This window comes from Daktulosphaira vitifoliae, unplaced genomic scaffold, assembly GCF_025091365.1.
Source record: "Daktulosphaira vitifoliae isolate Bord-2020 unplaced genomic scaffold, ASM2509136v1 Scaffold_1, whole genome shotgun sequence".
Classification (NCBI taxonomy): Eukaryota; Metazoa; Arthropoda; class Insecta; order Hemiptera; family Phylloxeridae; genus Daktulosphaira; species Daktulosphaira vitifoliae.
Genome location: NW_026099572.1, coordinates 21,387,281 through 21,529,516, shown reverse-complemented (window position 1 = coordinate 21,529,516; position 142,236 = coordinate 21,387,281). Strand labels below are relative to the sequence as shown.

At 26.6% G+C, this 142,236-nt stretch overlaps 11 protein-coding genes across 20 annotated transcripts in view; 4 read left to right on the top strand and 7 right to left on the bottom strand.

Moving 5' to 3' along the window:
• The window catches only part of LOC126908083 (X-ray repair cross-complementing protein 5-like), an 11,216-nt gene extending 1,402 nt beyond the window's left edge, over positions 1-9,814 (bottom strand). Inside the window, exons 1-7 of the mRNA XM_050689989.1 lie at positions 9,676-9,814; positions 9,497-9,610; positions 5,785-6,020; positions 5,499-5,621; positions 3,948-4,014; positions 2,817-2,951; positions 1,550-1,733 (exon numbers count right to left, since the gene is read on the bottom strand). Coding sequence (XP_050545946.1) covers positions 1,550-1,733; positions 2,817-2,951; positions 3,948-4,014; positions 5,499-5,621; positions 5,785-6,020; positions 9,497-9,610; positions 9,676-9,693 — 877 coding nt within the window. The 5' untranslated portion in view covers positions 9,694-9,814. The remainder of the gene's footprint in view (positions 1-1,549; positions 1,734-2,816; positions 2,952-3,947; positions 4,015-5,498; positions 5,622-5,784; positions 6,021-9,496; positions 9,611-9,675) is intronic.
• Positions 9,815-22,074: 12,260 nt separating this feature from the next.
• Positions 22,075-28,492, bottom strand: LOC126894321 (ATP-dependent Clp protease ATP-binding subunit clpX-like, mitochondrial). Of its 2 annotated transcripts, none has more exons than XM_050665244.1 (12): positions 28,355-28,492; positions 28,096-28,198; positions 27,865-28,035; positions 27,667-27,797; positions 27,027-27,192; positions 26,455-26,598; positions 25,929-26,093; positions 25,751-25,851; positions 25,155-25,307; positions 24,532-24,708; positions 24,204-24,425; positions 22,075-22,552 (listed from the first exon to the last, which is right to left on the bottom strand). In XM_050665244.1, exons 2-12 carry the CDS (start codon positions 28,190-28,192, stop codon positions 22,388-22,390), a joined length of 1,692 nt encoding a protein of 563 aa, XP_050521201.1. In that variant the 5' UTR covers positions 28,193-28,198; positions 28,355-28,492; the 3' UTR covers positions 22,075-22,387. The 2 variants fall into 2 exon arrangements, with proteins under 2 accessions (XP_050521201.1, XP_050521202.1); XM_050665245.1 differs by having other exon boundaries at positions 28,105-28,198.
• A 2,448-nt stretch (positions 28,493-30,940) lies between these two features.
• LOC126894318 (dnaJ homolog subfamily C member 13) lies at positions 30,941-57,693 on the bottom strand. The gene is made up of 32 exons (XM_050665237.1): positions 57,489-57,693; positions 56,559-56,634; positions 54,191-54,452; positions 53,911-54,111; positions 53,314-53,714; positions 53,116-53,242; positions 52,928-53,050; positions 51,938-52,110; positions 51,611-51,818; positions 51,390-51,545; positions 49,793-50,047; positions 49,368-49,727; positions 47,104-47,306; positions 46,889-47,048; positions 45,516-45,791; positions 45,245-45,447; positions 44,723-45,008; positions 44,235-44,591; positions 43,973-44,164; positions 43,779-43,914; positions 43,522-43,706; positions 42,653-42,844; positions 41,946-42,125; positions 41,001-41,168; positions 40,647-40,865; positions 40,425-40,563; positions 39,804-40,353; positions 39,071-39,278; positions 38,785-38,967; positions 32,521-32,661; positions 31,994-32,234; positions 30,941-31,087 (listed from the first exon to the last, which is right to left on the bottom strand). The coding sequence occupies exons 1-32, from the start codon at positions 57,496-57,498 to the stop codon at positions 30,987-30,989; spliced, it is 6,672 nt and encodes a 2,223-aa protein (XP_050521194.1). The 5' UTR covers positions 57,499-57,693; the 3' UTR covers positions 30,941-30,986.
• A 3,942-nt stretch (positions 57,694-61,635) lies between these two features.
• LOC126894330 (tRNA N(3)-methylcytidine methyltransferase METTL2A) lies at positions 61,636-64,202 on the top strand. The gene is made up of 5 exons (XM_050665263.1): positions 61,636-61,925; positions 61,987-62,139; positions 63,039-63,374; positions 63,428-63,600; positions 63,654-64,202. The coding sequence occupies exons 1-5, from the start codon at positions 61,837-61,839 to the stop codon at positions 63,797-63,799; spliced, it is 897 nt and encodes a 298-aa protein (XP_050521220.1). The 5' UTR covers positions 61,636-61,836; the 3' UTR covers positions 63,800-64,202.
• Positions 64,203-64,875: 673 nt separating this feature from the next.
• On the bottom strand, positions 64,876-73,666 carry LOC126894324 (dual specificity mitogen-activated protein kinase kinase 4). 3 transcript variants are annotated; one of them, XM_050665248.1, is made up of 13 exons: positions 73,434-73,666; positions 73,258-73,314; positions 72,940-73,030; positions 72,509-72,613; positions 68,807-68,836; positions 68,021-68,084; positions 67,217-67,330; positions 67,033-67,152; positions 66,845-66,964; positions 65,933-66,112; positions 65,640-65,863; positions 65,324-65,457; positions 64,876-65,269 (listed from the first exon to the last, which is right to left on the bottom strand). In XM_050665248.1, exons 1-13 carry the CDS (start codon positions 73,468-73,470, stop codon positions 65,175-65,177), a joined length of 1,371 nt encoding a protein of 456 aa, XP_050521205.1. In that variant the 5' UTR covers positions 73,471-73,666; the 3' UTR covers positions 64,876-65,174. The 3 variants fall into 3 exon arrangements, with proteins under 3 accessions (XP_050521205.1, XP_050521207.1, XP_050521206.1); XM_050665250.1 differs by having other exon boundaries at positions 64,878-65,457; positions 73,434-73,665; XM_050665249.1 differs by lacking the exon at positions 68,807-68,836 and having other exon boundaries at positions 64,878-65,269; positions 73,434-73,665.
• A 266-nt stretch (positions 73,667-73,932) lies between these two features.
• Positions 73,933-76,230, top strand: LOC126894326 (apyrase). Its single transcript, XM_050665255.1, has 4 exons — positions 73,933-74,101; positions 74,174-74,813; positions 75,524-75,885; positions 75,941-76,230. Exons 1-4 carry the CDS (start codon positions 74,081-74,083, stop codon positions 76,151-76,153), a joined length of 1,236 nt encoding a protein of 411 aa, XP_050521212.1. The 5' UTR covers positions 73,933-74,080; the 3' UTR covers positions 76,154-76,230.
• LOC126894325 (CCA tRNA nucleotidyltransferase 1, mitochondrial) lies at positions 76,178-79,360 on the bottom strand. 4 transcript variants are annotated; one of them, XR_007701381.1, is made up of 2 exons: positions 78,829-79,360; positions 76,178-76,422 (listed from the first exon to the last, which is right to left on the bottom strand). XR_007701381.1 is itself a non-coding variant. In XM_050665253.1 (2 exons), exon 2 carries the CDS (start codon positions 78,648-78,650, stop codon positions 77,412-77,414), a length of 1,239 nt encoding a protein of 412 aa, XP_050521210.1. In that variant the 5' UTR covers positions 78,651-78,742; positions 78,829-79,197; the 3' UTR covers positions 77,333-77,411. The 4 variants fall into 4 exon arrangements, 3 of the variants coding, with proteins under 3 accessions (XP_050521210.1, XP_050521211.1, XP_050521208.1); XM_050665253.1 differs by lacking the exon at positions 76,178-76,422 and adding an exon at positions 77,333-78,742 and having other exon boundaries at positions 78,829-79,197; XM_050665254.1 differs by lacking the exon at positions 76,178-76,422 and adding an exon at positions 77,333-78,682 and having other exon boundaries at positions 78,829-79,197.
• Positions 79,361-79,572: 212 nt separating this feature from the next.
• On the top strand, positions 79,573-83,688 carry LOC126894336 (60S ribosomal protein L38). Of its 2 annotated transcripts, none has more exons than XM_050665271.1 (4): positions 79,573-79,734; positions 81,722-81,782; positions 82,917-83,039; positions 83,567-83,688. In XM_050665271.1, exons 1-4 carry the CDS (start codon positions 79,732-79,734, stop codon positions 83,626-83,628), a joined length of 249 nt encoding a protein of 82 aa, XP_050521228.1. In that variant the 5' UTR covers positions 79,573-79,731; the 3' UTR covers positions 83,629-83,688. The 2 variants fall into 2 exon arrangements, with proteins under 2 accessions (XP_050521228.1, XP_050521229.1); XM_050665272.1 differs by lacking the exon at positions 79,573-79,734 and adding an exon at positions 79,939-80,075.
• Positions 83,689-88,628: 4,940 nt separating this feature from the next.
• On the bottom strand, positions 88,629-90,745 carry LOC126894333 (insulin-like). Of its 2 annotated transcripts, none has more exons than XM_050665268.1 (3): positions 90,645-90,745; positions 90,335-90,510; positions 88,629-88,967 (listed from the first exon to the last, which is right to left on the bottom strand). In XM_050665268.1, exons 1-3 carry the CDS (start codon positions 90,662-90,664, stop codon positions 88,774-88,776), a joined length of 390 nt encoding a protein of 129 aa, XP_050521225.1. In that variant the 5' UTR covers positions 90,665-90,745; the 3' UTR covers positions 88,629-88,773. The 2 variants fall into 2 exon arrangements, with proteins under 2 accessions (XP_050521225.1, XP_050521226.1); XM_050665269.1 differs by having other exon boundaries at positions 90,654-90,673.
• A 5,988-nt stretch (positions 90,746-96,733) lies between these two features.
• LOC126894329 (forkhead box protein B1-like) lies at positions 96,734-125,565 on the top strand. Of its 2 annotated transcripts, none has more exons than XM_050665261.1 (3): positions 96,734-97,223; positions 102,490-103,181; positions 125,197-125,565. In XM_050665261.1, the coding sequence occupies exons 1-3, from the start codon at positions 97,057-97,059 to the stop codon at positions 125,253-125,255; spliced, it is 918 nt and encodes a 305-aa protein (XP_050521218.1). In that variant the 5' UTR covers positions 96,734-97,056; the 3' UTR covers positions 125,256-125,565. The 2 variants fall into 2 exon arrangements, with proteins under 2 accessions (XP_050521218.1, XP_050521219.1); XM_050665262.1 differs by having other exon boundaries at positions 102,490-103,186.
• Positions 97,412-99,366, bottom strand: LOC126894328 (uncharacterized). Its single transcript, XM_050665259.1, has 4 exons — positions 98,465-99,366; positions 98,067-98,117; positions 97,924-97,986; positions 97,412-97,743 (listed from the first exon to the last, which is right to left on the bottom strand). Exons 1-4 carry the CDS (start codon positions 99,303-99,305, stop codon positions 97,673-97,675), a joined length of 1,026 nt encoding a protein of 341 aa, XP_050521216.1. The 5' UTR covers positions 99,306-99,366; the 3' UTR covers positions 97,412-97,672.
• Positions 125,566-142,236: the final 16,671 nt, after the last annotated feature.

The window sequence follows — 142,236 nt, the reverse complement described above, 5'->3', positions numbered from 1 at the left end:
TTGCTTTATTTTTACGTGTATAAAAATTTAAAGGGCTTGATACAATAAATTTCAATAAAAACTGTTTGTTATTATAAATAATAGCACTGAATTACAAGGAAATTTCATCAGTAACAAAAATATACCATTCTATATCAACTTTTCGAGATGTTTTATAATCTGCAATTAGACCTTTTCTATCACTTCTAAGTTTTAATATTATTAAAAATTAGTATTTTTGTATAAAAAATTCGCATCGAAGCTAAAAAATTGGCTATTTAAGCTAACTCAAATTTATAAATTACTTTTTCGACTTTAAAAAAGTAAAAAAAATTTAATAAGTTTAATTTCTTATGTTTTATGAACTTTATTCTATGTCAATTAAATTATATAATATTCATGAAAATCAATATATTCTCCTAATAAGATATTTTAAAATAAAATAAAATACAAAACCTAGAATTTTAATAGAAAATAGCATATTTTTGAATACGGTAGCCATTTACACATAGAAGATAGGTCGTCGGGACAAATTTTTTTTTTTCATTTTATAGTACATAAAATAAACTTTAATTTGATATATGTTTAAAGGACGCAGTATTTCCGGAACATTTTAAAAATTAAGTTGAAAAAGTTAGTTTTTGTAAAAAAGTTGATATTTTAAATCTCTCCAATGAGAAGGTTAAGTGTTAGATTTTCAAAAAAATGAAATCAAATGAAAGGGAAATATCTAAGGTTTTATTATAAAAAAAAATTATGTTGATTTGTTTATTTTTGAAAAAGTTATGGAAGTTTTAAGAAAAAAAGTGAAAAAAATGACAAAATTTACCAATTTTTAAATTTGTAATTTTTTTTAGATATTTCCCTCATTTGCGAGGAACAAGGGGAAATTTTTCAATTTTTAAGGGTAATGTCTTCAACTAGATACGATTTGTGATCTTTTGACATATTGTTGAAAGAAATCGGTCCAGTGAGAGCTGAGAAAAAGTGGCAACAGACATAAAAAAAAAAAAAAACACATTATGGTAAAATTAATACCTTCTCAGCTTCGCATCGAAGCTAAAAGTATATTAAGATATTTTTATCATATTGATATTTAATTAATAACTTCTAAATTTATTTGGGAGTATTACTAAAATAGAATAAAATTTTTGACTAAAGAAATATAGTACAAATAATAGTACAAAGACACCACATTTTCCAAGTCATTCATAAAGGCTATACTTAAAATGTACTTTATTAATTGTATATAATATACATGTCAATAATCTTCAAGTAACAATGTTATTGTTAAATCTTCAAGCAATTTCCATTGTTAAAATTTTTATTTCATGATGTAAACATTTTACGAATCAATATATTTTTTAGTTAAATTGTTTTATATTAAGATAAAGGCTACAGCAACAAAGGCCATTGAATGTTTTTTAGTTAAAGCCAGATTTATACATATATATCTTTTTTGCAACAAAATATGAAATAGGAAACAATTTTACATAAAAATGAATTGTTATTATAATTGTAATATTACCAAGTTTTTAAAAAAGAAAAAAATTTTTATAAAAAAACTTACCAGTTACTGGTATAATTGTATCACCAAAACGAAAAGCATCAATTAAATTAAATTTGTTCACTTCTATTTTTATACCATTTTTAACATAATAGTAAGATGTTTCAGTTTTTATTGGAGTAATAGCCTCAGGCTTATCTAGTTTACTACATAATAGCCATTTATTTGTTTTAGGGGTCTCATCAACCTACATAAATAAAATTAATATTTCAATAAATTAAAATTAATATCTAGAAATTTCTAAAACAATTTATAGTACGTAGTTTCTCTAGAAACTATGTACTTTTTTTAGATTTCTAGAAAGATTCTACAATTGAAACATGCAGAACTGAATTAATTTTAATAATTTACTTTAACTAAAAAAACCAATCAAAAAAAAGTTGTTAAAATTATCTGTGTATTATAAAATTTCATTATAATTGTAAAAATCCATTTTTAATTCAGGAGAAACTATTAATTATTATTTTTAGAAATGATTTATATAGCAACATGTTACCAATAAATGTGAAATATTAATGACTGGTTGTAACACACACAAATAAAGTTAAAAAATTAATAAACTACAAAGTAAAATTATTTAATTTTGAAGTTGAAACCTATTATCACATCAAACCTAATTCAAATGTAAATACTTTTAAAATATAAGTGAGACCTGAGAAAATAAATGACAGCCCCTACCAAAAAAAAAAAACCTAGCACAGGGGAGTCGCGGCACAGTGATGACGTGGCATAGTTGGATCAATTATACTATTATTATATATTGTGGGTTATATCTTACAACACACAATTATTTAAATGGCGGTAGACTTTTATTAAACAAAATTATAACACTAAAATAGACGTATAAACACTAAAAGAAAATATATGTATATACAGTAAGGAAAAATAAAATAATCGAAGTAAACATAATACACGATGACAACAGCGGCGGGGTGTAGCGGTCGTGTAGCGTATCGCGGACTAGACAGTCTGAACTGAACTAACTGAACTGACTGATTCTTCCGATATATATATAGCTCCGATAAGGCTCTCGCTAATTCTAGAATATTCTATACCCGCGTAGGTTATCTTATGGCGTTATCGAAGTTTCTCGAAGGTTTTTGATAACGAGAACATTCGAGAATATTCGTTGCGTATGTTTTGGTCGCTACAATATTATTTTTATGATAGTGATTTTAATCACTGTCAGATATCATCTATACTGGACCCAACTATGCCATGACCCCACTGTTTTTTTTTTGTTTTAAGCAAAATTATTAAAGTTAAATACCTTTTTAAAACCAGAAACTTTTATACTGAATATACTTCCAAAACTCAAAGCTACTGTCCAAGCTCTTGGAACAACATCTTTATGCTTATAATAACTTAACTGATTAACTGCTACTTCTAAATTGGCAGCTTGAGCCTAAAATATATCAAAATTATTAATGTTTTTGAAACATATTAATTACAATTTCAGACTTTGATAAGTGATTATGGTCAAGTTAAAAAATGTTGAGGCTTTTGGAACAGATGTTTTAAGGGGTCCCCTACAATTAGTTTTTGCTCATTTACATCTAAATTATTATTACAAATAAAAAATATCCATTACTTAATTTTTGAAGGACCTTAGAGAATTGTCTTCTTTTTTAATATCAGACTATGAGTGTCCATTTATATAAGAATTTGAATTGTGGTCATATGTGTATCAAAAGTTAAGATATATGCCTCTAATCTGTAAACATTTTATTAGATTTATACAGAATAGTATAGATCTAACTAGCATTCTATTCTAGGTTAGATAATATTTTGATTATATTGTTTCTTTTATTGCACTCAAAAAAAAAAAATTTTTTTAAATATTAAAATAATGGTGTTTTAGGCCTATTGATATATGGATTAATAATAATTTTAGGAAAATTACTTATTGAGTTACAAACATACAATACATTGAGTATGAAGTGCAGGAATATGTAGTTAAATTTACACCAGTATAAGATGTACTAACCCTATACAGGGTGTTCAGTAAGTCAGGAAACGGGTTTCTATTGTTCTCATTGTTTGTAACAATGAGAACAATAGATACCCGTTTCCTGACTTACTGAACACCCTGTATACGTTCCTCTAAAAAACAAAAATTTATCCATTAACTAAAATATTGAATTAAATAACTATAATTTCAATCCCATTAATATAATTTTTTTTTTTCTGGAAGATTTTATTTGTTCATCAGGAAGGATAAGTGTATCTTGGAATTGAACCAAATAAATTTTACTAATACAAATCCAAATTTAATTATATAGTTAACACACATATTTTTAATAAATATAAAAAATTTATCCTAATTTCTTCACCGTAAATATTTAATTTAAAATTGATTAGTTTGGAGTTTAATAATGGATTTTATTACAAATTTACTTACATCAGTTTCTTCAATAAATTTTTCTAATAATTGATTCTTATTAACAATGTCAGTGTAATCTTTGCCTCTAAAATAAAAAAAACATTTAATACAGGAGAGTCACAAATATATGACAAATCCAATAACTTTTGATCCAATAATCATTTCTCCATAATTTTTTTAACACAATTCTTACATTTTTAAACTATGTTAAAAGCATGTTTTAATATTGTCTAATAAAAAAACTAGCTTATAATACATAAAATAATCTATTTAAAAAAATGACTGGTCAATAATAATGTTTTGACCCATATTTTAAAAGTCATTAGCAATTTTAAGTATTAACTGGAGGTGAGGGTAGATGATGCAATTTTCATTATTAGACATTTCTCAGCCTTACTCTTCCTTCCACTTAGAAATAAAAATATTAATAACTTCTAAATTACTTTTCCAAGAGTGGTTATCAACTATTCATTTCCAGAATTAGATCATTATTATATAATAAAAGTAATTAATAATGTATGTTCCCATTTAAGAAAATAAAGTTTGCACTTGTACAAAAAATAAGGGATAGGCTTAAAAAGTACTTAATGATTGACAAATTAAAAAGAATATAAAACTAAAATTTCAAAAAAAAAAATATTAAAATTTTTTTTTTTAATTACATAAGTGGTTTACAATAAAAAAAATCACTATCTGCATATATTTTCATGTGATTTATATTAGCTATATTTATGATATTTAATTTTGACTTTTACAATTTCTTTAGAAATATAAAAAATAGTATATTTTTTACAGAAGTTAATAATTTCTTATGTTCTAAAAATATCTATCCACTCAATGTATTAAAATACTTGTAACTTAATATTGTGTACTACTTAAAATTTTAAATAAAATAGCAGATGCACATTCAAGCGTATACAATTTTCAAGGAAAAAGTTGTATATTATAATTACATAACTATAACTATTATTTAGTGTAATAAGATTTTGTTTTCTTCTGGTTTATTTCAATACATATTTCAATGTTTGGTATAAAAAATATATGAAAAATTCGAATTCAAAGTTTAAAATTTTACAAATAATTTACTATTGAACATTATAAGATATTTTTTTGCCAAGCTTTTTCTTAAAATCTATTTAACAAAATGGCCATTTTGAAAATTTTTATTCAATATAAAAGAAATATATTTTTTTTTAATAAATAAAAAACTGTAATTTATTTTAAAACTTTTAATACCAATGTATAAAAATTATTTAAAAAAATCCAAAATATTGACTTGATCAAAAGTTAATAAAATTGTCAAAATATGAAGAACCACTCTGTAAATATATTTGCCTAAATTGAAAAGGTTATAAATTTACATTTTTTGATTATTTTTTTTTTAATTTTAATTAAAATAAATAATTTGAAACACATTATAGAATCATATCACACATTTTTGTAAATAAAAATGCTAGAATTTTAATACTTAAAAAAATTTTAAAGGCTTTTTGATCCTCTTAATATTAGTAATTTTAAACATTTTGAGATTTAGGCTGATATATTCACTAATATTTATTCAGAACTTACAACAAAGATAATTTGATTTCCAAGTAGTTAATGCACTTAACTATAACATCTATTTTGTCTGGTAAGATATCAGCCATAAAATTAGAAAAAATAACTATTTGAAGATCAGAATAGATTTTATTTCTGAAAAAAATTACAGTAAAATGGAAAATTAAGTCTCTACTATGAATTAGCATTTTAATAAAAACTATTGACAACTAATCTTTTATAATTTTACATAAATTAATAGTAAAATAATTATTTATATAACTGTAGAAATAAATATTTAAAATAGAATAAAACTTACTCAGATTCATTTTTTAGTAAATGAGTAGCTAAAATAAGAGCACTGAGCCAATCAGAAGGTGTGATATTTGTAGGAGTTATATTAGTAACAAATTTTGCTAAGTCCCAAGTTGCTAAACCTAAGTTTGTAACAACTTCAATATTTTGGTAACCAGGTCCTTCTAATGCCAATGGGTTATTTGTATTAGAAGATCCAAATAATATCAATGCTAATTCATCTTTGCTCTCAAGAAGCAACTAGAAAAATACAGTAAAAAATTAAAAACAACAAAATTTATATATTTAATTTAAAAAGACGGTGGCACAGTATGGATGTGGCATAGTTGAGATAAATGTAGATGACATCTGACAATGATTAAGATCACTATCATAAGAAATGCTTCAATGCAAAAATATAGATAGTGTTTAATTTTAAGAAATTGGTGAATTATTCAAAAATCAAATCAAATCCTATTTCCTTATTTATAACCTGGATAACAAGTTTTATGATTTATAAGTTTAATATAACAATAAATATTTATTAATGCAATAAAATATAGTATAAAATTTATATCTAATAATTAAATGTTGTAATTTTTATGGAGAAACTACAAAAAATAATAAAGTAGTTATAAATTTGATTACTTTTATGGCAAACTGTATAAACATTTAACTGCTCGTGCAAAAATTTTCAGAAAATAATTTGTTGTTAATTATGAATAAATGGTAAGCAAGGAATTTTCATCATAGTCAAAAATAAACTTTTTTTGACTAATTTTTTGTACTGATTTCAAATCTGCAACTAGATTTTTTTTATCATACTAACTTTTGATATTGTTACTAGTTAGTTGAAAACAAATATTAATATATAAAAAATAAAACAAAAAATTTAGGTTAAATGAAGTTTAACAACCAGTGGAGGAACTAGACGCGGAATATTTCTACATATCGGTATATTATATTAAAATAATACAGGATATAGCTATAGGGAATATAGTTCTGAATTTTTCAATTATAACATCTATTTAAACACTAAGAGTTACATAGAAATAATTTCTAGGAAATCATTTATTACAAAATAAATAAAAAACCCAGCACAGTGGGGATGTGACATAGATGGATCAAGTATAATGATATCTGACAGTTAATCAATAAGTTAAAAATATAATAAATATATATAAAATTTTCACCATAAAGACAAAATAAAGTCTGAAATTTTATTTTTCCATAATAAAATACATTACATTAGCTTTAATTTAAGGTATATATAAAAAAGTGTCAAATTTTCCGGAACACTTTCAAAAGTTAGGTTGAAAAAGTTGTCATTTAAATCCTCCCTGTGAGCAGGTAAAGGGTCAGATATAAAAAAAAATATACCAAATGAAAGATAATGATATTATGCATCTATATAAAAAAATTATATTGATTTGATTATTTTTAAAAAAGTTATGGCAATTTTAAGTAAAAAAAATTGAAAAAGTTAGTTTTTGTAAAAAAGTTGCTATTTTAAATCCCCCCCAATGAGCAGGTTAAGTGTTAGATTTTCAAAAAAATGATATCAAATGAAAGGGAAATATCTAAAATTTTTGTATAAAAAAAAATTATATTGATTTGTTTATTTTTAAAAAAGTTATGGAAGTTTTAAGAAAAAAAAGTGAAAAAAATGACAAAATTTACCAATTTTTAAATTTGTAATTTTTTTGGATATTTCCCCCATTTACGGGGAACGAGGGAAATTTTAAAATTGTTGTGGGTAATGTCTTCGACTAGATACGATTTGTGATCTTTTGACATATCATTGAAAGAAATCAGTTTGGTATGAGCTGAGAAAAAAAAAACATATTATAGTAAAACTAATACCTTCTCAGCTTCGCATCAAAGCTAAAATATAAGGAGTGATATCAATGAAATTTTGGGCTTTTTTCAAAAATATACTGTTAAAAGAAATTATATAAATTTAAACAAAACCATTTCTTAAATCATGATAAAGTTTTCTATTTAATAATATTAATTTCAAACTTGCAAGTTGAACTAAAGAAAAAGGTTAAAAGTTCAACAATTTAAATAATAAAATTTCATTAAAATCAACTTTAAAGGTCCACAAAAATAGGTTAAATGTGACATTTTGAATCAAAAATTTTGCACGGATTATTTTTAACATAGTAATAATTAAAATCAATTTATCAATGTAATATTCTATTAGTATATTAAAGTAGTAATAATCTCAAAATAAGAGGCCATGGATAAATCATATGTAAATTTGAAATCAGTGCAAAATCGTCATTTAGCAAGTAAATTTTGGTCTATGCTGATTAAAAAATGTTTCATTTTAATTATATGATTTTTCTGTGTAATTTAGAATAAAAACAATTTTTATACTCTTATTATTAATGGAGATATTCAATTAAAAAAAGTTTTTGTTGATACTGAATTTTTTTACAGTAGATACTTGTCTAAATTTCTAAAATTAAGGATTTTTACCAATATTTAGTGACTGTGAATTCAACTAGATTAAAATTGTATTCTTTTGACATATTAATCATTAAAATTGGTCCAGTGAGAGCAGAGAATTTTTAGGGACAGATAAAAATAAAATATATTACATAAACTTTAATTTAAGGTAAATATAAAGGTGTCATTATTATTCATATTAATTTGTTGTGGAAAAATTGTCATTTATAAAAATTTGTGGACAGGGTCAGATTTACAAAAAATAACCAAATGGTAGGTAAATATTTAAGGCATTTATAAAAAAAAAATTACGTTGATTTCTTCATTTTTCAAAAAGTTATGACAGTTTTAGGAAAAGAATTGTTTAAAAAAATATAAAAAATTACCAATTTTCTGGGGGGATTTTTTTTTCAATTTTTGTGGATAATGTCTTTAACTAAATACAACTTATGATCTTTTGACATATCATTGAAAGAAATCAGTTCTGTGAGAGCTAAAAAATTAGTATTATATTTTAAGGTAGTAATTATTTTCATATTCCAAACATATGAGGAGACTCATATATCTAAATCTACTCTATTACTAACAAAATAAAAGCTATGCTAAGATTTTTTTGTTTTATATGTATGTACACTTTTTAAAAATCATTTATTATACATTAAAGGCTTATAAAGGTATTATCTTTACTCATTTAGTTACAACATATACATCCAATAAGATCACATATTTTTTTTTTAATTATCACTCTGTATTTAGGTTATTCTAGAAAATGACTTTGAAAAAGTTGTAAGTTACACCCGTCTATATTATTTGAATAAGAAAAACAAATAAGACCTATACAGTTTTATTATAATTAATCAACTTTGATATGTGCTGCAAGAGGGTAAATAACTAGATCAAAGATGTTGATTTCTAGTTTTTTATATTCATCTTGAAAAATGTTACTCTAAAGTTCAATTTGAATAGAACTTAACTTTTTTTATTTAAAATTTTCTACAAAGAAGGTATCAACAATTCAATATTTTGTTAAAATAAAAAATAATACTTTTTTTAAGATTTTATAATTTTATTTCATTAATACCAATATATTTTACAAACCATTCATATCACAAAAAAGTTACTTCAAATTTGATTAACAAACACTAACTTCTATAATCATTTTAAGTTTTAAATCAATTATACAAGTTTTAAGTTTATAATAAGTTTAAATAAATGTTAATTTAAAAAAAAATAATATTATATATCATTTAAGTTTAATATAATCTCTTAGTAAATTATAATACCTTTCTTTGAATTAACATTGAAACACAATGTAAAGACTGCTCAAAATATGATTTTCCATTAGAATTTAATTGTAATGCGTTTTTTCCTACATCAAGAACAATAATTATGCCTTCCTAAAAAAAAATAGTTTCTAAATCATAACATAAATTATAAAATAGAATTATATCTATTTTTCTACCTTTTTTTTCGATGCCATTGTTAATTATAAATATATATAAAATACTATAATAATACACATATACATAAAAAATTTAATATTAATAATAAATTATATTTATTTTTTATAATTTATATACAACATGTGAACCTGATATCACTTTGGCGGTAAAATTTATAATCTGCTATTTTATCTTAATTTGTTAAAATTTGATAGCAAACCTAACCTTTCGTCTATAAAATATTTAAAAATATTAAATTTCAATATTTAATATATTTACTATTTATGCTTATAAAAAATAGATATATCCCTTTAAAAAATTTTAGAGCAACTCACTTAATTCAAAATTAAGTAGTTGGGACTACTTAATTTATAGTATAGATGATATTTGACAGTGATTAAAATCTTTTTCATAAGAAACGCTTCGATGCAAATCTGTAGATAGTGTTTAATTTTAAGAAATCGATGGATTATTCAAAAGTAAAATTCTAACTCGAAAAGAATTAATGAAAAATTACAAAAAAATCATTGCCACAAGCAATAATATTTACTGAATCGCCAAACGTTCGTAATATACGTTTTTTGATAAAGTTGGCAATTTAAGCTGATTCAAATGTTAAAATTAATTTTTTGACTTATGAGAAAAAAAATTGAAATAAGTTTACATTTATGTTCTATGTCAATTGGTTTTATGATATTTTTGTGATCATGGTTTCATAACAATGTTCACTATATCTCGACATATTTTTTCATAGTATAGTATATTATACAAGCTTTAATTTAAGATTAAATAAAAGTGTGAATATTTCCGTAAAATTTTCAAAAATTGAATTGAAAAAGTTTAACTTATGTGTAAAAATTGTTATTTTTAAATTCCTCCTATGGTCAGGCCAAAAGTCAGATTTTCAAAGAATGTATATCAAATAAAAGAAGTAAACATAAAATATTTATGAAAAAATAATTGTATTGATCCATACATTTTTCGAAAAATTATAGTAATTTAAAGTTGAAAAAATAAAATCTGAAATCGTAAATTTCAACACCAAAATTGCATGTTTTTAACTACGGCAAACATTTGCACATAGAAGATACGTCTTCGGAACAATTTTTTTAGCTTCGATGCGAGGCTGAGAAGGTATTAATTTTACTAAGATGTTTTTTTTTTTTTTTTGTGTCTGTGAACGCTCAATCTCAGCTCTCGCTGGACCGATTTTGATGAACAATATGTCAAAAAATCACAAATCGTATTTAGTCGAAGACATTACCCTTAAAAATTGAAAAAAGTTCTCTCGTTCCTCGTAAACGGGGGATATCCCCAAAAAAATTACAAATTTAAAAATCACTAATTTTCGATATTTTTTCATTTTTTTTTACTTAAAATTGCATAACTTTTTTAAAAATGACCGAATCAATATAATTTTTTTTTTATAGATACCTTAGATATTTACCTATCATTTTATATATTTTTGTGAACATTTGACCCTTTAACAGCCCACAGGAAGGGTTTCAAAATGATAACTTTTTTACAAAAAATGAACTTTTTCAACTTAACTTTTGAAAATGTTCCGGAAAGACTGACACTTTTATATATATCTTAAATTAAAGCTTATGTAATATACTTTATTATGCAAAAAAAAAAATTCAGACTTCATTTTGTCTTCACGGTGAAAATGGCTACCAAATGCTATTTTTGTGTGAAAATGTTCGATTTTGTATTTTACATTTTTAACTTTATTGTGCTATAACTTTTTGAAAAATCTATGGATCAGTACAATTTTTTCACGGGGAGTAGTATTTATATACATCTTTCATTCGACATACTGTTTTTTTAAATCGGACCATTTCCCTATATACGAGGGAGGTTCAAATCTAAAAAATGCATGTAGAAAGTAGAACTTTTTCAACTTAACTTTTGAAAATGTTCCGGAAAGACTGACACTTTTATATATATCTTAAATTAAAGCTTATGTAATATACTTTAATTTGAAAAAAAAAAATTTGACCTCTGGACTTGTCTTCGTGGTGAAAACGGACATCAAAGTTAAAGAAAAACGTACGATTTCCGTGAAAAAAATCTCGATTTTATATGTTATATTATTTAATTTATATTTTATATAACTTTTGGAAAAATGTATGGATCTATATTATTATTTTTTTATAATAAATATTGATATACCCCTTTCATCTGGCACGCTTTTTTTGTAAATCGGATCATACCCCTTTAACAAGGGGGGTCAAAACTTTAAACATGCGTATTGTTACTACGATATTTTCAATTTAATTTTTGAAAGTATTCCGGAAATACTGACACTTTTAAATATATCTTAAATTAAAGCTTATGTAATATACTTTAATTTGAAAAAAAAAAATTTGTCCTCTGGACTTGTCTTCATGGTGAAAATGACTACCGTATGCAAAAATATGCTATTTTTGTGTTAAAATTCTGGGTTTTGTATTTTATTTTATTTTAAAATACCTGACAAGGGGAGTACAGATTTTCATAAATATTATATAAATTAAAATTGATATAGTATAGATAGTTAAACTTATTTAAATATGTTTGTTTCTTTTAAGTCGAGAAAAATAACTTTGAAATTTGAACTAGCTTAAATAGCCAATTTTTCAACCGCCGGAAGCAACGTACGGTTGCCGAGTTGGTAAAATTTATGTTTTACACGCTTGGGGTACGAGGTTCCAACCCGCATATGGCAATGAATTTTTTGCATTTTTTCTTAATTCTTTTTAAGTTAGTATAAATTTTAACTCGTTTGATTTTTATCACATTTAGATTCAATAACTTCAATAAAGATCAAGGATCCCATCACTTTAGTCGCCCCTTGCAAGAAGAAATTTCTTATTCGTATTAAAATTATTTTACTATATTTTAAGTTTTCGCTTCGATGCAAAGCCGAGAAGATATTTTTTTGTGACTATCATTTATTTTCTCTGCTCTAACTTGACCTACTTTTTTCAACAATACGTCAAATTACTACAATTCGTATCTAGTTGAAGATATTACTCTCAAAAATTGAAAAAAAAATTCTAATTTATCAATTAAACAGTTAGTTATTACATCGTCTCCATAAAGACAATTAAAATCATTAATTTCTAATGTTTTCAAAATATTTATTAACGAATGAAGTTTGATATGATAGGTTTCAACTACAAAATTAAATCATTTTACTTTGTAATTTAATAATTTTTTTACTCTATTTGTGTGTGCTACTACTAGACTATAATATTACAATTTTTTTTTGTAACATGTTGCTATATAAATCATTTCTAAAAAAAATGATTGTTTTTTCTCCTGAATTAACAATTGATTTTTACAAATATAATCAAATTTTATAATACACTCAATTGAGTAAATCTTTTTAACAACTTTGTTTTGATTGGTACATTTAGTTAAAGTAAATCATTAAAATTAATTAAGTTCTCAATATTTCAATTATAGAATCTTTTCAACAAACAACAAAAGTTCCTAGGAAATTATTACTATTACTTCTATTTAAGTTATCTATTACCATAAAAATGCAAAAAAATATTGAGCTTTTCTGATAAATTTACAATAAATAGTAATTATAAAACTTTCTGACTGCATATTGATCTTAACGATACAATTTTTTTAATTGTCATAAAATTTTCTATTTAATTATGTCAATGTCAAACTTACCAATTGAGCTAAAAGTTATGGTAAAATAAATTTTTTTTTTTTATTATAAACATTTACAACAATCAACTTTAAACGATTAACAAAATAGGTTAAATATGTCATTTTCCTTATTTTTAACTTATTAATAATCAAATTAATATTAAATATTATATCAAATCAGTATTAATTTAAAACAATTTTTTTTGTTCTTAATTATTTTTTTTTATATGTAAAAACTATTTTTTAATAATATTAAAACTTAGAAGTTATAGAAAAAGTCTAATTGCACATTTTAAAACATCGCGAAAAGTTGATTTAGAATAGTATATTTTTGTTTCTGATGGAAGTTCCTTGTAGTCCAGTGTATAAAACTTATAACTTTGTTAATTGTTATAACTTTATCAAAAATGACCAAATCAGTATATTTTTTTTTATTTAGATGCATGTCTTTATCTATCATTTGGTTTTTTTTATAAATCTAACCCTTTACCTGCCCACAAGAGGGATTCAAAATATTAACTTTTTTTTTTTTAGTTAAAGTAAATCATTAAAATTAATTCAGTTCTGGATATTTCAATAGTAGAATCTTTTTAAATATCAAAAATTACTTAGAAATGATTACTATGATTTCTATTTAAGTGTTCTATTACGATAAAAATGCAAAAAATAATGAGTTTTTCTGATAAATTTACAATAAATAATAATTATAAAACTTTCTGACTGCATATTAATCTTAAAAATAACATTGTTTTAATTCTCATAAAATTTTCTATTTAATGATTCATTCTAGTCAACGAAGGAGTAATTTTGCAGAATAGCAGAAAAAATTCCCAACAAACTTTTTTTTTTTTTGTTTTAATTAGGCAATTGGTGGATTATTCCAAAAGCAACATCAACTCTTATTTCTTTAATTATATCATGATTAGTAGTTCTTTGATTTTAAAATATAATATATGAATATATACTAATTATAATTATTAAATTTAGTATGAAATTGATATTTAATATTGTAATTTAAACGGAGAAATTATAAAAATAATAAAGAAGTTATATTTTGCTTTACTTTTACGTGTATAAAAATTTAAAGGGCTTGATACAATAATTTTCAATAAAAACTGTTTGTTACTATAAAAAAATGCACTGGACTACAAGGAACTTTCATCAGAAGCAAAAATATACTTTTCTAAATCAAATTTTCGCGTTGTTTTCAAATCTGCAAGTAGACTATTTCTATCACTTCTAATTTTTTATATTATTACTAATTATATATATAAAATAATAATTAAAAGAAAAAAAAATTTGTTTTCAAATTATTACTGATTTGATTTTTAATATGTTAAAAATAATCAGTCCAAATTTTCAATTTTAACCTATTTTTTTGGTTCTTTAAAGTTGATGAAAAATTTTTGATAAAGATTTATGAAAGTTTATAGTAAAATAAATTGAATATATTACCATAACTTTTAGCTCAATTACAAGTTTAAAATTGACATCTAGGCCTGTCAACAAAGGAAAAATTGCGGAAAAAATTTTGTTTTTTTAAAAGTTGAATTAAAATATGTATAATGACATACTAATAGTCCTCAAGATTGGAATTGAGCTTTTTTTTTAAATCCTCGCAAAAGTTCAAAAATATGAGCTTTCTTAATTTTCTCAAAAAAAAATATTTAACTTACAAAAAAAAGTTTCGCACAAAAGTTGTTTAAAAGACAATTATAAATAAAAATATAATCTTATATTTTTTCATTTAAACAAATATTTTTCGAGTTACATTACATTTAATATGAGTAATAAAATTTATATTCCATTTTTTTCATTTTACGGTTACTTTTTATCATGTTATACTTACATTAGACACAATGTTATAAATGCATATGTGTGTGTGTGTGAGTTTATTTATTTATAGTATCATTTAAGTGTAGTGTATATTATGATACAACCGATAAAGTACACCCAGAGAAAAACCTCGATCTATATAATAAATTCATTGTTCAATTTGATAAATATATCATTACTATTGAATCAATGATATATTTATCAATATGATATTTTTTTTTCTTGTCTTGAACAATAATTATTTATAAGAATAGTTATTTTGTTCGTATTAATAAAACATTATCATAAACCCTTGATAAAATTTCTCTTTCAATTTTGATTGAGGTTTTTCTTTGGGTGTAGGTAATTGATTTGACGCCATATTGTTTAAACCTAACTAAACGCTTAATTGTACATTCCCAAACAACAATCATATTATGTCAATTGCCACCGGAATTCTGGTAAACTTTTTCTTTTTCTTTGCCTTAATCCCAACTACTTGGGATCGGCCAACTTTATCCTAAATTTCCACTTGACACGATCTCCCACATCTTTTACGCTCACATCAGCTGTCCTCAAATCGCATTCAATAGCATCCCTCCATCTCTTTTTTGGTCTTCCTCTACATCTTCTTCCTTCAACATTCATTTCTATAACTGTTCTTACAGCTTCTGATTCTTCTCTTCTCATAACATGACTAAACAATCTAAGTTTATTTTCTGTCATCTTATCCACGATTTTACGCAACACCTCTACTTCCTCTTATATGCTCGTTCCTTATCCTATCTTCTCTAGTCACTCCACTCATCCAACTAAGCATTCTCATCTCTGCTACACTTATTCTCTGCTCTACTTTCTTATCAACCGCCCAACACTATGAACCATACATCATAGCTGGCCTCACAATTTCATACTGAATTTAAAAACTATAATTAGTATTTATTCATATAATATATTTTAAAATCAAAGAACTACTAATCAAGATATAATTAAAGAAATAAGAGTTGATGTTGCTTTTGGAATAATCCAATGTTCCCGGGACATTTTCAAAACTTAAGTTGAAAAAGTTAAATTTTTGTGCAAAAGTTGCAATTTTGAATCCCCCTCTGTAAGCAAAAAAAGACATTATAATAAAATTAATACCTTCTCAGCTTCGCATCAAAGCTAAAATTAAGTTGCATTTGAAATCAGTGTAAAAAACCCAGCACAGGGGGGTCGCGGCACAGTGGTGACGTGGCTTAGATAGATCAAGCNGCGGCACAGTGGTGACGTGGCATAGATGGATCAAGCATAATGATATCTGACAGTGATTAAAATCACTATAAAAAAAAAACAATTCGATGCATATCTTTAGATAGTGTTTAATTTTAAAAAATTGGTGGATTATTCCAAAAGCTACATGATCTGCTAGTTCATTATTAATATCCTAATTAAGATAAAGTATGTCGAATGAAAAAGGGATTATTAAAAATATTATTTCTCATAAAAGAATAATGTTGATCCATACACTTTTCAATATGTCATAGCATTATAAAGTTAAAAATGTAAAAAATAAAATCGAGAATTTTCATACAATAATAGCATTTGGTAGCCATTTTCACCGTGAAGATAAAATAAAGTCCGAAATTTTTTTTTTGCATGATAAAATATATTACATTAGTTTTAATTTAAGATATATATAAAAATGTCAGACTTTCCGGAACACTTTCAAAATTTAAGTTGAAAAAGTTCTACTTTCTACATGCATTTTTTAGATTTGAACCCCCCTCGTATGTACGAAATGGTCCGATTTAAAAAAACAGTATGTCAAATGAAAGATGTACATAAATACTACTTTTCATGAAAAAATTGTGTTGATCCATACATTTTTCAAAAAGTTATAGCATTTTAAAGTTAAAAATGTAAAATACAAAATCGAAAATTTTCACACGAAAATAGCATTTGGTAGCCATTTTCACCATGAAGATAAAATAAAGTCCGAAATTTTTTTTTACCATAATAAAGTATATTACATTAGCTTTAATTTAAGATATATATAAAAGTGTTAGACCTTCCGGAACATTTTCAAAAATCAAGTTGAAAAAATTAATTTTTTGTGAAAAAGTTGTCATTTTAAATCCTCTCTTGTGGGCAAGTAAAGGGTTACATATAAAAAAAAAATATACCAAATGAAAGGTAATGATATTATGCATCTATATAAAATAGGTATATAAGATAGGTAAATATCTAAGGTATCTATAAAAAAAAAATTATATTGATTTGGTTATTTTTAAAAAAGTTATAGCAATTTTAAGTAAAAAAAATTGAAAGAATTTTGAAAATTAGCGATTTTTAAATTTGTAATTTTTTTGGAGGTTCCCCCATTTACGGGGAACGAGGGAATTTTTTTCAATTTTTAAGGGTAATGTCTTCGACTAGATACGATTTGTGATCTTTTGACGTATTGTTGAAAGAAATTGGTTCGGTGAGAGCTGAGAAAAAGTGGTAACAGACACAAAAAAAAAAAAACACATCTTAGTAAAACCAATACCTTCTCAGCTTCGCATCGAAGCTAAAAGTATATTTTTGACTCTGATAAAAATTTCTTGTTTACCATTTATTCATAACACAGCTCCACAAAAAAAATCGAATGAAAAGTGCTAGTAAACAGACCATGTTTACTTTTGTGGGGTCGCTGAATCCGAATCTCAGTCTTGTTTGACGCCGTCACATCAGGGTTCTTCATAACTTCGAAATGTGCTAATGAACTAAGTAACTACTCAACTATGTCAATAGGGCAATTTCTATACTAATAATACTACTGACCTCACCTAGTATAGTATTAACAATGAAGTATTGTGTGGTCATATTACTATATTATGCCAAAAGTACTCTCAGCGTCAGGTCAGTCTAAATGATGTTGGGCTTTTTACAGGTTAAGGCTCTGCGCACTATAGGTTTAGGTTACACATTTTCCTGTCTTATTTCCTAATGAATAACTTGGTTCTCAAACACACTTTTATGTTATGAAAAACCATGACGTGATGGCGTCAAACAAACCTCAGATTCGGATTCGGCGCCCCCATAAACATAAAGTAAACATGGTCTGTTTACTAGCACTTTTCATTCGATTTTTTTTGTGGAGCTGTTAATTATAATTAACAAATTATTTTCTGAAATTTTTGTACCGAGCCGTTAAATTTTCATACAAGTTTGCCATGATAGTAATGAAATATATAACTACTTTATTATTTTTTGTAGTTTCTTCATAAAAATTACAATATTTAATTATTAGATGTAAATTTTATACTATATTTTATTGCTATAATAAATATTTATTGTTATATTAAACTTATAAATCATAAAACTTGCTATCCAGGTTATAAATAAGGAAATAGGATTTGATTTTGATTTTTAAATAATTCACCAATTTCTTAAAACTTAACAATATCTACAGATTTGCATTGAAGCGTATTTTTTATGATGGTGATTTTAATTACTGTCACATATCATTTATACTTAGTACAGTATGAATGCGGCATACATGTGCCGCAACTTCTCTGTGCTACCGTGTTTTTTAATTAAAAATATAAATTTTGTACTACGGTTTATTATTTTATGTGTACTTAATCATCTTTTGTTTAAATTTTAATTAAATTTTTTAAGGGCATATTGTTCTATTTTTATTTCTGTACTCTAGTGTTTATTATTAGTTATTACAATAAATTAAATTAATGTCTTATTTTCATAAGCTAATAAAAAAAGTTGTACTAAGTCAGTAATTAATTCATTAGTGATAGATCTTGTTAATTTTTCAAACATTTTTTTACAATAAAATCTATTTTTGTTAACGTTTTTTCATTATTTTTAGATCAAAATATTCCAGAAAGGATTGTGCTCTCTTTGGACTAGTCTTAAGACCATAACTAGGACTTACTTGACTTTTGTTTTTATAAATAAAATTTAATTTCTACTCTTAAATTTATACTTTAAGGCGTCTGGGTACCGACCTTTTTTCAGGGGTCGAATATAGGCAATTTTGCGGTTTTTACATGTTACGCAGTGTCGTTGTGTGAGAAATAAATGATTATTAGTGTGAGTGTCCATTATTGGGAGTATTTTCGTCGTGTTATAGTCGATAACAAAACCGGTTGTGTACCTGCCTTACTTTTTGATGCAATACGATTATGTTGATAACGACACACGTTTATTTTATGTAGTATAAAAACTATAGTTTAACACCAGCCTCACTGTAAATACTAATAGACGTGTCATGATTTCACAAATTTTAATTGATTATAAAAATAATTAAACTATTTATTTTCGACGATTAAGAAAAACTAAATATTTACAGAAAACAAGTTAAATCATATGAGATCCACATCGATTATTTTGAAGTTATAAAACTATAAAAAAACTAATTTTAATTATAAGAATTCAATTTACAAAATTACATTATTTACACACTAAAATATTTAAGTTTTATAAGCCTGTTCTTATGGGAAGTCCTTTATCATTCACTTATCCATTTTCAATAGCAAACCTAGTTTCTTCTTTCCCCGCTAACTCTATCGAATCCCATGCAGTTTTTTCAGTTTGCTTAGCAATATAATCATGATATTTTTGATACGTCTTATTACTCATACATGGCATATTTAGTACAGCAGAAAACTGTTCTAAATTTGTAAACCCCTGACTAGTATTCAAAGTAGCAGTAACAACTGCAGTATTTATACTATGAGAATCATTTAATTTGGGATCCTCTGAATAAATAATTTCTTTTTTTTTGCAAAAATTACATCAGAGTGAAATTCTGAAAAAAAACCCCTTTGAACTTCAGTTTTAAATACATGATTTAAAAATTACAAGCAAATAACTCGTGTTTAATTGATTTCGAACTATTAAAAAAATATTCAATATTTATTATTCTACGACTGTTTAAATTATACCTAAAATAGTTAAATATGTGTATTAATTTCATTGTAAAATAATACTATAAAAAATAAACTAACTCTTTTTGAATAATTGGTTAACTTCTGAAGAAATTTTTTTACAAGTATCAAGAGTTTGTGCACTGGGTGACAATGGTAAAAAATCATAAAAACTATCATCTCCAATTTTTCTAAAGAAAAAAAAATGTTTCTAATAAATTATATTTTAACCTTGCCCTCCTTAAAAAAATTTTCTTCGTGAAAAAATTACTCACTCATTTATTAAATTCTCCTCGTTACTTGTTTGAGGTATGTCAAGTAAAATGTTAGTTTAAGAACTGGAAACATTCTACCAAAATAATGTATATTGTATTTATTTTTTAATTTTCATGTGTAGCTGAAGTGGTATCTTGATTTTACAATAATGTGTTTTTTATTTACAAATTTTTTCTACTAATAAGAACTATTAATTTTCAGTCTGATGGTGTACCAAAATATTTTTTTTTTTTTAAATGTCACTTATATCTCATGAATTCTAAGTACTTCATATTATATTAAATATAAGTTATATCTCATTATCACTCAAATCTGACCACCTTTTTTAAAAAAATGATTTACTTTTTTTTATTGTATGTAGTTTAAAATTCATTTTATTCATAACATCAGTTACTTAGTGTTAGATCTAGTTTGATAACATAGTGTGAGACTGAGAAAAACACGTTTTTGTGTCAAATTTAAAGAGAAATTATTAAAATATAATGCTGAATACATAAACAAGATATATTTTTTGATCTTTTGGCGTATCGTTGAACAATAAATGTCCAGTAGGTACAGATATGGATAGACACAAGCAAAAAACACATCATAGTAAAACTAATACCTTCTCAGTTTTCTATCGAAACTAAGAAAGTGTATGAAAATTATTTTTATATATTCGTACCTCACCAGATATTGTTTTATGACTCCCCATTTTTTTAGCGACACTTATATAGGAATACAACAACAAAATTTGTTTCTTACTATGTAATGATGACAGGTTTGCAAATAAGATAAAAGCAAATAATCTAATATCATATATACAGGTATAATATCAAGTATGCATTGTAACTATTTTTAGACAGTCGGTATTGCCCTATGCAACCTATGAGCAATAAAATAGCTGCAGCGGATAACGCACATACGCGCACGAGCATGTCACATATAACAGCTACTGTTTGAAAACCATTAGATTGAGCGTACAAAACAACCCGTTTTTGTTCCATCAGTACGCGGAAACTACTGATGCGATAAGAATTCTGAAAACAAATTTGAATTTAGTATCATGTCACTTAGGTATCGGTCAGACCACTTTTTTGAAATTGTGATTCCTTCAACGTAAAAAATTATTTTGAAAATTTAAAAATTATTCGAAAATGAAAACTGTAATAAAAGGTTAAAAACATCAAAATTTCAAAAATATGGTCTGACCGATACCTAAGTGACATGATGCTGAATTCAGATATGTTTTCAGAATTCTTATCGCATCAGTAGTTTCGTCGTACTGATGGAACAAAAATGGGTTGTTTTTGACTAAAAAGCGGTCGGTACCCAGACGCCTTAAAGGTAAATTAAAACAAGTTTTATTAAAAATAAAGGACATTTTACTCATATTTACTTTGTTAAATAATGAAAATGTAACCATTACTAAAATACTTGTACAGATTTAAAAAAAAATTACTATATTGATTAAGTATAATCTATAATAATATAGTTCAGTTATTGCAATAAGTCTAATAAATAACTCTGTGTAAAAGATGACAAAATTCCTCAAGGCTGTCTAACTATTTGTCTTAATATAATATCTGTGTAACTTACATGCCTGTAACCAACTGTTATTCACTCTTATTTTTAACTTAATAAATTATTTAATTAGCTATTTTATTGTGATATATACTTGATGTATATGTAATGACGGTCAATGGCCTTTGCTGCTGCAGCCTTTTTTTAATTTAAAAAAATCTAATATAATAAATTTTCATATAAAATAAGAATACAGTCTGAAGAGTCATTACAATAAATAATTTATTTTATTTTATTTTATATAAATTAAATTAAACATTCAAGCTCAAGCATGTAAAATGGTAAACAAATAAAACAAATTATTAAACTTTACATAAAATTTATTATAAAACTGTTATATTAATTTTAATTATATCTCTTTTTATATCTAATGGCTAGTTATACTAGGATAAATTAAAAGTTAAATAAACACAAAATATTTTTCATTAGAAATAAATTTTGAAACAAGAACCCAACATTATGACTTTAAGACATAATCATTTTTAAAATTTATATAAACAATGATAACTAAAAAAAGTTATTCAACTTCTGCTCTTGTATCCATATTTGCTTCACTTTCATCAATTGGACGTCCTCTGATACAATAAGGATTATTTTTTCCATTTACTGCATCTTCTGTTACATGAACACTTACAACATCCGACCCAGGTATCTCAAACATTGGATCCAAAAGAATAGACTCCTAAAATTGACGTATAGTATTTGATTTAATTATTAATTTTTTTATCCTAAATTGGTCTGTTTGGCAATCTTTTTATATATTTATATAAATATAATTATGCATAATATTTTAACTAACCTAGTAAAATTTTACCATAATTTAATCATAAGAAAAAAAATTAATAGAGTTATTATTATTTTTTATTAAACCACTGTCGTAACACAGTAAAAAGCAAATGATAAACGGTAAATGTGTAAACTATGTGTACGAAGATGAATATGAGGAGGTGGTGCCTGCTGTCTAGGTATTCACGTGCGTGTTGTCGTACAGCAGTCACCGTGCTCGGCTGACACTCCGGGTTAGCTGTGGGTGTCGGAAAGGCTGTTGTTATAGGAAGGGAGAATAAGAGTAACACCTAGGTATGAGGTGCAGACGAAGTNCGAGGAAAAGAGTATATAGGTTAGAAAAGGAATAAACAAAGACTTTACTTTAAACAGTAAGCCGGACAGCGACAACCGAGTACTGAGACTGATGAATGACACAAGGCACTGGAGTCGACTGACGATGATGGTCAGGTCTATTGGGTTTTTATAATAATTATACTTATTGCCGATTTGGCAATAAATATTATTTGTTAATTCATCAGTCTCAGGCAGCGGATGTGCTGTCTGTATTTTATTAAAATAATTCTCACGATTATGAAAACGTGACACCATCACACCACTAACTGTAACAAGATCAAGGTTAGAAGCCTAAACTGTTACAAAATGTGAATATATATTGTGTATATTAGGGTAACCATTATTTGTCAACTTTAAAATTTTATATTAGGTACTAGCCATTTTATTCTACACAGTAAATAGAAATTTTTAATAAATTTTAAGAGTTTGAAAATTTACAGTAATGGATAGAAGTGTTAATTTTTGCATATAACTTTTTAAATATGACAATTAGAAAAAAATTGTACATAACCAATAAAAAAGTTTTTATTCATTTTTTGTAGTATTTAATTTATACATTTAATTGTAAAATCAAAAAAATAATTAATTGACATTTTTCACAAAAATTATCAAGTATTTGCTTTTTGCATCGAATACTTAAGTAAAAAAAATTAAATATATCAATTTTTTCATTTTGATACTTTTGAAATATTTATGGTTATTATTTATTTTATATTATAATTTCAGTAGTACAGAAAAATTTATATTTAACATCATTTTTTAATATATTTTTACATAATTTAATAGTATTGAGTATGTTTTTATTTGTAAAATTTAAAAATCTATACTCAAAAAAATAAAACCCTTGATGATTTTAAAAAAAAATATATGAATCAATTGTTTTTATTAAATTTACAATTAAACATCAACGCAATAAAAATATTTTTTTTGGTAATATATTTTAATATAATATTGGTTATGTACAATTCTTTTTACATAATTTCTAGTTCATTCAAACTTGTAAACTTTAACCACCAAAAAAATATATTGAAACTCTATGGCTACTAACCAAGACTCTGATTGTCATGATTAAGATAACTAAATTTCAGACCAATATAAAACTCTTTAAAATGTCAATAGTTATATTTTATAATGCCGTGGTTATTATTATTAAGAATAATACTATAGATTTTTTGTAACATACAAAAATATATGTTTATATCAATCATTACCACTATTGCTCGTAATCCTCTAGCTCCTGTCTTTTTTTCTAATGCCTGTGCTGCTATAGCTCGAAGAGCATCATCTGTAAAGGTTAGATCTACTTTATCTAGACCAAAGAGCAGTTTAAATTGCTTGATAGTACTATTTTTAGGTTCAGTTAAAATTTGAACAAGTAAATTCCTGTTAAGAGAATGGAAAGGTACAAGCACAGGAAATCTACCAACAAATTCCTAATAAAAAAAAAATTATAAATTTAAAAAATAACACTTTAAAATTTGCTTAAGTAGCCTACTAACACTTTATATTGTTAATATCAATTAAAATAATAGTACTTACAGGAATCATACCAAATTGAATTAAATCTCTCGGCTCAACTTTTTTCAATAAACTATCTCTTTCTTCGTTTTCTTTTTCAATATCAGTATGATCAACAGCAGATGCAACACGATCTGCATCAGTTGCTTCTCTTCTACTGCCCATAGAAGTTTCAAATCCAGTACCAAAACCCAGGCTCTAAATAAATCATAATTAAAATAAATATTTATAAACAATTTTTAAATATTTAAGAATAATCCACAAACCAATTATTAAAATTTTTAAATCTTAGTAATTTAAAAAATAAGAGCAGGTATTAAACTAGAGGTGATGAACAATAAAAAATATTTTAGAAATATGATGAAAGCAAAAACAAGTTGATTGAAAAATTTTAATAAAACATGAAAATAATTCAATGCTACAAAAAAATTATATTTCAATATTAACAAAAAAACTATTTGAATTTTTAAACATTGCTTAAAAATTCAAGTTGAAACTTATACTGAAAATTGGTAAAGATTGATATTGGTTATAAATAATAAATTACAATACACATAAGTAAAAATATAAAGATTATAAATAAAAAAATTATTATATTTGTCTAAATAAATATTTCTCAAGTAATATTTAAGTAATAAAATTACATTTTGATTTGTCCTGCGACTTATAAGTCTGTCAAGTCCAGTAAAAGCGCCAGAGGCCACAAATAATATATTTGTAGTATCCACTTGTACAGTTTCATTTCGTAGTTTGCGGTTATTTTTTTCTGGAACATTGACTATAGTTCCTTCAAGCATCTAAAATAAAATTTAACAACTAGTATAATTTTTTTGTTTATTTACACTAACAATTTATTTAAAATGTTATTAGGTTTGTAAAAATTTGCAAACACATATTTATTGTTTTGTTCTTCAAATTATTTTTAATTTTATTTGTAATAATATCACTTGGTATTATAATAAAATTACAATTAATGATTTTGTCTTAAAAGAACATAGTACAAAGACAGTACTACTCGTATTGTCAAATTAAGGAAAATTTTTTTTGAATATTTAATAATTATTCAAATAATGTGTTATTAAAATAATGACAATATTAACAACCACCAACGATTTTAAACTTGAGGAATATATTTAATAATAATGAAAAAAAAAAGTTATTCAAATATAATGTATTGTTTGATTTACAGCATAATAACTGTACCTTTAAATGATATTTTTCTACTTAATAGAACCTTTACCTTTAACATGCCTTGTTGAACACCTTCACCTCCAACATCTCTTAATTGATGTATTCCAGGTACTGCACCAATTTTATCAATTTCATCCAAAAACACAATTCCTGAAAATATTTAAAATTTAAAAATCTTACTAATATTTTAGTTTTTAGCATGATATTATTTATTAACATAATAATACCAGTTTGAGCTTTTTCAACATCATAATTTGCTGCTTGTAAAAGTTTTCCAATCACACTTTCAATATCTTCACCAACATAACCAGCTTGTGTTAAATTTGTACAGTCACAAATTGCAAATGGTACATCCAGTTGTCTGGCAATAGTTTGGGCCAATAATGTTTTGCCTATAATAATAAATATATATATAATCAATTGTTTAATTAATAAGAAAATATTTAATATCTATTTTGTTAAGATCAACAGATTTTCTTTAAATAATAAAGTACAACCTATATTTAATAGCAAAGTCAAAAGTATCTACAAGGGTGGATAAATTTGTTCTTTTCCTAATCAACATAAATCATTGGGCTTATTATTTAATAATTGAAGACATTTGAAATTATTAATTTTTGATGCTTATTAATTAAATTTTAGGTTTACTTACTGCCATACTCCCCCTACCTAACTATTAAAAATCCTAACTGAAATAATGTCCATATGAAATAAAAATATTATAGAATAAAAAAAAAAATTATACTAAATTACCACATCCAGTAGGCCCTAGTAGTATGATATTGCTTTTTTCTAAAAGTGTATCTTGAAGTAAAAAAGAAAATTTATCATCTGCATCATTTTTGTTTGAACCTTCTGTTTGTGACATTCCAAGTGAATGATTAACAGAAAAATGTTCTAGAAATTAACAATAAAAATAATAAATAACAGTAAAAATTAACTTATGATAATAAGTTATTACTTATAAATAATTATTAACAATAAATAAAAAGCATTCATATATTATAGTTTGAAGATATGTTATTCAAGCTAATACTTAAAATAATTTTAAAAATGTCCAGAAAACAAAGAGAAATTATAACTAATTAATTAAAATATGAAGTAAATTTTCAATAATAAATAAAATTCTCCATAAATAATTTTTTTATTATCCAGTAATATTATTTTTTAATAATATAATAATACTTTAAGGTTGAATTATTTTATTTAAATTTAATTAATAGAAAATAAATAAATATTAAATGATATTGATTGATAATCAATCATATTGTATAAATAAACTGTATAATCTCAGAAATAAAAAAAAAATATCAATATAATAATACCTCTGGAATTATGCATATTATCTAGTAACCGTTGGTCAATTAAATCATGTTTAGGTAATGACGTCATATTGTGAAGAATACGTTTACAATGATTGTATACTGCAACTGACAACACTTTTTTAGCTAACTTTTGTCCTATCACATATTTATTTAAATTTTCATAAATCTGAAAAAAAATTTAATTAATTAAATTTATATTCAAACTNAAAAAAAAAAAAATAAAAAAAAAAATAAACACATCATGGTAAAATTAATACCTTCTCAGCTTCGCATCGAAGCTAAAAATAAAAATTATAAAATGTTCAAGTTAGATACTTTGAAACTAACAATTGAAATAAATAACTATTGAAATTAACTACTAAAAAAAATTATCAGAACATCTTTACCCCACTGGCAACTGAGCCGTAATACTCTAAGAAACAGAATAATTAATGCAATGACAAATCTAGATCTATTTTAGGTATTAACTACCAAAAAAAGAAATAAGATTATGCATTGTTTATAGCTACGTTATCACTAATCACTAATGAATACTTAAATTCCTAAACAAAACATCAGTTATTAACTACATTTTTTAAACCTATCTATTATGAATTTATAAATACATTCATAATATAAAAAAATACATAATCATTTTTACTTCTTTTGGTATTGGAGGAGGTTGATATTTATTCTTTTCTTCACTAGTTACATCTTTTAAATTATTTTCTTCTGAAGATATAACTTTATAAATGTGAAAACACTTTTGGCATCTTAAAAATCGATTAGTAGCTGAAATAAATAATACATGTTTATAACAAAAGTTATATAGAATAATAAATGAAAACAGAAAATATACTCAGAAAAAATTCTAAATTTGAACTTGAATTTTTGCATTTTGGACATAATATGCCAGTGTGCTCTCCTTTCCTCCCTGACCCTGAATCGTCAATATTTCGTGAACAAGCAGATGAATGTATTTTTCTATGGTTAAGAATATTCTCTACTTGCTGACCATGGATCAAAAATTCTTGAAACACAAGGACAAGGTTAAAAAGAACTAGTCAAAATTACTAGTATAAAGACTTACTAAACTTACTAAAATTTCGAGATGAATTTAAAGAACTAATGTATAATTTGTAATGAACACAAGTTGAACATAAATACCGTAATTTAGACGTCATCATAGAAAACTATAACACAGTTGAAGAATAAAAATTATTAATTTGAAATTTAATACTAAAGAATTGTTTAATTGTTAAACAGTAATCAGTAAAAAGTTTTAAAAATATTTACAGATTAAGTGATTTGGTAAATAAATAAATAATTTTAAAGTAAAAAAAAATTACTTTTTTTTGTAAAATTCATGAGATACGTTAATGATTTGAACCTTCACACTTCCCAATTCATTACTAAACTGATCTTTACAATACGTATGTACTCCTATACTAAGCTGAACACCTTCGTTTTGTTTTTAATTTTTGTAAACAACTGATAATGATTTAAATGATAAAGGTCATCAAATCAGCTGTATCAAATTATTGATGTAAAGTTTAAATTGTTAAATATTTTTTATCAGAAATTATCTTAAAAATTGTTCTAAGAGTTTTTGTAAAATTATATACGATATTTTATTTTTTTTCCGTACATATATTATACTTCGTTTACTTTAATGCCATAATAATAATCTATATTATGGAGTAAAAAATTGTAGTATTTATAATAAATAAAAATGAATGAATAATTATGTTTAAAATCTGACTTTACTTAATAGTAAACTCGGACAAGAAGAAAAATTGCCATTAAAAGTATGCGTTATCAAACAGTTTTAAAGCAAAAAGAATATTTTGATTAAATTGGTTTGGTATATATAGGTATCAAAATTCTAACTTATAATTTAAGTAAAACATCCACCAATAAACAACATTCAAATTGTTTAAACTTTTAACTCTATATATATATATAGTGTTCCATAATATTTTAATAATTTGCCAGAAGTAAAGTATGAGAACTTGTCTGAACATCATGGGACACCTGTATACTTAAAATTTGAATGTTTTCATATTTTATACTTTTAATGTGTATATAAATTAAAGTCATATGCAATGCTGACTCTAGCTTTTACAGGAAAAAAGTTTCATCCAGTGTTCTATTTGAAGAGACTAGCTAGTAGGTTGTATTACACATTATATAGTATGTAATACAAAATCAGATGTGATTATTTTTTAATTTTTACACTCTTAAGCAATTCAATTTAAACTCACATTTAAGAATTCAATTTGGTTAGAGTTAATTTTAAGTATACAAAAATATTATTTGAACTTTTTTTTTTTTTTTAATTGATACCAACTAGCACATTCTTAAATGTTGTTCTGTACACACAAGTATAAAGATGGGTCACTTCTTTTTTATACATGTTGCTAATCATAGATGAACACAGCAATCAGCAGTCAAATTTTGTCTTAGTTATATCATAGATTAACATTTACATTTTTGAATTCTTATAATTATAATTTGTGACATTAAACTCAAAATTATGTAATGTGAAAATTAAATACAATTTATCTTCTTACTATAATTTAATTTATATAAACTTATTCTTTTAAACATTTTTAGAAGATTATTTTAACAAAATTATTTGAACTGGTCCAAACCCCTAAATTTAAGAGATTAATAAGCTTTGACAGATAATTATATTGGCAGGTATAATTTTGTATCATTGTAGCAGCTAAAACCACTATGTCATATTTTGGTGATTTATTCATGTTTTTTAAAGTTTATAATAAACCTTTTTTTTTTTATCAAATATGGTATGTGCACCTACTAGTAAATCTGTCGTAGGAGGTACGAAACTGTTAAATCAGTTAGAATTTTTAGTTCAAATTATTTATAAAATGCATTTTTAAGGCTTCCTAGATTTAGAAAATGTTTCCTGAAATGATGCAGAATTACAATTAGAAATTAGAAAGGCAAATAGAAAGCCACCTTCTCTATAAATGGAATTATTAATTAAACCCCCCCAACAAAAAGTTGGGGGGGGGGTTAATTGAATTTCACCTCTTAAAAATATTTCTAAGTAAAAATATTTGTAATTTACAAAAATTTTGGGGTACAAAGGGCTCTCTTGATTTCTTTAGAGTGCTCTTATACACTCACTCAATAAAATCTGAGTTGCACACTTCAATTTTTTTAGATTCTCAAGTTTTAACAAAAATTACATCACTGACCACTTGATAATAACTTTTAAAGAATTAAAATTTCGATTTTTATGTCTTCTATCGTATAAAATTAGAAATCATTAATACTTTAAATTTTACTTTAATAAAACTAATAATTATAATTACCATTAATTATTAACAATCATTTTTTTTTTTAATAATTATACTCTACAAAAATGCAAAATATAAAAAAATATATATTTGTAAATTTTTTATTAATTTTACAAATATAATAAAATAATAAATTTTATTATTTTTACACTTAGCTGTATATAATTTATGGTATATATTGTATAGTTATAAAATACAACAATAACAAATTATCAGTATAATTAATATAAAATAAAATATTATATTAGCCAAAAAAATAAATGAAAAATTGATTAATAATAAATAATATATAAAGTAGTATTTTGCACTACTTAATAAAGCAGTAGTAAATGGCATTATAAAAATAAAAGTATCACAGTTTTCAATAATATATTTAATAATATTTTGACTTAAATTAATTAATTAATTAATCACAAGATTGTGACTAAATTATCCATTGTTTTTTTAATAAATATAAATTAATGTATAAATTAATGGTTACCACAAAATTAAGAAACAATAATAAAACATAATTTAAAACATTTGTTTTTCTACAGAATTATTAGATTGATGTTGTATAGAGTTAAGAATCAGAAAAAAGTATGAAATAAGAATAACTTTATAGTGTTCTTAATTTTAAAAAATACAAAATTTATGGTATCAATAATGTTATTTAATAAGGAGAGAAGTCTCTTTTTAACAATGGTGGAGGCACATTACTTGTCGTTGTGTCGGATCTCCCTTCTGTTAAGTATCCACCTGTACTTTGAACTCCTAAAAAATAAAATTTTTATACTCAACAATTTTAAAAAGAATTTTAAAGTTCATAATACAGTTGAAAATTATGTAATGGTTGTTGTTAAGAAACATCATATTTACCTAAAACATTTAATAATTGTAAAGTAAAATAATATATCATTAGATATTTTTTTTGTCTTATAATTAAGGCTTAAAATTCTTACAATAGAAAGGATTAATAAATTTTTGTAAGGCCAAATTATATAAATTGGATTACAAACTACCATATTCTGAGAATTAAAAAATAAAAATAATGTTTACTGCTTAATATTGTTTATTATTATTTTTTTTTGATTACCAGATAACATTAAAAATAAAGCATTTAATTAAAAAAAACAATGCCAGTGGTGATTATTTAAATGTTTTTTAATAGGGGATTTGTAGAGACAACTAGAATAACATTTTTAAGTAAGCTTTATGTATTTTTCCCTTCCTTGAAGTATTTTTATAAAACAAATATGATATTTAAATTTTTAGGGGAGCTCATCCATTAATTAAAAAAAAGGAGACTAAGTACCTAATTATATCTATGAGAGGTTTATACATAAGAAAGTTGTTTAATACCCCCACCAAGTACATTTTATTTCTTCATATTTCTTTTTGTAATTTGAAATATGTATGGATTTTTCGATTACACTGTGCCGATAATTTTATGTAATTGCATCTAAAATATTTTTTTTGGGTGGAATTTTTTAAATATATATACACTAAAATATATACACTAGAAAACTCATGGGTGAAATTTCAAAAAAAATTAATTGGGCACACAATTACTCTGGATGTTTTGATAGGGATTGACCCTGAATATGAATAATATAATAATTTGAATGTAAAAGAACTTGTTAGCTAATTCAGTAAATTTTTATATCACTATAAACTTACCCATCAAATAAGGAACAGATGGAGAATTAGATATGAAAAGATCATGATTTTGATCTTTATAAGCTGACCAAGCTGGAAGTTTATTTAACTGTGCTTGTACTAAACTTCCATATGATATATTCATAGACATAGTTTTTAATGCTTTCACTATTTGTGCTTTAGCTCTAGTATTCCCATCAATACCATCTAACCTACCATCTAATAATCCAACTAAAAATGTTATTAAATCTGCATCTAAAGCCTAAAAAATAATAAATATATTTATGAATAATTTTAATAGCCAACAAATATATGGAAAGTGTTAGTGAATATGAGCTTAAATCAATTCATGATATTTTTTATTGTAAAAATTTGTTTTATTATTTTAATAATTAAAGTAGATAGCTTTTTATAATTATTTCCTTTAGTACATTACTGTTCAATCTGGTAAAAATATATAATTTTTTTTGGTTTCCTGAAATGGTTCAAAAAGTAACTTACACTCTTCTCCACCAAAACCACCCAAATAAAATATCAAATTTTTGTACTTGTTTTACGAGGTAGTCTTTTCTAGCAGCAAACATTCTACTTAGGGTTTCAGATGATACACAAACTAAATTGGAATGAACTTGCATGGCTTTTTTTATTGGAGCTATGCATTCAATTTGTGATATACATCCAACACATATCTAAAAGAAAATACATTTTTTTAAAATTTTTAAATTTATAGTACGTAACATAAGCTTTAATTTAACATATGTTTAAAGGACACAGTATTTCGGGTATATTTTCAAAAGTTAAGTTTTCCTTGTGGACCATTAATGGTAAGATGATTTTCAAAAAAAATATATCCAAAGAAAAGGAAGTACTTAAGATATTTATATATAAAAAAAAAACCCAGAACGGTGGGGTCGCGGCATAGTTGGGTCCAGTATAGATTTAATTTGACAGTGATTAAAATTACTATCATAAAAAACGCTTCGATGCAAAGCTGTAGATAGTGTTTAATTTTTAAAAATTTAATGGATTATTCCAAGAGCAAATGATCTCCTATTTCCTTATTTATATTCGATTACATAATTTATGATTTATAATTGTAATATATGAATACATATTAAATAATTTACTATTGACTATATAACTTATTGAGGTATTATATAAAAAATATAATTATAGAAAAGTGGTATTTTTTCATAAATAAATAGTAAGTAGTTTTTTTATTTATAAAAATAACATTGTGAAAAATTATCTTAAATTATCTCTTTGATTTTTAAATTTTACCATTTTATAAGAATTATTATTAATATTGATTCTTATGGTAATAATACATTTTAAACGGAGTTTAAAAATAAGGTTTTAAAACAAATGTAATATTATTTAAGTATGTCGTAATATTTTCTATAACCATTAAAAAAAAAAATTATATTTTTTTTCCCAAAATTGACAAGTATTTTCTTTTTCTATTACTCTAAATATTAATTATTTACATAGGTATAATTATTTTATTTAAAAGTATAAAAATTTATCGTGGGATTATTATTTAATTTTAGTTTAGGCCAATAGTTATTTTTATTTATAATTAAACATACAGAAATCCGTTTCTAAGTAACAAAATTTCTATATGCTTAAATCAAATAAATAGTTTTCTCTTCAGGAGGCGATTTGACGTGAACGAAGAAAGTTTAAGTATTTTTTCACACAATGACACCTCCAACCGAACATAACGAAAAAGCTATAGCGTTCTCTAAAAAGTTTGTACTTAGTACAAATTGGCGAATGCCGCGCTCTAGTAGTATGTTTACAAAGCCTTCTTGGCAATTACACAAGTTTCAAGAACTGAAATTAGAGTTGAATTTTGTTAAGCACAAACTGGATAACTTCAACAGCGAAACATGGCATGCACATACAACCAAAATGAATCCTGCTGGATTAGTCATTGGTCATCTTAAGAAAAATATACGTCCTGATTTTTTGACTCAAGCTTGGTGTAAGTTCTATGAAATCTTAGGCAATTCTACTTTGATTACTCAAGAACCTACATCCAAAGCTAATTTCAACTCTGTACATCTCTGTGAAGCTCCCGGAGCATTTATTTCTGCGCTGAATCATTACATATCACTAAATCATCGTAATTTAAATTTCGATTGGTTGGCCATGACACTTAACCCGTACCATGAATCCAATGGCCAACCTGAAATTATTACTGATGACCGCTTAATATTAAACACATTAGACAAATGGGAATTCGGTCCGGACTATACTGGTGACATATTTCAACCGAAGTATCACGAACACTTATTGCAGACGGTTTCTAAAAGATTTATAGACGGCGTAAGTTTGGTAACGGCCGATGGAAGTATAGATTGTCAAAATAATCCAAATGAACAAGAATGTACTGTCATGCGTTTACATAATTATGAGGTAATGGTAGGTTTGAACATATTAAAAGACAGAGGATCATTTGTATTAAAAACGTTTACGATATTCGAATGTAACACAATTTGTAGAATATATTTGCTTTGTTGTCTATTTAAATCTGTCGAAATTCAAAAACCAGCCACCAGTAAGTCCGGAAATTCAGAAACATATATCGTATGCAAAGATTACAAAGGTAGAAAATTTGCAGAGCCTTTCATTCAGTCGTTTTTTGAAAGTGAAAACCACGAAAACGCAATGTTTCCTCTTAGACAAATACCCAGGACTTTTATTAACGAAATATTCAAGTGTTCAAGTTATTTTTCCAACTTACAAATAAGAACTATCGAGAGAAACATTAGGTCGTGGTTTTTAAAGGCCGAGTATTATAATGAAATGAAGGAAATTCAAAGTTATGTGTGCAAAGAGTTTATCAAAAGGTACAATTTAAAACCGATTCGTGAAGACCAAACTCTTATATCAAAAAACGTATCCAAAAAGTATAATAAGAAGAAATTTGACGTCTCGTACGCGGAAAAGATGAGCCGTCGAGACTTAAGCCTTAGAGAAGAAGCTGAAATATTGTACAAGGACATGATAAAATTTTGTAATTTAGAAAATAATATATGGAATAAAAAATTAACTGTACGATGTAAAAAATCTAATATTGATGTGTCACAGGTAAAATTTTGTATGGGAAAGCCAGTAACGAAAGTACGTGGATCAAAATTTTGCGATGGGTCGTTACTTGAGTGTAGAAATAAGATAATAGATAAATTTCCTTACGTCGAAAGAACTGCTGATAAAAAAACTCGATCCTCGTATTTTAAATCTCAATTGAAAAACTGTAAATCAGATACAACAGTTTGTGATTTGACAGATGTTTATTTGGAAAATTGTATAAACAATGTCAAGTTACAATACAATTGCTTGCATTCCATCTTAGATTCATTGAAGCACACTACGAACGATATGTTACTAATTGGATATCCACTGCACACTCAAATAGCCATCGGATGTCTTTTTGCAATGACTGGTATGTTTGAGTCGTACGCAATTTTGAAACCGGATCGTAATTGCGGCCACGCTTTTGCATTTTTTGGCCTCCAGAGAAACAATAGGTGGCTTGATATTTTATACAAAGTCCTAGACAATATTTTGCCCACCTCTGATGATTACACAGATTCTGACAAAGCCTTAATCTCACTGCTTCCAATACAACATCTCATAGAACAAAAATCTTATCATGAAATTGTTGAACTTAATAACTTGTGTCTATTATATGAGGTCGAACCAATTCTATTGGACTGTCTTCGACCATAGATGTTTTCTTCATACTTATGATATGCTATTACAATTTTAATCTCAACACCAATAGCGACTTCTGTGCCGATTGTGTCTTCATCTGTTTTTTGACATATGTCTGTATATTTTACCTTATAACTTTTATGCTTGCCGTAGTCACTGTACACATTGTAATTTATTATTGCATTGTAATCTATTATCGTACATACTGTCGGATGTCTTCTTTTTGTTGAAAGAAAATTATTTATGTCAAGATTTGCTTTTGTATAAAGTGAATTAATAACTTATTATTACATTTTATGTATTTTGTACTTTAATTTTTTTTTATTTTTTACTTTGTATTTTTCAATTTTTGTTTTTTTTACTCATATTAATGAGCTAATTTACAGATTTTTTCGTTGCCTTATAAAAAATTATTTTTGAGTATATAATTTACATTTATTTCAATATTGTTTTAACATTATTTCATGTAATTTAGTTTAACATTTTTTTTTTGTTAACTTAAAATGATTTTTTTTAGTTGTATACTTTATGATAAATGTATTAATGATTTTATTTGTACTGAATATTTATAAATATTGAATATTATAACTGTAAAATTCTAATCGAATTTTAGCAAATATAATAACGATATTTTTTGTAATTCGTGTGTTCAATTTAATATTTTTATTTATCGTTACTTTAACAGTGACAATTTGTACTTTCTAATTATTAATTATTATTTGATAATATTGAAATAATTTTGATATCATTATATCGAATAAAAAAGGTATATAAATAGCATTTAAAAAAAAAAATTGTATTGATCCATACATTTTTCAAAAAGTAATATTTCATGTGTTTATGAAAAAAATTGATATTGATTTGGTCTATTTTAAAAAAGTTATGGCATTTTTAAGTAAAAAAAACGGTAGCACAGTGGGGTCGTGGCATAGTTGGATCCAGTATAGATAAAATCTGACAGTGATTAAAATCACTATCATAAAAAACGCTTCGATGCAAATCTGTAGATAGTGTTTAATTAAAAAAAAAAAAATTGTTAAAATAGCATATTTTTGAATATGGTAGTCATTTGCGCATAGAAGATAGGTCGTCGGGACAAATTTTTTTTTTTCATTTTATAGTACATAAAATAAGTTTTAATTTGATATGTGTTTAAAGGACGCAATATTTCCGGACACATTTTCAAAAATTAAGTTGAAAAAGTTATTTTTTGTAAAAAAGTTACTATTTTAAATTCCCCCAGTGAGCAGAATAAGTGTTAGATTTTCAAAAAAAATTATATCTAAGGTTTCAATACAAAAAAATATTATTTTTATTTGTTCATTTTTGAAAAAGTTATGGAAGTTTTAAGTACAAAAAACATCCCGATAAAAGGTAATTTTTATCGCAAACATTACATTTTTTTTTAATTTTCGACAGCCATTTGCGCATAGAAGATAGGTCGTCGGGACAAATTTTTTTTTTTCATTTGATAGTATATAACATAACCTTTGATTTGATATATGTTTAAAGGACGCAGTATTTCCGGAACATTTTCAAAAATTAAGTTGAAAAAGTTATTTTTTGTAAAAAAGTTACTATTTTAAATTCCCCCAGTGAGCAGAATAAGTGTTAGATTTTCAAAAAAAATTATATCAAATGAAAGGGAAATATCTAAGGTTTCAATACAAAAAAATATTATTTTTATTTGTTCATTTTTGAAAAAGTTATGGAAGTTTTAAGTACAAAAAACATCCCGATAAAAGGTAATTTTTATCGCAAACATTACATTTTTTTTTAATTTTCGACAGCCATTTGCACATAGAAGATAAGATGTCGGGACAAATTTTTTTTTTTCATTTGATAGTACATAAAATAAGCTTTAATTTGATATATGTTTAAAGGACGCAGTATTTCCGGAACATTTTCAAAAGTTCAGTTGAAAACGATCTATGTTTTTTACAATATTTCAAGTTTTGAACGCCCCCTATATACGGGGAAATTGTTCAATTTTAATAAAAAGTATGTCAAATGAAAGATGTACTTATAATGTATTTAGAAAAAAAAAATTTGTGCTGATATATACATTTTTCAAAAAGTTATAGCATTTTTAAGTTGAAAATTTAAAATCGAAAATCGAAAATTTTAACACAAAAATAGTGTTTTTTTAACTACGGCAGCCGTTTAAATGTAGAAGAAAAAGTGTCGGGACAAATTTTTTTTTTTATTTTATAGTACATAAAATAAGCTTTAATTTGATATATGTTTGAAGGACGCAGTATTTCTGGAACATTTTCAAAAATTAAGTTGAAAAAGTTAATTTTTGTAAAAAAGTTACTATTTTAAATTCCCCCAGTGAGCAGGTTAAGTGATAGATTTTCAAAAAAACTATACCAAATGAAAGGTAGATNAAAATGGGAAACAAAAAAAAAAAAAAAAAAAAAAAAAAAAAAACACATCATAGTAAAATTAATACCTTCTCCGCTTCGCATCGAAGCTAATATTTCGATTCACTCATTTTTAATAAAGTAATTGTAGTCTTAGAAAAAAATGTCAAAATTTACTGATTTTAAAAATCAAAACTTTTTTGTGAATTTCCCCTATTTAAAGAGAATGTGTAAAATTTTTTTCAATTTACAAGGGCAATCTCTTCAACTAAATACGATTCGTGATCTTTGACGTATCATTGAAAGAAATTGGTCCAATAAGAGCTGAGAAAAGCCGAGTGGTAAGCAATTTCAATTGTGTTTGAGCTGTTGTTGCATAAAGTGTCGCATAAATATATAATTATTAATAATTATTAATGCACTAATCATTTAATTTCTTTATACTTCATTTGATAATAATTGTAATATCTAGAACTTAAATGATATTATTGTAGTTATTTGTCAAATTAAGTGCTACTTTGATTCCTATTACAACCTACACTCCACTCCAACACATTACCGTGTGTTATTCTAGGTGGGGCACAACAGGACTACCCTATCAAGTTACTCTATTTTCTAAACTAGTTTAATATTTGTTAGCCCTAAAATAATAATTTTTTTTTTTTATAGTATATAAATAAAAATAATTTAAGAACTTTTTTTTATTATAATAAATTAGGATACCTCATTTAATGAAAGCTGATGTAATATCATAAGAACTGATCTTGGAACATCGGGATTCGATAATAATGATAACTGAAAACAAAGTTTAGGAATATGGCCTAATGCTGGAATTTGGTCACTAAGATGTGGTTGTGCTTCCAAGAGTTTCACAATTGAAGTTGTTACGATTTCCAACTGATCATTCTAAAAAAAAAAAAATTATCAGCACAACTATATTCATGAAGGAAAATACTATAAAAAAATAAGTAATATAAAATATATTTAATATGATACAGTTAAATCATACTTTTTCTTTTGTCATTGAACTTATACAAGTATCCAAAAGTTCTGATAAGAATTCTTTAGGTCTTCTTACATTCCAACCTGGATTATTATTAAAAAGTCTTAGATACACTCCAGCAACAATTGTTTCATTTGATGGTGATGATACAAGTAGACTAGTATCTGGTAGTTTGATAGCACTTTTAGGATTTTTTTTTATTATAATGTAATGTCTAGAATTAATGTAAAGCATGAATTATTTATTTAAAAATACATAAATATTATTTTAATTATTAAACCAGTCATTAACAACTGTTATACCAACAGTAGGTGTAAACATTCTTAAAATAGGTATTGTACCATAATTTAATAGCTAGCTTGGATGTCTTATTGCTGTATTAATTATATAATATGTAGACCTATTTTTTTGCCAATTTTGATATTTCGAAAAATAAGGTCTTTTGATAAAATATTGTAAAATTATATAAATATCCTAGAGCTGAAGAGATCATGTAATATAACCTATGATGAGAGATGAAATAATACTATGGACAGAAATAAGATCAATTAAAAATTAAATAATAAAGTATTAGAGATCACAGTGGATTTATAAAAATAAGGTTATATTTTTATGAAAGGTTCCTTATACCAAATACATTAAGAACATATCATTTCTCAAACTTAAATTCAAATATCTCAGATCAAATTTATGTTACTTTGATCCCTTCAGCTCTATATGCCATGAATAGGATAACTACTCTTTTGATATCCTATTGATGCTTCCAAAAATAAATTTTCTTGTTTTTTCATTCCACACAAGTTCAGGATTTTCTTGATCATTGTCTAATAAATGTACTGTAGATGATGGTAAATCTCGCATTGTGTCTATAATTGCTAATGGTAAAATTTGAGCTAATGCCAAACGTAATCTTGGGCCACTTAGTTTTTCCGTCATTAAACGACTTAGAAGTATAGCACTTCTATCTCTTAAGCCTGAATCATTATCACCATTACATAACAAATCAACAATAAATAAGTATCCTCCTTTATTTAAAATATCTTTCACTACTGTAGACGATGTAGACAAAGTTATTAAAATATCCAAGATTATTAATCTGTCTGATGGAACCAAATAAAGACAAATAAGCAAATAAACAACTACTCCTGAATTTGCAATATCTGTTACACATTCATTATTTTTAGTTATTGTTGATATTATATTCAAAACACAATTTTGAACTGAAGCACTATCTACATTTAGCAAGTTGAATATTAAATCAAAATAACCGATACAGTTCACTTCTAAATCTAAAATATTACCAAAATTTAGTACAATACAGGTATAAATACATAAAAAAAAATAATGTCCATCAACTAACTTGGATTATTAAGAACTAAATTATTTAAGGCAATTAACACCATTTTAAAATGAATCATTTTATTTTCAGCTAAGATGTTGTTTAAAGGATTATTTGCTTTGATGTATACTAAGAGATCAGTTAAAAATTTTTTTGAATTCTGAAAATTATAAATAAAATGTCTGGTCAATAATTTTTAATAAATGTTTAATTATAAAATAATTGAAAAGCTCAATTTTTTACCTTAATATTAAAATGAGGTTGTTCATTAAAGACTCTGATAAATATATTTCCAACAATTAATTCATTTTGATGACTAGAAAATGTTAAACCAACTTTTTCTAAATTAATTATTTCTTTATTATTACACATTGTATCTAAAAAATCATTAAGTTCTGCTCTTGTACTATTATCCCAGACCAGATATGGTGTCTCACAATTGCTACCAAGTGTTTTTAAAAGCTAAAATGCAAATATTTAAATTAAATTAAAAAAATAGAAGTACCAAAATATAAAAATTGTTACATTACATGAAATTAACATAATATGAAATTAAATTATAGAATGTATTTTAAAAATGGATATTTAATAATTTACCTCATGAGGATTTTCATCAGAAAGTTGTTCAGCAATATATGGCGTAAGAAGCTTTTCAAATATAGACTTAGCAATGGTATTTTCTGGAGTAGCTAAATCACCATTGTAATAACCACCTAGTCTAGCACAAGCTTGAACTGACAATTTGGCTAAACTATTTAGTACTTCCTAAAATTAAAATTAAAATTTAATTAATTGAGTATAACAAACAACTTAATTTAATGCATGAAATACAGAGTATCTGAGATCTAAATGACAACATTTATAACTTAGGATAATAACTTAAGTCCACAAAAAATTTCAAAAAATTAATAATTACTTTTTTTAAATAATTATTATCTTTACAGGTACATTTAAATTACATTTTTTTTATTAATTGATAAAAAAAAAAAATTTCTTTTTTATAATTTCAAAATAGACATTTTATAGCCTTTCTTTATCATTTTAATAAATCAATAATAACTTTAGGGCAAGTACTTATTGAGATATAAGAATTTTAATACATTGAGTGAGTATTAACGTATAATGTATGTTTATAAATATAAATTAGTATACATCATCCTATACATGCTACACACCCATTCTATGTATTAAAATACTAGTAACTCAATAAGTATTTGCCCTAAAATTGTCATTAGTCTTTCAATATTTTTTGTAAAAAAAGTACTAGAAATAATTATTTTGAAAAAAAAAGAAGAGTTATATTTATTTTAAAAAACAAATAATATAAAATATACTTGAACATAGTCTAAGAAAGCAATAATTATTTTTAAATAATTTTTGTAATAATATATATCAACACAATTTTTTTCAGAAATACTTCACATGTACACTTTTATTATATATGCACTTTTTTCAATAATTCTATTTACTGAAAGGTGGATTTTATAAAGTGATTTGTGAATAGCAATAACACTTTTAATTTAACTAAATTTAAATATTTACCTGATTGTTTGCTTCTTCTGAACGCTCAACACCACATTCTTCTAATGTATAATCATATAAAAACATATAAGATAGTAAATACCACACAGCCCCTTTTTCTAAAAAGCTACTCTGAAGAATAGAATTTGAGGCCATAGCATAAATACACTCCACAGCATCACAACATAACTTTGATAAATTCTATAAATAAATATTAATGAATTTATTTACAAGAATAATAAAAAACATTTAGGATATTGAAGATCTTTAGCTTATGTAAGTTTAAATTTAAACCAAACAATACACAAAATATGACTGAAAAAACAATTCTACAATTTTGGAAAATAGCTAATTTATATAATGTAATGTAAATACTTTCAGATGTCAAAGATCTTAAATCAAGGCGTATATTTTATATAAAAACAAAATTATTCAAATATATTATATAATTGATTAATTTACAGAAAAATAACTTCAAATTATGTTTTTCTATTTACTAGAAGCCTTTACCTTTAACATGTCATGTACTTTGGTTATTAGGAGAATATAATGAAGTACGAGGTACAAACTAAGTGCAAGACACAAGTACTTCAAAGAGTGAATGGGGTAGCTGAGTATCCAATCGAACCCAATAACTACATATTAAGGCACAATGCGTTCTGACTGAGCTAACAAGGCGGCCTCAAAAAGAGGTGGTTTACAACCCCTTTATTATTTCGAATAATTACCTTAAAAAATAATATTCTAGTAATATCATTAACAAGTATTTCCATTTGAGAAAATGTATCACGACACATGGCAAATTGAGAGGCTACTTTGAAACATCGAGTGCAATTAATACAAACAGCTACTGACATTTCTGTTTGCCTTGATGACTTATTAAGAACTGAAACACATCTAGAATATGCTCCTAATAAATCCTATAAATGAACATAGTAAATTTTATTTAAAAATAGCTTAATTTTTTTTATATTTTAAAATAAATATTATCTAATTATAAAATTTTAATTTATTAGATTATTTAATTTCAATACCCTGTAATAAGTTTTTCTTTTGGAATAGAACCCCTTATGTTTATTCATAGTAGTATATTGTATATATTTCTTTCAATTATAATAATAATGAATATTTATAATTTTACTATGGATTAATTAGATATTATATGATTATTCCTCACAATAAATAAATAAATTCCTAATAATCTAAAATTACATGTATTTTGGACACTTATCTTTTTGTATTAGAACAGTCTAATGAGTTGTAAATGGATAAAAATTCTACATCTTATAGTAACATACCGAAGTTTTAATTAAAAAATAATAAGAAATTAAAATTAATTTTAATTTTAAATTTAGTCAAGCTGGACTACCTCAATGCAATTTCAAAAATTAGGGTTTGTAAATCATTAGTATAGACCCACTATATTTAAAATAATAATTATTTCTGGGTCTATCATTGTCAATTTAATTTTGAATTTATATCTAAAATGGGCTTGAGCTTTGATCCAAACAAGACTAAACTGATCTAAGCAAGGATTACATAAATATCACTTAAGACAAAATAAATATTAAATATTTTCAAATATCCTTTAACTTACAACAAATCCATGCTCTCGATTAAGTTCTTCCGCATTTAATGCAGAGCATTTTACTGTATGGTATGTTAACTCACTAGCAGCTGCTAATAACATATTACCTTTGGAAAATAATTGCTCATCACTAGCTTCTAATCTAATGGTTTTAACTAATTGTTTGTATCCAGCATATTTATAGCTTTCAAGTTCTAAAAAATACATAGATTATTAAACAAATATAAATTATAAAGTTTAATAAAATTAATTAAGTGTTGACTAACGTTTTGAATAACGATCAAATAAAATACTTTGAGTTTGAAGTATCAAAAGAATATTATTAGGATTAGGTCCATTGTGCCCCCATGAGCTTCTACTACAAAGAAAATCATATGCTCTGTTGGCAGCTACAAATATTTCCTTAAAAAGAAATTATTTATTATTAGAGTAAGATTGAATACAATAATTAATGTCTTACTCGTCCTTTAGGATTTTTATCAGGATGATTCACTTGCGCTATTCTATAATATGCTTTTCTAGTAGTTGTTTCATCATACTGACATCCTCGCTCTAATCCTAAAGATTCAAAAGCGTCATCTACAGTCATTATGGGAGGTTTTTTCTCAACTTCATTTTTCCATGCTTCAAGCACATCTTTTAATAGAGCTATCTATTAACATAAATTAGTGTTTAAAAGCAAATTATAATAGTTCGATTTGTAGATTAAAATATAAGCTTACAGGATCATTAATTGGCCAATTAGGAAATCTTTGTACATCACACAAATGTCGTAAATAAAAAATATTACAAAATAATTCAGATTGTAATTGAGGATACCGCACAGCTGGTATAGCACAATACTGATAGATTGCTCTGTTATTTCCTCTAAGTTTAGGTGTAAAATCAGCAATATGACCAGCAATCTTTTCAATTAACAATCGTCTCATTTCAGCATTCCATATTGCTTCAGGAGTATCAAATTCTCCTAGAAAAATTTGAGCAAATTTTTCAGGGCCATGGTTTTCTAAATAATATACCATAGCTTCTGGTAATAATGGTCCAAGAACACTTCTTTGCATTAATTCTCCAATTTGTATCTAAAATTTTTAATAAATTGGTTTTTTTTTCTTTTTTTTTTTTTACAGTTTTTATATTAATATAATGGGTTCATTATTTTTAATTTTATTATTTAATATATGTTGAAAATGGAAAAAATATATTCACTCACTTCTTCACTTCGAAAAGCTTGACATGTATGAGTAAGACGGAAAAATCGTGCAATTGGTAGTATATTGGATCCTGTATACATAAGTAAGAAAAAAAATACACCAGTCATATATAATTTCGCAGCATTAGGGTTGTCAGATGCTATTTCACAAAGTAATGCTGCAACTTTTTCAACAAGAATAGGATCAAATGTTAATAACAATTGAACTATATGTGGTAGATTAATTTGATCAGCTAATACTCTTCTAATACGTGCTATTGGCCATATGATTGCACCATCATTATCCCTAAGAAATATTTAAATTAAAATAAATAAATATATAATTTTCCCAACAAATTTATGTAAAAAAAAAAAAAACACATCATAGTAAAATTAATATTTTCTCAGCTTTGCATCGAAGCTAATAAAAATTATGGTATTAAATCAAAGATTTCAAATATTATTATTATTATATAAACAAATAATAAAAATTACTAATAAAACATAATATTTAAAAAATATATTTCAGAACTTGAATTTTACCTGCTTGGATAATATTGGCACATTTTTATCAACATTGATAAAATTAAAGATGCCAAATCACTTTCATTCATATAACCTTGATCTTTAGCTATTAAAGTCCACTTAAATTGACACAATTTATGTAGAGGTTTCCAACCTTCTAAACCTTGGGTCCAGCATTTTGTAATAGGCTTAATAACACCATTTTTGTATAAATCTTGCATCTAAAATTTAATAAAATATTAAAATTTCATTTAATAATATTGTAATTTTTTTTATTTTAATACAATACCTCTTTAAATGTTAAAGGCCCATTTGTTTTGTCACTATTTCCACCAACACTGTAATACCATTGTTTTTCATTATCTTGTAACATATTATGTCCAGCTTCTATAACATTAGTTTGAGTAGGAACTACTGCTCTAGTTGTATGTAAATGAGCTAGTGTTAATAAGTCAACAAGAACTGGTACACCTTTACATTCTATGATATTTTTAACATTTTGTTTATTTAATATAAGTTTACTCAAAAATAGAAGTAACCGATCTCTTTCAAATTTCTCGACAGTCTAAAAATGTTTTTAAAAATTACACTATGATTAATAATGAAATTAGTTTCAAGTTTCTCTATATAAACATGTAACATATTAGCAGTTAATTTTACTGTTGTCTTAGAAAAACATTATAGTCACATATGTACTAAGAAAAAAGTTTATTTTTATTTTTATGAAATAATTTAGAAGATAAAACTTTTTTTTTTAATGTTATACTTTTTTTTATTTTTTTACAATTTTTAAGAATAAAAAAATAGCTCAGAATAGTTAGGACTCATTAAAGTAGTAATCCAAACAAATTAAATTCCAGTATAGATTGAAATTTAACAGTCATTAATATCACTAGCATTTTATTCTTTGAAGAGATTCTTTATAAAGAAAGATTAGAACAAAAAAATTGTTTAAATTTAGCAGCCCAATACATTAAGGAAAGTTGTCAGAACATTTTTTTTTTTAATCTTATAGTATATTTTAAAAGCTTTAATTTGGTTTAGAGTTATAGAATGCAGATGTTCCGGAACATTATCAAAATTTAAACAAAAATAAATTTTTTTAATGTATGTTCAAACATTTATTATATTCAAGGTTATAGTTAGATTTTTATATTATGCATATATAAAAAAGATAATTGTCTTAAAGAAAATTTCAGAGATTCAGGAATTTTTAAAATAGTTATATCAAAATGAAACAATTTGTTTATTTTAACAGTAATTTCCCTTCTTTTTATTTAGACGGCAAATTATTCAATGAAGAAAAATTGTCAGACATTTTTCCTTACTGTATCTTAAAAAAAGCTTTTTTGTTTATTTAGTTTTGAATAATGTAGATGTTTCAGTGATAGCTGATAGCTATCAACAAGATAAAATTTGTAATCATTTGACATATTGTTGAGCAAAATTGGTTCAGTAAAAGTAGAGTATTCATACAATGACACAGTAAAACCAATACTTTCTCAACTACACATCAAAACTAATATTAATTTATATTAACTACCACTTTCAATTAATTAAATGATAAATAATTTTTTGACAAAGCAAATATTTAACAATGAAAATTTCAGTCTTTATCTGGGCTACTTTTATCACATACAGTAAATACATTTGAAATATTACCTTTTCTAATTTTACTAGAATATATTTTGTGTCAGTAAAAGTTCCAATTTCTTTATAATACTGACCATAAATTACCGTCATTGCATGCAAACATAGGCACTTCATTTCTATTTTTAAAGCTAATAAAAATCGGTGATATAAATCATAAAAAAATCGAAATCTGAAAAAGTTATTATTAAAAAAAATTATTTATAAACAATTATAAAAATTCTTACGGATTTTTTATAGCAAACTCTGCATTATCATCTAAAAGTAATCTTAAATAATATCCATCAATACAAACTTCATCTTGTAAACTTGGATAAGTTACTTCAAATTCATCATGATTCCAAGCAATTAAACTATTAGTAGTTAATTGTCTGTCACAATTAAACATTTGAATTTCTTTTTTTAAAGTGTCATGAAGTTCTTCACGAGTCTACAAATTATTAAATTTATCAATACAAGATGTAAATAAACTTTTTTATTATTATAACCATGACTCGGAACTTAAGCATTTATAAAGTTCATTTTAATCAACATAAGTACATCAATGATAATAAATAATTATGTTAGTTTTTTTAACACTAAACAATGTATATTAATTAGAAAATTTTGTTTTGGGTGACTTAATAGGATTATTCTCTCCAGAACAAAAACTATTCTGTGATACTGTATACACTTATAATCGTTTTTTTTTTTTTTTTACATATTTGGGTGTCTCAGAGCTGGTTCAAATTTTATAAATACATAAATTTCTGAGCTTTTATTTTAATAATAAAAAAGGTTCTTAGTTTTTATTTTTTTATTATAATTTAAATAAAAGAAAGAATGTGTGTAAAAAAATTATTATTTTTAATAATAGATACACTAAAATGTTCCACAGGGGGACCCGCAAGAACCACAAACTTAACAACCTTGTGAACTTTATTTACAATCAGTGGGGGACGGGGTTGAAAAACGTACTACTGTTCTTGAAGAGTTATAGTTGATTAATTGGAACAAACATAACTACTTGCTAATAGCAAAAAAGCCCTTCTAACCTAGTCACATCCAGTGAAAGGGTTGTTAACTTGACCAAAGTAGTTAGCCAAAAGGAAAAATGATCTAGTGCCATAGAGTCTCAATACTATATTATATGAATATATTGTAATATTATATGAACTACTACATAAAAATTGTTACTACTTACAAAAATGTCTAAAATGAGTATTTTAAAAATTTTTAAACAATTTATTTTAAATATTTCCTAATGTTATTTTATTTTATCTGATGATTTTAATTTACCATCATCTTGATTAATATATTAATCATCTTGCTTAATTAATCAATTTTTATACCTTAATTTTTTACAATATCAAAAATGCAATTCTAGATTTTGTTATTTCTAATTTATTTGTTAATGATAATTTAGATTATTTTACTTTCATTTAAATCATATCATTAATAATTAAATTTCTAAGTCGTATAGTACATATACTACATTCCCTGTTTGGTTTAGCAAGAATTATAAAATGTAAGTATTAGTTATAAGTATACCTAATATGTCGGGAATTTTTTTAGGTATAACGGGCTGGCATAATAGGGGAGAAGATAACATTGTAGTGATTTGGTTGAGTTCTGGTTAGTAGTGTTCCTTTAGGATTGTTAGCCCAATAACCCCAATCGGTACTTTTGGCATTAAAATCAACTGTACATTATATACTTTATTTTTATTTGAATTATTTTGTATGTGGCATTAGTTATTTTAATGATGTTGAAAATCACGGTAAATTGTGCTACTTTTGTAGCTAGCTGAGTGGGTTCTTCCACAAAATGCGTATTTTGCTAATGTGTCTGAAAATTGTGAACAAATTGCAGAAATTTGTTAATCATTGCAACGTAAACTTGTTCTAATTTTTTACAAATTTTACATATACTTATATACATTTTATTTTTTATTAGCATTATATTATTTTATACATATATTATATTCATGTTTGTACACTGCAACTTCTTAAATAATATATATATATATATATTTTATTGTAAATCGGAATTTATTTCTATAATAAAAAATTATTATTACTATTAAGTATGTATGTTGTTATTTAAAAAAATAAAGTAAGCATGCAACCTTATTCATATAAGGGATGGATCTAAAAATTACTTAATAATTGATAAATAAAGAAGAATAGAAAACTAAAGTCAGAAAGAAATATTCTCAATATTTTTATTATTTTAGGAGATATTGAGTAGCTAATGTTAAAAAATGAGCTTGTATACCTAAAACAAATATGTATCAAATAGAGTTTCTTCAAAAATTATAATTATAAATGCATATAAATGTGTTTCCTAGTAATAACTTTTAGAGATAGAAGATATTAATATTAAGCTTAAAAAAAATATATTTGCATACACTTAAATTATTAAATATATAGTTTAGTATGTACAAGGTAAAACTTGAACTTAAATTAAAAAAACTATATATATACTATAATTACAATATATATTAAAATACCTGATGATTCCACAACAAACTTGGCGAAGAATGGTTTTGATTGAACTTAAAATAGAATAACTTCCAATTAGCAATACTTTTTATTCTTTCCCTACGTTTTCTTAAAACAATTGGTCTAGCTTGTAATTTATCTTCTTTTTTTTCTAAGCCTAATGAAGCACCCCAATGACCCAATGCTATTTCAACTTCTTTTTCGAATGTGCGAAACTTTCTTTCTAAAGCTACTAAATGTGGATTCCGCTGATTTTTTGCTGCATGATCTTGAGCTAGTTTAAGATTATCTCGGGTAATTAGAGGATCTTCATTTTCAACATAATCTACGGTTTCTTTTGATTCTAAAAATCCTATAAGACCTTTTGGCTACAAAAGAAAATGTATATTAAATGTTGTGCTTTTATGCAAACTAAATTTTACACATAATTTACCATTATCCGAGAAAGTAAATCCATAGCAATAGAGTTATTAGTAACCCAAAGACCAACTAAATGTCTAGACAATTGTCTATGAACTAACATTCGCCTATTATCATCACGTGTAAATAATGCAGTTAACAAATGATTAGGTAATGCTGCTTCAGCTAATGCTAACTCTTGCATACGAGATGAAATTTCCGAATCACCTTCTTCAATAATTGCTCTCATTACTAATCCAGCTCCTTTTACCACAGTTAATGAAGGATGCTAAAGAAATGGAATACATTATACTTTGATTATTTATATTCATTAGAACTATTTTAAACCAATTTTTTTAACAATGAAAAGTTTATCATTTAGTATCTTATGGCAAATATATGTTGGTTTATTGAAATTAATATATTTTAATTAGGATTAAAAATATATACAGTACAATAAGTATGTAAAATATAAATGTACATATTTAAAAGATATGTATCTATGATTAAGTATAACTAAGGAATATTGAAGTAATCTATGCTTCAAGAATTTTTTTATTAGCTTATTCAATTTCTATATGAAGAAAAAATTATCTTTTACAAAAAAAAAAAACCTATATGCGATATTATTAACTAGAAATGAATAAAAAGAAAAATTAATTTTATAATGGTTAGTATTTAATTAATTTTTGTGTCTCCTAAAAAATTGAAACTTTACAAAAAGGAAATGTTTTCTATTGACGACAATATAATATAAATCATTTAATAAAAGGTGTAGTATTAATTAAATTATTAAATAATTAGAATAATAATATTTGAGAGGAGGTAAATTATTCAAGTCTATTTATAAGAAAAATAATTTTTTTTTAATTTCCTCAACTTTTACTATTTATTTTTTTATTCTTTTCATTTTTTTTTTACCTTTTTAATTGATTTATGAAGCTTTATTTAGGCATTATTGTTTTATCTTATTTTAACCTGTTAGTCACACTATGTTTTTTTTTTTTTAATAAATATAAAGTATTACTAGTTAGTTAGTTATAATACACAAGTATTATATGGTATACAGCTTATAAAACTTATAGAACTAAGATTGAAAACATTGAATATAAGTTTACAAAATAATGAAAGTTACAATTAAAACCTCTTAAAAAATACAACCAATAATATCAATTTATTATCTCTAGAAAATCCTAGAAACTTAATGAACAACTAATTTGTTAACAAATTATTTAACTTATATAGTGATAATCTTAATAATATTGATAATATAATATCAATGATTGCTCTACATATTCTAATGCAATTAACAAAAATTCAAAATTTTCTTAACATCATCCCATCAAAAACAAATATTGATCAAGCAACTATATTTAATTTATTAGTCATTATATATGTCTACGACAAAACTTTAAGTATTGTAAAACCACAATTAAAAATGAGTATTTATTTATTATTAAAAAAAAGTACTTAAAAATTATGACATATTGACCTTCTTGATTTATTGACCTAATGAGCAAAATAAAAAACCTTATTAAAATTCATAAAAGGGCCCCCAAAAAACTTTCCTGCGTGGGGCTTTTAAGTCTCAAACCATCCCTGTTTCTATAAATTTAATAATTTAACCTTACCTGAAAAAGTTGAAATAAGTAACGTCCACGCTTAGCAACTAATGCTAATAATGTATCAAAATGTGTCCCATCAGTTGTTTCGCTGTAAGGAACACATAGAGCAAATGTAAGGACATCCAACATAGCTGAAACTACTAATGCTCCAGTACCTCGTTTCTTATAAATAAAAAAAAAGTTTGAAAGTTTTTTTTTAAATCTCAAAAATAAGTTCTCACACTTACTATATGTTCAATCCACATGTCAAGTAATGATTCTAAAAAACTTGGGGTAGCTAAAAGAGAAGATTTATTTAGTTGTTCTTGCCTAATATCACTGTCTCGATGCATAGGTTGCATAAGTGTGCAAATCATATCAAGAGCAGCATGAGTGATGGCTTCATTATCTCGCTTTAATGCCCGAGTTACTTTTCGACCAAGTTTGTCTTTAAGTCTAAACATAAAATAATAAAAGAATTTTGTTGAAAAATGTACACTATTATTAGTTTGGTTGGATTTGTAAACACTACAAATTACTTATAATAGTTTATATTATACATTTTAGATACATACTCGGGTAACATAATGAAAGTAGAGAACCCTGCTTTGGTAGCAAATAATCTTCTAAGTGCATGGAATTGTGCTTCTAATTCATGAACTGAAATCTCATTTTGGTCACCTTGATGTGCAATAATTGATGTAAGAGCCATAACAATGAGTTTTTCTTTATTTTCAGTAAACAATTTCTGTCAACAGTATATTTATTTTTATTTTAATCTATTAAAAATCATAAGACAACTTATATTATATAAAAAGATTTACAACTTTTAAGTTACTGTGAAATCATTTAATTTCTACAGTAATTTAATTTAATTAAAGACTAAATAATTTATCTAACAATTAGTAAAATAATAAGACAAATTAATTATTTCTGTGCATTTTATATACCTATAACATATTTGTATTAACTTAAGACTCTGATTTACGAGTTTAAAAATATACATAATGTAAAAATTTATCTGCATAGATTCAAGTCTTTATAAATTAATGATTTACATTAGTATCTATAAACTTGTAGGTAGGAAGATAAAATACTATTCATTCTACATAATTTAAATTGAATAAAATTTGTATTTAAATGTTTAAAATAAGTATGAAAAATATTTAATAATTGTGAAGAAACAACTGTTATTATTTTTATAATACTGTAGAAGCCCTTAATATTTTCTACTTAAATGTAGGTATTTTAATTATGTTATAAATAGACATATTTTGTAATTTGTAAGTAATTAACAATGTATTATTTTTTTTAAGTTCCTTAATATATTATCTTGACATTGTAATATAAATTTAATTTTAAAACAGTATATAATGTACCAATAAATCCCCTAACATGATAGTAAGAAAATAATTATCTCAATAATCTCTTATTGCTTATACATGACAAAATCAAGAGTTTAACTAAGGGTATCACCCATAGCCACACATTAAATTTTTAAAAAGAAGAGAAATTTTATAAAAAAAAAACTTTGGTAAGCAAGATCATAATAGATAGTAACTTACATCTTCTGATACAGAATGTATTAAGCCACTGTATTCAACATTTGCATTGAATCTATCTAAGACATCAGAGAAAGTTTTTTTTACTGGAGGCTCTTTAATACATTTTAAATGATTAGACTCAATCTAAAATCATAAATGTTTATTTTATAATAAATACTAAAAATATATTAAAATAAAGAAAACTTTACTTCTTGATCTGGCGTTATATTAAAAGGTATAAGTCTTTTATCTCGAGGAGTTGGAGATATTTTTACATGTACATGATGATTACCAGAAGATCGTACACTATCCAACAAAGTAGCTAAAAGTGAATCCCTAAAAGTATTAAACAGAAGTTTATTTAATAGACTTTCAACATGTTTTTAAAAAAGCTCTTAAAACTTTACCTATTAGTAGTAGCATAAGAACGACAAGAAGAATCTGAGTATTCAACACAGAATTGTTGAGCATCAATTGGATCACGAATAAGTGCAAATACTGATGATAAAGGTCTCAAAGTAACAACAGTATATGTTTGAGGATCTCTTTCCAAAAGACATACTTCACTCAGACAAAGTAATCTCCGTTGTGGTGATTCTTGATGTCTAGGTACACCTATTTTTTTTACTTGGAACTCACATACTGATGTTACATGTTCATCTGAACTATATCGGCCTAAACGTTTCGCTAAGAACTCATCTTGATTAATATTATGCCGGAAAAACTCAATGGATATTTGTAAATAAATTATAGCTTTTTCTTTAACTTTTTGAAGTATATCTTCTTTAGATGAACTTATAAATAAATGCTAAAACAAAACCAAGGTGTAATAATATTAATGCATGTTTTTTTTGACTATTTTTAATAATATTTTAACTTATAACAAAATTAAAGAGTCATTAGATACATTATATTATTTTATTAAAATTCAATACAAATATGTTACTTGTTGAGTTCATGTTGATCTCAAACGAAAAAATAATTAATATACTTATTTAACAAACCATTCTTCCATATGGACGTGATATGATAACAAAACCTCCTGGTATATCTTCAACATTTTGAATGGCTTCTATATCTTTGTAAAAATAACTAGCAAGAATTTGAGCAGTAGCAGTATCCAATTGATCAATTGATATAGGAGTGACATTTATAGTAACTGGCAAACGAGTATCTGACCAATGATGCTTAGAAGCTTCATACCTCTGAAATCATAACAAATTTTAAAAAAATGATAAATAACAGTAAAAATATTTTATGCGCAATAAATATAATTAGACATACAAATGTATCATCTTGACTACGCTCAGCAAACTGATACCTAAATTTGAGAGCATCAGTTAATAAATTTGACCGTACATCAGAGGAAAATTTGAATTTATCAACTTTATTTTTGTCCTTAACAGACAATAGGAAACCTCCTGTATTCTGTGAATCAACTTGTATTGAAATAATTTGGTTATAAGCATAACGGTTAGTTATTTCTAGGCTATTTGGGTTATATGTCGTAATTCCATGAGTACCAATACCAAAAATACGTTTGTACCTAAAAAATTAAATACTAATTGATATAACATAAAATATGATAATTAGGGCTATGAATTATATGTATTTATAAATTTTGTTAGATTAATCTGATTTTACAGGGGGATTCGTAAGGATCACGGAATGGACAACCCCGATGATTGAAGAACCATCAAAATTGATAGTTTTAATGCAAACAATGGTGTACCTAATGAACCGTTGTTCACTACGTAAGCAAAGAGACAGCAATGTCAACAAATGCAGACCAGGAGTTACGAAATCAACTAAAAGTAGTAGCTGACAAAATTAAAATTTAGACCTGAGATTGAACAGCAGTCAGAAGTGCAAATTGAAGATGAGCAATTATAGAGGAGCAGAAGAATCTACCAAAGGAAGGAGACAAGAGAACCAATGACTTGGAAAAGTCAAAGGGAACCGAAGCTCAAAAACCTGAGGTCAAGGGACTAGAACCTCCATGTAAGAAGACTTATTGGGTGCTAACCTATAGGGATATTGAAACAAATGACAAAAAAGTGGCTCTGATTTTCGCAAGCTACCCCACTAACAAATTGACCAGAGCAGGAGCTAATCATTGAATTTTGTGTTGGAGACGATACTGTCGGGAAGTGATGGAATTAACGTATCAAAATTTGATGACACTAGACTCACTAATTCGGACTCATGGTGAGATGATATTCCGTCTTACGCGAATGATGTATGGCCATGGCTGCTTTAATGAGTACCTGCGCGGTATTCACAAAGCAGCTACTCAGCGCAATCACTGTTTAGATCGCCTGGGAGAGACAGCCAGCATATTGCACACCTTCTTCCAGTGCAAGGCATAGGCCCATGAGCGGGACTCTTTGAAATTCCAACTAGGGTCCACGTTCAGAGTCAGATCCATGGTGGACCTGATGTTGAGGATTCGGGAGGCGTGGAGACTCATCCAGGCGTTTGCAGAATCTGTCTTGAAAAAGGAGGAAGTAAAACGCTTGAGACAGAAGCAGCTACGCCACCTGGTACAGTAGGTCCTGAATCAAAGGTTTAAGCCGGCGCCTTAGGAATTTGTTTTAAGAATTTTATTTGTTTGTGAGTTATTTTGCCAATCTTTGCCAAGTACTGCCACCACCTCCAACCCAGGCAACGGAACCCACATCCGGTTAACAGGAGAGGCTACATCACATTGTGAATCAGCTCTTGATTAATTTCGGGCTGGTTCATAACGTGGTGGTGTGTATTATAGAGACGACGTGGGCTGCCCTGAAGTAATGCCTAACAGCAGTACCAAGGCGGTCCCCTAATATTCTAGAAAAAAAAAAAACTCATTGATGGAGAACTTGTACTCAGTACTGCCCAAGAGAGCTCTTTTAAGTGGCTCACTGATCATATCAACTTGATAAAACCTTGGGACAGTTTTACCATTTCTGAATGGCTGACAATAGAATTCAATTCACGCAAATAAACCTGCATCACAGTAAGAGGGCCAGTAGTATATTACCAAAGATCCTAACTCAGAGACCTACATCACCCTTACAAATAGGACTTATTCAGGAACCATGGATAAATGATTATCAGATTAAGGGGCTAAATCTAAGGAATTTAAAACTGTTTCATAACACAGTTTTTTTATTGCAGTTCTTATCTATCTCTATAATAACTAAAATGGTGTAAAAAAGAATAGGGAGAATATCGAGGGAATTATAAATGAAATATGGTATAGAATAAGATTGCCGCTTACAAAAGCGCTTGTTGGTTAGAGTATGAATAGAATGCATAAAATAAGGTTTAACGTATAAAACAAGGAAACGTAGTAGTGAGATGAGGAAGTTCATAGAATTATAGAAGGAGGAAACAATTTAAAATATGGTAGAAGAACACAAAGAGAAAAATTGATAGAGCAAAAGTGAAGTAAGTAAAGCAAAGTGTAAGAGGTATGATAAATTAAGAACAAAGAAGGTAAAAAATAAATTTATAAATAGGCAAAAGTAAAAAAGAAACGAACCAAAGATTTTCAAAATTAATGGTGTATTAAAAATTATGATAAAAGGGTATTAACGAATAATGAGGATATGAAAGTAATGGAGATAGTATTTTAGTTTATCAGACTATAAAGCATTATTAAACTTACTTGCCCCTCCAAGAATGTTTAGTTACATAATAACAAACAACATCAGTATTATTTGGAATAGGTATCATATTATCATCTGTAACACAGATATAATACTTTAACAAAAAACATATGGCTCTCAGCTTTAAATTACTACATAGTTATAATATAAATGTATTATAAAATGATTATGGTTAATAATTTCCAAATATAATAATAATAAAGAACTCTTATAAATAAAACTATTAAATCCAAAATTTAAAATTTTCAATGCCAATTTCTTATTAGTATTTTTTTAACTATTTATAAAATCATTACAGTTCATCAAATCTATTAGTTAAGTTATTTCACACTAATGATAATAATTATTGAAAAAAATTAGTTTTAAATATAAATAAATAACAATTTATAAAATATGTTATAATGCTACTTATTATTAAATAATTTTTGAATTGTTCAATAAAAATCCATAGATTACATTATAAATATGTATGATAGATTGATCTAATTATTCATTGGCAACTGTAAAATTAAGTTAAATTAGAATCTAGGAAATGGTATAGGATAACATTAATGAAATAAAACATTTATAATGTTTAAAAAAATCTGTTTGAGAGAAAATTTTATTAATATTATAATTTAAAATATAAATAATTATATATTAAAAAAAAAAAAATTATATATATATATAAAGTATACTTCATATCTTTGATCAAAAATTAAAGTCTGAATCTAAATTATGGATTAGTTTTAAATTGTAAATTTAACCTTTTAACTATTGGAAAACAATTTTTTTTTAAATATTCATTACATTAATTTCCTACTAGTTGATGTTAAAATGAAATTGAAAAATTATTTTAAAAACGTTAGTCAAAATATAAGAAATACATCAGGCAATGTTATTTACCACGATACTCAATAGCTTTTAAACACGTTAAATTAAGTACTTACTTCCTGGCATTGAAAAACTATGAGGATAACTGTTCCTTAAAACATAACTTTTTAATGTTATCAATTAAATTTTTTATTTTAATTATAAGGCGTAATTATTAATAACTGAATGTTAAAAATTGTTTTATTTTCAAAAATGTTGCAATAAATTTTAATATTAACAATTATTAGTGCTTCATCAATTTCAACTAGCTGTAAGATAAACATTTAAGTGATAAACCTGCGTATAACCGTATGATAAACAATCAAATTAATATCGTGAAAACTGCTGAAAGACTTTATGTTATACATTTTGATAGCGCAGGACATTATCAACTGCAAAAATTAACTTAAATTAACCGTTAAGTTAAAGATTATATCAAGGTGGATATATTCACTTGAGGCTTAATACATTTTACAACCTCATCGAGATTTTTTGAAATTTTTATTTTTAATCGATTTAGTTTTCCATTCTGATTAAAAATATATAAAAAAATTTTATCGACGAAGCATAGTTTAAAAGTTAAAAACTTTCAAAGTTTTCTACTGTCGTGATTGATTTTTGTTATGTTTGGCTATTATTTTTCAATAATTTTCTTTAATTTACTTGTATGAGTAATCTTCAGTGATGTAGTCACCGATTTTTATTAAATTTGTTTGTTTACAAAAATAAAACGTATAGTTACTTGGTAATTTTGTTTTGCTCCCCACGATTCAAATTATTGTCAAGTCGGTAAAGCGCACTTATGCAATGGCAGCAATATCAGGTTCGTCTTCACTCAAGATATAAACATTTGCATTTTTTTATTAAATTTCCGAACAAAATTTCATACAATTGAAAAAGCAATAAAAAGCACGCGTTAAAAAAAAATTTGAAAAATCTCAATGGGGTGGTAAATTGCATTTGTTTCCCACTTGAAATTATAGAAAAGTTAACTAGTTCTTAAAGTTTAATTTAATCATATTTAAATTATGAACTTTTTAATATTTATTTTCCGATAATATTTGCTATACATTTGTATGGATCAAAAAATTGCATTAGTTTAATGAAGTCCTTGCAATGGTACTTGTGACAATAGGTATCTAATGCCTTAACATGACATCCACTATTAGTACTTTGATTATGATCTTCTACCTTTATTATTGTTTCATTAGTGTCCCTTTTGACATTTCTCTAAAATGTCGCAACTTTATGAACAAAAACGTGCTGGAAGGTACTTGGCCATCATCTCTATGTTTACTGTTTGGTAAATATAGATATAGAGGTTAATTATTTTAATTATTACATGTAAACTTTCTAATCTTGATAGGGTGTTATGAAAGAATTTATTCTTAGCTACACAATTAAAATTCTAAGCTAGCAATCGTAGAAGTTTCACCCCTGTATCCCATAATAATTATCCCAATATTAAAAATATTAAACTATTTTAATTTTCATACTAGGCATCGATTAGATTGCGATCCGCCCCGAAGATCGCCAAGCCTAACATGATTTGATGTACTAGACCCTACGAAGGTAGTTATGATTTTTCAATTTCATCCATTTTAAAACTAAAAAAGAAAATAGAGTAAAATACAAATAAAATTACTAGAACGGAGTAAATTATATATATAAATTAAATATTTTATATCAAGGACGTCCGTAGAAATTTTTTATGAGGAACAAAATATTTGTTAAAAAATTTGGTTTCACTTTCCGCTTAACAGGTCCATCGCTGAAAAACTCGTCCAGTTAACCGCGCTTTTTTGGAGGACTCGTCATAGACGCAAAAAAAAGGAGCCTATCCCCTAAGTTAATGAATTAACTTCCTAAAAAATTAAGTATGTTATCATCTACACGTAATACAATCTGTAGATATCTACAGATTTACATTAAAGCATTTCTTATGGCAGTAATTAAAATCAATGAATTTGTCACAGTTTTTAAAACATTTTTTCCATTTTCTTTGAATTTGTTGCTTAAATTGTGTATTCTAAACTAAAATAATTGTTATAATAATAGACTTTTAGGGTTGTCTTATTTTTACATTTGTTATTTATCATCTATAATATGGTAAATAGATTAAATTTATCAAATATATGCTGTTCAATAAATCCGTTTAGTGAATATTTGATACAGATTATTCAAGTATCCATTTTCACTACATTATTGTTATTATTATTATTTTTTTTATTTTTTGCAGAAATAATTGCTGTTTATATGGCAGCTTATGATTTTTATTTTAAATTTTATTTGAGACTGAATATATTATGTAATTTACAATAATTAGATTTTAGATGAATAGCAATCTCTACATAGGACAACCAATTTTCATTAAAAAATCAACAAATCTGATACTTCAATTTTACTATTATTATATTTTAACTTCAATAAAAATTTTTTATTTAAATAAATAATTGGTATTCTATCATATTCCAGTGTTATAGACTCTACAATTTGAATATAAATATGTCCTAAAACATAAGACTCACTTTGTTGATTATTAACCGACCTAATCTTAATTTATCTAAAATAAAAATTATCCCCTTTAAAGTTTTTATAAAGCTTAGTTTTAATTTAATATAAGCATGTCAAATTTCGGATCATCACAATAATTAATCAAGTTTTTTAACAAAATAAAAAGAATTTTACTTAAGGTCATTATTTTAATAAATTAAAATATATAATATCAAGAATACGGCATTTTTGCACAAAGTCTTTAACTCACACTTAGTTTGGGTATGATGATTTATGACAACATAATAACTAAATTTAAAATTTTATTTTATAACGATTTTTAAATAATCTACTGTTACTATTAGCAAAGTAATAATAAGTAAGGGTGACCATTGGTAAAAACCATTCGTACGTATTTTAAAATACGGACCATGTAGTGTTATACTAATGTCAATTTGTGCTATAATGGGTTGATATTAGTGATGGGCATAATCGAATGATTAGTAATCGAGTGAATCTCTCGAAAAATCACTCGAAGTTAAAATCGTCTGCTCCTATGATAAGAATAATCAACTATTATTATTTATCGAGAGAATCGAAAAATTATACGAAATATGAATAAATATACCTATAATAAATAATTATTAATTTAATTTTGCTTTTTTTATTTGTTGGTGTTTATTTATAATTGATGACACGGCCACGGCGTTGTCACACGTTGACACCCCGCGGTCGTGTCAGCTCCTTCTCAGCCACCGCTTAACTGTAAACCGGACCGTCACACACACGCGTTATCGTCGTGGTGTAAAGTCCATCAAATGCCTAGCGTCGGATACCCCGCCGCAATAATACGTCGAGTCAGTCATCTTCGTGACACCTAACACATTGGTTGCATCGTCCGCGAACTCAACTCAATCGCCACCGCAAATTCGGTCATCTGTGTTTATTGTGTCGACGGATTTTTAGTATTGTTATCATTGTTACTTTTGGTTCGCACTCGATTTTTTTTGTTTTTCGGTGTTACAATTCTTGTTTTTTTTTTCTTAATAAACGGCTCGACGCCCCTTAGAAAAACTAGTTAGCTTCATTTATTTTTGGTTTATCACCACCTTCTATCATTGATATATTAAACTATAATTTAGGAATAATAATAACAATAATATATTAATAATGCATTATTAATAAGTGCTTTAAATAAAAGACAAGTTGTTTTTTTTTTATTTAATAATTATTACCTATATTTTAAAAAAACCGATAACAAATTTAAAAATAAAAACATAAGATAAGGTAGCAATAGCCTGCTTGACCATCATAATTAAAACACCTAATTGATTTTTCATAAATTCACAACTAGTGAGAGAATCAGAACTCAGTAGTTTAGCCAGTTCAGGACAAAACTTTGTTCTAATCGTCACATACTTCCCAAAAATGTGACAGATAAGGTGTTGCCATGAGTAGCGATTGAACGAGTTGAAAATAAGACTCGAAGTCAACAATTTAATAATAATTCGACTATAATTTATGCTAAATAAAAACTTAAAAATAGTATTCTATCGTTTCATGGACATCATTCGAAATAACTTTTATTCGATTATATACATTTCAAGATCAAGAAATCATTATTTTTATAATAAACGAGAAATCATTAGAAATAATCACTCGATTATAGAATAATCAATATTATTCTAATATTATTTATTAAAAAAATCAGAATATCTCGATTATATAATTGATATGATTTCAATAATCGAAATATCTCGATTATATATCTCGATTATGCCCATCACTAGTTGATATCACTAAATCCAAAAGTCATATTTTTCTGTAGTTAATTTAGTTAAATCTTTACTGATAAATGTTTTTAAAATTGTACGTTTTGAAAATAAAGAATTTAAAGTTATTCGTTTATTTAATGCTCTAAATTTTTAATTAATGATGTCTGATAGAAATACAATTACAAGAAAACAATTTAGACATAGATTTTTAAAAAATGAACAAGACGTTTTTACACACAATGCCTGGTAAAATACAAAGTAGTATAAATGTATCTAAAGTTTAATTATATACAACTATTTTTTACAGGGATAATGTAGAATGGAATGAAGAACAAAAAAATCAAGCTATAACTCAAGTGTGTGAACATTTACAAACGAAAATGTCTGTAGAAGATGCAAACGACTTGCAAAATAATGCTGACCAGAATTGGGAAAAATTTTATTCAATACATCAAGAAAAGTATGAATTTCTGTAAAAATTACGAAATTTAATATATGATTTTTAACATGATTGATTCAATATTAAATACTTGAGTATACTAGATGATTGATTAACTATGATTCACACAATAACTTAATAATTATAAAACACGTAGTTTTTTTTATAATAGTATTATATTCTTTCTAATTGTAACAACTTTATATGAAAACATATATGTTTAACTAGCTTATAAATAAGATAATGATCTAACTAAAAAAATGACTGGTTGATAACAACTTTTGAATCAGTATTGAAAATAAAAATATTAGCAGACTAATATTACCATATTACTCCTGTGACTAGAATGAAGAGATTAATATAGTTTATAAATTCCTAAAAATAAAATTAAACAAACCTGTGCTTAACCTCCAGTTGATATAGTAATAACTTACAACAATTATTAATGACCCGTTATTTTCTTTAAGCCACACAAATATAACATTTCCATTAAAAACACATAGTTGATACTATTTTAAAGTGGTGATAGAGGATAGGGAAATTATAAAACATAGGTTATTGTTAAATCTAAAAAGATAATATTATAATGTATTTTATTTTTAAAGATAATGTTAATCTTTTTAGTTAAAACTTAATTGTTAATTTTATTTAACAATTCTCGAAATTTTATGTCTTTTACTTTTCCTTCATTTATGAAATAAAGAATTAGTTTAATTTATTAACATATTAGTTTCTGTTATCCTAAGAATTGTCTTTTTATTTTTGTTGGATTTTGTATATATACAGTAATGAATTATTTCATTTATTTTAAATCTTTATCTAACATTATTGTTTATAAGGTGATATTTTTAATTTACATAGTTTTTATCTTCCATATCATGAAATAATTTAATTTAATAAATTAACTATATTTTTCTTAGGTTTTTCAAAAATAGATGTTGGCTTTTTACTGAATTTCCTGAAATAACTGCGCTATATGAAAGAGAATCAAGTAATCTACTAGAAGTGGGTTGTGGAGTTGGAAATTCAGTTTTTCCTATTTTGACTCATTATGAAAAAAATAATGTACATGTATATTGTTGTGATTTCTCCACCAATGCTATTAATATACTAAAGAATAATCCAGAATATGATGCTAGCAAGTGTACAGCATTTGTTTGTGATATAACCAGTGAAGAGTGGAATACTCCTTTTGAATTAGAAAGTCTTGATATTATTTTATTAGTTTTTGTTCTATCAGCAGTACAGCCAAATAAGTAATATTTTTTTAATTCAAAATTATTTTTTATGCTAAAATTTTTAATTTCAGATTAAATCAAACCATTAATAAATTTTACAATTATTTAAAGCCTGGAGGAATGATATTGTTTCGTGACTATGGTAGATTTGATATGGCTCAATTAAGATTTAAAGAAGGAAGATGTATATCTGACAATTATTATAGTAGAGGGGATGGAACATTAGTGTACTTTTTCTCACAAGGTATTTAACATTTATTTTGAAATTATTTTTTTTTAAATATAAATATATTTTAGATGACTTAAGGAAACTTTTTGTCAGTAATGGTGGTTTCCATGAAATTCAAAATATTGTAGATCGACGCTTACAAGTAAATAGAGGTAAACAATTGAAAATGTATCGTGTTTGGATTCAATGTAAATTTCAAAAGCCTTTAACATAATATTTACTAAATAATTAAGATGTATATTGAATAAAATAATATACATATATAGTAATAAGTATATTTTTATATATTATATGATTTTTATTTTTGTACATTTCAAACATAATGTTTGTTGATAATTGCATATTGATATAAGTTGTTTATAATATATACATTTTATTTATGATAAATAATAAAAACTTAATGAAAAAAATATTTTTTTTATTATTAATAATTTATATCAATTTTTACTAGGTCCTATGTAACTAAATACTTAGATATAACTCTAAGGAAATATTATTTTAAAAAAAACAGAGACTAAATGAGTTTCTTTTACAATAAGATGTATGTCCTATTTTTTCATATAAAGTAATATGTCATAAAGAAATTTGCCAAGTAAAAACATAATTAAAAAAAAAAATTTTCAATTTATACCCTGTTGCAACTGGACAACTTGAATATAACAAATGAAAAGACTGTAATACAATAAAGCAGTTTTATATTTCTTTATCAATAACTATTATGATTAAGCAAGACTGTAAATATAGCAATACGGGTAATAAGTAGCTAATCACAAGTCATGAAATATTAACTAGATAAAAAAACTTATGTATTTACTAGTAAAATTTTTGCTTAAAAATGTTCATGAAATAATTATTTTGATGTGAAAATTAAATTTTGTAAATCTAAAATAATAAAAAAAATATCACAGAAGTGAACATGAAATGGCCATTTATATAAATTAAACATGAATTTTATTTTCTTATAAGTCTGCAGTTTAAGAAACATTTGTATAAAGGCACTAAGTGAATTTATTTAATTAATATGATTCACAATGGTAAATATACATTAGTATCTCTCCCTTTCTCATAAAAAATTGTAAAATAAATTATATAAGGAAGTATTGTACTTTTAATTTATAATAATTATTATTTAAATGTGAAGATATTTATTTATTGTAAAAAATACATCATAATTTACCATTGAAAATAAAAAACACAACTTTTATATTTATACATATGTATGTATCCGTTTGGTTACATTATAAATACTTTTTATATTTTTCATTATTATAGTTTAGTAAAATATTTTTTGGTGTGATTATTTCAAAAAATGATTACAAACATAAAAACAAATAATTTAGATTTTTTTTAATTTTAAAATTAAATGCAACTATGAATGAGTAATTATGTTAAATATATTGCTGAAGTTTTTATCAAATAAAAATTTGAAGGTAAAAAATAATTGTGGGATATACGCAAAAAAAAAAAATTTTGACTTAAAATTTTTCAAAATTTTATAACAAAAATTAAATTGTCATTTAAATTTTATATGAACTTGAAAGTAATATTCTTCAAGTGTTACATACTCTATAATTTGAATAGAATATATCCTAGAAATATTTTAAATTTTCATTCTTTCTAACAATGGTAGGATTTAGTGTACTTGTTAAACTTGATAAAATTGTGAAGTACTTTTCTATGTACTCTATAAAACAATTAAATATTAATCAAGGATCGTTCATAGTATACATGAATGCACCATCATTTTCCATTGCTGCCATGATTTCACTAATGTATGAAGCAACATCAACACTTTCAGTGTCACTACGTTTTATGAATGGATGTTCCAGTAGTTTGTTATACTTTGGTCTTTGATTTTCTTCTTTAATCAAACTACATAATAAATAGGTTAACATAGTTTATAAAACTTTAAGCAATTTCAATGTAATTCAACATTTTTTATTTATTTAATTTAATTTAATTATGTTAGGAATAGAGATGTTTTACATAATTAGTTAGGAATAGGGTAAATTCTCATTTTAGTAAAACTTAATTAATTTGTAATAAGAACTCACCATGTGTTAACAAAGTTAATAAAATGAAGAGAGAAATTATTTGATGACTGATGTAATCGAGGTGGATCTCCTTGGACCACTTGACAAAGTTGTTCAAAAACTGAACTCCATCTTGGATATGGAAATCGACCTGTGGCTACTTCTACTAATGTAATGCCTAGTGACCAAACATCTGATCTAACATCATAACCACTTCTGCCACGAACTGGATCTATTCTTTCAGGCTACAATGGTGTAATTAGTTATTTTTTACTTTCATGTTCTAAATTTTTTTTTTTTTTTTTTAAACTTACAGCCATGTATGGACGGCAACCCGCATCTCTTGTTTTAGCAATGGAATCTACTAACTGTCCAGAAATACCAAAATCACATAATTTGATATTTCCTCGAGAATCCAATAAAATATTACTAGGTTTTACATCACGATGTATAATTTTTAATTTTTCTTTCAAATAGTTTAAAGCTTTTACTGTCTATAGAAAAAATGATTACATAAAAATTAAATCAAAGTTATTCAGAGTTCTTTTAAATGTTAATGTTACTACTAAGTATTACACATAAAGTATACAATTTCTAAATATGGTGGATGACGTTTTAATATTTTGTTGAAATCATTGTTCTCATCATTTTAATTTACTACCTATTTTGTCTATGAATAAGTAGTTGTACTTATAGAAATTTAATAAAAGATCATGATGAACTTCACAAATAAATATATGTTTTTAAGGCAAAAACATTTTAAAAAAATTACGGATATTTAATAGTCAAAGTGAAAAAAAATATGCTTGATATTAGGGAGTAACAAATCATTTTTAGAACCCAATATTTTCAATTAAAAATAATAATTTGTGCTAGCAAGATGAGGAAATTTTGTAGAGGATGGTAAATAAGGTTAGGGATTTATACGCAATAAAAAATTGAGAAATATGCATTATATTTACCAAAATGAGCAAAAACCTTTTTTACTACAAAACCTTAACTATTTTTAACAATAAAATGAAAAACAAATTTGTAATGACTAACTATTTAATATTAATTAGTAGCAAATTCATTAGAAAGGAGTCATGTGTTGGATATTTTTTAATGATTAAATTGAAAGTGATTTTGAACGTTAAAATATTTAATTAAATTTATTTATTCTAAAATTTGACTGATATATTCATTATTAAAAAAATAGCGTATTTTATGAAACACTTTATACTTACAGCGACGGTTATTTTCCCCAAAATGTTCTCTGGTATTTGTTGATTTAATTTTTCATAAATATATTTATAAAATTTATCTAAAGATGTATCCATAAGTTCCATACAAATCCAGCAATCGCCCTAAAAATGACAGGAAATTCATAAAAGTAGTAAAATAAAAAAAGGAATTTTAAAATTTTATAGAATACTTCTTTGAATAAAGCTCCATAAAATTGTACAATGTAAGGACACTCATTAGATTTCATAACAACATCTAAATCCATTAACAATTGTTTTTGTTCATTCTCATCAACAGTGGACCTTATTCTCTTTAATATAAAATTATCATTATACAAAAAAAACAAAAAAATGTAATTATTTTTATAAAAATACCTTAACAGCCATAACCATGTCACTACTTCTATGTAACATTTTGTTGACTGTACCAAAACCACCACGTCCAATTTCTCCTAAATCTTGTAAATCATCAGATGTAAAGTCATAAACCTTAAAAGCAAAATTGAATCGATAATTTAGTTAAGTAATGATAAACATAAAGTATGGATATTTTAAATTCCATCATAGAAGTTAAAATTAAAAAATATAGCTATTATCTATTATTAACTATTAGTACATTGTAATCACCATATTGTTAATCAGCAGAACAATTTCTTATGCCCAAAATTAGCAAAATAAGGTTTTGGTATATTTGGTTGCTAAAAAAAACATAGAAAAACTCCCATGTGACATCTTTAACTACCGATGAGTAAATGAAAAAATCTACAATTGTACCTTGTTAAACCTATGTTATATAGTACTGGTTAATATATAAATTGGCTTTTTGTGTCCTCTAAAATTTTTTTATTTAGGCGATTTACTTACAATTTACTTTTTACATTTTTATTAAAACTATAACCTAACTAATTTTCGATAAATTAAAACTATTACTTCATAAATAAAGTTAATATAAACAAAATTTTTGAAATTAAATTCTATCTAATGAAATAATATGAAAAAGTAATTCTTTGATTTCCTAAAGTAAATTATAAAACATGGCTAGGTAAAAGTCTAGTACGCGTGTAATGCTATGGATAAGTGTTTCCAAACATTTTTGCAATAACAACCCTTTGTTAGATTTACAACTTTATAGAGCTTCATACCACAGATGTAATTAAGTTAAAATTAATATAAACTAACTTTATTTTCAGATAGTTGAAGTTTTCCTGTAGATTGAATGGTTTGACATATTTTAAGTCTTTCTCTGTAAAATAAAGTAGTATTATTTTAAAACAAATGTATAAATTAATGAGATAATAAACAAAAAAATTAGATTAAAAATACAAATGTTAGATGTCAAAATTTATTTAAAATGTTACATAGTTAAATATTCAAATTTGTTAAAGACATTCAATAATCTGTATTAAATTAAAATAATATTTACACTATCAATATACAGACATTATTTTAACAAAAAAATTATAATTTTAACTAAAATAAGTTACAACAATAAATTAAAATGTGTTAAACAATTTTAATTTTAATCAATTTTTAATAGACAATTTTTGAAGCTAACAATGATTATGAGACAAACATAAGAACAATCATAGATTTTTTAATATTAAACATTTTATCTTAAACTCAAAAGCTGTTACTACCTATCTATAAGTTATATGCCAAACTTAACCCTATTGCAAACTTTATTTATTGATTGAATATTGTTAATTTATGTCAATTTATAAAAAGATTTGTTTAAATTCAATTAATTTTCATTAAACTATTTATACTTAAATAAAATATTATGACCAATAGGATATTTTAATTTAATTTAATGTTTTTTATGAAAAATTGGTTAGTTTCAAGAAAAATTTAATTAAAATGATTAAAATACATAAACCTTAATGAAGAAGTTTAAATAACATTATATTACCATTTTCACAAAAATAAAAGAAACATTGATCACTTTTTTTTTTAACACTAACTTACCGTAATTTACAGCGTTCTATGAGTCTGTATCTGTGTACATAAAATTATTAATTGTTCAAAATTTAATATGAAAAAACTTATAAAATCATATTAATATATAACTCCAGAAATTAAAACATATATAAGTTTTGAGTCTCACATGGGTATTTATATTAAGATTTAAAAAAATTTAATTTATTTAAGATTTTGAATCTTACACGCATCTAGAATGTCCCACAAAAAATAAATTTTAGTATTAGTTTATAAAATAAAATTATTAAAAGAAGCAATTGAAAATATGTTTTAATTCCACTCTTAAAGAGTCTTAACTATGATTAATGTCCAAAGTAAAAATGACCAATAGGTAAAAATGACACAATTGTGTGTAATTAAAAATAATACTGCACTTGTTGGCTGACTACAACTGGTTATTATTGAATAGATAGTAAAAATTTTTTTATAGTTTAAGAAAAATTAAAATAATTTAGCAAAGAATATAATAAAAGAAAAATTGATAATATTTTATAAGTAACTAAAGTAACATAAAAATATTGTAAAATTCTAATTTATGTTTTGATTTTAATTTAATATGAATGAAGTATAATTTAATAATAAAATTGGCTATGTTTATTTAATCGGCTTGTTACTTATAACCCACACACCTTCAAAATGGTGGTTAATTAGGAATTTATTTTGGGAAGAATATACTAAAAACAAATGTTCACCACCCACCAAACAAAAATATGTATCCTCACCATGTTACTAATTTTGTTATATTTCTCCCGTAATTGAATATATTATTTTAAAAATCTGCCAAATACCAAAGATTAAAGAAAAATGAGTTAGGTCAGAGGTTCTCAAACTTTTCAGGCCAGGCCCCCCTTTTGGTCAACCCCAGATGTGAGCCCCCCTTATAAAAATAATTTTAATAGTCAAGTTTAAATTAACAAAAAGTTAAAAAAAAACAAAAATTATAGGCTTATATTGATATTAACATTACCAATTTATTTTAAAATAAAATGTATTTTTTATAAAAGGTTTTAATCAATCGGCCAATTTTAATGCGATGGGTGGGCTTGTTTTTCATCACAAAGTTTGGTGAAACGAGGAGAGATATTTGATAAAGCTACTCTCAATTATTTGCTGACATCCAGTCTTCCACGGTACTTAGACTTCATTGATGCTAGGGTGGAAAAGCCTGTATCACACAAATACGTAGTAGCAAATGGGACTAGTATTCTCATGGCTTTTTCAAACAATATTGGGCACTCTTCTTTTACACTTACCCAGAATCTTGTTAGTGAGTTGTCTTGTTCAAATGTAGCTTTCAAAAACTCATCACATTGAAGATCAATGAGCTGTTCTTGTTCTGCCAAACTCAACAAACAACTTTTGATCTTTTGTATTCTTTAAATTTTTCTTTTAAAGTTGACAGATGATTTACAAAACATGTTGTTTGTTCTTGAGGAATCTCCTCACACTCAACTTCTTGCACCATGTTCAATAACGTTGGAAAAACGGTTAAGTCCGGGGTTTTCAAAGCAGCTTCCCACAGTGACAACATTTTAATGAAGCCTTGTATCTTTTCTTCCCAAATAAGAATATTGGCTTTTTCTTTTTGTAGAGATTTATTCAACAAATTAATTTTTGAAAAAAAATCTGTAAGGTAAGCTAGCTTCAAAAGGAACTGTGTATCGCAGAACAACTCTGCTGAAGGTTTTTTACAATCTTTTAAAAACATGAATACTTCATTTCTAAGTTCAAATATTCTATTTAAAACATTTCCCGAGATAGCCATTGAACTTCGGTGTGAAATAGCAGTGCTGTATGCTCTGAGCCCATTTCTTCACACAAAACTTTAAACAACCTTGACTGTAGCGACTATGCTTTTATTAAATTGACTGTTTGAACAACAGTTTGAAGAATTACATTTATGCTCAGACTCAAATATTTTGAGGCTAGAGCCTCTCTATGAATGATGCAATGGGTCCATTTGATGTTTGGAGCAACAGCTTTAACCAAACCTTGAAGTCCATTGTACTGGACTGCCATATCTCTGGCTCCATCCGTGCACAAACCAATGCATTTCTTCTATTGCATATCATGTTGTTTAAAAAAATTGACAATAATATCAAAAATACACTTTCCAGTAGCATTGGTGGTTAAGGACTCACAAAAAAGTATTTCTTCTTTTATATCCTTATCATCAATAAATCTAACATAAGCCAATAAATAATATTGCCTATGTTTATCAGTCGCTTCATCAACTTGAAGGGCAAAAACGTTATTTTTTAATTTTTCAAATAATTGTTCATTGGATCTACCGAAATATCTAATATTCGCCGTGACACAGTGTCATTGGAATGAGGTATGGATTTTAGTTGTTGAGCCAAATTGTATAAATTGATGTATAAATATACTAAATTGTATATAATACAGAACGCGATTATTATTATGGAAATTTCACAAATCTTTTTCTGTCCTACCAATACAATGTTGATTTTTAAAAATTTTTGCGCTCCCCCTATAAAGCTTTTGCGGCCCCCCCAGGGGCGCGCCCCACACTTTGAGAACTTCCGAGTTAGGTTAAAGTTTTCATTTGTTGAAGAATATAAACACATAGTTTAATGCAGATACCAGACAAATATTGTTTTTCTATAGATGTTTAATTTTAGATCAAATATGGTTTTATTAAAGTGACACGTCAAGTGAAAGTGTTTGATGTGTTTTCATATTTAACAATGTAAAGAATGTCTATTCTAGACAAAGTTATATCTATGAGAGGTTCTACAAATAAAAAACATGTTATAATATTGAATAATATAATAAACTTTTAAATAAATTTAGGGTTTCATTTCATAAATATTATAAATAATACTTCTTCTTTTTCCTTGCCTAAATCCCAACTACTTGGAGTCGGCCAAAATATTATAGATAATACCAATTGCTTAAATACCTTATAATAATTCATAAAATCACAGTGATCCCAAAAATTATCATGATGTTATAATTATTTTCATAAATAACTTTTCATAACTCTTTCAAGAGCATAATTAGGTTGGAATATTTTTAGATCTTTTAATGTTTTTCAATCAATTTCATATTTAGCCTTCCTAAATTTGTAACCAAAAAGTCAATTAATCACATATTAAAAAAAATAATAGCAAGTAATTTGTTTGATGACAGTAATTTAATACACTCTTTAAAACATAATTTTTATTATATGATTAAATAAGTGTGCAAATTTATTTAAGTATTTTAATTAACTTTAACTACTAAAAATGTATTTTTTTATATATTGTATTTTATGTTCTATTAACAAGATCATCAGAATTGAAGAGTCCAATGTAATAACTTAGTATTTCCACTTTTAAAAATTTAATGGGAGGAGCAATTACATTTAGAAATTTACACTAGTATTCTTTTTATAAATATAATTTTTTCAAACAACAATCTTTAATGTAATTTAATAAAATTATTTAAATTTTATACAAGGGTATCTACATAAGTAACCAGTGAGGTGTTTTATAATTTCCAGAGCTTCAAAGATTAGAGAAATTGGGAGTTTCATCCTTTCATACCTATCTTTATCACAATTTTATGTCAACCATGCATTAATATTTAGACCTCTTAAATAAAATTTTCAACTAGTCAGCGTAGGTTTGTTTTAATACTCTTACTCTATCTAGGTCAATTTAGTATAGATAATTATAAAATTACTACCTTGACTTTTCTACAGTTGGTTCAGGATTTGGCAGTTTCACTTTAGGTAAACTAAGTTGTTTGGTGATTGTGCCATTGCATTGTACGCGGCTTTCTTCGTCAGATCTAGGATATACAAAACAAAAATATATTAGCCATATTACATATGATTTAAACATAAAATTGAGAATTGTGTAAGGATATGATTCTTCAATTAAACTCATAAGTAGTTATAAATCAATCAAAATAAAAATTTTAAATGACTATAAAAAATTTAATAATTTACCATATAAACTTGATTTTACTTCAAAAAACCAAGTTTTTAATATGTGAAAAAAAAAATCAAATAACAATCATATATTAAAATAGATGAACTGATGTATATTTATAATTATTTTCAATGCAAAAGAATTAAAATAATAATTGTTAGTTAATAAAACTATAAATTTTACTTTAATGATTGTAAAGTCTGAATGGGTGAGCTGAATCCAAAAGAAGAACTTGAAGATCCTTGTATAGCTAGTTTTAACTGTCTACGTTTTTCTTTAAAAAAAAAAAAAACAAGATATACAAATAATTTATATTATATTATCTATATATATTTATAGTTTAACTGTTATAGGAAACCTTATAATTATAATTGATTTAACTAAATTTAAGTATATTTTTTTAACTTAAAACATTAGTATCCAATACTAAAAAATATAAAAAAATTCAGAGTTCCTTTTAGTATAACATTATTCAATTGTTAGGTACATTCAGTATTTTACCTGCTACAATAGCGTCTTGCCGAATATCTAACTGAGGAATTGAAGGTCTAACAGTACCTAAAAATATTTATAAATAATATTTAAGAAGTTTGTATTATTAAGATACTCAATAATTCCATATTTTATTGGAAAAAATTAGTTGTAGACTATAGTCAATTTTCAACAGCAAAACTTACCAGAAGGCAAATTTTCATTATTGTCATTGTTGGACATTTTCTATTAGGTAATATACTGCTTCAAACATGGGTATTTAAGTTGTGTTATTAAAATAATTTTAAATTAAATTAAAATTACATAAATTTGTTGATCAGCGTTAAATTATCGTTCAAACATGGTCCTAAAATGATACACACAACAAATCTTACCATAGTATTTATTTGTTGAACGATTGACAACAGTTGACTCAAGTAGTTTTCATTTAGCTGATAACATGAAAATTTTTAGTACTGTACAATGATAAACAATATTGGATACACTGAATATAATCAATGCTTTCATTACTGAGATGTCTAGTGATAAAAATTATCAGTATTTATGATTTCTGACGAGTCTTATTTATTAATTTCAAAATAAAAAATTTTAATACATACATTTTTATAAAGTACATCATAATTATATTTTTGTTATGAATACCATATATAATACGAATAGTAAGAAATAATATTAAATATTAAAAGAAAAATTAGTCTTTTTTTTTTTTATTTACACTATGTTACCTATTTGTTTTGTTATAAGACTATATTATTTATGACCGCAATAGAATATGTATTATATATATATTAATTATGTAATTCATCATAGCAGTTTACTGTGATATATAATAATGCCTTCCGGTGATAGTTATGTAAGGTTTTTATTATTGTGATAAGATTCACTATGTAAATAACTGACTAAAGTTTTTCAATTTAATTTTTAGATAAATGTTGAAGAAAATGTTAAACTTATAACTGTAAACCGTTCCAATATGTTGAAAGAACTTCGTCAAAGTTTGAGTTCTTCTCAGGCTTATCGTATTTCAAATACTACTATACGATTCCAAACTCATTTCATTATTATTGTTTTATTAGTTGGTATTATATTTTTAGTAACTTTATATAATATTGGACATTCAGCACCTAAACTAGTTAGTTATGGTTTTAGTCGTCCAACTGATAACTTTTTATTCCGGGAAATTAAATCAAAATATCCATTAACACAGCCAACATTAATTGACAATATTGGTATTAAATATCGTATTGGTATGATAAGTGACCTAGATAAAGCTTCAAAAAGTGAAAATGAGAAAAATACATGGATTAGTTATTATAAAAAAGGATACTTTATTTGGTATTCTTATAACAACACAATTGATATCAAATGGGATATTGAAGAACCAAGTATACTAAAATCATCTTTGTCAATGGGTGGTCGGGGAATGGAACTCTCTGAACTTGTTACATTTAATAACAAAATATATACTTTTGATGATCGAACTGGTATAGTTTATAATGTTGAGGACGATGATTCAATTTTACCATGGATTATTCTTATGGATGGAAATGGAAGTAACTTCAAAGGTAACATCATTAAATGAAAAACTATACTTTAGAATAATCTCTAAAATGGGCCTCATATATCTAGTATTTATTAATCATAGTACCTTGAATAAATTAAATAAAATTCATGAATAGTAATTTTAATATTGAAAAAAGTTTTAGGGGAAACTTAAAATTTTCTAAGCTTCATTCTTAAATAAACTTTTGATAATAAAATAGATTTAATCATGAATATAACCTAAAAAATTACAATACAATGGAATAAAAAATATTTTTTAATAAGAAATGAATCAAATTAAAAGTGTTAATTGTATATTAATTTTTACAATTTTACAGTACTTATTTTTGTGTTTTGTAACCCATATTATGCAATATTAATTCTAAAAGAAAACCTACAGTAGAACTTTAATTAACCATCGTTGCTCTTCTGAAAATTTGTATGCACTAGAAATATAGTCATAGGCATATAATAATTATGTGTGGAATATTTTATAAATTTGTAATTTTATTAGGTTTGATGAACTTTTTGTAGAAATTTACACACATATGTATGTGTGTCACATATTATTTATTTGTACATAGATGCAACTCATTAAGTAAAAAAAAATTCCTAATCAACTGTGGTTATTATTTATCTTTGTAACTCCCTTTTCATTATTACCCTAGATAATCAAGACTTTATTGTACTATAAAAATTTCAAGTTTTTTTTTATTGATATCAATTATTTTAGGTTTTAAAAGTGAATGGGCTACTGTCCACAACTCAGAGTTATATGTTGGTAGTATGGGGAAAGAATGGACTTCATCTAATGGTGAATATATTAATAATAACCCAATGTGGATAAAAATCATTAATAAATTTGGACAAGTTACTCATGTAAATTGGACTGAAAACTACATTGCTCTTCGAAAAGCAGTGAATATAAATTACCCAGGATATATGATACATGAATCTTGTGTTTGGAGTAGAGTGCATAAAAGATGGTTTTTTTTACCACGAAGAAGTTCTGAACATCAATATAATGAAGAAAATGATGAGCATATGGCTACAAATTTATTACTGATTGCCAATGATAACTTCAGTAATATTAAGGTAAAATTAAAATGTTATGTTTTTTGTATTATAATTAATCTTATTGATTATGCAGGTGATTAATGTAGGTGAAAAAAACCCAACTCATGGATTCTCCAGTTTTAAGTTTGTACCTGGAACTAATGATGAAATCATTTTAGCAATTAAATCAAAAGAGTTAGGTTCTAAAACATCTACTTATATGACAGCTTTTAGAATAGATGGAACTATTATATTACCAGAAATAAAAATTGCTGATCATAAGTATGAAGGTATAGAATTTATATAAAACATTAGGACTGTATCAATGATATTAACCAAGTATTAAATATTGTTTTATTGTTAAATATATACTTCATACATATATATGTTTCTTTATAAAATTTCTTTTAACTTTTCTATTAATGACGTTAGTTCTTCCTGGGATAATTCTAAAAAAATATTTTCTGATATAGTTGGGTTTAGAACATTGTTGGTATTTGTATCACTCTTCAAGTGGAAAATTATTTGCAGTAATGGTTCTTCTAATGTGCTTAATGAACTGCTCCCCATAACATACTAAAAAATAATAATTGCAAATCTCTAAAAAAATAGTTCGAATGAAAATAAAACAAAATTAGAACATTATATGTCCAAGAAAAAGATTCAAAAATAAAATATAAAGTATTTAAAATAAAATTATTCTAATATAGACAAAAAAAATAAATAAAAATAATCAATTACAATTTTGTTAAATGTTATATGACTATTTAATTACATGTTAAACTTTTTAACTACATACTAAAGTTCAATTAAAAGAAAATTTTCAGATTTACACAGTCCCAAAAATAATAGTTCCATGTCTTAAATAATTTTTATAATCATGCAAACAAAAAAAAATACACATATATTATCTAAAATTATTTTACAAAATTTTCAGTTAATACTTTAAAATTTTTAATGAGTTGATACTGTAGTTCATGCAAGCATTAATATTAAATTTATTAAATGTTTGAAAAGACTACAAACATTTTTTTGCTTATAAAGTATTAATTGTAAAATGAAAATAAACAGATAATCCCATATATCTCAGAATACCCTTACACCTGTAATTGTGTCAAGTTTAAATTAATTATTTATTCAAATTAGTTAATGAACCAAATTCCTTGGAATGTAAAAATAAATAAATAAAACAAGGAAATATTAAAACTTGAAATTATAAGTATAATGATGTATTTTGTATGATTATACAATAATGTATTATTAATTGTTATTTATCTTGAATCTACCTAGTTATCATATTTTGTTTATCCTATTGTACTTAAGATGTTAACATAATAATAGTAATAATGAGAACTTGAATAGCAAAATAATAGGTTGTAAAGCCTTAAGAATTTAAATACCAGTGAAGTTTTCTATAACTTTTTTTCTGATTTTATCCTCATGTTTAAATTGTTTATAAATTCACTCTAAATGAAAACAGTATAACTTCATGTCATAATAATCATTATATTTCTAAAAATATTTCAATGTATATAACAGAAATGAAAGAAAAGACATTTTATGTATTAATTTTTACAACCACTTGATTCATTTTCAGCTTTGGGTACTAAATTCAACAATTCATCAACACTTGTCATGAAATCGTCATCTGCCCAATATTCAATAAGCTTGTGAATAATACGTCCAATAGTTCTTCCATCTTTGATACCTTTGTTCCGAATCATATTACCCGAAATAGGGAATTTGGGAGGAATCCATTTTTCAAATTCTTTTAAGATAGATGTCTCATTGGAATATTTTAGCATCTGTTCAACGTATTCTTTCATTACATTTTGTTTGCTAACATTCTGTATCATTTTTATTTTGTACTTCTTAATAGTTTCAGGTGACCATTTATCATTTCTACACTCTATTAAAAACAATCCTAATTCTCTATCAAACACCCGGAACTTTAATCTATTGTTCAATGTTAACATTTCTTGAGCATCTTTCAAAAGAGCAGATAACATAGTAATGGGAAGTAATTTTAAGTGTTTTGTTTTACTTGTTACTTTAGAAAACTCATCTATATCAACATAATTAGGTAAACCTATATGAGGTCCAAGGCCTAGATTTAATATAGTTTTCATAAGTTCAGGTCCATAATTTCCTTCTAATATTTTACTAAGTTCAGACCAAATACGCTCTCCAGAAATTTGTTTTAACCCATCACCTTGTTCTTTAATAGCATCAAGGATATCTTTATCATGATTATTAGGTGTGTCAGCTAATCGACCATAAAATCTAAAATACCGTAAAATTCTTAGATAATCTTCTGATATTCTTTTTCTACAATCGCCAACAAATCTAATATGACGTTTTTGCAAATCTTCATATCCATTAAAATAATCATAGAGGGTTCCATCCATTCCCAAAAACATAGAATTGACAGTTAGATCTCTACGTTCAGCATCTAATAACCAATCTTTAGTAAATTTAACATCAGCATGCCTACCATCAGTTATAACATCTATTCTAAGAGTAGTTACTTCAAAGTTAAGACCATTAATATGGGATGTAACCGTACCATGTTTTAATCCACCCTTATTGATAAGTCTTATTTCTTCTTTTTCTAACATTTCTACCATCTCATAAGGAGTAGCAACAGTAGCAAAATCTAAATCTGTTGGAGTTTTCCCAAGAAGAATATCTCGAACTGCCCCGCCACACAGCCTAATTTCAAACTTATACTTATCAAAAACTTTTAATAATTGAGTAAGCTCAAGCGAAAAAATAAATCCAAATTGTGACTTTTCCAATTTCATGATTTTAGGTTTTGGTCTGAATGCAGGAACTCCTTTGAAAATAGTATTTTTTAAAGTAAAATTATAGGAATGTACGGCTAATTTTGAGAATACTACAACAGAACGTGACGATAATAATTGCATTTTATAACAATTTACAATAATAATTACTCCCAAGAAAAATTATAATCCCATTTACCTTTAATTTCCAATCGAAGTCCAATAGCTTTTGTTCCATGATAACATAACAGTCCTTAGTACAATTTTGAAATTATTTACAAATGAAGCTTTTAAAAAATTAAAATATCTTCATTTTCTTGGAATTGTAGTTTTGATCTATGATAGGAATACTTTAGGACAACTTTTAAACAAAATAGGATTATGTACATATAAAAATTAGTGTTCATTCAAAGATAATAATTCCTTAGAATGCGGTAAGGTCTTAGAAGATAAGGTTTCCGTAGTCCAACCTCCCCACGTACAGTTCCGATATTTTTAATTATCGAGTAGAAAACATTTCAGATGTTCCCAAATGGTTGTGTTTTGCCGAATTTAAGGTTATACGAATATATATATATATATATATATAAGTATACGAAAAACATTGATAAGAACGAAGTTCACCAATCATATCTTCTAAGGTCATGAATCGTGGTTAACATACAACTATCTTAACTACTGTGGTTTTCAATCAATCAGGACGCCAACTTTTAGAATCAAATTTTTGTGAGTGATACTCTGATATTTTGAGGTTATTTTTGAAAAAAATCGAAGTCAATATTTAAAAATTTATAATATACATTACGATTACCTATTATTGTGGTACTCATAAAAAACATGAGTAAATTATAGAATAAAAATGAAAACTATGTTGTAAAATTTTTCAAGCAACACAAAAAATATGCTATGAAATTTAAAACACTATCGATTTCTTATCAAATTGAATTCGATTTTTTGATAAACTCAAGTTAGCGTTGCAATATTGTTATTCCTTCGTAACCCTTGAGTTGGACACAATTACTAATAAGCAATAAACTTAAATTTCTTAATTTAAATTGCAGTTTTTGGTGTTAGGTATTAATTTTCTTTCATAAACTTAATCATGGTGAGTATTTTTTTTCTTATTATTTTTTACTAATCGAATTCATTGTTTAAATAACTTAATTTTTGCTCGTAGATATGTACTAATTCTAACCTCTTAATCATCACATGCTTTTGAATATTTATATTCAGAAAATCAAATTTCTAGTGTTGGATATTAATTAGTATTTTCTATATAAAAACTGCAAATCCTGGTTGCTTGTTTCTAAAACTGTCAACTGATTCATTATTAGTGCTGCTCCTTAATGTGTGATCAATTATATTTTATTAAAATTTTCGTTATTATTAAAAAACAAATAGAAGACTATTTGTTTGATTAAAAACATTCCGGTTAATATTATTATGGTATGAATGAATTACTTAATTTTTAAATTGAGTATTGAATTAAATTTTAGTTTAGTTGCATGCAGAGATGTTACTATTAAGTATTATAGTATAATTTTTAATTTTTTGTATTTTTAAATTTCAATGTATTATACATCTTTTTAATATTGATATTATTAGTCAAATTATTATTAAACATTCTATTTTGTATGCATTCCACATTATAATTCTCTTGTAATTTCTAATTATGTGATTAGAAATATAACAAATAATTTTTTGATGTAAAACGTTAGTTTAAATTTTAATAATTTTTTTGTATTGATAAGGTGAAAAAAATATTCATTTATCTATTTTAAAAATACTACTTTATGATGAATCTTATTGCATTGAATTTCTTTGAAAGCAATATAAGGGACGTAATTCTGAAAGTATTAAATTTGCTGTACACTATGCTATACTTAAATTAGTTGATATTTAATAAAACTTGATACTTAATTATGGATTTAGTTTAAAATGATTAATCAATATTATGATGATTTATTACGTACTGAAATTTTATTGAACGATTATATAGGGACGTAATTCTGAATTATATTTTTAATATACTACTAAGATTGAGATGATAAAATTTATAATGAAGTTGCTTATTTTTATTTCATCAAAAATTCAGAAGTTATTAACATCTTTTTACATAGGCGAGAAGAGGAGAGGAAATGTTTAGTAATGAATCTAGCTACACTAATACTTCAGCTCTAGTCATTATTTTAAATTGTTAATAACTTCTGAAATACTGGTCCAAATTTTTAATACACTAGTCATTTTTTATTTTTTAAGTTGATACCCCTATAAGACATAAAACTGATTTTATAACAGATAAATATAGATGCATATGTAGCGTACAAAAGCCAAAAAAAAGAAACTCTAAGTCAAAGCCTTATAGTATTCTCTTCCACTCCTGCTGATGTCTTGTACCAATAACTAACTACATAATATAATTTAACATATAGTGACATTTAAATTAAACAATTTACGCATTTTCATTAATAAAAATAGATATTATTCATTAAATATGAAAAAAAAAAATGAATGAATTAGTTTTTTTTTGTTTTCATATTTGAAAAAGAACATTTTTTATAATTCTATATGATACTATATCGTTTTGACAATTAGTTTGTAAATATTTAAAAATAATGAGTGTATTTGTTTTATTAATGTTATTTTAATAAATTATTGTCAATGATGATTCTTTACGTACTGAATTTTTATTGAATGCTTATAAAGGGACGTAATGCTGATTAAATTGTATTAAGAAGTGTATTTAGAAATATACATACTGAGATTTATTTTATGAATTTGAGTAGAAATGAAAGTAGTTTTATTGATAAGTAATTTTATTACTTATAATAAATATTGATTATTTATGTAAGTTATTTTTATTGGAGCAAATAAAGGGATGTAATTCTTATCTATTAATATCTAAGTTTAGAGTGTATTAATATAACTATCATTAAAATTTACTTTTTTTTAAAAATTGTATTATTTAATTCATTGTCTAAAGGAAAACTTTAAACTTTTACCATATTAAGAAACTTTTGTTTATTCATTTAAATTAATTAATATAAATTATAATAGAGATACTTATTAAGTTAATTATTTTTATTTTATAGCCACGAGAAATCAAGGAAATAAAAGATTTCTTGCTGAAAGCAAGGAGGAAAGATGCAAAATGTAAGTTTATTCAATATCTATTTATGTTATTATGATGATATTTTTTATAATTATGTGAATATATTGACATCATTCACCATTATTCTTAGATGAAAACTTATAATAAATTTTCTCATTTAGTAATTTTATAAAAAAAAAAAAAATGGTCCATGGTGTTTTGACACATCTAATATCTTTTAATCTATTAAATTTTTGGTGTTAGCTTCGATATAAAGCTGAAAAAGTATTAATTTTACCATTAATGGTTAATTAATTAATTTTTTTTTTAATAATAATTTATGTGTTGTAGACTACATTAAATAATTTTTAATAATAAATAAAACACAATTTTTATTTTATAATTTAAAAAAAGTTTGTTTTTTTTTTTGAGCTTTTCTTACAAAAAATTTTAATGAGACAACGAGAATTTTAAGGCAAATACTTACTATGTTACAATAATTTTCATACATAAAGTGGGTATGTATCACAATTGAGGTATATGTTATAAATATACACTAGTAAACACTATACTCATACTGAAAATTTTAAATCTTCATTTATTTGTTGTTAATGAAATTTTAATCTAAATTTGCATAATTTTTTTTTTTTTTTTTTTTTTTTTTTTTTTTTTTTTTTTTTTTTTTTTTTTTATTATTGCATAATATTTATGAGTTCTTAAGTTATTGGCAGAGCTGTGAATTAAATGCATTTTTAAATTTTGTGAAGTTAATCTGAACACACCATCAGCCAATATAATTTTTTGATAATTAACTTTAAAAAAAAGGAACTTGTGGGATACGGCGGTTAATCATTAAAATTTCTACATTACTATATAATTCTAATAAAAAGCGGCACAAACTTGGGATTCTTTAAAATGGTTCAAATAAAATTTATAAATGCTATGATTCTCAGATCTGGTTATTAGATTTGTAAGAACATTATAGTCTATCCCGTACATAGTAATTATATTTTATTCAATTCTATAGAAATTTAACTTGTGTTTTTTTAATTTACTAAATTTAAATCATATAAAATGTATTTTCATTTAATTAAAATATATATGGAATTCACCCACTGAATGTAATTAAATGTCAATATCAGGAACAAATAATTTTTCATAATTTTTTTAATAATACTTTTAAAAAATGTTTACAGCTGTTAAAATTAAGAAGAATATTGAAAATGTAAAATTTAAAGTGAGATGCTCAAGGTTTTTATACACTTTAGTTATTACAGACAAAGAGAAGGCAGAAAAACTGAAGCAATCTTTACCACCTGGTATATTAAACTAATATTTTCTTAGTATTAAAAGTGGTTTTTTGTAACATTATGATTAAAATTAATTCAAAATAAGTAAATTAAGAGTAATTTGATATAACAGAAAACTTTTCTAATAGTTTAAAAAAATGCCTGTTAAACTTCAATTCATTGATACCTTTAATTATTTTCTCTTGTGCTATTAGTTATTATTAAGTTGAAAAATTATTAATAGCTTTTATATTATTCATAATTAGTTAGTATTGTCCCAATTGGTGATCTTATATCATTTAAGACCTTCCTATACTTAACTTATCATTAGGTATTTTAAGCAGTATCACACAAAGGATTTATCAATGATAAAAAATATTAAAGTAAATTTTTTATGATTTTTGACCTTAAATGTTATTTGAGCATAATCAATGAGGGTTTTAGTCGTTTATATACACCACTGTTTCTTGGTAACTAAATGTGATTCTTTAGTTAAATTAATATAAATTATTTTTTTGGTATAAAGATTGTTTATAATATTTAAAATTTTGTTTTAGGTCTCCAAGTGAAAGAAATTAAATGTAAAAAGATGAGCACAGATGAAAAAGAAAAAAAATAATTGAAGTCTGTAAATTGATTTTTCTTTCAAAAATATATGTACAATTTATTTGACTTCAAATTTGAATAGTTTTTTTTGTCATTATCAAACCTTTGTATACTGTACTATCTTAGCACTACCAATGTTCTTTTTTTTTTACTACATTCTGTTTTTTCTAGCATTAGTTATTTTATGAGGTAATTAACTTCATAAAATTGTGTTACCTTAATCTATATAATTTGGTGAAATAGGCTTAGTTATATTAGTAAAATAATGTGTAAATAAAAATATGAAATAAATTTGTCATTTTAAAAATGACAAATGTCACCAATTTTAAAAATTGACTATTTAAAATTTTATGATAATTTAAGTAAATCTTCTGTATAAAAACTGCATATGTTAGACTTGTAATTATTAAAAACATCGGCTACGAGTCACTAAAATAATCACAGAAGTCACTTTCAATTTTATTAAATTAAGAATTTTTATTTTATTACAGAAGGGTTCATTATTTAAAGAAATTTATTAAGTTGAGGAGAAGCACAGGCTGAGAAATTCTTTATTGTAAAGATAATTAACTCGCTCTTCACTACCTGTTTATATTTTAAAATCTTAATAAATTCATAAATGTTAGTTGAAAAGTTATTAACAACCAATTATTTCCTAAGTTATATAATTTTCTAATAGCTCAGTTTCATTATGTTACTATCAAAATAAATGAAATATACATTTTTCTAAAGAAACCTAAAAATGGGTTTATAGTAATGTGAATTCATCAATGGAGGAATATTTTGTAATTAAAAAATATAGTTTAAAAAACTAAAAAAACACGCTTTTAAAGTACATCGAACTAAAAAGTTAAAAATAATTTTTAAAATAATTATGAACAAAAAATACTAGTATTATTGTGATAAAAGCGTCGGGCGCTCAATATACGAAAAATATGGCACAAAGCACCCACGCTTTTATCACAATAATACTAGTATTTTTTGTTCATAATTATTTTAAAAATTATTTTTAACTTTTTAGTTCGATGTACTTTAAAAGCGTGTTTTTTTAGTTTTTTAAACTATATTTATTTTTTACTTTTTAGTTTCATGTTATGATAGTAGTTACTATCAATATCATGGTTGTTACGGGTAACGGGAAATCAGGGTTCGATTCTGGGGAGGGAGTCTGAGAAACGGCTACCACATCCAAGGAAAGCAGCAGGCGCGTAAATTACTCACTCCCGGAACGTGGAGGTAGTGACGAAAAATGACGATACGGAAATCATCCCTCGTAATCGGAATGAATACTTTATATCTCTTAATTAGAATAAATCGTGTTAATATATTAATTTTAATAGTAATTAGAATATATATATTTATACAAATAATGCGACTTAACTACGTAAAAGTATCATGCACTAAGTATAGCTGTGTTTTATGGCCGGGCGGGTCGGACTAACGTTATACCCGAGGTATAAACGGCGGTAGGAATATATATATATATACGTAAGGCGCATTAGACGCGGGCGTTATTGGTCAGTCAAAATAAAAATTTGTTTACATATATATAATATTGATGACAAGCACGCGTGTACGGGTACGATAACTAAAAATAAATTTTTATAGGAATAGTGTACCGTCGTATTGTTAGCGAGGCGTGGGGAGGGGTGAATGCGTATAACAGTCTAGTCTAGACAACGGAATATGCGATAACGCGTGGCGTTTGGAGAGTTACAAACTTACAAACAACAACAAACATACACGTGAAACTAATAAAAGCGTGTTAAAAACAGGCAAACCAATTCTCAATTTTATTTTAAAATCGAATGTTAAAATCAGTATTTCTGTACTTTTATTTTCTGAATTGATATCTGCTCCGACCTTAAGTTGCCTAGTTTTTAAATGTATATTTTTAATTGAAAATTTTAAATACTTAAAAACATGTATTTAATTTCATTTGGGGAGATACCACTCAACAATGTTTAACAGTAAAATTATTTGGGTAATTGTAAAGCTGATATTATAATCTCCCTGAAATTTATCCATGACCACTTCATTGTAAAATAATTTTACAATTAAGTGGTTATAATAATTAATTATTAATCGTTTTACTAGATTATAGTTTATAATATTTATTACACTAAAGCGAATAATTGTTAGTACTCTTTCTTTTTTAATAATTTATTTTCTTAATTTTTATTATGTCTATCATTATTTCAATTCAACAATCATAGTATTTAATAACTCAAAATGTTATTTAAGGTAAAATCTTTTAATACTAATTTTTTTTCGTTGTCCGCTATATGTTGGGGACTTTGGATATTTTGAATGGAAAAAACTCTTAAAAATTAATTATTTACTAAACAAGATAGCTATTAGCTTATTACTGTGATCAATCATATAGTATATCGATACGAATGATATCAAAATTACTTTTATAAACTTGTATAAACTTACATAATTATACTTAAATGCTTTATTATTTTAAAGAATTGATATGTTATTTAAAATAGCTTAAAAATACTATCATATCAACTACTATTTCACAATATGAGAGTATCTATACTAATCGTAAATATCTGAAGCTCAATGCCTACAATCGCTTTTTATATAAATACCGAAACAAATTTTGTAAACGTCGAATAGAAAAACACTTCGTTGCCATTGTACTTCGCATCATTGGTTTATAAATATATACACCTATTTTTCACTTTATTTTTTGTTGGTCTTTTTGTAGAAAATTGATTTATTTTCGTTTGATTTGTCCTAATGCGAGTTTGGGTTGTGACGCACGACCCTCGCTTTAGATTCGAATAATTGGCTCGTGCTGACTGAGCATTTTACGGTTAACAATTATCATTATCTTTGCGTTGCCGTTATTATTATTATTCACTCACTATTATTAACTATTGGAAATACAGATGAATTGTAAAGGTTCGTGAATCAAATTGTATGTACTCGTGAAACTTATGTACGTTTTTACATGTATCTATATACTTACTAGGTTATTATACTCAAAATATTAGCCTGAGAAACCATTATAGTCACTTATTCATTACGATCTATTTTTTTTTTTACACACTACATACAGACACGTTTGGAGAAATTATGAATTTTTTTATAAATACTATTTATACTTAATATTATAACGGAAAAAAGTCTGTTTTAACGAGGACAAAATACATTTGTAGATATGTAGCGATTAATTTCTTCTTTATATATTACGAATTTTATATTATTTAGTTGTTTTTTTGTTAATTATTGCTAATTGTAGAACTTTTATGATAAACGTAACAGGAAGAGTTAAATGGTTAATTAAACTATAGCTATTGTTAGACTAAGTAAAAGTGAATTATTAATGAAACTAAACATTATTTATTTAATAAACAATATTTTTGAACCTAATGTAAATTTTATTTTGTACAATGATTTTTTTCTTAAAAAGAAATAAAATTCTCTAAGCTTATCGTCCCACACACACGGTTGGATGATATGATTTTTTAAACTGTAAATTATTCCTTTAATTTATAATAATTTAAAACTATTTATTAAGCCAATAAATAATTGTTTTGAACATTTACGGGTACTAAAAATAATTTGTTAAACGTAGACCACCCCGATGATCACAGTAACCATGAATAACTTCATCTCTTCGGATATCTCTAAGATCTTATTACTCGCATGTGGTTAATAGACCTAATAATAATTTATCATTGTATGAATGAATTTTTAAAAAGTACTTAAGGTGAAGGTGTCGAGTAATTAAATATCCGGCATTAAAGCTAATTCAAAGGAATCGGTAAATGTATTTCAGTTCCATATATTTCTTTCCATACATTAAAAAATTTTATTATTAAAAATCGAAATGTTATAAATGAATTTGGAAACGTAGACGAAAGTACAATGTGATAACTACGCCGGTATACCATTTAGTTAATAAGTCGCGTGTGATAATAACAATAATTTATCATTTTTCGAAAACAGTTTTGTTACAACTTTCATAGTGAGAAAAATGTATTATTTCTAAAATAGAAATGTATATTAAGTTCATAAAAGTTATTATACAGTTTTTGTTTTTTAATATTCAATGATCTTTCTGTAATTGATCACCTGTAATTATAGTTATAAAGGTTGGATTGATTTAGAAATGAACGGGGGGGAGGGGGCAAAATGGATAAGTATAATTTTCTAGGATAAAACTGTTGTTTAAGCTAGAACTGTAACAAAAACAACAATAATGTGATATGTTTTTTATTTTCGATTTTTTATATTATTAAAAAAAAACAATTCTGAATTAACAACTATTTTAATTGAGACTAAGGAAATGAGTTTTTTTTAGATAGAAAGTGATATTTAGTAGTTTTTTAAATTCGAATAAGAAAAATTTTGTTGAAATAAATTGATACCAATTAAAATATTCACTTTACCGAGATAATGAGCAAAGTGAAATATTTTTAATTTTTTAAAAATGTTGCTTTAAATTATTACAGTTTAATACAAAAGTAACTTCAAGAAAACTATTTAAAATTTAAGATAATTTTTAATATTATAAGCCATTAAAAGATGTTTGGTAATAATGAACTTCGTACTTATTTATACTTATAAAGTTAACCTATTCATTTGCCTAGATTTGCCCTTACGTCGTTAATCATTCAGTATAAATTGGTTTATCAAACATTATTTAAAGTAATCATTGAAATTAATTTGTGTAATTTATTGTATTAATGTATATATATAATACATTGTATTTAATATAATTAAATACATACAATCAATCAATTTTAAATTTAAAATAAAAATGTATAAGTTTTTACTTTAAATTATTATTAATATATAAGAATAATTTATTTACAAAATTATCTATGTATTATATATTGTAATAAATATATCTATTTATTTATCACGGATTGAACCCAATTCAATAATAATAATATATAATTACTAATAAAAAAATTATTGATGTTGAAATTTAAATAAGAAAAAGTTAAAACCTTGTAAATAAAATGAATTTTTATTGAAAAAGTTAGTGAAGACATTTTAACGTCAATAGTTCATTTATTTATTTGGATATAGTACAGATTATATTTTAATTATTTTAAGAAATTACCTGAATTTTAAAATCATATCAGAAAATAATTTATTACATATAAGTATCAATACGGTATAAAATATTTTTCTAATTTGGATCTGCACAGTAGCTTTTTATTTCACTAATATAACAAGGCTTGGCACAGCATTCTCCTACAATATTTTCTTCTTTGACCTTTCGTAGAGACCGTGAAAATGGAATAAATGACATTGCATCTCTCTTTGACCGCAGAGGAAATTCACTGTAGTCTTCAGGTTCTTTAAACTCCCATGTTTCTAAGCCTATTGAATAATTTATTTATTTTTATGAACAACGGGAAAATATTAATTCTTTAGAGGGTTTATATGGGATAGTATAATTGATAACAAGAAAGCACGTGTCCACATTATAAAAATATACGTAAAGCTCAAAAGGTCGACAATTTTATTAGGTAGAGATTATTTGTGGGTGATATTATTTAAAATTAAAAAAAATATTAAAAACATATTTTGTACGTATTTTGTCCAACCTGACCGAAAAATACACCTTGTATATCACTAGATACTTATCACCCAGTAACGTTATCACTTAGTAATGTTATTATTTAATCCATCGTTAAATTTTTCCAGTTTATACAAGTTTAACAATAAATTTTGCAGTGGACCTAGTTCATAATTAGTTAAAATCTTATTTTTAAACATTTCTATTGCCTCTCTTATATTAATTTCTTCTTAATTATTTACGTTTTAAATTAGCGTTGTGGTTTTAATAAAGAGTTTAGAAAAGAGAAAATTTTTGAAAATACTGAATACTACTTAAAATGTGATAAAAATATAAGTAATAAACAGAGTGTTAAAAAAAAGGTAACAAGTAACTAGTTTCCTTACTTACTGAACATTCTCTATAATAATAATAATATTATTAATGAGTATCAATAGGGACTTTTCATGTATTTAAACCAGGGCAGGAAATTGTAATGAGTTAGACAAAGAGAAGACAGAAAAACTGAAGCAATCTTTATTATTATTAAACTAAAATTCTCTTAATATTAAAAATGGTATTTTTGTTACATGATTAAAATTCATTGAAATTATTTAAATTAAGAGTAATTTGATGTAACAGAAAACTTTTCTAATAGCTTAATAAAAATGTCTGTTAAACTTCAATTAATTGATATTTTTAAAATTGTAATGAGTTATGTAATAATAATAACGTATAAAAATTATGTCAAAATGTAATCAAGAAATAAAAAAAAAACAATTATATTAATAGACTTAAAATATCGTTAAATATATATGTATATATTATATTAAATATATATTACTATATTTGTATTACTCTAAATTTAAAAAAATTCTATAAAAGAAAAAAGTAGTTGCTTAACACTTATTTAAACTGCTTATAGGCATTGGATTTATTATAAAAGTATATTGGTGTCCTATTACCCCCACAACAAAAGTAATTATATGACAAAAATACATTTTTTTTCGTTAAGAGGGGTAAGTGAAAAGTTTTCTTATGGATATCTCCCGTGCCCAACACAAAACTATAATTATGCTTTTGCTTTTGACCGTGATTTATGATTCGAATTTATTCAACGTCAAAGGAATATAAAAAATTTTAATCCGACTTAAAATTGAAACAAAAAAAAAATGTAATATAAACTTACCAATTTGGCTCCTTTTGTTTGTGTAATGTCCTCTGCAAACTAATCGAGCTATATCCGCTAATTTAGAACCACAATATTGTATAGGTGTCGTAAACTTTTGGGTCATTGCATTTACTACGAGAAATTGGAAGACGGACGTAAGAGTTAAAAAACTTATAATCCAAAATATCCTCATTCTAGAAATAAAAAATATGACAAATTGTATTACTTTATCTTAAAAAGCATAACACTGTAAAAATAAATTCATTTTAATTTTCACTATCTTAGTCTATAATTAATGAATATACATAGTTATTAAGATTTACTATACATGTATAACATTTTATACATAAAATTGAAGAGTTAGAAAAATTGAAATGAAATTAATTAGCATGCACAAATTTGAAAAAAGAGATAAGTTATACATTTTATTATAATACGTAAGTTATGCACAAAGAATAGTATGTCATAATTTAAAATGAATTTCTCATAAAACATTTGTACGAATATAAATAATTTTAATATAACTACATTAGATTAAATAGATTTTATATTTTACCTTGGATGTTTGAACGAACGTCTGAAATTAAATGACTGAACTAAGTTTATTTATTACATTATATCTCCTTTTATAGTACAAATTTATATGCAACTTATTCTAATTATTTGTGTAATGCGTAGGGGTTGTTTGAGATGTGGGGGAAATGACATTTTCTAAGAACTAATTAAATTGGATTAATATAATAGTTATGAGGCATTAATCAAGGTTGATTTATGGTTAGATGGAAGTATTTATAAACTATTGATTTAACAACGAAAGTGTTTGATTGACAGTTTGTGCTTGTTGGGTTTTAAGACTCAATATCATTTTACAGCAGATAATAACTAGAGATTTAAATTGGTTTTCGTATATTTCCATAGGAAGTGTTTTGACCCTCTTATTTCTTACGTCATTTCACTGCAATTACAATAATCAATAATACTCCATTTACTCGTATACAGGCATATTACATTCCATGTTTTTTTTTTAATTTTATTTATAAAATATTTTTTTTTTATAAATTATTTTATTTTAAACCATTTCATATTTTTACATTTGTTGGTAAATATACATAACATAAATATTTTCTTAATTTTAAGCTTATAAATATTTAAAAATTATATATCTCAATATTGTAAGTGTTATATAGGTAGTCATTTAAATCTTATAAGTGATTCATTTTACTAATGTCATTCTTTAGATTGACTTTGTTTCAAGAAAATTTTAGTATTAGATGTTTGGTGCTGACTCTGGCCTTGTCCTCATATCTAATAAAAAGAATAATCTTTTATCAAATAAGCAACTCTTAACTAACGATGTAACTACAGCGTTAAATAAGTTACCTAATTTTGTTCTCCTATATACATTGGTGAAGGACTAGACTGACCCATTGTGCATAGTGGGCCGATGATTATTGTACTTACACGACTGTAAAGCAAACGTGTCCGTACTTTGTTGAGCAAAAAAAAGTAATTTCCTGGCCGGTAAACATAGGAATATGAGCCGAATTTTTTTTTTAACACAGTGGGTGAATGCCCCTATTTGATAAAAATTTTTGGTGACAAGCAGACTTAAAGCCAAAAACCATACACATGATATTTTGATTCGAGGGCCTATTGATATTTTTGAATGTGCCGAGTTCCCACAAGTCCTTCAATGTTCGCCTAATTAAACTATAGTACGAATGGCTTTAAAGAAATGAGAGTAGAGAAGAAAAATGTTAATTGCTAATGTATGAATGATTTAAGATAATATTGAAGTTGTTTTGTACCTGTCATAATAAAGGATCGAAATGACCCGCGAGGGAAAAAAATGACGAATATTATGATACTTGATGTGTTGTTCATTAATTACCACTGTGTTGTGTTGCCCCATCGATTTTTATTTATTGTGAGTAATCGGTAATATTTATACACACACCTTTAATACTTTTTTACTTAATGTCGGTCTCGACTCGTTATGGACCACACGCATGTACTTAGTAATAAATTTGACTTAATAAGCGTGATATTGGACTACCGTTCGAGATTACTGAAATCATCAACGTCATCGTATTTGTTGGTGATCAGAGACAAAACAAAACCTTAAAAGTAATTACAAAGCCAATTTCTGTCAGATACGATTGACAAATGGTCGTCGAGTCGTGTTGGGAGGGCTCAAACGAAAGTTAAGACCTCTGTCTGGGAGAAGGCGGTAGTTGTCTGTTTGCTCTTTATTACATTGCTTTTAGCTTCTTGCGCTGTGGTGCTGGTCACTAGCAGTTTCTCACTTGGTTTACATCGACATAGAATGTCATTATTATTATTATTAGTGTTTTGTTTTCTACTTGACGTGTGTAATTTGAAATTCCAATATTGTTACACTCGCGCGCATCATTTGTCACCCCCTCCCGTCAAAACCACCATACATGGTCAATAGCATAATTCTACATTAATATTTACTGCTCCTGACTGAGATTATTTATTGTAACTTGCATTTATGTGCCTATTCTTTGTTCGTGTTTGTGAGTACATTCACTTGTGGTTAAGATAGTCAATGTATATCTGTGATTGACGCAAACCAATTGCTTGCATTGACATACGTGCAGTCTTTCTCGGTGTATATTCGTCGATACCTTTTGGTTTAGTCAATCATTGTTCATAGGATTACATATTTTTCGGCAATAATAAAACACCCAGTTATAATAAACGTATTGAGTACAAGTTAAAAAAATTTAAGTCTGTTTATTCTAAGTTTTGCAATTATGGATCATCATAGAATTGGGTTGAGGTAGTTCATAAGGTACCTTTATTATTTCGTTAGATATTATATTTATTTAGTTATATTGAGAAGTGTTCAGTAACGGGATCAGTACACCCGTTCTCTTTTTTTTTTCCATTATTAAATAGAACCCGGTGGGAAATGTTTTTACAATACTATCACTCAGCTCACGTCGTTTTTTCTTTTTGTATCGTAGTATCAAATAAAATTTATCAAGTATACTCAGACTATGATATTTTTTGATTAATAGTTAATTCATTTTTCATATTAAAATAGTTATATTCGTGTACACAATATGTAAAACACATAAAACGTCTGAGTTTATGTTGTCGTATTTGTTCTTTGACATTATTGACAAATATTTTTTTCCTGTCATAAATTTTAAAGCGGTTCTTTGAGCTTTAGTTATGATATTTACCCATAAATTAAGATGCGGTTTATAACTAACGTAACACCAAAAAAGTGAATTTTATTATTTGCCCGATAAACTTATAGTGAGATTTACCTAAATTTGCCTTCAGAAATGGAAAAATTTGTAATATTAAATTATTACTAGTTACTATAGAAATAAAAATTTGATATCCAACATTAATTTACTAGATGTAAATAAAATGTATTGTGAAGAATTTATGTTGTTAACAAGACAGTTGCTAGGTAACGAAGTCATTTTATCATATAAATACGACAAACATAAAAAAAAAATTGTCATTTTGTTGTTATTTTTCTCTAAGCCAGTTTCTCGCAAATAAATAGTGTCAAAAATTTGTGTTTTACTAAAGTCAAGCTAATTTAAAATCATGTCATAGATCCACAAGCTGTGAAGCTTATGTAGACTCTCAAAGGTTTGTACAATATAATTGAACTACTGCTTGATACTGAAGAGTTGCACCAATGGCTGATGAAAGTAAGACACCAAAGTAGGATTTCTTATCAACAGTCATCGATGAATATATAAGATCTTCTTAATCTTGCCTTTGAATTGATGCGGGAACTGTTAGAGACTGCATTTCAAGCGTTATAGACTATTACACAAACATACTGTTACGCAAAATTCCTTCTAAAAAATAGGTAATAATCGATTCATCAAAACGGTACGTACATTTTTTATTAGTTAGAACCAATATTGGTTCAAACCCAACCAGGACGCGATTATATTCGCTCAGAATGACATCGCTTCATGGTTGCATACTAAAAAATATTTTAGTTGATTTAATTAAAATCAGTTTCGAATATTTAACATAATGTAAATTCAACATCGCTAATTGTATTTAAATTACATATAATAATGTATGAGCCTTGAATAATACGGTTGTAGTGTATTTGTAAAGCTCAGTTATGTAGCCACTCAGATGGTAAATGAAGTTTAGTGAAATGATATTTTACTTTAACAATGAAAGTTAATTCTTAAATTTTCATCACTTCAGAGTCACACGCTACATTTATTTATCATGAACTACTTAATTAAATAATTAAACAATAAAAATATAAAAATAATACAGAGAATTATTTTTTTCCTGTTTTGGTACACCCTGAGAAAAACCTCGATCTATATAATAAATTCATTGTTCAATTTGATAAATATATCATTACTATTGAATCTATGATATATTTATCAATATGATAATTTTTTTTCTTGTCTTGAACAATAATTATTTATATGAATAGTTATTTTGTTCGTACTAATAAAACATTATCATAAACCTTTGATAAAATTTCTCTATCAAAACTGATTGAGGTTTTTCTTTGGGTGTAAAGAGATGAACATATAAAATACTTGATGATTGATGAATTGAGAAAAACATGTATTAAAAAAAAAATAAATTCTCAATATTATTTTTATTTTTTTATTAATTATGTGGTTCATGATAAATATATAAATTACATTGTATACAGTGTGATTAAAAAAAAAAACAGTGTACGGATTTTTTAACGATTCAGAAAAGGAACAACAGTCAAAATATTTGACTGTTGTTGTTTTTAAAAAACACATGTAATATATTATTTATACACATTAAGAATACAAAATATTTAATTACCCCTGATTCATTTTTATAATGTACTAATATTTTGATCGGGATCTTAATCGAAAAAAAAACCTCTCTCCACACAAAGAAAACTACAAAAAAACTTTATAATTTTTTATACAAACCAATTTATTCAATAAAAATAAATTCAATATATTTTATCATTACATACAGCACCTATATATCATCATTTTGTATTTTTTGTATAATGAATACACATTGTAAATAATATAAAACTATTGTACAATTTTTTTCTTTAATGTTAGCTAAAGCTAACACTAATGGTTATTATAATAACCATTGTAGTTGATGCTTAACAAAAAATAAATACAAATACTTTGATCATTCCGTTAAATCAATAATTATATTATTATAATATTATATTATAAAAATATTATATTTAAACAAAACAAAAATGGTAAGTAAGTCGTCCAGTTACAAAAGGATGTATGTAAAAATAAATTGTATAAGTAATTTTGATTTTTTTTTACGAATTGGCTAATAACTAGAAAATAAAAAGCAAAATTACAAAAATCATTTTTTTAGACTATATCTTTTTGCAACTGGACGGTTTATTTGTGACTTAAGAACGAAATTTCACTTTATTAACAACACTACCATGTTTAACTTTGTAACTATTATTAAAATTGGAAATTCTCTAAGATTATAGGCGAAAAGAACTATTAACCTCAAAGTATGTGATTGCTTACCTTCCTGGTAACTAAAAATTTAGTTACCAGATTTATTTTAATTATGTCAACAATGAAGTATTTGATTTTTAAAAAAGATGTATTATTGCTTTTATGAAAAAAAATAGTCTAATAAATGTGAATTATAATTTAAATTTATTAAACTATTTTTTTTATATTATATATAATATTTTTAGTATAACCATTATGATAATTGTGATGGTAATTGAAACAGAAATTATTTTCCAGATGTGTGCGTCATCAATAAATACTCACGAGTAGTTTTTATACGTCTTATATTTACTTTTAATAATAGAAATAGTCCATTGGTGTAAAATTCAACATTCAGTTTTTCTAAGAATGTTAATTCGAATGCCTAGCATGGAGGCAGAGGCGAATATTGATAAAGTGACTAAATTTTTTGGTAAACAATATCTAATTTAATGGCTTTCTTAAAAATATGTTAATAGAAAGATGCGATTTTTTTAAATTTTGGAGGTAATCTGATCATATGAAATACAATGTACTCCAATAAATTAAATTATACACATTCAGTGTAAAGATAATATCTTCACTGGGAGGGTACGTTTCTTGTATTTTTATTTTTTCTTGTTTTTTGAATTTATTCTCTCGAAGCTTTAATTTGGCATAAATGTACCGGAGCTACTCGTGTGTGTTGCAAAATCACAACTATTAAAGTCATTGAATTCAGTTTTCATGGAATCATAAATCCCTTGCGCTGAGGTTAATGTGTTGTGTGATTTCGGTAGGGATATCGAAGCGACGGCGCGAGTAATGCTGGGCGTCTACAAAATGGCACCACGAGACTGTGGGAGCCAATAGAACGCAACCTTACGGTCCGCCTATATCGAGGGGGGCCGTCACGTCCGTGGCGGCGGTGACCAGGCGAACCGGTCAGTATCGTTTGTACTGCGCCGAGTTAGCCGTCATTTTGCCGCGAATTTAACACGGATTTCTGCCGTTCTGGTGCACTCGTATCGGCGTGTTGTCGTTTTCCGCATATGGCGCACCAAAACTGCCATCGAGTCATAATGCGATTGGCGTCCCAATCTTACAGAGTCGTGTAATCCGCAAACAAACACTGTGTCGTCGCAGTCTCGTGATATTTAATTGCACGTGCAAATAACAATTGCGGATCTGTACTATGAACGAGCAAAGGTGCGAGGTGCGCGTTGTCGGCCGATAAAAAGGATGGTGACGTGAGAGATTATGCCGAGACCTTGTAGAGAGTCCTACGGCGACCAGAAGCCACCGTACAGTTACATATCGCTGACGGCAATGGCTATTTGGAGCGCGCCGGAAAAAATGCTGCCGCTGTCCGACATTTACAAATTTATCAGCGATCGTTTCCCGTATTACCGAAAGAATACTCAAAGGTAAAACGTCAATGTACACACAACGTGTCGTTTAATTTCACGAACGTTTTTCATTCAGTAACATACAACGATTTAAACTACTAATTCAGTAGTTGTATGTTCAAAATACTACTTCATTAGTGTTAAAATTAATAGAATACTTTTCAAGTTGGACATGTTTGTAATTTTATTTTCTTTATTTTATATAATTTGATTTATCGTACATATTGATTAAGTATTTATAAGCGTTTTCGATATTATTTGAATACGTTGAGCAGTAACGTTTTAAAGCGGTTTACAGACAGAATAACTCGTTTAGTTATCGAAAAACTCAGTATTTATTGAACTTAAAATTACATAACACATTTATTATTGCGAATTAAATTGTTAATATCTGGGCATAAAGAATTTATAATTTTGTCTATTTTTTTAATTTTAATACTTAAAACGATAAAAAACAAATTATTAGATTAGGAGGACTTTAGTTTCTTTTGGGTAGGTTCTTCCGACTTCCCTTCAGATAAATTATTCTTTTTCAATCCTAGAAAAATAAATAAAGACAGATTGTAAAAAAACAAAAAATAATTATTAAGAAAATACCCAATTAAAATTTATCGTGACGCTAACTACAACTACAATCTGAAATAAAGTCGGAGACTGATCATGTGTTTCTTTTTAGCCTGCCAACTTTTTTATTTAAATTGTTCAAAGAAGCTTTTACCTTGATTGAGAAAATCTAATAGATCTTCTATTTCGGCGCTAGATTTCTGATTATATTTTATAGCTAAACAAAAACATAACATTAAATTTTAATACTAAAATCAAAATTATATACCAGTGTTTTATATAATTATAAAATAATACCTTCATCCCTAAGTGATAATGTACTTGATTTTTCAGATTTATTTTTAAAATCTAAACAGAATATGCAAAAACATATAGTTAAATTTATATTGTATATTATTTTTAGTAATTTTTTTATAAAAAAACAATTTTTATTTATATATATATTTCAATAGCGACAGAAAAAAATGTGTTGCTTTTTTATGTAAAAATGGGATTCAAAATTTAATTTGACTTAATTAACTCTTAACTTATCTAATTATACCGTAGTAAAAAAAAAGTTATAATAATATAATTTACATAAATTAAAACAGTACCTATTTGTTGGTTTAATTATCATTCGGTGTAGAAAAACAAATCAATTAGGGAAGATGTTAATTTTAACGTTTAGTCTTAAAAATAATTAAAATAACTCATACTTGTCTTTAACTCATCAGGTATTGATACATCGATCATTTTATTTTGTGGGTTATAAATGAACCCTAAATTATGATACTTTTTTAAAACAATATTATTCATTTCATTGTTGAGTTTTTCTTTCACATAATCTAAAAATATTTTCCTATTTGAATCATTTGAATATTTTTGAATATGATCCTTTAAGTCTCTTTTTATTGAATTTAAATTATTGATTACATATTTACAACATTTAAGGTCATCTGTAATATCTTTTTCCTTTGTTTCAAAATCAACTTTAATAAATTTTAATATGTTTAAAGACGTTGATGGATCATTTAGTAACGGACGTTCACTTACAAATTTCCTTGGAATCCTTTGCAAAAGTGACAAATGATAGTAAAAAGTATAGCTAGTATAATCAGCCCATGGTTTAGTATGCAGATCATCCAATGCCATCAATGATTCCTTCATTATTGTTGCCAATAAAGATAATTTTTTTATTATTTCCAATAACTCAACGGTACAATTATAGATGTTTGTGTTGCCAATTGATAGAGGACAATAGCAAAGATAATAATGTAACATTAAAAATATTTTCTTTAAATCCCTTGCGAATGTACAACCGAGTATTAAAGTAGCTCCGCGTATTTTCCCACCGAAAGAAACGGTACTTTTAGGTTCAATAGATAATGTGTAATATCTTCCCATCCAGAAAACATTAATTACATCATTCAATTCTTTCCATCCAACATTTGAAAACAATGTGTCAAGGATATTTTTAGGTTTAGATGTGCCGGTAGATAATGTAAGAAATATTATTGAACATAGTAAACTAATGTCAGTCATTTTTAAAAAGAACATTTTTAATTCTAACACAAATCAATAACTGTATCTGTTGAAAATCCGCAGAAAACAATTAATATATTTTTAATTGAATCAACAGAGTTTCTATAAATGTGTTTTTAGAATTTAAATTAAATCGAAATACTGACGTAGCGTAACTAAGCTAATATTAGTACATTTATTTTGCAAAGTAAATGAATCCATTTTTTAAAATTTATTTTATATCAATTTGTGACCATTCTTTTTCTACTAATTTTATCTACATTATGAAATATTAAAAATGTTACTGTTTTAAGAGCTCGCACAACAAATTTTTGGTTAAATTAAATTTCTTTTAAAATGAAGTTAAATTTTATATGTTGATTTAAATAATTTTAATATTCTGTTGTTTTCTTGCGGTCATGTTTAACTTCAAATATATTTTTGAAACTAAGGCCGTGTGAACAATTTTCTAAATAATTATTCCGACTAAAATTAATAGAAAATAGTAATTAATTAGAGTGAAAAACATTTTACTTTATTTTTCACTGTTTTCGTGATTTTTTTTATTAATTTTTAGATAAAAAAATTATTTTTTCTATTTTTTTTTCATATATTTTGGGAATTTGGTTTTAAATAAACTGTACTTTTTGTTTCATTAGGTAGAGTTCGTAAAGTGCGTATTTCAGTAATTTATAATTTAAAAAACAATTGTTATTTTGTTATACATTGAAAAAAAATTGCATTATTTCTTATAACATGATTTATGTATTCGTTATTTTTGAAAGACTTGTATTTATTTGTAGGAAAAATGTACAGAGTTTTTTCGAGAAATTATAATAATATATTATTGAATTTAATAATTATATAATAATTGTGTGTGTTATTCTAATAAAAATATCTTATTGTTTGAACAACTTTTTTAAAACTTTCAAGTTTAGTATAAACATTGAACTGCTGTGATTTGGAATTGGCTTTATTTTTAGTAAAATATGACTAAAGATTACTTTTAACACTATTAAAAATTCATACACGTATTAGATAATTGATAATAATTAAGTCAGTTTTATTAAGTGACTATTGTTTAAGCATATCAATGGTTAACAACAATTATGATAAACGCCGCCACCACACAGTCGAACAATAACATTTAATTATTATTTTACCGTGTGTGGTATTACAATTTTACTCAAACTAATCCAATGTATCGATTCAATAGATATTGATAAATCGATCAGTTGGTACTTTTGTATTATTTCGAATAAAAAATACAATACAATGACTAGCAATTCGTTTGTTTCGTTATTAAATACTAACAATAGTAATCGTCCTTCACTGTGTATAATGTTGACATTGGTCAGTATCAGTCGGAGGTAAATATCACCTATTCTGTCGGAATCATTGAAGTACTATACTAATCTGAATAGTCGTTTGATGTTATCAGTTAAAAAAATATAGTCGATTAATATTAAACGTGAGAATATTTTATTCAAAAAGACTGCCAACTTATTACGATTAAAATTTATTATTACTGAATTAATTAACAATTAAACTATTGACATCATGTTAAAAAACGAACTAGAATTAAATACGAATTTATATAATAATTAATAGTCTCAGGCATCTGAAACTTAAAGTGAATACATTTACAAGGTTCCAACTGTGATTTATTCATTAAAATCAAATGGGAATATCTGTAGTACCGTATGTATTCCGTTCGAGTCATTTATCTTTACTTATGATTATAATAATGCACGCTAATATTTACTCGTTAAAAAAATTAATAATCATAATTTTCTTTATTTGATACTAAAGATTTGATACCAAATTAAGGATTTATTGAACTTTAAATTACATATCATATTTATTATCGAGAATTAAATTTTTAATATCTGGATATAGAATTTATAATTTTATCAATTTTTTAAATTTAATACTTTAAACGATATAAAATAAAAAACAAATCTACTAAAAACTAATCTATTAGATTTTTCTTTTTGGTGAGTTCTTCCGACTTCCCTTCAGATAAATAATTCTTTTTCAATCCTGGAAAAATAAATAAAGACAGATTGTAAAAAAACAAAAAATAATTATTAAAAAAATACCCAATTAAAATTTATCGTGACACTAACTACAACTACAATCTGAAATAAAGGCAGAGACTGATCGTGTGTTTCTTTTTAACCTGCCAACTTTTTTATTTAAATTGTTCAAAGAAGTTTTTATCTGGATCAAGAAAATCTAATAAATCTGCGGTAGATTTTTGATTATTTTTTATAGTTAAACAAAAACATAACATTAAATTTTAGTACTAAATTAAAATTATATACCAGTGTTTTATATAATTATAAAATATTACCTTCATCTCTAAGTGTTAATGTACTTGATTTTCAGATTTCTTTTTAGAATCTAAACAGAAATGAACAATCATATGCAAAATCCTTTATACCTTATAAGGGTGTCAACTTTAATTTTTTAAATGGCAACATGAATAATTAACTAATTTATTTAGTAGATAATGATCTAAGAAACTGATTTGTCGATAACATCTTTTGGACCAGTATTTCGGAAGTTATTGACATATTTATATTTTGGTGAGAGTACGGCCGAGAAGTCATAGTTGTAGTTGTAAAAACTACTCTTAACCCCCAGTCATTATTTTGAATTGTTAATAACTTTTATAACACTGGATAAAAGATAAACATAAAAAAATACTTTATTATTGAAAAATTGAGAAAATCGTTGAATTAAAAGAAACAAATAATAAAATTATAATATTACTTTTATTTTTCGATTAAATGAGCGGTTTATGATTAGTGAACCATTCTGTATATTGTGAATTTCGTTTTAATTAAACTATACTTTTAATCTTATTAGTTGAAGATTTAATGATTAAATGCATATTTCAAGATAAAAAAAGAATTTACTATTTCTTTTAACGCAATTTGTGTATTCGTTATTTTTGAAAAGCTCGTAGAAAAAATATAAATATATTGCTGCAAAAATTTTATAAAAATAATTATAACAATGTGTTATTCTAATATAAATATTTTTTTTTTATGATTATAATTCGCGCAGAAATGTTTTACTTGTTAAAAAAATCAATAATCATAGTTTTCTTTATTTGATTCTACTAGATTTTATTTTCATTTGCCATTTGTTATTGTTTATGCATCTGATTTGTTACGATTAGTGTTATTAATAGAAAACATTTTGTTTACAGGTGGCAGAACTCATTAAGACATAATTTGTCGTTCAACGACTGCTTCGTGAAGATACCTAGGCGTCCAGATAGACCGGGCAAGGGCGCGTATTGGGCTCTTCACCCTGCTGCCCTAGACATGTTTGAAAACGGTTCGTTTCTAAGGCGCCGCAAGAGGTTTAAATTGCCTGCAGCCGATCGTGCACTACTCGAAGCCACTTTTGGGAGAAGATCGTCGGAATCACCTCAACTGCCCCCCGTTAATGCAAACACAACAGTGCCGGCGGAACAGCATTCGATATTGTCGTCCCCGTCGACAACTACAACAGCCCAAAATAAACCTAAACTATTCAGCATAGAGAGTATTATTGCTCCGCGCTCCAGCCACCCGGCCGCCGAGGTCATCAGTACCGCCGCCGAGTCGCCTCCTCTACCGCAGCCACTGCTGGTGACCGACCGTCCACCATATCCACCGCCGGTATGTCTGCCACCTACACACCGACCTCTCGTGCAGGATCACACAGTCGGTTACGCAGCCCTATACGCCGCTGCTCTACAAGGACTGCTGCAGCAACCGTTTGCAGCGGCCGCAGCAGCAGCAGCAGCCGCCAATGTTTTCCCCGGATCATCCGCTCCATTGCCGCCGTTCCACCACTATACTCATTCAATACCGTCGTTTACTCAACTGTCAAACTTCACAAACTTGGACTGCGGTACGGCAAGTATCATACTTTAGTTTGGAAGATAAGATTAAGAGCAGTATTTTTACCAACCATTTGTAGTTATGATAAGTAAATAATTACTTTCCAAGCGCGTACATTCCAGCGCACGTTTTTATTTAAATATTTTTTTAGTTTTTAATATAAGTAATAATTGTCTAATAATTTTTACATGGATGGTCAATGACCCGTCAAGGTACAGATTTTCGTTAACAATCGATTAGCTACTTCGAAAATTCTAATCTTTTAAAATATAGAAAAACTTTAACCTAACCTTAGGTGAATTCTGACCTCGATCTTCCTAAACACTTTATAGATATCGAATGATTGATGACAGAACTTAACAGAATTTTAATCGGTGTATATTACAACCAATGTGAACCATCTCATCGTTTTTGTCTTGATAACAATATTAGTCTTCATTGAATTAATTATTTAAACTATTGACTGGAAAACATTTAACTGTTATAACATTTCGTGGTTGTTCGTTTACTTCGAATTTGATAATTGTTGCACTCTAACTGAGTAATTAACTATTTTGTCGATAATTTTAATTTATCTTATTAATTAAATACGTCTTGATTAAATAAACATAGTAAGTACTTTTTAATAGTTAAATAAATTTAATCGTTAAAAAGTTTAATGGTTTTATAGGATTTTTTATACCTATATATATTTTTTTGTGTAAACAATAATATAGAGAATATCTATATAATATCATCTATTGATTTTCCCAGTGTTACACTGATAACCATTAAATAAAACCTTCAGGAGAATAAAAGTAATTAGGAAATGACTAAGTAGAGACACTTCTACGTACACAGAGTTTCATTGGGTAAAGTTTTGTCGGCGGAGCAGTATACCGTTGAATAGCACTCGATATAATAATGCGAGAAGATTGTAAGGAGGCTGTAAGTTATACCCACAGTAGCTGTAGGTATTATAGTAATAATAATAGTGTACTGAATCCACACTAATTAATTATTGTCGGCTGATAAAATTATTCGAACGGTTGATTTTTCTCTTCTTTTGACACGCAGCTAATTTTCACTGCTGTATTACTCTTGATGAATGAGTCGTGAAATTAATGAACATTATCACATAAATCTTTATCATTCGTTCACCTTTAGATATTTTTCGACACAAGACGTCTCACGAGTCAAAACTTATAATACAAACAATTATAAAAACTGTTGTAATGAACAGATTGAATGAGAGTAAAATCACGTGATCGGTTGTGTGTTTTAGTAAATATTTATGAACTTGAATATATTTTCTCAACAATGTTATTGTTTTTACAAAAAAATGATTCAACATTAGTTTTCTTTCGATTTATGTACTATTGTTTGAAACTCTTGGAAGTAGTAAAAAATATTATTAGGCTCCACGGACATCACGAGCTTAGCCGATTCTACGAGAGAGTACAACACAATGCTGAGGACAAAGAGCGGGTACGCGATACTAGTTTAACATTTAATTTAGTGTGTTATTATAATTTATTAGTTTAAATAATTTAATTGTATGTTAGTTGTGGATAACCGTACGATCCTGACACAGGAACTGACTCGTAAACTTGGTCCTATTTTACACGCCTACCCCGTCCAACCCTATTGTCACAATAGAAGCTTGTCACTTTAAAATTCCATTGTAAGAACTACACACACATACACAAATCCGGTAGCTACTTATATAATAATGCGCTATTATGTTATTCGTTATTTGTTCGTCGGACTATAATATCACAGAGATGTGTCGCGGTGGTCCGATTTAATGTGTAGAATACGTCGTAAACGGATTGTGTGTGTTTTTTTATTTCAGAAGAAATATTAAGTACGGGTGGCGCGGGTCAAAAAATAATAATAATAAAAAATGAAAAGGCGTCAAATGAGATATGGCCGGAGAGCGTCATAATATTAATATGTCTTTCGAGAAATTCCGTTTTATTGTTTTTCAAACTTGCACTACGGTCCCAGTGCAGTACACTTTGGCAAGCCCTTCGGTTGATGTTTGCCGACAACGGGCGCCGGACACGGTAAGGTATATTGTGGTTGTATTCGCCTTCTACGGTGACTTCTAGAGCAATTTCAGTATAAAGTTTTTGAGAGCCGCTATAGCCACCCAGTAAACATACGAATATAATAATAATAATAAAAAAATCGACCTGGGATTACACTAATAACACATGTGTACGGGTAATAATATTACACCGAAGTGAATCGCGTGACTAAAAACTCGGTGAAGCGTTTCGGTTATTTATTGCCTTTATACTCGTAATCGAATAATATAAATCGTCCCGAGACATTTTTGCACTTAATTGAGCATATCGATTAAATTGCATACTCGCAAAGCAGTCCAAACGCAAATATAACAGAATTGGTTAGAAATGATCTGAACGCCGCGACAATACGAGTATACTTTTTTTATTTTGACTGTCTACGGTAAGTGTTGTAAACCGCTTTTACATTTTTATGGGCACTGATAAATTACACCTTAAAAAGCATGTCCCGAACTTGTTACGCAACAATTAATTATTAAAACACATATTCTCAGTTAAATAGTAACTAATGCTGTTACAGTTTATACAGTAGCGTTTAATAAACTGACCACATGTTCATATCATCTAGTATTTTCTCGCGAAACGAGTTACTTGTCCCTTTCCAAACGATTATTTTTAATTGTTATTATTATTATTTTTTTTTTTACCTAGAGCGTTTATTTAAGAGTTCTTTCCCCGATGCTTATGAACGTGAAACACATAAGTGGTTTTTGTAGTAATAAATTTTAGACTAGACAATTTCCTCGAGGTGGTATTACAAACACGTTTACTTAATATAGTAACCTTAATCAACGGCTAATATTTTGCTGGGGGAAACAAAAATCTTTTATCTAAGCTTAATTAAATTTATATAAAATAAATGTATCGATAAAATATAAAAACACAATATTTATTAAATCGACAATATCATAGATATCAGTGGACCTATCAGCTGGATGATTAACCACGAAATCGCTTCTGTAGTTCTTTAAACGCCAGCGAAATGTGTTTTAACGTTGAAAAATGTAACTCTTGAGGCAGTGAAACAAAGTCGTTCGTTTGTCGGCTAAACGCACACATTATCGCGAAGGGATGGTCACATTATCGAGGGCCACAAAAAATATAATTGCATTCGTGACTATTACATACACTGTGAGCGGGTACGTGTCTCTAAGTGCTTTCGAGATTAAGATCGAATTCATAGTGTCAGTTTTACGATGTAAAGAAAGGCAGATGTTTTATTTAATAAAGGTGTTGTTGGACACATATTACCACCAACACCAATAGCAGCGACATGTGCGGCCCGGTGTTGACTTTACAATTTTCTTGCAGCAAGACTGAGTGGCAATAGAGTCGGTGGCTTCCGGAGGGGGTGACCGAAATCTTGGCGCTGAAGGTTTCATAAACGTGTAATTAATTGATAATCATCTTTTGGGTTAACAATTTATACCATTTTTTTCCCGACATGAAATTACATAAAACCGCAGTTGATATAGTTTGACTGAGAGTAAAAGTANACAATTTTCTTGCAGCAAGACTGAGTGGCAATAGAGTCGGTGGCTTCCGGAGGGGGTGACCGAAATCTTGGCGCTGAAGGTTTTATAAACGTGTAATTAATTGATAATCATCTTTTGGGTTAACAATTTATACCATTTTTTTTCCGACATGAAATTACATAAAACCGCAGTTGATATAGTTTGACTGAGAGTAAAAGTAGGCGCACTAAAGTAAAAAAATAAAACACGTGTAAGTGCATTGCCACTCAAGGTTGTTTATTGTTCCTAAACACAGGTCGCAGACGACAAGAGAAAAAACTGCCAATTGTTTTTTTTTCCCTTAGAGTTGATTTTTAAAAAAAGAAACAGTAATCGTGTTAAACCAACATCGGACACGAATCATAAATTGAAAATAGTTTTATTTAATTAGTAGCATGAATATTTTTTTGTTAGCGTTTGAATCGATGACCATCATTGGTTTGACACACAATGGGAGATTAAAAAACATTACGCGAAAAAGTTAATACTGCGATTATTTTAATAGTTTTGAGCTATTTTTTGGACTAGGCTCGTGGACAAAGGAAAAAATGTTGTTCTAGTCATTGAAACCACTTGGTAGTTCATTGATTATGACTTACATTTCTCAGAAATTTCTTTTATCAGTATTTGTTTAAAAATTAATGATGCACGGTAAATATAATCTAAGAATTATCTTACTTGGATTTGGTTGAGTACGTTAGATGGTTATGCATATTTAACAATTAATAATGTCAGACTGCCTTTGACCGCTGACCTAATTAACTTCTATTAAATTACTTGGGATTAAGTAACACGATTATGTTTTATTTTATTAATTTGTATTTTTTAATAATTAATATTATAAAACAAAAATTATATTAAGTTTTGTTTTAATAGTAAAATAATATTAAAAATATGTAAATAATTCCTGCGATAGTTCCAGAAAGTAAAATATTCTCTGCAAAATTAGTATTTATCCGAATATATTGTTAATGATTGAAATTATGCGCACTAAAGTTAGTTTTTAATCTTGTAAAGAATAGTCGCAATATTTCCCATCATTATAGATATTTTTACCATGTAATTCAATTTACAATACAATTCATAAGAATTAATTTAAGTAAAATTAGTGGGGCAACAGTTTAATTACAAAATACGATTAAAATATTTGAAATGTTTTTGTATATTAACAACAAGTATGTTAAGGTGTTCCATTTATATTTGACTAATTCATATTTGCGTTGATAAGAAATTAACATATCTTTTTATGTTAAGAATTAAATATATAAAAATACTACGTGTTTATTTTATATATTTTTACTTGCGTAGTTGTAACGTCATGTAATGAGTTTTACGATAAAAAGTTAGTAGATTTTGATTAGTCTTAAATATCTTTTATTATAAATTACAGATTAATAGAGAGGCCAATTTAAGACGTTCGAAGTAAATTCATAAAAATGAAATTATAAGCATATAAATGTATTAAAGTTTTACATAATTATTGTAGTCGGATTGGCGCAGCTATTCATGTTTTATTTGCCAATCAACACTCAAAACGATTCGAATGTTTTACAAATTTTCATGAATATTGAACGTATTAATGAATAATTCTGCGATAAATATTTCTATCTTTTACAATTTTTTCAGTTCAATTGTTAAGATCCACTCTCTATTTCATTTGATTTTTTGATTTCAATTGATTTTGACAATTATTATACAGTTGTGGTTAGTTTTTATACTGTATATTTAATAAATTTACTCATTAGACATTTTTTGTTGTTGAATTTTTATTTTCCAATTTAACTTGCATGTTGATTTTTAATACGTGCCAAGTATAGTTCATTATTTATTTTTAGAGGAAAATTTTTTATTTGATTTAAGATATTCATGAGAAAATTCATTGTAATTACCTTCAAATAATATATTCTGTAAAATATAAAAATCATCAATATTAAAAATGAATATGTAGCTTGTTTATCAAACTGTAAATAACTCATTGTTTCCGAAACGTACTTTGATATCATTTAACCACATTAGGTAACTTATTTTACGTAGATTCACTTTTTTATGGAATATTTAAACACACAGTATCAAATAATATTCTTAAAGTCCAATGGTCGTTTATGAAATCATTGAATAGATGATTATGTTAAATTTTTGTAATAGCTAATTTAAGTTATTTACGTATAAACAATTTGAGAAACGTAACTGAAGCTTTATCAAGTTGAAATTTGATTTTAGAGGCGTATTTGAAAAGGGGATGATATGAGTATTCACCCCCCTGAATCTGCGCTGTTCATATGTGTAAATATCGGTTTAATATATTCATATGTTTCATTATTTAATCGTCTAAAAGTTGTATCGTGTTTAATATTATGACACAACACTCATTAAACTGGGTGTATTGCACAAATAAATTATGAAAAATATTTTGGAATGAAAAGTGTGCTCGTTAAAGGTAACAACGGTTACCTATTATAGTTTGTATTAAATAACAACTATACAAAAAATCGATTCTCAAGAAAGAGAAACTGCAAATTTGGTTGCCTAGATAAGACGGCGCGTGCAATCGACGATCGATGATGTACGTAATTGAGTAAAGTTGGACGTTTAATTAATTATTAAATGCCGATGTGTACTGTCAGTTAATATTTAATTTTAAGGATTGTAAACTTATTTTATGCTAAGCGAACCGTTGTATGTGTTGAATTAGTGTTCCATTACTTCGAATTCAAGAGGACGAAATCGCGTGAAATATTCAAATAAAGTGTTTTGTTACACTCTGGCCAACACAGTAAATAATGATAATGACAATAATAATAAAACCATCGTATACTCATTAACTTTGCCGCTTCTGAAAGGCCAATGGATCATAAAAAATAAACAAGTCTGAAAACAACACTTTTTTCTGCGGTCCCGTATATTTGTGCTGCTCCGTATCTATACATAAAATTCTACGCACCTTGAGGAACATAAATACTCTATGGCAGACGCATAACACACATGTCTTCCATGTACATCCATATATGTATAATAACTACAGAGATAAAGAAGAGACCGTCTATTCTTCGCTCATAACCGCAAAACGTTCTCCCGACACCTGGACTGCAGTCTCCGCCGCTTTGCTACAGACCAAAATTATACGACACAACTGCCGTTGTCTATGTGTTTTTTTTTTAACATAATGCGCTATGGTGCACACACACACAACACATTATACGTTTATCCTTTTAACTTCCAATTACCTTCCGAAACTACACATGTACAATCGGTAAAGGATAATGTGTATATATTACATGATGTTATTATTATTTGTGTGCGTCCGTATGTGTCAGGACATATTTGCTAAACCGCACAACACTTCTGTGCTGGCCTTATTGGTAATTCTTTTTTTCACTTATCGACCTATTTCAATTGATTACTTTTTAAACGTAAACCGATTGGTCAATTAATATGATTTGCCTAATTAAATCGACTAGATTGCATTTCTTATCTATAAACTGAAAATAGAAGTAGTAGTTGCGGTATAAGAAATAATTCGTTGAAACTTTTCCGTAAAGGTTGGCAAATCACAAACGATAGTTAAAATCACAATCAAATAATTTTAAAAACAATTCGTCATTAAAAAATGATATAAATGTAGTAAATATTTTCGAAAAGAGATTAAACACTTAGAAAATAATTGTAATAAAAAAAATGAATTTTTTTATCAATGGAAAACTTAAATGATAAATGTAATTATTACTGTTCGAAAATGTACACTCTTCGTGCAGTATTTAATATAAACGTCATAATTAGATTTTTTTTATTAAAAATGTCATATTTATATTGAATATTTATCATGAAATACCGTTCGTGTAACAAATATCGTGTAAAACTTTTTTTTTTACCGTTAATCATTACTTCAGCACATACAGTTAATATTATGGTCCGTTATCGGCTATGGATGTGTTTTAATTATAATTGCATTACAAGTGCACAGGAACGGCAACATGAAAATTGTTTCTCGTGTAAAATCAACACGATTGAGTTTATGCAAACCGTTGCTAGCGAATTATGTTTGTCAAATTTTTTTAAACATTGAAAGCACATGAATTATTTATTAAATGGAAGCGCCAAGCAGCACTTAGATTGTAGTGGTTTTCTCCGTGACAGGACGACAATGTGTGAATAATATTATAGTTAATATTTTGTTATTGGGTAAGCTACTTAATTATCTCAATCTACAAAACCATAATTGATAATTCATGTATTTTTAAACGACTACATCTAAACTTATTGCATTCTTACAGAAATTTTCCGACCGGAGTGGGTTATCTTTAGCCTTGTAAAAAACAAAAAAGTAGAGACGGATAGTTTTGCGGTTTTTCCCCAACAAATAAAACAATTGTCGTCGGTCTGGAATTGTTTTATTATTTGTAAACACGCATTTAATTATCCTATTCGTAGGCAAATTAAAGTTGTTTCATGTTATCCTCAGTCCGGATCTGTGCTGTGCAACTATGGGAACCACTAGGTACGGGCAACCCTATAATTACTGACGACACTCTTCGGTGTATTTTCTCTTTTGTCGGCTCTTCAAGCGCACGTTGCGTGGGCGTGGCCAAACACTCCCGCGAGCATCTCGCACACACTTACTCAGCTTGGACATTCCACAGACTCTTATATACGAAGATAATAATAATTCCAATACCCGTAAGCTTACACCCAACCCTGTAAACATACACACAAAAAACAACTACGCCACCGCAAATGATAAACGAGTTTAAAACTGAAACAAATGGTCCACGGTTATCTTTGAGTATGGTCACATCTTGGGTACTATATGACCCGCCACAACCTCCCCTTACTGATGGTTTATAGTCCGTATTTTTTGATTTTTATTTAATTTTTAACGATTGAATGGTTTTTTTTTCTTAATTATTAGTTTTGTTTGCGCGTTTTATGAATATACTTATTGTAAATGATATCTTATGAAATCTGAAAATTTTTTACTAAATTATAGAACAATAGAATATACGTCTTGTGCTAAGTGTAGTAGTTAACCTATAAAATCATAATGAGTATTTTCAGTGTAATATATGCAATTAAGTATTTAATATCTAACTAGACCTGCTATATTGATAAGTATAAAAATTTAGATCATATTGCAATCATTTATGAAATAGTTTACAGTATGATATTTTATCTATTTCATAGGCACTTCTCTTAGAAATAAGATATGAGGGACAAATCACCTTGACAAAAATATTTATGTTTTAAACAGATTTTTTAAAAAAAAAAAACATGTTTTTAACAACCCTGCTTAGTGAGAATGATTATGAAGGGAGTAGTAAAAATGCCTTATATATGTATCCCCTCCCCTAGTAAATATGATAAGTGAATTTTAAATTGTATTAGAAATAATTTTAAAAATAACACAGTTAAAAAAAAGCATAGGACCACGATTTATTTTTTGACAATATTGAATTATTTAAGGTTAATTGTAGTTAAATAACTTATAGCATGTCCGCTTAAAAAAAATATTGACAGCACAAAATAATTATTCTTTTACAAAAATGTATAAATTTAATAATAATTCCTACTGTAATCTTATTACTAAGTTATTTATAGCTAGTTTATGCTTTAAAAATGAAAATGATTATTCTTTTCATTTTGAGTATTTAAGTATTGTTTGCTTTAATCGTTCGGTTAAAACGAGTTTTATGTACAGATTTTAATAATAATAAAAAAATAAAGTAAATAATTATTTATTTACCGTGTAAGCCCAACCCATGTGCATATAAAGTCACGTTCATCTTCATCCATATAATCAGCTTGTTAGATGATTTATTAAAAAAAAAAAAATTAAACACACGACGGTCAAACATGAAGAGGAATGACCGCATGATCAGAGGTTTTATGTTAACCGTGCGCACACCGTTTTTTGTTTAACAACATTAAAAAGCGTGAAATAATGAAACACTATTTTACCAGTATTTACAATAACATAATAATTTAAAATCAATTTAATTACTTAGAATATTAACGCGTTCAAAATCGACAATTTTTAAATGGTAGACTTTAGACAGCGGTTTTATAATGAAATATTTAAATTATACGTTAGTGATATTAGAAAAAAATAAAAAAATAATAATAACAGCTATTTTAGTGTTTGTGAAATAGTTAACATCGCGAAAAATATACAACTAGTTATCTTTTTTTGTTTAATCGTCACTGATTTTCAAAAATTCCCTTAACCACTTTGCAAATTATATATTATTTTAACTATATGTACGTGATTAGATTTTATTTATTTTTCCTACCTTGATGTATCGGTTTCTAAAAATCATTGTGTTAAAATAAATTGATAATTCATAGAGTCGTTTGTGAAAATTATTCATTGATCATTTTCGCAAAATGTTCTATTTAAACATAATGAGATGCGAATGCAAAATGAGTCTAACGAAAATAGTAGTTATTAAAGATAAAAAATCGGTTGTTTTACCACCCTCCTAGATATTACACTTTGATCACTAACAGTTGTTACGGTATACCATTTAAAGACATAGAAACCCTTATTGCTTGGATTAATAAAATTAGTAGTTTTTTTCAAGTTAGAATGTAAAAGTTTCGTACTATTTATTCAAATAAACTCTCCGTAGATTTGTTAAGTATTCCGAAATATCGTGTTTTACCACAGAGCTTAATATTACTTTTATGTTCATTTTATAAGTTTTTATTTGGCATTGACAACATTCTGTCAGTTTTATGTATTTTTCGGATTAACGGACTTAAGAAAATACCAGAAGCCAACTCGTACAGGATACTTTTACGACTTTGGTATATTATGCAAATCAGAATTATGAAACGGTAAATGACATATACTTCAAGTGTTAAATAAACAAATATGTCATACCAAACGAAAAAGTACGCCATTCAAACGGCCGGGTTAATACATAATTATTATTGTGATAAACGTTAGTATTTGGTTATTATTAATCTGGAAAGTCTTTGGGAAAGTCATAAACTTCACGTGTATAATCCTTTCATTCTTTACACACACAGACAAGCTGACGGGAGTAGTATTAATCGAGGCCGCCGTTATTGTACACACAGTGATGGGTAGGTATTTATTTATTTTTTGGTTTTCCAAGCGCGTTTCTCTGTTGACCGCCCGGTATCGTGTTAATAACCATTAAAATGTTAATAATAATCGTAATAATAATAAAGGCGAACAGTCCGCGGCGGCGGCGGCGGCTTGTCTCTCTATAGTATTATACACACACACACACACACTTGTAGCCTGTTGTGCGTATTCCAATGTTGTGTGTGTGTGTGTGTATACAATATAATAATATGTGGGAATACGGTAGGTAGGTGTTGTGCGCCTGTGGGCTACGACCGGTTTATACATACACGTTAATATACGCTTATGTATGTATTTTTTTCCTATATATATATAATAGTAATAATATAAATCAACCGGTTTTTACGGGCCTATCCGCAAGAGCGTTTTGTTTGTGTGCGCGCCCGGCAAATTTGGTGTGAAGCAAAGGACGCCGCTCGTAAGATAATGTGGAACGGATTTGGTATTAACAAAAAAATAACGCGTTTTAGTGTATAAAACATAATTTACGAGATGAAAAATAATAATCTAATACCGAGTGGAAAAGAATCGCCGCCATTTCCCCTTTAATCTATTTTAAACATCGATCTCACCGATAGAGCTGTGCGTTTAGTGATAATATGATGAATTACGCAAGTTTCCCGGAGCATTGAAACATCATAATACATTTTTGAATTATACCACTCCGACTATCTTATAGTTTCTTACGTTACCGCTCTGCATAGCATTTTGTTACACCGGAGATCGTCAATTAGTTGTCTTTCGTAGATTATACGATTGTTGATTATTGGGGTGGTCCTCGTGAATTAAAGACCGTAGTGTACGACCGTAAGAAAAGGATTCACGATAAACATTAACAGTAGATGTTTGATTAGGATCGGAAGTGACATTAATTGGATAATTATGTTCTTTCCATAACGACGAGCGAGCTGACAAGTCGGGGTAATTGATGAATGATCAAGCGTCTATTGTCGAAGGTGATACGATGACTTAATGGTGTGGTGTAACGAGACAAGGGATTACTCTAACGGAAGGCAACATTTTGGGCTTCCTTTTTTATTATTACGTTTCATTGCTTACGACGTTTTATCTTTTTTTCATACGTAATTGTTGCTCGTCCTAAAATCTTACATAAAAGTCATTTTCGTGTTATGCGGTCAACTGCCTGCAGGCTCTATTAGAATTACATTTCATTTGTTTGTTAAAAATTTAACGATACTTATCAATTATCTACTTTCGTACTGCTTATATCGATCAGAATTTCATACAGAGTGGATTGGAATTTACCGAAGAAATTATATTAATAAATAGGTATAATATCCAGGAAAAAGAAGTTAATTCAATATTTGGTAGTTTTGTAACGACAGCGGGAGATGAAATATTTTTGGATGTACATTTGTGTTTATTTGATTTTACTCGAGAGTTTTCAGTATAGGAAATAACGACGTTGTTTTGGTCGTTTCGAGGGGAGAGTACGCAGTACATAGCTAATGACCGTGGGGTGTTATATGAACATAATGGGTGGCCAGTACATCGAGAAATATTTAACTCGGCTAATACAGTCGAGATGGAGTTTTGTATGTGTTAACACGTTGGTGATAGAGGACAAGTTGATGATAATGGTGTTCGCGTACAATAGGGTGCAATCGATCGGTGACTGTGTGTTTTTATGAGATTCCAGACGATTGACATTGTATGTGAATTAATACAAACTACAAACGAAATTATGCATTGTTATGACATATATATGTACAAACACACGGCCGATTTATCCCACGGCGTGAATACAAATGAGAATGTGCCTTATCGTGCGCAACGCGTTTAATAAAGTGTACATGTTCGTACTTCATCATATAATATTAATATCACGGTATGAATAAATGATGCTGTACACAAATATTTATTCATTATGTTTGAGTTACGACGCGGACACAATGTATGTAAACTACAATAGGAGGTGTAACGCACATGAATGTCTCATAATCACTGTATGTTTAATATGTAAACACGAATAAACGTTTAAGTCGATTGTAACTTAACGCCAAGTACACCAATTGTGTCATGCACTCCGATCTGATTTTCAGACATTTCGGGTGGTTTTAATATTACAACAGTAAGTCTCTAGTATGAAAACCGAGTGCAATTTAAACCAATAATCAGTTAATTAGATGTTTTAGATCAAATACGATTAGTGAGAATTCAACTCGATTAACGTGAAAATGCAGTGTAAAGTTTTAGAATTTTTTTATGCGAGTGGTGGTGACCCTATTTTGAAGTCAAAATGATGGTCGGAATAAGCCCGCAGGGTGCACAACATTATAATACGATTTATATTTTATTATTCTTGTTTATTTATGTTTTAGTGACCCTTAGTAGGTAGAGGTTCGGTTATATACACACAACCGCGTAGGCGATTAAACCCGTGTACGCCCGTTTTGTTGGGTATTTATTTACTTTTTAATTTATTTTTTTTTAAACAAGTTACATGAAACGCGGCCACGGAGAAAACCAACAACGGTAATTTAAATACGTCGTTCTGTGGCCCGCGGCCGTCAGACCCGAGAAGCCAATACTGCAAGTACTACGATATGCGGGTACTCGGCCGACAACGGGTGTAATTAGATGACAATTTACTAAGTCTCGGGGTCCGTGTAAAACGATTTCCAAGATTTTAAATAGAAAAAACTGAGTTGTCCGGCTTTGCCACCCGGAGCACTGGCATGCAATCCGTAGACGAGCTCCTCACGGATTCACGCTACCGGGTCGTGTACCGCGCGTTTGTTTGAGTGTGTGTGTGTGTGTGTGTTTATAAACACCTGGTTACCGATTATTATTATTGTTCGGGCAGAAAACTCTTGGACGCTCCGGAGAGACCCGTTCGCATCACGTCCGTCGTGTCGGCTCGCGCACCCTAATTACTGGGCACCGGCTAATTGCCCCACACCTGGACTGGGTCCTCCTTCTCCATCACCTTCTTCTGTGTAATATATAATTCGGCCTCTCGCTCCCCTCATCCGCCGGCCGTCTCCCGTGTTTGTTGATCGCTAATGGTTTGTCGGCGGAGGCGAACCAAAAACAAAAAAACAAAACGTGTATACATGTACACACACGTTGGACGTAATCGCGCCGCGCGGCAACCGATACACATGCATAGTTATAATTTGTATACAATACTGCAGGTACATATTATACGCGTTATAAAATTAAAATAATAATATTAAATATAGTTATACCAGTGTGTGCGGCTTTACAGGCTGTTTAGTTTCTCCACGCGTTCCTCCCGCCCGCATTATACTTGGTTATTTTCATTTTTCCATACTCGAAAAATCTTCCTTTTCTATCTACTCGCTCTTTATTATTATTATTTTACGTTAAAAATAATACCTTCCAATGATTTCGTTGCAGTCGTGATCTCGTACGTTGCAGATTGACTGAAGTAATTCTACACGTATGCCGTATTGATAACGAACCGTGTCACACCGAAGTCGAAACAAACGTCTAAACATGCACATTCTAAAAACGACAAAAAATGTTCACGTAAAGTTGTTCACAATTTTCGTTGTAATGCAAACGTGATTAAGGATAACCGGACACACAATAGCGTTTATTTCAATTTGTGACGACTTGATACGAGTGCACATTTTTTATACGCGAGTTTATCCGAAACCGAAAAACAAAATAAACATTGTTTTTACTTGACGTGGTCGATTCGGCAAGAAAGGAGCTCAGATGACACACGTCTTGATACGACTATTTCGGTTTGATAAAATTGGTAAACAATAAATGTACACCGCACACACCGAACGATTGTCAAAGCGTTGAAAATCAAATTTTTTAAACAAACAGTTCAACGACCGTATCCTTTATTCGGCACGTTATTTGTTTGACAAATCGGTCGGCGGCGTACTAGTGTTTGAGTGTCCATGTTCGGAAAATGATTAAGCACTTGATTGATGTCCTCGTGTGTACATTGTGTGACTTTGTATACATTTATAACAAAACTAATTTGTATAAATAGCGGAGATTATCCATAGTCATACGTCAAGACGTGTAAACAAGATGAAAACATGTCATAATTACAATTTCTTATACCTGCGAGTTTATAATGACCAAATGTAACGCCCGTGAAAGAGTGAAATATGATGGAGTTTTCATTTCAAAATTCATCATAACTTTTTGTGTGTGTGTAATATACTTATGATATAATTAGTACGGCTAATAGACATTTGCATGTACAGTACATTCACTTAATAATTTACAGTGGTTTTAAATTGGCTTTATTTGATATTGATGAGATGATGTACATGCTAAGACTAGCTTGTTTTGTATTATCCCTTTGTTTGAATACATTACAATTAAGCCTGATTCATAATCTTAGCTATTATAATTATTCAAAATTAGATAAATATTAACAAAGCTATTCAATAATAAAAAATATGTCCATCATTAATTATATTTATTGAAGAAATCAGTGTGCTGTTAAATACTAGGTATCATATCTCAAATTAAAACCAATAATGCTTTTACAACCAAATTTATTTCACAATTTATTCATTTGATATATAATTCATTATTTAGAGGAACGGCTATTTGTTTTAATTTGGACGTTATTATTTCTATGGATTTTCCTCGACTATTACTAAAATTTTTATCAGTTCTTGTTGATTAATAAGCTCTAAGCTTTCTTCAAAGTATAAATTACTATTTATACTACGGTAGGTAGTCAAAATGTAACAACTAACCTCAGCAGTAAGTAGTTGTTATACACCCGAGGCAAGTTTTTATAATATACTATTTTCTAGTAAAGTATTCTAAAAACTTATTTTTGTTATAAAATATTATGGTAAAAAAAATTATGTCATTGTACGCAAATTTATTATTTCCCTTAAAAAATTTCTTAGCTCCGAAATTTTCATGTTTATTAACATTGTCTCTAGGATTTTGTAATTTTCCCATCCGAATGAAATAAATTGTGCAAATTTGATTAAATTTGAAAAATATAATTTCATTTCTATGCACAATAAATATATTGTAGTAACTTGTCCTCAGGTAAAACTGTACAAAAAACCCACACAGAATTTTTTTCGTTCCTCCCTTATATTTTTAGTCCCGAAGAATAAAAAGGAAAATGTGATAAATTTTGATACTGATATTAATAAATAATAAAAATGTATTTTTAGAATGTAAAAATAATAAAATACAAGAATTAACATGAGAGTTATAATTGTTTTTAATGAGATTATTTCTAATTTTCCAAATATGTTACTTTATTTCTAATGAATTTTCAATGCATTGTTGGTTAGTAAAACTATTCCAGTTGACCTAAATTTTTTAATAAAATTTAACAATGTTAAATCAACATTAATTAATTAATCAGATAAAATCATAAATATACTATGGCTGTTATAAAAAAATGTTCATTTTTTTATGTATCTTACTAATTACATTGTACAAAATTCTGCTAATGATATACAATTAGCAGTTTCCTTTAGGAAGACAGTAGGGAATCCAAAAGGGTCATAGTAGTTATGACCCCCATTTCAAATAGGTGCAATATCAAAATTTATTTGCTAGTTTAAAAAAACTTGTTCTTTAAAATTAGGTTAATACCTACCTAGAAGATAAGAAAAAATATAGAGGGGAAAAATGTAATAGTCTGTAATTATGTATTTAACATTAACTTGTCGATTTACTGATAATAAATAAATTACAAATTATTTTAAGAATCTTATCATTCTGACTAGTTGTGATTTTATTGATGATTTTTCTTAAGTTTTTTTTTTATATATAGTAATTAGATTGATTATTTCTTGAAACTTTTGAATATATGCTCCATTAAAAGTTATCATTTCATTTGAGAGGAAATATTCTGTGCCTGTTGTCTTCATTTCACCATATTCAACTTTATAAATCATTACTAGTATTACAGTTAAGTAGCCGAAAGGTTTGAAAGATTACCAACTAAGTATTCAAAATCACTTAATGAATTAAAAAATAATTTTATAACGTCAACTTTAGCTTTCCGAAAAAATTTATCTTTGAAACTAACGTAATAAACCTCTTTCCCTTGAGCTTTTTTATATATTAAAAATAAAAAATACTAAAAACATAACTATTAATTGGAAAGATCAATTGCATATTGAAAATATTGAGTTGTGAATCATTTCATTATTTATACAACGTAAAAGAAAATATTGGTATTTTTCATTTTTTTAAATCGATTATAAGTTTGAACAAATACTAATGATTAATACTAGTCTCACGATATATCATTGAACGGTATTACAGTCTGCGATAAAAAATTAATTTCAAGTTTTTTTTATGAAAGTTATGAGGTATAAATTAAATATATTAACTACTAGAAATAGTGTTTTGTGCATCTTTTCAGAGTGTGACACGGTAAAATCAAGATTCGAATGAGATTCCTATTAAAATGTCATTCTCTTTAATTTTGTTTTCACACCAGCATTAAATTAATTCGATGAATAGAATGAATGAATAATAAACGACAATTGTTATTAATTATTGAATTTACCTACTTATGATTTTATTAATATGTTTGGAAAACAAATATCTTTTTCTTGGATTGGTATCAAATAGTTTTATCGGTCGTCGATTTATTATTTAAATGCGAGGTCACATTATAATTTATTTTACAATTTAATATAAAATGTAATATATGAAACCGTATACATTATTTGCGATGTCGGTATTATTTCAAAAAAGAAACTCAACTCCTCAGGAACCCCCAGGGGGTTCTCAAATAGCCACAGCAGACGTTTCATACTAATATTGGTATATTATGTATATAAAGAAAAACAAATTTGAATGCTATTAAAATGTTTTAGACTATATATCCTTGTAAAAATAACAATCTGTTACTACGTTGAAAGACGTATTATTTATATTAACACTTACAGTTGTTGTATCATGATTGAATATATTTGATTATGTAGGATATTTTTGGTAAATATGCAGTGCAAGATTAAGAAAGATGTGTTTTTTTATGCATAATATAGGAGGACGCGGATAAATACTTGATTTTTTTTTGTCAAAAAAAGTTGTTCTTTGCGAAATAAAAAAATAATTTACTGAAAATTTTGTCTAGCTACACAATAAGTTACAACGTATCCCTTGATATTTGATGTTTAAGACAGTGTTGATTGGTTTATTTACTGGTTAATCCGGGTTTGTGTATGAGTAAAGAGTAGTTGCAGTAAAAAAACAGGTATTTAATTTGTTAAGGGTATAGTAACCACGTATAATATTTTACTTATTAATTATTTAACTAAATCTGAACGACACACTTCTATTCGACATTAGTTTAACGAACCTCAAAAGGAAAGACAGTAAAGTGTAAACTGAAACTCTTCTTATTATTTTTTTTAAAAGACAAATCATAATATTAATCATAATAAATTACCTTTTAAAATCAATGAATAATACAAGTTGTCCTTTAAACTGTAAAGGTGGTTGTCTTATATACATTTTCATTTAGGAGATATTTCTAGAGTTTCAACGTACATTTATTAATTATACTTTATAAATTGTTTTTGAACTTAAATCCAATGATTTTATAAAAATATAAACATTAAAATAACAATTCGTGAATTATTTTATGAAGTACATTTTATTTATTTTTGATTATTTTATCATAATAACTGACCATACATTATTATTTCTCAATTTACAATTATTAAATTATTTAAAGTTAAGACAAATCTGTACTTATTGTATTGTTAGAACAGATATTAACATTTTTCTGTAACAGACAATAGTTTAAATAGAGTAACACTAAGATTGAAAATCGTTTTATCACTAATAATTGTAATAACAACGATTCCCGAGATCAACTATTCTTAATTACTTACATAGAAATCATTGACTTTGAAATTATTATACTTTGCCCTTCTGCTTCGGTGTTCACATCAATCATCAGTGATTAACGTATAACGAATTACACGTTGAGTACTCGACCGTTACTCTTATTTTAAGTAATTACGTTCATTGTTTAATGACTGGTGAATGGATATAAAGTAATATAAAGGTTAAATAATTAATAAACTCTAATAAGACAATATATTGCTGATGGCAGTGTATTACGATATAAAAATCTAAATATGTAATCATGTTTTTTTAACTTCAATGTTTAATTGCTACAAATTCAATATTGACGCTGTATATAACGTAAACAATTAATAATAATTTATTAAAATAAAATAATTATTAAATGGTACAGCTAAAACTTGATATTTCTAATCTCAACGGTCGTGGACTCGTGAACAATAAATCGTATAGAATAATTAAAGCTTGAGCTTTATTGTAATTAATTGCTTACGTTCGAACGATTACAACATGTCTTTATAGTGTAAAAATTTTAGATGAATCAATGAAAAACAAATCTTGTTTATGATATAGTTTGCTGAAAATACAAAATGTCCAATAAAAGAAACTCCGCTTAATGTATTTTAAGGCTTCGCGTGCAAAGTTAACAATTGAAAAATGTATTCATATTTAAAAGTTACCAATGCTGACAATTTATTCTTTTAATTTGAAAAATAAAATATTTATTACAATTTGTCGTTGATCATATTACGTAGTTTAAAACAACTTTTTACAATCACAATAAATAACATTTGTCATTATTTTCTACTCGATTGACATTTATAAAACAATATTTTAAAATTTTTTCTACGATTTTAAAATGAGTTTTTTATTTTATTTGTGAACACATAATTATTAGGTCAAAAGAGAAAAAATAATTAAAATGTCGAATTACTTGTTAATCTATGTTTTTTTTATTATAATTAACTATAGAGTTATTAGTCAAGAATGGCCAAATATCACCTGAACATTTTCAAATAATGAATATTATATCAATTTCTTTCAACAAGATTATACTATTATTTTTTTTTTTTAATTAAGTGAATTGCTTTTACAAAACTAAAATCCTATAATCTTAAACAGGTTTTTTTTTAATGACCAAGTCATTATGAAAATTATTTATTTTCACTATTTTGAAAATATATTGTGCCCTTCTTGCAATTTTGCCCCAGTTGTGACTTATGCTGCTTCGTATCAGAATAATTAAGCTGGTAAATACTTCTGAGAACTGTCCAACATCCGAATTGTAACACAAAGAATACCCCTTTTTTTTACAAGCATGGTTCTAAAAAAACATTAAGGTTCGTAACGACGGTCTTTCGTTTCATTGGCACATTTAATTTGCCGAAAGTGTTTTCTGTGAGTAAACGATTTGTAACAAGGACCTAAAAAGAGGATCAAAGGTGATCCGACACAATTCTTCAACCTAAACAAAAGGTGACAGCCGACGGTCGCTGGCGGCAGTGGTTGCTACGGTGCTGCAGACCACTATGTACACCCTTCTTCTTCTTCTTCTTCTTCGTCATCATCATCTATAATGGAATGCCGTAGCGTCAAGCTGTCTGGCCAAATGTGTGTTATCCCAACACTCTCATATATTCCTGTGCGTCCTTATATAAAATAAGAAAAAACTAAATGGAATATTATTATTATACCTACACGTCCTAAGTAAATTACGACCACCACATGTGTATGCGATAAACGTTTGCCCATTACGGCGAAGATGACTTCGACGACCATCGTGATGTAAAGAAGAAGACATGTTATTGTTATTACTTATTGCTATTCGAATTGTTGTTGTCGTTAACAGCAACGATAGAAACTCATTACGGCCACGTCTTCGGTAAATAATAATACCGCCGCCGCCGCCGATAATAGCTTTTTCATGAGAAATGGGTTTTGTAAAATTTTTTTATAGTATTTTGACAGTATAAAAAAAACAATCCCGTGGAAGACGGCCGCCCGACCGTTGTTTCTCGAGAGATTATTCAAATCATGAATGTCAGGAGCAAAAATTATTTCTCTTTTCAATTTTACCGTCTACCGTTTGACTTGCTATTCTTCGTTTTTGTCGCTAAGAACCATTGTCATTATTTTTTACCATTAAAATTAGATAATATTTTACTTGTAAAGTTGGCCGTCGTAATATTATAACTCGTGTAAAAGCTTAATTCTATTGTGTTACAACAGCCACTTCAATATTACGTGTATACATTATGTATTTTGTCGAAAATTAATACTTATTTATAAATTTAACGGGCTCAGCCCTTTTTACAATATCAGGTTATTTAACAATTTCATAAAATAATATCAGTATAAATATAATTCAATAGAATATTTGAAATAATATATGAAAAAAAAAAATTACCGTTTCAAAGTACAAAATAAGAAAAAGGAAGTGGTCAACAGGATAACATATGTGGGTCCATATTGGCACTATTTAAAATTTTTCTAAACTAATTTGGACGAAGAAAGGAATATGGGAACGAGAATTTCTCGTTAATATAGAACATATTAATTAATATATAGAATTTAGAAAATAAATATTACAAAAATGTATTTTAATTGGCTCAATGATCATGAATTTAGCCAATTAAAATGTCGCGCCTATTAACTACCGTCTATACTAAAAGTATTACGTGTGCGCATGCCAATTGCAAATAAATATGATTGTGTTTATCGATGTACATCCTTTATGTGAACTATTTCATGCAAGTGTCATGAGGTCATGTAAATGCCGTGCTCGTGTTACATTTAACCAATTAGAATTTAGGATTTATTAAAAATCAGCGATCTAGTGTGATATTAATTTATGCGCAAAAGAAAATAATAACATGAACATTCGAAATAATTGCTTAATTGACCAGATTAAACGATGAATTAATAAGTAATATTTAATACCGAAGCAATCCGGTTTTCTACGGATGACCTCGTCACAATCATCGTAGTCCAGTTTCACAAGGATATAAAAAAATCATATAATCCAAGTATGAGTTACAGATGCCATTTGAATGGTTGCGTTAATATGAGATGGCGTATATTTGATTATGTATATGACATCTTTCGAGTTAAACGCAGTACTAATCTCTCGTTTGTAAAATAGTCTTATTAGTTTATTACAATTTACAACGTTGATTCCAATGGAATGTACGAGATGTGAGTTTTATGTTCAAAACGTTCACCGCATACATTGATAAGTCTAAAATAACACAAATATATACCCTCTTGAATTTCTCTATGAACACATAAAGTAATAAATTAATTATCTATATGTGTGTTCCGTTGTCAGTTTCAATAAAATCCCTTTAAAAATAAGTTTTATCCGCGAGCCTATAATTAAAAATTCAAACTATAATGTTAAAAAATGTATTTGTCGAGAAATTCCATTGCGACCATTGTTTAAAGTACGAGTTTGGCTACTTGCTTACAGCTAAATTAATAGTGTTGTTTTTTTTAAATTTGTTTCAGGCCTGGAAACTATGATAAGTCCTTTTAATTTTCCGGAAAGAAGACGAGACGAAGCGTAAAATCTGCGAAGCTTTTTCAAATCGAATAATTTAAATGTACATGATTTATGTGAAAGTGTCGCATGGCACAACTTCTCGTACATCATAGATAATTGATTGTATTATTTGTTTTGATTATGTATACTAAAATGATTAGCAGAAATAATGTATCCGAGACGAATGTTGTAATTTATGTATGTTTATTTATATCATATTTGTATAATATGTGTTAATAATTATGATCAGCATACTGATGTTTGAATAAAATTATTATTTATTATGTAAAAATAAAATAGATAAGTTGAAATAAAAAATGTAATTTGAAGTTGAATTTTATTCGCCGATGATGGTTTTTTTTGTTTCTTCCAAAATGTAGGTATACAAATTAATTACTGTCATTAAAATATAAACCTAGAATTAGTTATAGAGCAATAGGTATAATTAATAATTAATATAATTCACGAGTAAAAAAGCGATATACGTGACATGTGTTTAATAAGCTAAAGCAGAAGTAAAAAGACTATAGTTAATTGATGAATTTTATCAAAATTATTTAAATTAATGTTTTTATAATATTGCGTATCATTAACAATGTGTTTTAGCATTTATTATTGTCTGATAATCTATTATATTTAATTAAAATAAAGAAAGATAAATATTCAAATAATAATTGGGGTTTATGAGTAATTTTAATTTGTCCCATTTAATTATTTTAAAATATATTTTACATAAATTACACAGAGAAATCAAAATAAAAGGCGAGTAAAATGTAACTATAGAGCACAGTAACTGCTTTTATGTATAAAAAAACGGGGTTAGTTAAATTCATCAATGACAAAATGTATTAATGATAATGAACACTATAACTGTATAAATTGAATGAATTGAATATACTAAATACCTTTTTAATAATTGCTTAAATAGTTTACATTAAAAACGGCTAATTAGTTGACTTAATTAAATAAATTTCTTCAGTAAATGATTATTAATTTGTTTCACTTAAATTAATTAGATAAATCATTTATACATTAAAATTAGGCTTATAAGTGTATTAGCACATTTAAAGGTTGACTCGTTACAATAACTACGGACACTAAGTTTTGAACTCTTATGAATAACATTATGGAAATGTATTTTGTAATATTTGCGCCATCCCATCATTCTTTTTATATGAAGAGCATTTTGCACAGTTGAAAATCGATAGGTTTTTATTTCATAACGCCTTATGGTTTTATTATTTTTAAATGATTATAATTACATGTAATGTGCGATGTGCTTTCTTTTTAAGTCATGTATAAATTGTCTAAAGGTGCACGAAGATATTTGCACAAATTGAATACTCTCTGCTTAATACAATACGTAAGTCTATAGATGGATAGTACTTGATTATAATAATGTCTATTTTACAGCTGTCTAGATTATACTTATATGCATTATAGTTAATCCACATAAACTATAATGCAATTAAGAATAGAAGTACATTTCAAGAAATAACAAACTAAATACTTGAAGAGACAAGAAATTTATTTCATTTTATTAAAAGTATTTTTCTCGACAATAAAATTCATTAAATTGAGTTAAAAAAAAATGTTATATTTAAATTTAGTTTAATTAAAAACAATTTGATTTGGTAGTTTTGAAAAATAATCAAATGTAGCTAAATCAATTAAAAAATTAACAATTTTGGTTTAAGAAATGTTTGATAAATTAATAAATGTTTCGCTGATGCTAACAAAATAATAATATATATTTGTGCGTGTATAAAAATACATTAAAAAAATATAATATGTTTAGAAAATGTTTTTAGAATTAAAATACTTCAAAACTGATGTGTTATTAAAATTCATATAAAGAAGTATATGTTTTATTGGTTACATAATCACTGATAATTATATGTTATTATTACCAATCATTGGAATTTGAATAATTATTAAATCAATTAGTGTAGATTTTAATTTGTTTGTACAGTTCATGAACGTGTGTTGATGTCAAAATAGAACGTTGCATATTTAATTATATTTTGTAAGAGGGTGCTATGTTTTAAACTTTATTTTGTATAATGTCCTAGTTAAAAATATCATTTTACATACCCATAGTATAGTCTTTTAGTAGATAAAATATTGATAAGTACATTTTTACAATTGATTATTACAAAAAAAAAAACCCATAGCTGAACATAAAACTAATATGAAAAACAAAAAATTTTACTCATAAATATGGTAAATAAGCAAACATTTTATATGAGTTTGATAATTCTGAAAGAATATTCTGCTTATATGGCCACCTGCAGTTACCTTAGACAGTAGAAAGCGAGTAGATATCAATATTATAAGAAACGTTTCTACTGACATTTTCTGAGAATTTTTTGATTTGCATTGGGTATTCTAAGTTTTGTCACAATAATTCGGAGATAACTGTAAAATTAGTCAATTATTGCATGAATCATCAGGACAAAAAAATGTTAGTGTTTGGGCCAAAAACCGTGAAAATATTACCAATAGATTCATAATACTATCTGCACTTACCGGGAATAATGATTGGATATTTAATTTGCTTTATGAATCAAATAATAGATTCTATTTGTCACAGTTCATTTAGATATCGGTAGGTCAAGCAAATAATATCTAATAAATTGTATATAAAATCGTTAAAGTGCACCCGCAGATTTAATTTTTTCAGTTTATTGTAGTTGATATTCGTGTATTGAAGTACTAACCGACTTGGTTTCACTTTTTACACAGTAAAGACTCGTTAACAATTTACAATCGTATTTGTAAGATTATTAAAATTATTTGAGGTGTAAGTTTATTACTTTTTTGCTTAAAAATGTTTTTTTTCCAAAACCCCGTAATATACCAACTAGCTTGAATCATCCGGGTCCTTGAAACCGCTTAGTTATACAGACTACCAACCTCAAAGTTTGAAATAATTACAAAACATCTTTTCCATTAATCAAACTATGTTTAAAACTCGGATAACCATAATAAACAAAATCATATGTGTCGAAAAAACCGGATGGTTTAACATTTTGTATTGATAAAATTGGCTTCCTTTCGTCCGGTTCGAGTACACAATATTAATAATAACAAAATAATATTGGGATCGGAAACGATATCCGGAAACATAACGTCAATGTCGATTCGTACATTTTATTCTTCGTTTTTGCTGTTATGGCAAAAAGAACGATGCTCGAGCCTTCCGATTATTGTCCGCCACTTTCCGGGTCTCGGTTCGCCAGTCACCGTTAAGCCTCGTATTGCCTTTGTACGGGGCTGACCTTTGTAGTTTCCGAACTGTGTTTACAGGGCGATTGTATGGCGTTCGGAAAAAAAGCGAATGAAGACCGTGCCGAATTAAATATTACACACTCGGCTAATGAAACCGATTGTGTGTACACGCGCGCCCTACTCTCCTCTTCGGGGAACGAAATGTATGTTATAAACATCCGCATATTTAAAACCATCAAAGTGTCGCATAAAGCAAAACACGAACAATAATAGCGACATAATATAGCACGGAGCGAGTTGGTTGTATGTGAAAAAAATTGTTGGATTTTAAACCATAAAAGGGTTAAGATTGTGGTTCGTGTAAAAAAAAAAAAGTGTCAGTTCCGAGCCCCATATTAGTTTTACGCATAACCGATTTAATAAAACATGAGCCTTTCAGAAAAAAATATGTTTATATTTAAATTTACACGAACTCGCTACCACAATTGTTCGTTATTTCTCAAAGGAAAAACTTAATAACTCTGAACTCGAAGACAGTCGGTGTTTATTCTAAGGTAGTAAAACAAATTTTGAAAAAAATTCATTGTCACGTTTTCGTAAAAAACAAACGGTCGTGATTTTTAAACAGCAGACAATAAAGACATTGAAACGTATGGGCGACAGTCTTTTTTAACGAGTGCCATGCGAATATGTGCTCAGTACATTTGCGTTTGGCCTAACGTTATTACAAACGAGCGTAGAACAATTATTGTTTTCTTTACGGCTCGACAACGCAGTCACGCGACACGCCATGTTCTGCTCCTTTCCATAAAAAGTAAATAACCCTTTTTTAGATGTCCGCACACAATAGGGGTGTGGGTGCGGTGTACGCGTCTAGCGTTTAAAGTTTGACACTTAACGCGTTCCAAGTGTACCACTAAAATGTATACGAGCCAACACGCTCTCGGACCGGGTACAGGTGGTGTAGGTACACAAATGTCGGGTGAAATTAAAATTAACATAACGCGAATCCTGTTTGCATGACATACGTTCTGGACACGGAAAACTGTTGTTATTATTAATAACTCCTGACACGGTTGTTTACATTAAAATGAATGTTATGTAAATTATCAGAGAGCTGGCCCGGCCAGTAGCGTTTATATTTTTTTTCCACTCGGCCGTCACATTATGAAAAACACTTACAACTGACATCCACACGTATCGGGCTAGGTTTTTATCGTTTTATTAGTTAGCAATCGTGTACTTGTTTTTAATAAATGCATTCAATTGATTTACGATTGTGTACATAATGACAAGTAACTTTGTCGAACAAAGTGCTGTGTCAATGACGAGACTTGTGTTGACAATTTCGTAAATGGCGTCGGTTCCATTCTCGACTTGGAAATTGTTAGAACAGCCACTTTTATTGGACTATTTCAATCGAGTACATACATTTTTGTTCGCCAAACGGGATGACTAGTAAAAATTAATTGTTTAGTGTACGATATTGAATTGAAATTACAACAATCTCGAGTTAAAAACTAGATAGAGTTGATATTTGTAAAATAATAGCGTATTACTCATTTTCCTAGGAAATAGCGGTATAATAACTAATCGTTAAAGTCTTATTAATCTATACAATTTTTTTTTTTAATGACTACTTTCAGTAAAAAGTGTGTTTCTTAAATGCATTTTTAATACAATTACTTAAAATCACGTGTATTGCATAGAAAATAAGGGCTATTTCTTAAAGGTGAGAATCATGAAGTTGTTTTAATAATCATAAGAGTAACATCATTACACGGTTAATTAAACATTTATGTATTATATCGTGACCGCAGAGTGTCGAAAGAATTCACAAAATAGTATACATCACACGTCGGATTTCGAATTAATCGAAACCGGTTGCAGTTTATCCATCCAAAGCAGATAAAAAATGTATTAGTAGTGTATAATTTGTGTACTACGGGTATATAATACTAATACAATGAACGGAGTGATGCTCCCAACACGAACTAATTTCACGGTAAATTTTTCTTTATTAAACTTCAAGCTATTTAATGAATGTTATTTAATTTAAAAAGTTGCGGTTTGGTGATGTAATTTAAAACATTATTTTTTATTAATAAAACAATTCATTGGATACATGTAATAATTTTTTATGCGAGGTGATAGTAATTTGATTTTTGATTAACCGCAAAAAAATTTCTAGAAAAAACTAAAACGCTAGTATAGTTGGTTTTTAGTCTACTTTAGTTTATATGAAACGTTATAGTAAAAAGTTTTTTATTTTTATATAGATTAAAGAGAGAAAATTTATTCATGGTAAAAAAATAAAATCTTAGTAGTTAGTAATTGTTATAAACAAAGTTCGTATTATGACGAGTTAAATCTTATTGTAAGTTATAAAAATAAAAATAATTTTTTGTAAACTTGATAAATATGTAAAAATATTTAACATATGGGAAACTGATATTTAAAAAAATACACAGCCATTTTTAGTACTGGAGACCTGATATATTTCGATTCTAGCTAGAAGCAAAGTATGACCATAAACTTTAATTTAATGTTTGTTATTTTACTTTATTAGCAATTATAATTTCTGTATCTCTGCCAATATTTAAATGATTACCATAATCACTCGGTTAAATTGTTGATAAATACCTCATTTTTTTTTTATAATTTTCATTACTTAACTGTCATTTCATAAATGTACTGACTTTAATAACAAGCACAAGGTATTCCTACCTTGTTTGACCAAATACGATAACACTGAATTAGTTATCTTAACGTAAAACAAATGTCACTGGTTGTGCAAAATGTATTGTATTGTTCTGTCTACCGGTAGCAGATTACAGGGATTCAGTTTCTCTTTAGTTTGCATGCATTCTTAAGTTTATTGCTCATAAAGTATATCATGTGTCTTCTTTCTTTTTCTAGTTATTATCTCGCCATGAAATTTATTTTTCACGCGTCGTTTAAACAGTTTTTTTTAAATTGAATAGGTAATAACGTAATTTTAAAGTTAAAGCAAGCGTCAATCCTTCAATGTAATTATGATTTAAATTTTAATGATTAAAGCTATGATTTTTGAACTGAGCGGATTCGAGGGGTTTGGAGAAAGAAAATGTACTTAGAACTTGTGATTGGAAATATCAAATAGTATCTAACGAACTATTCGATAGTTACACAATATATTCGAATAATTTTAAAAACTATGCTAATTTTATGCTAAAAATAAACTATTCGGTTGTATAAACACAATTCGAATAGTTATTCGATAGTTTAAAATATTCGAAAATGCCCATCACTACTTAGAACGCGTATCAAAGTTTTACCCTACGTATTATATAATGTAAAAAATCGGTAAAAATTCGGCTCCTTAGATTTCACGAAATTCGCCACTTTTTTCAATAAAATTATAAATAGTTGGAATCAATTATATTTATTCTTAAATTCTTTAATACTATTTTATAAAATAGTCGTGCAAAAATTTAACTATCAAATTTCAATTTACAAAAAAAAAAAAAACAGAACTTGCAGTTAGTTTTATATTTCTCTTACATAAATACGTCAGTACTATTCGGACATTTCTTAGAAAATAGGATTTGTATTAAATTTTTCTGTTCGTCAAGAAAATATTTGGTACAATATTTATATTTTATTGGTTGATTTATGAAATAATTTCGAATAAACTAATACAATCGTAATAATAATGTGAATTGCCATCAATTTTATTACCGTATAATCCTACCAAAAAACCTTCAAAATAATTGCAAAAATACTAGTTTGGATGAATTTGTAAAATAATAATCATTCAATGCTTAATAACTATATTAGTTGTAGAGAACATTAAATAAAAATAAACTCTATGAATACACTTATAAAGAACTTAATCACGTTTTTATGGTTTTGTTGTTTTTACCTAACCCGGCTTAGAACATAGTACTTACGATAATAGAATTTCAACAAATGTTAGAATTTTTTAATGAACCATCTTTACTTTAATAATACAAAGTCTGATAATAATGTCTATATTTATTGTTCAAAGCGATAACGCAACGTGATCGAATTTTGAAGTCCAGCTTTTAATTGTTTTTCAATATCCTGTTTTTGTCTTACAAAATGTATTATCAGCAATGTGCATGATTATATTGAACTTACAGTATTCATGCATTAGTGCAACAGTAGAGTTGATGTTGAAGGCATAATTAGTTATTTATTAGTTTATTCTTTGACTTATTGATAAAACCGTACCGACATATTTACAATGATTGTGTTACTGACAATATATTTTTATTTATCGGTCTTATATGAAAGCTACAGAGGCGTTAATATTATAGGTCTCATGATTTATCCGGCGACGATTTTGAAACACATTTGAAAAGTATTTTATCCTTAAACTACATACTCTTAAATATACAGTGTACGTTTGTGTAGTGTACTACAGACAAAGTTCTTCAAAACGCCAAAGGTGGTTTTTGGCGATCACATTATCCACACAGAGCTGTGTCGGTGTGCGTGGCCTGTTATTTAAAAAATAAGATGGGACAAGTTGTAAATAATTATGAGTTAGAGCGCACTGACTGATTTCCCTTGCCTCTTTGACTAGCACTACTTTCATCATATCTGCCTCAGCCTTTTTATTCTATACAGAACTCGAGGACTCTTGTTATGTAATTTTCTTTCATCTTACCCAGAAATCTATCGTTTATCTTTGAAAAATATTTACCTACAAATAACTTGTTGATTTTATGTTGAGGCAACAAAAATGATAGCAGATTTAAAACGAACATTCTTGTAGGATTAATTCAGATGGACATATTTGACCTGTCTTTCAGGATATTAATATTTAGATATTTTACTTAAATAAGTATGACATAAAGTAATATTTTAATTTGAACGATATTATTTATTTTTTTTAAATAGCCTTTATTAAAGATATTATTTATTATGCCAGTAAAAAAAAGTTGTATTGAAATAAACTTTCTTTGAAACATAAAAATCGAATTTAATTAAATTTTTAAATTATTGATTACTGGACTATTAATAAAGTAAAATCTCTATTTTCTGGCATAGTAAGTTTAATAAAAACTACGACATTGGTTAAATATTTTATGTACAAAATATACGGATATTTAGTATTGAGTTCTATAAAATAAATAGCATAACGGCGTCCTTCAGTTGAATTTATTTGTTTATTATTATTTTTTTCATATAATTCAATAAATATATATATTTGCTAAACGTAAGTTATAATCAAGGTCATTAATTCTATTTATGAATATTTTGAGACATTAAATATAAAATGTAAACTAATTACGCGTTAATAATTTATAACTATAGCCTATTTGTAGAAATGAATTTAAATATTCAGCTCTATAATTGAATAGAAACTATAATTTTTCTTAGCGCTAGAAACACATCCATAAAGCGTTTATATGTAAATCATACTTGATTAAGTATGATTTACTTGTATTAATAGAATAATGTTTTATTTTTTTTTTTTGATGTTACAATAAATTATCGTTAAATAAATACAACTTTTACCGCATGTTAAAACTTATTTTTTAGGCTTAAAACCAAAATTAAGAATAAAACATTATTATTTAGGAAACTAGTATTATCATTTACTTCGGTCTAGTTTTGAGTAAAAAATATTGATAATAATCAGCTTATAAATATCAATTAATTGAGAAAAAATCAATAATTGCCTAACACTCGGTATAAAAGTTTGCTATATTAAAATTGTATCTGAAAATTTAGTGTTGTATTGGTAAATGGTGTTTTTAAATTGTATCAATTTTTTTGTTTACTTAATATTTCCATATTTTTTACAATATTTAACGATATAATTACATAATAATAGAGTATACTGCTTAATTTTTCATTTCATTCACACAGAAAATAAAAAGTAAGCACATCTACGTTCCATTGTGTGTACATCACTTTTCTTTTGATTGGTTAATGTTTGATACATCTCGAGACTTACACATTGTGTATTTACCATTCACCCGCATATAGATTGTCACGGTGTATTATCTGACTAATTGTCTGCCCCCGTGACCATTACTATGGGATGAGTCAGAAGATGAGTAAATTAAGTGTTATATAGAATTTTAAAAACGTTTTCAATATTTATGTTCATATCTCTAACAAAATAACATCAAGCTGAATTTTTTTTGATCGCTATCGCATTTTATTTAAAAATTAATGTATAAGTAAATTTTGCACATGAAAAATCACAAAACAATATGAAATTAAATTGTGCAGGATGTATTTTATGCTCTGGAGAACATTTGTAGTTATATTGGTAAAAATCAACTATGATTTCTAAAGATAATTTAAATGTGAGGATGCTGATGACCGTAAAATATGAAAGTTACCAAAGCGTATGGGAAACACAAGTTCAAATGCCCTACTGCGTGTATTTATTATTGTAGTTGTGTAATTTGTGACCGCATCGGCACAAAGGCAACCCTTTGCGGTACGATAATTTCACGGACCCGTTCACACGGTACCGCCTTTAAATAAAATGCAAACAGCAACGTTCGCATTTACTCGTTTGCACTGATATACACTGCAAATGTATAAAATGTGAACAAATGTTGTTGCAAACACAGTATCCTAAGAGTCAAGTGGTAAAACAAGACAAAACGTCGCGATTTCCCCATCCGAATAAAATAATGACAATAAATAAAAACACACGGAGAACTAACGGTTACAACGTTAATATATTATTATTATTATATTTTTGCATGTGCACTAACCGTGCAGTATAAATCAGATTCTGAGGGTATTTTTTTTTATTGCACATGGTATTTTTGATCTATTTGAGATGAGTGGAGAATGTAGACGTGATGTTCGTGATTTTCCGACTTAAATGTAACGGTGGGCTCAAAATTCTGCGTAGAGACATACTAAAGAAAGAATAAACGTTTAGCGCATCACATTATTAGGTATATGACCATGCAGATAAATATTAATAATAGCAATAAAAAAAAGTCACGTTTTATATGTCCCAATAAAAAAACTATGCATAACAATTGTGAAGACAAGTTCAAACCTTATAAAACTAAAAAACGCAACTTAAAAAATAGAGAAAAAACGTGGAAAATAGATTTAACGGAAATATTTTATAACACAAATAATTAGTGTGCGATTCGTCATTCGATAGTAAAACGTTTCTACAATAAATAAGCTTAGGTTAATTGAAAAACATCTATCACGTTAAGTTATTTAAAAATTTAGAAATACGAAAATTGGAATTAGTATCTCATTTGATATATCAAAGGTTATCGTTACGACTTCAGCTGCAGTGTGCTTAGCATTTTTTTATAGTTAATATTTTAATGGACATGCAAACGATACATGTTTTTATAGTTTTCCAGTTTGAATACAAAAGCTAAAATTCCATAAAAAATACTATAGTGCAATTTAAAAACAAATTTTTGCAAATTGTGATGTAAGCTAATTAGTAATTAAATATATAGGTAGTTGTCGGTTGGGTAATTTCTATTTTTTGGTTAGGTAATAACGATTTAAAAACTGAACATGATATAAATTTTACATATAGTATTTTATGGTTCTTGATTATTAAACATGTCAACGGAGAAACACGTCTTTTATAAAACGTATTGGTTTATGTTTTTATTACTCTTGTTAAACTACTTTAAATTACCTAGCTATGTATTCATTATAGAAACATTTTATCCGGATCCTAAATTCTTGAGTTGCACCTTGTTCGTATGTTTTATATGAATATTATCAACGTGTTTTTTGAGTAATAAAATGTTTAGAACTTCCATAAAGTAGTAGCCGGTCCTAAATTTTATTGTAGTGTTGTATTAAGAATAAACATTTGTATAATTAAGTTAACAAAATACATTGGCATTTTTATGTGAGGAATTTAGGCGTTAGAATATCCCTCGTCCAAAATACAGTACAATTGTAAATATTATTAAAGAGTGTATAATTAGTTAGTGCAATAACTAATAGATATTTGTATCGATGCGTTAATGTTAATATTTTCAGTGATTAATTTCTACATCATTAACTATATGTGTTGAAATTAAAAAAAAAAATTCCCTAGTAATATTATATTTTCGTTAAAACATTTTTATATTTTAATTTAAATATTAAAATTAATATTTGAACATAATTTTGTTCGATATTGCGTTATAATATCGCTGAAATTCATTACGATATCGATATCCAAAAATATATAGTTGACGAATTCTTCTGTATAATATAATGTAATAATAGTAACTAAAATTAGGTAAAGGGAAGTATGATGAAGTGACTAATTATATTTTTTTAATTTTCAATCTAAATTAAAGTAAATTTAGCTTAATTTGTACACATTTTTGTGATCATTTAATGTAACGTAAGTACTAAGAATTGAGAACATTATTACTATTTGAACTGGTTATTAAACCAACACATTTTTACGGTCCTCTCATCCGAAAGGTGTACGCAAATAGTAATTTGTGTTTATAAGGCTTTTGACGGACAGATGGTAAACTGGTTTTTGAAAATACAGTTTTGATATCTTACAATCAAGGATTATGCTATGTACTTTGAACGTGACTATTAAACTGTTATAATTTTTATGAAGTGGATGTTTAACACAAATCACTCGCATATGGTATCCACAACGATGACTCCGCATATGTTTTCACTTTTCGATCATTGATATTCTTATTTATTAGCACGTGGCAAATGTAACTTAAGTATGAAAACGTAAAATGTGGTTTGAAATCAGTATCAAGATTGCAACGATACTAGTTTTCTTCTGCATTCTATTAACTTTTTATTGTGGATGTATACATTAATTATCATGAGCCAATGACTATAAAACGTCCATATTATAACGCGAGGATTTCAACTATTGAATATGCGGTAGTTAATACAGAGTGTTATTTAGTTTTTTCCTTTAACTATATACCAATCGTACAACCTTTGGTTATTTATTAGTTTATGTGCACGTGTGAGTAAATAAATACTTGGGATTTGGTATGTTTTTATCTATTTTGATGACGTTTCAAACTTTATTGTCTTTGTGCTATACAATTTGTCAACGATATAATCAGTTTTTATTGCCTATGTACGGTTGACCATCAGCAATATCACTACCATGAACGTAATAATGAAATAAAAAAAATATCAATTTGAAATATAACTTATTATTAGAGGTAATTATAGGAAACTATTGCGTTACGTATGAAACGTAAAATGACTACACGGTTAGAGAACTGTAGGTTTTAGTTGTAGATATTATGTTGATAAGTTCCCCTCACAGACAATAGTTATGGTTTTTTTAATAATATAGTTGACATTATTATGTATACCTAGTTCACTCACCTGATCTACATAAAATGGGAATTAATTAAATGCCGCGTTTAGATTACACTGTCGATATTCCATTCTATACAAACAAAAATGTCGTTTCATTATACCAACAATTTTGTCTCTGCTCTTGAAAAATATGAAGCAATACAACAAAATTTAACACTATTAATATAGATTGTTAACACTATGTGTAAATTTATCTTGTTTTACTTTAAAAACGAATCAAAAGCTGTATTTTTTTTTTTTATCAGTTATCAATATTAGATTCCGAACCGATTTAAAACTCTTATGAGCCGCAGGTATTATTATTTTAAATATTTTCGCTTTTATGTATTTTCATAGAATCGTCCGCTAAACAGAAGAATATTAAATACCGACGATTTCTTGCGGTTTTTCAGTAAAAAATGAGACAAACTATCAAAGTAATAGTTTGTTGGTAACCTTTCTACACAGCTTGCGGTACCTAATCCAACTGTGGTTATTTTACTGGCAACCGATCACGGGTAAAGCCGCAACAAGCCGTTATTAGTTTTCACAAATTACTATACTATTAGGTGTGCAGGTTCTCTACAAATATTTGGTTTAAAAAAGTATCGTAAATTCTAGAAATTTTGGTAAGACAACACATAATCATGGTCGCACGTTACACGTTCCGATGCCAATTATTATCGTCGTTATTGTCGGCAAAAGACCGGCGAGATTAGCCGTACGTGTTAAAAAAACACCTTTAGCTGACGAAACGTTGCACCAAATTGACGGGGCCCGTTCGGCCGTCACATCTTACCTGATCTCGAACACGAACCTCCACAACGGCAGCGACGGTGAAATAATAATTGTGCACCGGCGGTGTTAATAATTATTACCCAAAGGTGTTTGGATTGTTTTTTTGTACGCCTCTGGGTATTGAATCAAGCCCTAGACCGAGACGGAAAAAAGCACCCGGTCGTATGTTTTTCGTCTTCCAACCTCTTTTCTGTTTACAAAATATTTATCCGCCGTCGTTACCGGTTCGTATACCTACACACACGTGTATAAACGTGATAGCCTATGCGTTTTACTATATGTGTTTTTTGTTTTTATACGTCGGTGTGTTATTTGATCAAATCGGAAAATGGCCGCCGGTCAAAGCCGACACTAAAATAAAAGGACTACACACACACGCCGGTCGCTCACTCTATTCGGTCGTTAGCAATGCAATCCTTCTTTGCGGCGGGTGTACAGCTGCCGCCAACGTAACACAATCGGTGCACGCCCCTTCTTGTTATTAATCCTCCACCGCCGAAACGCTGCACAATCCGTACGCCGCGACGTGTAAATATTTTTTACATTATTCCCTGGGTTCCTAACGTTATTACTGGGTGTTTTTTATTTCGAGCAATCTTCTAGCGGGCTCGATGAGAATACTACACGCGGTCGGTAGATCGAAGATCGATAACAGTAGAATATTGAGTAGATCAGCGATTACGCTCTTTAGACCCATTGGATTCGACATACCACGTGGTGGTAGAAATGTGTAGCACGCGCGTCAGTTGGGTAAACATTATGTCGTACGATTTCAGATTAAGTATCCTCATTATGTTATTCCGAGATAAACAAATGTTAGTGGATTCAATTAAATTATCCTCAACTACAGTAGACTTGAACGGGAAGGCTTAGTTAAGCGCAGGGATAGAACTAATCGAGCGACAAGGAGCCTAGCTTGTCCCCAAAACTTATCTCGGTCAGGCAACAGAACTTTTTTAAAGAATATAGTCGGTTGGGTTGGAAGTTAACCAATCGTCCAAATAAACTTAATTACTTACTTAATTTGTAAACCCAAATAAACGTCATCACCGCACGCGGCTGTATTAAACACTTGGTCGTTTATTTATACTTTAGACTAGATATTTTAACGTAATCATTTACAAAATTTAAACCGTGCAGACTATTTTATAGTAAGTTTTCATGGGCAATATGCAGTTACTATTGTGAATCAATGTAATGAGAAGCGTTTAACTTGAAAGTGATTTTATCATTTTCAAAGCACTATTATAACGCCTTTAATACACAGGGAGTTAATCACAGTGAATTGACACCAATCATATTCAGATTTGCATCGACCTACAGACTTATTAGTAACCCACAAGTTGGTTGCTTAACTGTTTTTTCTATCTGGCGATTATAGGCAAACGCGGCGATTGATCTATGTATATTATTACACATTTTTGTCCGTATTATTATCATGCCACCATTAAAAGTATAGCGATTTAAAAGTGAGATTGTGCCGAGTAATCGACTGACTACCCGTCGCCTGAATGTCACGTGCCTCTCAAGTTTCAATATAACCATTTCAGTAAGATAAGTAATCGTTAGAAAAAAATTGGAGATCGTTTAACAGTAAGGCTACAGTAATACCTGCGGTATGTGTTGGTTTACATAAGTGTTATCAATAGATGCCCTATTATAATAATATTGTTATGTGTATTACATTATAAAATAGACGTACTAAAAACATTATTTAAATAATACCACGCGGTGTTGGATATTTAAGTGCGGCCATCGTTAACTTGGACCTAATACAGATGACAGGCTTTTTGCATTTTTAATGAGTTGGTAGGTATACGGACATGATTCGTTGTTATTGTCAGTATCACATTTAATATTATTATTCACATACATTCAGGTTAATAGATAGGAAAATATTTTTTTACAACCGAATAACTCAAACATGATAAAAAAGGATGTCACGATCTGACATTTCACACTAATGGATTTCATGGATGCTGTATAAGTAAAGGGTACGTTTAAATTGTATTACACGTACACATCAAAAATCTATACCCATTAAATGCATGATAGTACATGAATGGTTTCGAAATCTCTAAATGATATTTATCTTTCCCGTATATATCTCCCTTGTAATTTAAATATTAAGTATTCAGAATCATTTACACTTCATTATAAACTTTTAAAATTGAAAAAAAAGATGCAAATTGTCATACATATTAATAATTACAAATATGAACTGGGTCACGACATTAAACTGAAGATGCGAAAGTAATTAAGTTACTATTGTAAAATTAGAAACTAATAAATAAGTTCATAAATACAAAATAGAAAAACACATCATTTTTTTTTTTTAAGGGATCTCCTTGACAAAGAATAAAAATATTGGTCAGAGACTTAAATTTTTTTCAAATCCTTATCTTAAGGCTGAGAAACATTAAAATATATTGCAATTGATTAAAATATTAACAATAATTTTACAATAATAATAAATTTTTTTTAATTCATTATTCTACTATAATTTGATAATTAACAGTATAGAATACAATTAGATAGTTTTATAATTATCTAGTGTATAAAAAACGCATCCAAAAATTGATACATGAAATTTCGCAGAATACCAGGCAGTCGAAATTCACAACAAACTATTTAATTAATTTACATAAAACTCAAATTATAAGACGCTTCAAAATGTTAGAATTTCTCATTTTGAGACCGACCACTTAATTATGTTCTTTAATGGAATATCTTAAATACTCTCTCTTGTGTTTTTTTAATCCTGTTCAATTCTAAAATCTTAATAATGCCCATCTGTTTGATTGCTACTGTTGTCTTATTACTATGTTATAAATCGACTATAATTTTCATTCTTGACAGGAGAGGTCACAGAATGTTAAAGTATAAACATATTTGTATGTAAATTAAATAAATACATACATTTACTGCAATAACCAGTACAATATATCAATTGGCGTTGATCGAGTATGTTTTTACTTAAATATTAGGTACTATGTAGTACCCGGATTAGATAAATTATGTGCCTGACGTTTTAAATTATAGTAATGACATTATTTCTTTTTACCATCATTCGCGATTAGGTCAAATGAAATATTAACAGCCAAATTCGAAAACTACTCGACAGGAGTATTATTTATTCAAATAAAATGTAAAGATTTCGACAATTATACAAATTAAACATTTATATTATCCGTAACGAATGGCTTTTCGTTGAATTATCAAATTTCAAATTATGTAATTTAAATATTATGCGTGACGGTAAAATCGAGGATAAACGATATAATGCAATTCATTAATTGTTAAAAATTGATATAACAAGATAAAAGTTTTTGCTCTAGTGAATCAAATGATATATTTATTTTTTAGATACCAGTAAAGTACTACAGAGGCACTTCGACACGAAAATACCTTATCACTGTGTGTGTCATTTTATTATTATTAGTAATTGCTATATTAAGTATGCCAATTATTTTAAGATCTGAGTGGTGAGTTTTGAGACGAGAAAAACTAGGGTCACTGTATTGTTAAAAAATATAATTTAATCTTAAGCAGATTGCATTTTTAATAGCTTGAAATTCAGAGAATTTTTTCTCGACGCCATACTTCATAAATTTGCACGCATCATTATAATTTGATATTTAAATTTTTAATTGTAAAAATAG

Bases quoted from the DNA above. Each gene is read 5' to 3' on its own strand.
- LOC126894321 (XM_050665244.1), bottom strand. From the start codon at position 28,192: ATGATGACGTCTAAATTACGGTATTTATGTTCAACTTGTGTTCATTAC. The intron at 26,094-26,454 runs GTAATTTAGTAT...TTATTATTATAG, and splicing joins ACTAGGGCCTACTGGATGTG to GCAAAACATTATTGGCCCAA. The intron at 25,308-25,750 runs GTAAAGGTTCTA...ATTTTATTTTAG, and splicing joins TTCAACAAGGCATGTTAAAG to ATGCTTGAAGGAACTATAGT.
- LOC126894318 (XM_050665237.1), bottom strand. The intron at 53,715-53,910 runs GTTTGTTAAATA...GTTTTGTTTTAG, and splicing joins CACGTCCATATGGAAGAATG to CATTTATTTATAAGTTCATC. The intron at 45,448-45,515 runs GTATTGTATTAA...ATTAAATTTTAG, and splicing joins GGCCTTTAACATTTAAAGAG to ATGCAAGATTTATACAAAAA.
- LOC126894330 (XM_050665263.1), top strand. From the start codon at position 61,837: ATGATGTCTGATAGAAATACAATTACAAGAAAACAATTTAGACATAGA. The intron at 62,140-63,038 runs GTATGAATTTCT...TATTTTTCTTAG, and splicing joins TATTCAATACATCAAGAAAA to GTTTTTCAAAAATAGATGTT. The intron at 63,601-63,653 runs GTATTTAACATT...AATATATTTTAG, and splicing joins AGTGTACTTTTTCTCACAAG to ATGACTTAAGGAAACTTTTT.
- LOC126894324 (XM_050665248.1), bottom strand. From the start codon at position 73,470: ATGTCCAACAATGACAATAATGAAAATTTGCCTTCTG. The intron at 66,113-66,844 runs GTAAGTATAAAG...TTTTTTCTATAG, and splicing joins TGGGGAAAATAACCGTCGCT to ACAGTAAAAGCTTTAAACTA. The intron at 65,458-65,639 runs GTGAGTTCTTAT...TTTATTATGTAG, and splicing joins ATTAACTTTGTTAACACATG to TTTGATTAAAGAAGAAAATC.
- LOC126894326 (XM_050665255.1), top strand. From the start codon at position 74,081: ATGCCTTCCGGTGATAGTTAT. The intron at 74,102-74,173 runs GTAAGGTTTTTA...TTTAATTTTTAG, and splicing joins TGCCTTCCGGTGATAGTTAT to ATAAATGTTGAAGAAAATGT. The intron at 75,886-75,940 runs GTAAAATTAAAA...TTGATTATGCAG, and splicing joins ATAACTTCAGTAATATTAAG to GTGATTAATGTAGGTGAAAA.
- LOC126894325 (XM_050665251.1), bottom strand. From the start codon at position 78,773: ATGCAATTATTATCGTCACGTTCTGTTGTAGTATTCTCAAAATTAGCC.
- LOC126894336 (XM_050665271.1), top strand. The intron at 81,783-82,916 runs GTAAGTTTATTC...AAATGTTTACAG, and splicing joins AAGGAGGAAAGATGCAAAAT to CTGTTAAAATTAAGAAGAAT. The intron at 83,040-83,566 runs GTATATTAAACT...ATTTTGTTTTAG, and splicing joins GAAGCAATCTTTACCACCTG to GTCTCCAAGTGAAAGAAATT.
- LOC126894333 (XM_050665268.1), bottom strand. From the start codon at position 90,664: ATGTATAAAATGTTATACAT. The intron at 90,511-90,644 runs GTATAGTAAATC...TTTTATTTCTAG, and splicing joins ATGTATAAAATGTTATACAT to AATGAGGATATTTTGGATTA. The intron at 88,968-90,334 runs GTAAGTTTATAT...ATTATTCAATAG, and splicing joins AAACAAAAGGAGCCAAATTG to GCTTAGAAACATGGGAGTTT.
- LOC126894329 (XM_050665261.1), top strand. From the start codon at position 97,057: ATGCCGAGACCTTGTAGAGAGTCCTACGGCGACCAGAAGCCACCGTAC. The intron at 97,224-102,489 runs GTAAAACGTCAA...TTTTGTTTACAG, and splicing joins TACCGAAAGAATACTCAAAG to GTGGCAGAACTCATTAAGAC. The intron at 103,182-125,196 runs GTACGGCAAGTA...AATTTGTTTCAG, and splicing joins CTTCACAAACTTGGACTGCG to GCCTGGAAACTATGATAAGT.
- LOC126894328 (XM_050665259.1), bottom strand. From the start codon at position 99,305: ATGTTCTTTTTAAAAATGACTGACATTAGTTTACTATGTTCAATAATA. The intron at 98,118-98,464 runs GTATGAGTTATT...TATTCTGTTTAG, and splicing joins ACCTGATGAGTTAAAGACAA to ATTTTAAAAATAAATCTGAA. The intron at 97,744-97,923 runs GTAAAAGCTTCT...TTATTTTTCTAG, and splicing joins ATTAGATTTTCTCAATCAAG to GATTGAAAAAGAATAATTTA.